Source organism: Plodia interpunctella, chromosome 18, assembly GCF_027563975.2.
Source record: "Plodia interpunctella isolate USDA-ARS_2022_Savannah chromosome 18, ilPloInte3.2, whole genome shotgun sequence".
In the NCBI taxonomy this organism is placed as follows: domain Eukaryota; kingdom Metazoa; phylum Arthropoda; class Insecta; order Lepidoptera; family Pyralidae; genus Plodia; species Plodia interpunctella.
The window spans coordinates 669,053-813,231 of record NC_071311.1 but is presented as its reverse complement, the minus strand read 5'-3'; the positions used below and the strand labels follow the sequence as shown (position 1 = coordinate 813,231).

The 144,179-nt window shown below is 34.3% G+C and overlaps 2 protein-coding genes across 2 annotated transcripts; one reads left to right on the top strand and one right to left on the bottom strand.

Annotated features, from left to right (window-relative positions):
* The first annotated feature begins 21,735 nt into the window (after window positions 1-21,735).
* LOC128677884 (uncharacterized) lies at window positions 21,736-26,598 on the top strand. Its single transcript, XM_053759051.1, has one exon. The coding sequence runs from the start codon at window positions 21,736-21,738 to the stop codon at window positions 26,596-26,598; it is 4,863 nt and encodes a 1,620-aa protein (XP_053615026.1).
* Window positions 26,599-37,824: 11,226 nt separating this feature from the next.
* LOC128677403 (transcription factor Sox-12-like) lies at window positions 37,825-121,421 on the bottom strand. The gene is made up of 2 exons (XM_053758199.1): window positions 120,834-121,421; window positions 37,825-39,498 (listed from the first exon to the last, which is right to left on the bottom strand). Exons 1-2 carry the CDS (start codon window positions 120,951-120,953, stop codon window positions 38,779-38,781), a joined length of 840 nt encoding a protein of 279 aa, XP_053614174.1. The 5' UTR covers window positions 120,954-121,421; the 3' UTR covers window positions 37,825-38,778.
* Window positions 121,422-144,179: the final 22,758 nt, after the last annotated feature.

The following is a 144,179-nucleotide window of genomic DNA, read 5'->3' as shown; positions in this document are numbered from 1 at the left end:
CGGTCTCGAGCGTAAAGTTATTTTTACCGAAATGGCAACCGACTAGTGCGGGTCGCACTATCTAAAGGTCACTTTCAGTAAGTTTAAGGACAAATTATATTGGCGACGTAAATAGCAGCAGTTGACGTTATATATATATATATAGGAGAATCATGTTTACGTCTGCTTGGACGACTCTCTGTCTCTTCTAAGCACTCTGCTTATTTGTCTATCCTATATTAAAGTACTTAAGCCATATTATTAATTCGATTTCGTATAAAATTTCCACGGAAACAGTAATTTTTCGAATATATATACATACAACATTTCAATGTGATTGGTTGTGTAAATAAAGCGTGAAGATGTAACAAACAAACAAAAATACTTTCGCATTTATAATATTAGTTAGGATTATTATGTAAAAGTGTGTTTGTTTGTACTTCTTTAAAACTTATAGAATTTTATAGACTTAATAATTGAAATGTTCGTAATAAATGTATGCACCTTCGATCGCATCTCCGATACGGTTTTCTTCTATGAAGTGACTGTAGTGTAGTGTTAAGCGGTGGTGGTGTAATGGTTAAGACGTTCGCCTGTGGATCGAAGGTTCTCAGGTTCGTATCCTACACGTGCCATATGAGTTTGTATACCAATCTGACTCATATAGTAGTTTTCATCGACCACCACTTGCTTCCGGTGAAGGAAAACATCGTGAGGAAACCTGCACACGGGTTGACAGTTTAGTTCACTGTGCGTGTGTGGGACTACCTGCCACTGAATGGCGGTAAGTGGTCGTAAAAAGTCATGTCAGATGCCTTTAGGCGACTTGAATAAAATCTGACACCAGTGTTAGCAATAACACACTCGATATGACGATGATGAGTGTAAAACGTAATTGTTATTATCTAGATAATAGTTATGTAGACATTGAGAAGGTAACATCCCTGACCGTATGATAGATCTTCTTATTAAAGCAATTTCCTATCACTATTCATAAATCATCGTAGGTTAATCTTCTAGGAGACATGCAACACCAAAGAATATTCATAGTAATATTATAAATGCGAAAGTCTGTCTGTTCCGCTTTCACGGCTAAACCGCTGGACCGATTTTGATGAAATTTGGTATTCGTGTTGTTAAAAACTCACGTTCAGATATTGGCTACTATTTTTTTAAAAATCAACCCTCAAATTATTAATAGGGGGGGTCAAATACATGCGGGTGAAGCCGCGGGGGAAAAGTTAGTTTAAAATATATTAAACGTATAACTGTTATAAAATATTTTTCATTGATTGCATAGCTAACATTTGGTATATGACATTGAAAAATGAGTCGATTCTTTGTTGAAGGGCGAAAAAGAGATTTTAATTGTACATATTTTATGTACAATCAAGTTACAACAATCAAAACATAGCTGGATTACATTAGGCACGATATAAGGTAAAGAGGAATGTCACAGAACGGTTAACATCAGATAGGGAGAAGCAGAGAAGGCTGACATGTTGTACTGTTACCCAGCAGTGGGAGTGCCTCAGTGGGAGAAGAACCTGGTAAGTTGCGAAAGTAGTTAGCTTTTTTGCCAGCGACATCTATTTAAAAAAATCTTCAAAATAGAGAAGCTATCCAGAAGCAACAGTTTTTGAACTAAAATTCTACAGACAAACACACAGAAGTCATGATAAAACCTCATTAACAGGTAAAAAAAAATAGATTATAATTCCATTGCTGTGTACAAAATCTGCGCAATAACAGAATGGCAGTTTAAGGTTTACAAAATTGACATCGTTTGTTTATTCATCCCAGTGTCCAGTCCTAAAGGAACGGTCAGCCCTTGGGTTACTACCTCATACGGGCTTTGGACCGGGCCAAATGTAACTGTACCTTTAAAGCCCTTAAATGGACAGTGGTTGAGCATATAGACGCTTGTGATCAAAAGGACCTAGTTCCTATATGTATATCCAATATGACGTATTTATCTAGCTAGTTCTATGTATACGATTATTAGATGCGGTAGGTAGTCGTAAAGGTCTTGTCAGGTGCCTTTAGGTGTCTTGAACAAAACCTGTGTTAACAATTAACACTTTAAAAGAAAAGAAGATGGAGTAGACAGAACCTAGTTTCGAAAGTTAAAGGCTATATTATATATTTTTATATTTTTGACGACCTCGGTGGCGCAGTGGTGAAGTTCTTGTCATTGAACCGAGAGGTCCCGGGTTCGATCCCCGGTCGGGTCATGATGGAAAATGATATTTTTCTGATTGCCCCGGCTCTTGGATGTTTATCTATATATATGTATCTGTTATCAAATATAGTATCGTTGAGTTAATATCCCATAACACAAGTCTTGAACTTAATTTGGAGCTATCTCAATCTGTGTGATTTGTTCTAATATATTTAATATTTAATTTAATATTAACACGAATTAAATGCGGGCGAAGTCGCGGGCAAAAGCTGGTACCCCCCACGAATAAACTCCACGTGCACTGGCTTAATTTTTTTCCGCAATAAACTATCCCCTTTATAATAACGCGTTTAATTTAGAAAAATGACTTACTCACCCTGTTTTAAGGCTCAATTTCGTCGAAGTAATTTCGAGAATTACGACTTTGTCATGAAGCCTGTATTTTAAATAGGTTAAAAAAATATATAGCCCAAAGGTACTGTGGATGACGAGCTTCGTTCTTCATTTAAAATGATCGTAAAACGTGCCGGCGAAATTGTTTTGACACCACTTGTAATATTACATGACGGCATTTTTTACTTAAAAACTTTGTATAAATAATAGAATCGTTTCTTTGAAATTATGGTGAGCAGATTACGCGTGAAACTAGATCTAGATATAATTTGTGGAGGCGTGTCTTTTATAGTATTAGCTGATAGGCAACAAAATCAACCGAAAATTGGTTTAAGGTCATAGAATACAAAATATTTATTTCATAGTAGCCCGTCGCTCCAATCGCATGAATTTTCCATGGGAACATTTATATATATACGAGTACATACCTAATGCTATATTACTATATGTAATACTTATTTCTATACATTGTTCAATTATTTATATTTTAATTTTTGTATGTTAGATAGATACAGTGTGGCGCCACCCTAATCGGCTTGCCTTATATTCTTTGTTTTTACATAATTATAATTTTGTAATGGTGTCCTCGGAAGGTCAGCGTTGTGGCTCTCACCACAACATTATGCTGAGAGGAGGCCTTTTTTGGTATACACAAATACCCCCAGGTTGTTAATTCCTGTATAATAATTTAGATTTTTGAAGTTTGTGCTATCAAATAAACAAATTTTCTTTCTGTATTTTAAAATTTTTTTGGCGTATTATTTATGCTAACCCCGCGTCGCAGCGACACGTCTCTGAATGCGCGACCGCATACACGCGACACGGGAGAGAGAAGGAAAACCTAAGAAAGAACCAAGGGAAGATAATTCAAAAAAGGCCTAGTGAAGTGTAGGCCCTAAATTCCCTGGAGGTGCGTCCATCATTCGGCTTTTTACGAGGTAAGTCGAGTTAATCAGGCGAGCCCTGAAACATTTTTAATTAAGGATCATTGCTATACTTTTGTCCATTCGAAGGTTTTATAGCGTTCCCTTGGCAGGTCTATGGATTTGAATAATTGCTGTTCAATCGGTTTCGATAGGCCTGTTCTGGGATTATTTTGACAATTTTTATATTTTATCTAGCCCTGTCTCGGGGTTTTTCTACGGTATTTTTTGAGCTTTGTTTTTATTTTTTTTACGCTTCTTCAATATCACAAAATTAATGGGCTGTTTCGCAAAGCGTTTAGCTCCGGCCGCGCAGACATTACAATTTTTAAAATTTTAACAAAGAGGCAGAGTTTATCTGACTTTAAAATAATTAATCTGTACTGTGGTAATGTTGGTAAGTATTTAATTGTAATAACAGCGCGGCCGCAGCGGTCGAAACCTTCAGAGATCCACCCGTTAAAGTCAAAAAGCATTCATAATAGACTTTGATCAGAACAAAAAAATTGTACTTAAGTCGCGTAATTAACAAAAAACTGTCACTTGGATTCATCAATCCAAGTGACATTGAAGTATCGTGTTATTTAAATACTAATTTTTTACCCATTCAAAAAGGACAAATCTCCTTTCAATTAAGTGAAAATTTACTACAGACAGACAAGCTAACAGACGAAACTAAATTCTAATCCTAACTAATATTATAAATATGAAAGTATGTTCCTTTGTTACCTCTTCAAACTTTACCTATTCAACCAATCTTCTTGAAGTTATGTATACAAGTACTTTGATGTGCGGAGAAGGACATAGGGTTCCTTTCGTCCCGGAAAAAATAGTGATGCCGTGGGAAATTAGCGCGGGCGAATCAGCGGGCGAAAGCTAGCAAGCTTACAAATTATAATAAACTCAAGCGTATGAAATACAAGTCGAAGATCTAATAGCATTAAAATATGTTAAAGTTTCCTCAGTTTATCGATAGGGCGATCGCTCACATCCACTTAGCACTGTGCCCAATGAACCGGGACGTCACAATCGCTGCGTACGTGCTATGTGACCCCTGCTTTAGGTATGTACAGGCTGATCTTTATTCTACACTCTCTAAGTGAGTGAGTGTTCACTGAGTGAAGTGAAAAAATACTAAAACTAGCACTAATAAATGAAAAAATACAGGCTTAATAGACAGACTTTATAAGTGTAGAGGAAAAAACGTTGCTCTATTCTACGTCATTTTACAAACAAATCTACAATTTGTAATAAAAAAAAGTTTTTTTTTTTAAATTAAAATTGGTCGAATCAATCGAAATTCGCATAAATATCCAAGGATTAACTAAATAAATGGTCTGACAACCAGGGATGAAAACGTAGGAAGGTGGACCCCGGGCACCGACACTCAACGGCAGTGGAAGTAACCGGGAAAATGCTCCGATGAGAAGGAGAGCAAGAGAGAGATTAACTAAATAAACATGAAAATAACATTTTTTGAAACCCACTGTGTATTCACATCACCTGTTATTTTCTCAAATATAAAATATAATATAAACAAAAAGTAAGAAAAGTGAACACTCTGTATCAGCGTATTCGAAGCAATTTTCTTGAAAGCGAACGCTGGTTATTATAGTGTTTTGTTTATTCATATGTAAAATAGATTTTGGAACAGGAAGCCGGTGCACTGACTCTGATATCTGCATCGAGACGGGGATGGCGTTGGAAGCTTATACAGACCCTGTAAAATGTTTAAACACGCGATACTTTGTGTACTTTGACGACCTCGGTGGCGCAGTGGTATGGTGCTTGTCTCTGAACCGAGAGGTCCTGGGTTCGATCCCCGGTCCGGAAATTGATCTTTTTCTGATTAGCCCGGGTCTTAGATGTTTATCTATAATATGTGTATTTGTTATAAAATATGGTATCGTTGAGGTAGTATTTCCATAACACAAGTCTCGAACTTAATATATTTATTTATTTACTTTACCTAGAAGGATATTACATACAGTATTTTTCTTTTCGAGACATTCTAGTTATATATATATATCGCGAAAATCTTTCAGGATATAACTAACTGCGCCCAGGGGCTTCGTTCCTGAAAGATTTTCGCGATAAAAACCACCCTATGTGTTATTCCAGGTATATACCAAATTTCATAATAGGTCTAGTAGATGTTGCGTGAAAGAGTAACAAACACACACAGATACTACTGATCGTTTTCGACTAACACCTGGATAATGAACACGACAATTAAGAGTGGGTTGCTCCAATCAACTTTGACGTTAACCTGCGCAGAAAAACGCAAAGTACGCAATTTTTGTACGTTGTACGCAACTAAATATCTAGATTTGAGTTAAAATATTATTGTGTTAATTTAAGCCTATTGAAAGAATATCATGCCGATATTGTAACTTTCAATAGATAGTGAAATAGGTAAGTTGCTTTAATCTAAACAATATTTATCAATTTATTTTTCGACTCACGTATGAAAACAATGCCCCGGCCTGCGCGGTTCAAAAACCTCATAAGCTGGCCGAATCGGGAATCGAACCTTGTGTGAGGTCAGCCATAAAACAACTGTTACATAGAAAACTTTATCTTTGATCTTGTAATTGGTTATGAGTTTCTACTACTGTTGTTACTATGTACGGAAAGATACTGAAGTAAAATCTTCACTTAATTTCTATCGACTCAAGCTTTATTAAAAACTGAATGGTTCAAAATAATATACTGCAATATTTTGCGATTTATGTCAAGGATAATTATTATTATATTTAATTAACTGTTACCAGCTGCTCCACACTTGAGAGTTTCCCGCGGGAACAGTTATTTTCTGGAATTAATCCTATATAACTCGAAACCAAAAACATACTATATCTCAAGACGATTGTTTAGGCAAATAAAGCTTGAATAGGTAAGAAATCTATACTATTATTTTTAAGAGATAAGCGTTTGTGAGTTTGTATGTTTGAGGCGGGTAATTTCCGAAAAAACCGAACCGATTTAAAAATTCTTTCACCGTTAGAAAGGTACATTATTCAAAATTGCTATAGGATATATTTTATCTCAAAATTCCCACGGGAGCGAAGCCCCGGGCAACATCTAATAACCAATAATTTCATTTATAACATTAGCTAAGATTAAGAAATTATACTAGGTCTTTTGAAAACCATTCATACAGGAAAATTAGGTCTACGGAAACAGAGGTAGAGTTATTGCAGCCGAACGAAATAAAAGGTCTAAAATTAATATTTTCGGCTTCATAGCCGAGGAAAGAAATATGTGGGGAATATTACACCAAAAAGATCGTAAGCATCGATATATGAAGAAGACATTTGAAAGAATCGCATCTGTTTAAAAAGATAATTCAAATTCAAATCTTAACACGTTAACACCTTCAAATACCAACGGAAGGAATGTAGGTTTGTCCTTAAATTGTTAATATACACTTGATCCGTCATTGTGTGCCGCATAACTAATAGATTTACCTCATAATATCCCATATTAGGGTTTTGTATAATGTAATAAATTCCTTTTTGTTCAATAATGAACCCAGGTGGCGTCCGTAAATGGTAAAATGGAAAACATCATATGCAACTTAATATTAATTAAATTGTATTGTCATCAGAACTAAAGGTTGTCCTGTCCTAATATAGGACCACAGACTCCATATCCTCCAGTGGAACAAGGCGACTAAGGGACACAGAGCCTTAACAGCTGACAGAAAACAATAGCATTGTTTGTATCCAATGAGGATTGACATCAAGCCGGACGTAAAATCATAGCCAAATCTTCTACATTTAATGGTTTTTTTTTTCGCTAACTCTTGGCTTTTCGGCGTTAAAGTGCATAAAGTAATTTTGGCAACATCGTGGTACAGCTAACCTAACCAAAATATATATTTTATCGATGAATTTATTTATTTATTCAGGAGAGATTGACCAGAAGAGTGACTACCTGGGTCCCGACTGATGGGAAAAGATCGCAAGGCAAGCCGAAGGGGCGATAGTCCGACGAACTGTCGGCCTTCGATAAGGATTGGCAACAACTGGCGAGAAACAGAAGTGGTTGGAAACAAAGAGGGGAGGCTTTTGCCCAGCAGTGGGACCTGAGAGCTACATAAAAAAAAGTTCAGCAAAACAGATAACAAACACATATAGATACACAAAAATATATAGCTAAAAGAACAAGTTTGCTACCCTAAACGTGTTTACACAGCATGATATACAAACAACGACAGCTATAAAATATACTTACGTTATTAGATTAAAGGATAATACAACTAAAAGGTGAAACATGAAACTAATAAATAATAAACAAAACTACAACTTATACAATAAAATATAGATATAAATTATATATACACCTATGTCACTTTTAATGAAATATGTTGTAATAAAACAATAAATAAATATATCAGGACAAATCACACAGATCGAGCTGGCCTCAAAGTAAGTTCGAGACTTGTGTCATGGGATACTAACTCAACGATAATATATTTTATAACAAATATATATAAATAAACATCCAAGACCCGGGCCAATCAGAAAAAGATCATTTTCCATCATGACCCGAACGGGGTTCGAACTCGGGACCTCTCGGTTCACTGGCAAGAACTTTACCACTGCGCCACCGAGGTCGTCATAATATAGATGAATGCAACTTAGCGGTTACTGACTATTTCTGTAATCTATCTTCGAAAATTATTTTCAAATATATATAATAAATGAAAGACACAGGTGACTTTCGTGTTTTTTTGCTCCATAAAAAAGATGTCAAGTGTATCCCTCCCCCGGGCTTAAGTTGAGAATATTTACTACCTTGAGGGATGAGCCGTCACGTCACTCCGAAGAGGGTAACTTCGTGGAATACTCAGGAATGTACAGGGATTAATTCGAACTCTCAAACGTCATACATCATCACATATGTACATGATTTAAATAGTAAGACTTTGTTAAATTGGTAAACTAGATATTATATGCGTATATTTATGTATTTCGGCCCGAAATGCATAAATATACGCATTTCTTCATCACATGTACCAGTGTAACTTGCTCAGATTTTGAGACCAAATCCCACGAGAATCGCGTACTTTCGGGATAAAAGTTTAATCTATGTGTTAATTCAACGTGTCAGCAATCTCAATATCAAATTTCATAAAAATCGACTCAGCCGATTGAGCGCGAAGAAGTAACAAATATACTCACAAAATTCGCCTTTATAATACTAGCTTTTGTCCGCGGCTTCGCCCGCGAAAATTTCACACGGGCGCAGTTGTTTTTACGTGATAACATATAAGTCCTATGTCCTTGTATGCAAGATTTCAAGAAGATTGCTTGAGTCGATAGAGCATGAAGAGGTAACAAACAAATTTATTTTTGCATTTATAATATTAGTTAGAATTATAGCTATGTACATAGCTATGTCATGATTAACACTAACAGATGCCATATTCTGAACTATCGATTCTATCGAAAAACTATTCGATAGTAGTAGAAAAGAACTTAAAACCCAAAATAATTCCAACAATCCGATATTTGAGCTAATTGCTAATCGCTATCAATTTTCACGTTGTCCTCCACGCGTGTCGTTATCACCAGCGATAGAGGTCAAACTGATAAGCGGGGTCGATGAACTCCGATTGTGTCTGTTATCACGAGTCACCTTGTGATGTTTATAACGCCTTCCTTGTGCGAGGATAAAGAGTTGTTTCGCAATTCGTAAGATTTCACAATCAGGTAGATAACATGGTGAGAAGAACCTTCAAAACTAGTTCATTACTCCGGGCTCTATGGCGAAGCTCCGAATGCAACTGTGAACATGCAGAAATGAAAGACAGAGAAAGAGTAAAACTGTCAAAACACCTGCTATTCTCGTGGGCCGCCCCTCTGCGCCTACGCGGGTAGGATTTACACTCTAGGGGTAATTGCGACAACACTCCCTGGTTCTACGGCAATGCGTAACTTTTATAATTAATAATAAAATATATTTTTTTTGTATTATCCTATCTGTCTATTTGATGATGATAAGCATAATAATATTGCCTGGTCAATTTGATTATATCAATACAATGCTCAATTTCGGCCACTATTCAAATTGCGCGGGCTTTTTTGATAACGTCCAATTAATCACTTTTCCCGTAATATAATATATACAAACATACATTTCATAAATTTCTTATTCATCCATGATAGATAATTTATACCAAAATATACAACACAATCTAATTATATGTAATTAATAACAAAAAAAAACCTATTAATAATTAATGCGAAAGTTTCTGAACATAAATGTGTTTGTTACTCTTTCACGCGAATGAAATTTGGTAGACCGTTAGAATATACCCTGGACTAAAACCTAGGGTACTATTTATCAGAAAATTCTTACGAGAGCGAAGACTCGGGGCGCAGCTAGTTTCCTATAAACAAATTAAATTACTGTTGTGGAAAACATATCAATGATTGTCTTTGGCAATCATTGTTAATAACTTAATAGTTATTTCTATTGAATAAAATAAATTAAATCCGAAAACATTTCAAATTATGCGAATTTATTTCTGAATTAGTCTTTAATCCCGTCGCGTGGACGTCATTAAAGAACACTCGACATGCAGGTCGCTGTACACAGCTGCGCGATTCTCACTATTCCCTCAATTATGTTATTATCTGAGAAATTTATTTTGTATTCTTATGACACAGTCTATCAATCACATGCATACAATCACTTGCAATTTATACTTTATTATATCGTACTTCTTCCTAATCCTACTGATATTATAAATGTCAATGTTTGTGAGAATGTATGTGTGTATTTATGTTAATCTTTCACGCGAGATGTACTGGACGGATTATTATGAATATTGGTACACGCGTAGAATATAACCTGGAAAAACACATAGGGCACTTTTTATCCCGAAACTCCCACGGGGACGAAGCCCTGGGGCGCAACTAAAAATAATATAATTTATTAAACTTTTGTCTACGGTTTTGCATGAACGCTCGTCAAATTGGGCACCATTCTATTTTTCCAATCATTATTATTATTATTTTCGAGTGTGCTTTTGGTAACACTAGTGTCAGTGTTAAACTCGCCTAAAGGCATCTTATACGACTTTTGTTTATGGTGGATGAAAACTTACTATTACTCACATGAGTCAGATAAGTATACAAACTCATATCGCCCGAGTTTTCGGGATTCGAACCTGGGACCTTGAACATGATCTTTTGACCATGTACTTTATTATATTGTTATATTACTTTTACTTTTATAAAAAAATATACATATAGAATGGTAAGCCCTTCTGGCATAATAGGGTCAACACTATTACATTATTAAATGAGTTTCTTTCGGCATTTCTTCACAGCAGTGATTGTAGTTTGTAGCTTTGGTTGATATTGTTTAATTTAGAATATGACGTGAAAAAGTGCCTGATTTCTGAACAAATTTGATTTGATTTATCAAATGCCTATACGTCATCTGAATACACAGAAAAATATTAATTTTATTTTCCACACGAAAATCACATATCATGTACGCGGTCTGTATGACGAGAGGTTCGCTGACGTAGATATCTTGTTTTTAATATATAATACAGATTATAGATCAACGAACTGTAGTCTGCTTCGGTACCCTTTAATACTATATCGCCGTCATAACATAATCGATCAAATCTAGATACAGAAGGTCAATGTTGTGGCACGCTTGTAAAATACCCGGTCACCTTATTCTCAAATGAATTTTATTATTTTGCACTTAAGTCATCATTGGAGTGTTTATCAAGTGGTTAAACTTATTTTACTATTTGTTATTCATTGTGTTTAAACTTCGTAGTGCAGGCAATTCATTTAGGGCCGTCAATGCGCGTGCGTCACTCTCGGTAGCGTCCTTATACATTTCCTATTTACCTACGGAACTCATGTCTCCTAAAAAAATATTCGGATGGACAGGATTATAAGATTTATATATATATATATATATACCTGATAGCAAGTGGTCACCGTAGGCTATGAACGCCTAACTGCTATGGGTGTAACACGCGCGTTGCCGACCATGAATAGCGACCATTTCGCGGCCTTTACGAAGAACTCTACGTTTTGGTCTCTAAGCAAAAATGTGCCTCTTCTGGGTCTATGTACAGTCAACAGCACGTCAACCTACCCAAATTCATTGCAAACTAAACCTCGACATAGAGATTCATGTAGGGTAACTTGATGTGGTTACTGTACAAGTGCCACTTTTATTAGCTAAAAGTGATAACAGTTGGAATATGGAATATTAATAATTCTTTATTTATGTAAAAATAATAGGTACGGAAAGCCTACAAAATTAATTCACAACTTATCATTTAATACACAGACGCCTTATCTCGGTACAGTGTTTATACGTGACCTCTGACCCCAGGGGAACACTAATCAATGAGGTCATTTGTCTGAGATGTGACGTCACTCGGTGGTCTGATAGTAACACTATTTTTGCACTTTGAGATAATGAGTCAATGCGTACAATCAGAGGCGGGATTCAGAAGGTTGTTCTAGAATCATTTATAGTTTTAATTTCAAAAGTACCTACTGGCAGGCATAAAGAGGATTAAAATAAATTAAAAAAAAAAACATTCAATAAACAACATAAAATGACAAGGTTCTATATTTGCTAAGGATAAATAAAATTGGAAACATTTTGACAAGTTTTTATTGAACAGCAGCGACGGCCTCACCGGGCCTTATTAAAAGTAAATAAATTTTAAACGAAGAATTCCAATGAAAAAGTAGAAAGAAAATTATTCCTACATATGTATATTTGCAATAATGTAAAATTTTCCTGGAATTCCTAAGGTGTGTTGCGCTTGACCTTCGCGCCGCTGATGACGTTTAGACTTTAAACAAAATGGCGTAATTTGTGTTGTTCTGCGCAGATTAGAGTTAACGTCAGAGTTGATGGTGCAACATAACCGCAATGATTTTTTGTAGAATGATTTGTTACGACGTCAATAAATAAGCCAATTATCTACAGAAACATTAAACTGTATACGTGATATACAAAAATAGGCATATAGACTCAACTATTCGGCAACCGTGTGATAACATGATAAAAAAGTTCATTGACTTATTCTTAGAAATTTGGAACATAATATCGGTAATACATAAACACAGTTCTAATGATTCCTGTCAAAAATTTGAATTCATTTGATGTTAATTGTTTAAAGATCTTTGCTTTTCTCTGTATTTTCTTACCCTTTCCTGTTTGCAATGGGATATTTTTGTCCATGTAATTTATATAATACCAATAACCGTTTTTTTTTTAAATAGAAGGTACACGCATATAGAGAACGAGGAAGGCCTAGGAAGAGATGGATGTATTGTGTCAGGCAGGATATGAGGAAAGATAGAGAATTGTGGAGGGAACAGACATTTTGCGCCGACCCCAGATCATCATCTGGGGTCGGCGCAAAATGTCTGTTTAAGGGCAAGTTAAGGCAAATGATGATGAATCATTTTTACCCAGATGAAATTTTCGATGTTGATCATCATGGATCAAATGGCACGACATCATAAAAAATTGTAGGTACAGGTAATTCAGGAACTGTGAACGCTCAAAAATGAATTTTGTTAATTTACACTTAGCTAGCTAAGTAGATCAGAAGCACATATATTCTCATAATAGCTTAGATTCTAGAGCTAGATCAGAAGCCCCAGATCCCCACAGATAAAATAGCCATCGCAAAAACAGCAGCAAATCTGAAAATATCGACCCATAAACGCGACTGTCAAGAGTGAACGAATATAAAGAAAACATCATCAGAAATGATTATGTAAGAGGAAGATTGAAGGTAGCGCCTGAGAATTAATGAAGCTCAAGTGGAACCATCTTTTATATATCGTGTCAGCAGTCTTTATGGCCGTGAAAGTAGACTGAGAAGCGGAGAAGAAACAGTAGGAAAAGGTTCAGACGCTCAATAAATCATAGTAAGGTAGATAATGACATTTGCCAGAGATAGACCTTAATACAAAGGTCGTCTGCATGGGTACCTCACTATCATCTATATCTGTCGCCGAACGCAGTGCTTGTGCGCGTGTTTCGGTTTGAAGAGTGAGAGAGGCAGTGCAAGTACAAAGTACTGTAACAAAAGACCCTCATTTCAGCATAAAGAAAGAAAGAAAACATTTATTTGCCAAAAACATGAGTACAAATAGTCAAAATGAATTAGACCTACACGTTTAACCGAATATAGGTATGCAAATATAAATAAATAAAGAGGAGCATGCTATCCACTACAAATCCAAAACAAAAAAAGAATTATAATGTACTTATACTAGCCCTAAATTCTATCCGAGTCTATCATTAAAGAAATCATTTAAAGTATAATAAAATTTATCAGTTAATAAAGACTTGAGGTGCTTTTTAAATAGATTTAAATTTAAGCTTCCACAGCCGTTGAGCGTCGGAGCCGTTGGAATGGGGCAAAATACCCTATAAGCCACAAAGCCGGCGACGTGCCTGTGCAGTCGTCCATAGGCTATGGTGATCGCTTACCATCAGATATGCTTAATAGTTAAGTTAGGCGGCTAAAGTAAGGCTCACTCGTTTTTGCTAAAATTTGTCATAAGTTTGTTTGCCACAATGATAATGACATTTTGGATTCTCTTTAGGCTTCGTTTGATAAAATACTAGATTTGATAGGCATGTAATGTCTGAATGATATTATGTGTAGATAAGGACTGTCACACCGAACTCGACGGGACGAGACGATGTCAATGACCGACAAAAACTTAAGCGACGTTGTTAGTATAAGTTTTATTTTATTGTAGTAGATTGGTTACTATTATTAACACTCAAAGTCCAATATCTGAACTAAACTCATTTATCTGTTTCTTCTTCTTCTTGACCTTTTCCCTACTTATGACGACTTCGGTGGCGAAGTGGTAAAGTGCTTGCCTCTGAACCGAGAGGTCCCGGGTGGTCGGGTCATGATGGAAAATGATCTTTTTCTGATTGGCCCGGGTCTTGGATGTTTATCTATATATGTATATGTTATAAAATATAGTATCGTTGAGTTTGTATCCCATAATACAAGTATAGAACTTACTTTGGGGCTAGCTCAATCTGTGTGATTTGTCCTAATATACCTATTTATTTTACTTATGTAGGATATGCACAATATATAATGCTTATGATATGCTTCCATTTAACTCTGTTACCAGCTAATTCACTTAACACTCTCACATTCATACATTCTTTTCAGACTATAAGACCTATATTTGTTAATTGACGTCCTTGGAGAATAGGCCGCGGCGAAGTTGCTTGTGGCGCTTCTTCCTCATCTGCGTTTTGGAAGCCGGCAGTAGACTTAGTGTAAGTAATTTTTTGACGTCAATAATTGATGTATATCATCCTAAATTGAATAAAGAATTTGGAATTTGAATTTGAATTCTTAGATGCAATCTCTCTCTTTTCAGTTATATGAGTTTCTTCTCATTTATTTAAATAAAAATATTTGTACAATAATAATACTTCTACTAGACGGATCGTCATAGGGTACTTTTTCACGGGTATCACGAAATTCCCACGGGAGCGAAGCAGCGGGGCGCAGCTAATATAATTATATTAACAAATTTTCATTCTCTATCGGTCAACCGTTAGATTATCAAATCGATATGGATGCGCTTTGAATTTTCGGTAAAAAAAAAACGATAATTGATGGATTGATCTTGCCCTTGAAGTGTAACATTTTACATGTAATCAGAAACCTACGTGTTTAAATGAGCACAATCCGCGCATGCGATTATTGGCCATGATTCATATTCCACTAACCCAGATCGACTCCATGAAATTACTAATGATATAGGAAGTATTGTGTGATTCAGCTTGCGTGAGTTGGTGTGTGAGTAGCCTACAGATATTTATAACCTGAATACGATTATTTAAATGTTTGTTTAGAAAACTATGCTATATTTAAGAATATTTTTGAAGTTTACCTCATTGTCGTATATGTCATTTGCCAAACCAGCAGTGCTTATATTGTTGTGTTCAATAAAATATATTTTAATGAATTAAAACAAATACTAACATTATACCTTTGTTACGTTTTCGTAGCAAAACCGATTTTGATTAAATGTGGCTTGTATTTTGTTATAAAGATACATGTTCAAATATAAGTAGACAAGATTTTATTAAAATGGAATCTCGATGGAATGAGGAATGAAGTCGCCATTTTAGTTGTTACTCGACCGTGAATGCCATCAATTTATGTGCTTTGATATTTGAAGTTTTGAGACACGATTGAAATTCGAACTTGGAACATTGAAAGGCATCTTAAGCACTCGACCACCGAATATGATTGATCTAGACCACTAACCTTGCACACGGTAATGAGGAACAGAACATGCCCTTCGCGTATCGTGCCTGAGTCAATGAATTTCAATAATTGCTTATATCTAGGTCACTGCAGTTAAAGTAAACGATCCTATTTGTAGGGCTAAATATTTGTAATATGAGAAAATTGGTTATGACGACCTTGGAACTATATAAAATGTACTGGCGGCATTTCCCGGCTTCGCTCGGGTAAAAACATAATCAATTATAAACGTAAACCTTCTGCGGGAAACACACTGCCTATTGGTGTCTTATTAATCGAATTCATGACTGAGGGTCGTATTAGTAATGGAGTGGTTTACCATTGGCTTCTCCATTTCATACACAAGTTAATAAACAACCAGTATGCAGGTTTCCTCACGATATATGTTTTCCTTCACCGGAAGCAAGTGGTGGTCGATGGAAACTACTATACATGAGTCAGATTGGTATACAAACACATGCGGTACATACAGGCGGGCGTCTTAACCATTACACCACCACCGCTTCTAATTGGTGTAAAACACATGAAAATGTGTGCAGAGTAGTTTTTGAGTTTATAAAAGCGAATAGACAGACCGATGCGGCAGAAGTCTTTTATTTAAGTAAAGACAACCAAGATTAAGAGGAAGCGAGGGGTCTATTCGACAAACCTTTCTCACGATAAATGGGTGGATACAAAGACGTACATTTGCCATTCATGAGCCATTAGCCGAGCTCAATAATCCATAATCACTATAAACAACAATTTGACCTATTTTAATATATCAATAGATGCACTCAGAGATAATTATTGTGTCCAAATGGAGTCAGTAGAGCGTGACAAACTTATTGGGTGGGGTGAACCTCTGTACTGTTGTTTTGCAATCAACACTTATACGTATTAAAGCAGTGGAGTTAGCTTCCTCTCGCACCTGCAGTCCTGGATTTATGGCGTGACGAGGGAAACTGAGCTGTTTTTGTGGGTTCGAGTCCTACTCTTGGGTGAAGACAGTTTGTGGTGGCTTGTGGTGGCTTATTTGATCAAAATCAAATTATTTTCTAACTAGCAGCGCCCCAGGGCTTCGCTCCCGTGGGAATTTCGCGACAAGTACGAGTGGACTTCAAACTATGTGTATGCAAAATTTCAAGAATATTGGTGGAGGAGGTAACTAACAAACAAACTTACTTTCGCATTTATAATATTAGTTCGGATTATGGTAATAATACATACATATTATCACACCTGGTTCCCTTGATCAAAGCAGAGAGAGAGATTTCCACACGCCACGATCCTGACTCCTGATCCGCTTCCTCTATATGCACCACTCTCAATATGCATGCTCTCCGGTTATGTGCTCCTAATATCTCCCTTACAAAGATGATCCACAATTTGGTATGCGGATTACATATTTATATTTTGATAAATTAATATTATAAATAAATATATTTAGGACAAATCACACAGATTGAGCTAGCCCCAAAGTAAGCTCGAGACTTGTGTTATGGGACACTAAATCAACGATACTATGTTTTATAACAAATACATATATAGATAAACATCCAAGACCCGGGCCAATCAGAAAAAGATCATTTTCCATCATGACCCGACCGGGGACCGAACACGGGACCTCTCGGTTCAGAAGCAAGCACTTTACCACTTCGCCACCGAGGTCGTCAATATTAAAAATAATAATTAGATGAAAGAATGGGGTATGTTGATTAGTTAAGAGAACCTACAACTATCTAATGAAAATACTGTACGTCGGCGTAGGACGTAAAGAGATGAATTAATTCAGCCGAACTGGCATGGTCTCAATAGCTCAGTGATCAAGAGGGGCGCGGGTTCAATTCCCGCTCGATTCCAGAATTTTTTCATCTCATTATTATTTTCAAAAATAAGTTGAAAAGTATGTGTGACATTGTATAACAAAGCCATATAATTAATATTAAAAAGCAAGTTAATTCCTGTCGGAGCAGACTACGCTTGTGCATAGTGGACATTAATTACGAAATTCTATGAAATTTATTTCATATCTACCTTCTGGGAATCGATAATAATATTAAGCTGAACGACAGAGCAGTTGGACTGTATGCGACTGTATTGCCTTGTTTGACTGTATTGACTTGTTTGACTGTATTGCCTTGTTTGACTGTATTGACTTGTTTGACTGTATTGACTTGTTTGACTATATTGCCTTGTTTGACTATATTGACTTGTTTGACTGTATTGACTTGTTTGACTGTATTGCCTTGTTTGACTGTATTGACTTGTTTGACTGTATTGCCTTGTTTGACTGTATTGATTTGTTTGACTGTATTGCCTTGTTTGACTGTATTGACTTGTTTGACTGTATTGCCTTGTTTGACTGTATTGCCTTGTTTGACTGTATTGATTGTTTTGTCTCATAATGATGTGACACAAGGTACAATTTTTAGTAATATTTGACATTAAAAATAGTTTCTTTAGTGTTTAGAGAAAGAGCGAAAAAAATGCCGTTCTGACTTCAGATTGACCAGACCATATTTATTTTAAATATTATATTATTAGAACTGTATAATTTTATAAACAAATGAATAATATTTAATAATATTATTAGTAACTTTTCATGTGTTAAAAATTATGCATATTATAAGTACTTACTAAAGTAATGCCAATAAAGTATTTATCGTAATAACATTTAGATTATAGTACAGTCAACTCCCATCCCAGCACAAAGCTCTATACAATGGCAATAACGGTGATTGTGCAATGATTTCGAATAGCTTGATGTGCTGTCGATGATACTCAAAACCATGATATAATTTAACATTTTCAAAACATCAAATATTTATGGTCCAACTGTTCAGACGGTCACTGCACTGTGCATGACATGGGATGCGCAATATCAGTTTTCAGAATTCAATTTATTTAATATTATGTGTTAAAATCAAAATTGCTATGTAAAATTTTGCGTTATTTCAATTCCATTTAAAGTTCTTTTTCTAAGAAATCTGATCAAAAATGTATTTGTATTATTTGACACTCTATGGATTAACGCATCCCACCAAAAACATTTTCATATAAAAACGTCGCCAAGACGTGTCTAGTTTGCTTCACAAACTCTACAGCCAAGGTTCTTGATATATCCGCCCTAACTTTACCAGACCTAACATCACATACTCTACATTCTAGTTAAAACTCTAGCACATTCGCAATTAACCGTAGAAGACATAACTATGACAATGGATTGTTATATTCCGAGAGGATGGCTTAAAAAGAGACAGATTGATTGTGTCATGGAAGACATGAGGACTATGGCGGTGGATGTAAATACATACAATACATGGATGTAAATATGGAATTATGGATAGTACAGACATATTACACACATGCAATGGGATAAGGTGAGGTAACGACTTTTTTAATTTTAATAATATTGTGCCTTATACATTTCGAAATCCCAAAATATGTAAATACTACCGCTATGACTACCGCTCCGGATGGTACTTGGTTCAAAGGCTATCAATTGCTATCCAACGAGGAAACGCAGCTAGCGTTATGGGTACTTTTGAACCGGGTACAATTCGGGTCGGCATTTTTGATTGACTTTGTAATTGTTTATGTTTTATTTTGTTTTATTATTTGTATTTTTAATAAATGAATATTTAATTTCTGAAAAAAAAAAATGTAAATACTAGATGTTGCCCGAGGCTTCGCTCCCGTGGGAATTTGAAATAAAATACAGCCTATAGCATATCTTGGATAATGTATCTTGCTAATGGTGAAATAATTTTTGAAATCGGTTCGGTAGTTTCGGAGATTACCCGCCTCGAACATACAAACTCACAAACTTCTTAAAAATAATAATAGTATAGATTGTAACAAGTTGACAGATTTGCGATAATTATTAGCATGTTTTTGTAAACACGGACAAGTAAACATTATTTTATAAGTATTTTTATCGCGCAGATTTTCATTTTTCACGTCCTTTCGGCCAATGACCTTGTTCCGCCAATGCCGTGTCCGTCTTTAGATAAGATAATTTTTATTTTATTGACGTTATCATATTTCGTAATTCGAAATCAACAAGAATGGACACTTGACTTTCGATTTATTTTCAACATAGGATGTAATAAGTCATTTAATATGTGCGTGTGGTCTGAGGGCCCACTTCTTGAAATTCTATGAAATTATGCTTGGGATTTAGTGAACATTCCAGAAGAATCGTGAAAGTTGGAATTAGATTTTGTGAAAGCCAAATAACCGAGTTACGATGTTTTACAAAAGGCCCTCTGTTCCGTTTTCAACGTTTTATTTTCATTAAATTCAATTTCGCGCGCCTTATCGATGTATTTGTCAAATCGCACCATTTATATGGTACTGCATTCAATTCTAGCCAATAGGAACGCGCGGTTCGCCGCCGCGCATGCGCAATGCTGCCGGCGCAACAAAACGCCATAGCGGCGGAAGGGGAGTTTTTGCTTCGTTACCGGCTCTTAGCGCGAGCGCATTAAAAAATATGTAATAATTGTGTTATCATATAAGTGCATCGCCAGTGCTCCTATATTTAAACTGGATTATTTCTATCGTTACCGAGTATTGAATTACCGTGTGTCAGGCCGGCCGGCAGGTGTTTAAGGACTATAATTCCAGTGAACCATATTCGTGAGGGATCTTGGGGTACAGCCGCTGTCTACGTGGTAAGTACGCGCAATATTCCTTATTGGCATTATTGCCTGCAGTATCGTTATTTACCGGCGAATACCGAAAGGTATTTGATCCAGATGAGCGATTGACAAATCCATAATTCATCGCGTCAATTTGCAACATTCTTTTTGGTGCCGAAACCCGGGACCTTAAATACCTACCTTCAGTCTGCCTGCCAAATACCAATTTTATTTAGTAATCGTTACTTCATTTACCGTATTTCTCGCTGACTATACATACTAGTATACAGCATAACCAAATAGTTTCAATTACTAGGTAAAAAACAAACCTTGTTCCATTTTGTTGAGTGTAGTACCTACATACCTACCTAACAACCGTACCGAGTTCATGTTTAAATATGGCGTCCATCGTATTCTAGAACATTTGTTCAGACGAATATCGTATATACCTAGTCGTTTTATACTGATTAACACAAAATTATTTACCGTTTTACCGTTTGCAATAAGCAATACTATTGCAAAATTACCGCACCATAATTTGTGTTGATATTTGTTATAACTCGACTACATCGTTCTAACCGCTTCCCAATACGCAGTCCTTATTGGGATTTACCAAATTTTATTTCGTTTTATATTCGAAATAATTTTATATCGTAACATTGTAGTATCGTATGTTCAATGACTTTCTGTGTTCTCAACTATTATTAATTTCAATAACGAAACGTCGCCGACGCGTCATCATTTTGTTGTGTCGTGTTATTGCCTACCGCCCCAACGCCACCGATAGTCCCTGAAGAAGTTAGCTACTAACATTTTATTCAAATCGAATATTTTACTATTAACTTTTTATTGTTGATAAATAGTTTATTATAGTTTTACATCGCAACAATGTCTTATTTAACTAGACGCAAATCGAAACAGAATGTTAAAAAATGTGTCGAAAATGTTTACACTATTAATAATTTACCAAGTTTGCGACGTAAACGAACTATATCCTATAATCGTATAACTAAGGCTTTGGAAATAGGTAACTTAGCCAATACCGACGAATCACAAATCGAATTGTTTCTTTCCTATTGTCATGAGATAAAAAATATAGCCGATAATTTTCATGAATCTCATTTTGCTATTTTAGACCTTCTTCAGGATGATACGGATGAGATTTCGGACGATATTCAGGATCGCTTCGATGAATTGTATTTTCAAGTTTTATCCATTCAACGAAAATTCGAACAATATTCATTACAACGAATCGATACTTCGAAATGTAATTCATTGACCGGCTCGCACAGTGGAAATATGCGTTTACCAAAAATTTCTTTGCCAACTTTTAACGGTGCGGTTAAGAAGTGGCCTGAGTTTATTGCTACTTATAATGCGTTGATTCATGAATCCACCTTGTTAAGCGATATCGAGAAATATCATTATCTCGTGTCAGTTTTGCGTGATGATGCCCTATCGTTAATTAAAACGTTTCCTGTCGCAAGTGAACATTATTTAAGTGCTTACAAAGCTTTAAAGTCCCGTTACGAGGATAAACGCGAACTAGCATTTACATGCTGGCGCGATATTTTGAATATTAATTTTAAAACTTCGAACGCTCAAGATTTTCGACGCGCCTTAGACACGATCGACGAGAACTTGACTATTTTAAAAACGTTAAATTTACCTACCGATAAATGGGATTTTGTTCTTTGCTATAATGTTCTTGCCAAACTCGATAATAAATTAAGACGCGAGTTTGAGGAAAAACACACAGATATCGAGCTTCCACAATACAATCTTTTAAGGGCGTTCTTACACTCGAAGGGCGAAGCCGCAATTCGCGACACTCATTTTGCGGCCGTAACCAATAAAACCGCTAATGTTTCAAAGGAGACACCGGGAACTTCACAGAAGTCACAGCGACATAACGCTACTCATTCTCTCGTCGCTCCCGCCGTCACTACAAATAATAAAGGTGCCGGTGACAAAGCAAATCAAGCTAAATCTGCTAATTACTCAGGCACGTCACGGTTGATTCGTAAATGTGCCTACTGTCGTAACGAACATCATATCTCGTCTTGCAAGGATTATCTGGCTAAAACCGTTGATGAACGCATGGCTGTTGCTAGCGAAAAGAAATGGTGTTATAATTGTCTTAACGCTTCTCATTCAGTGCGAGACTGCACATCGATATTTTCATGTCGTCATTGCAAACGCAAACATCACACATTACTTCATCGGGAGCGAGCGGCAAGTAATTCCAGCTCCACTAACAAACCGACTAGCTCAACGGCCTTAGTAGCTAAGGATTCATTGGCGCAGTCTGACTCAACTTTAAATTCAACCGTTTTACTAGCAACAGCTCTTGTTCAGATTTGTGATGCTTCTGGTGAGTTTCATTCATTTCGTGCATTATTTGACACAGGTAGTCAAAATAATTTCCTTACAGCTCGTGCTGCTCAACAGTTAGGGTTGGAAACTAAAAGTGGCAACATCAACGTTTATGGGTTAGGAGGCTCACCTGCTTCAATCAGTGGCGTGGTGGAGTGCGATATTGGTACCAACCATGACATAAAATTTCGTCTCGAAATGTTCGTTATATCGAGCATTTGCGGAGATCAACCGATAGCAAGGCTAAATACGACGGGATGGGATGGTGTCAAGACATTACCGTTAGCAGATCCTGGTTTTGACATTCCTGGTCCGATCGACGTCTTATTAGGTGCCGACGTCTTTGCCGAGTCGCTCCTTGAGCAACGACTGAAAGGCGGTGCCTCTCAACCGCGTGCTTTCAACTCAGTTTTCGGCTGGCTTCTACTTGGGAAGTCCAGACTTGCATCGTCTAGTCTACTTGGAGTAGCACCTCCTATTGTAGACAATAGTTTAAATACAATCGTTCAACGTTTCTGGGAAATCGATAACGTTCCACATTCTTCCCGATTAACCCCAGAAGATCACCTCTGTGAAAACAGTTTTCTTAACAATCACTACCGTGACGAGACAGGAAGGTATGTCGTGTGCCTCCCCTTCAGGGACAATGACGAGCCCGTCTTTGAAGGCTCTCGAGTAATAGCCTTACGACGCTTTCATGCCATTGAAAGGCGTCTCTCTCGTGATCATAACTTGAAACAACAATATGTTGAATTCATGACCGACTATATCGAAAGGGGCCATATGACTCTAGTGCCTACCAAGCAAATGGGTCTAGGTAAATACTATATACCGCATCATTGTGTGCTGCGTCCTGACAGCGCTACAACAAAGCTTCGTGTCGTATTCGACGCCTCGGCTAAGGATTCTAATTCCAAATCGTTAAACGACATGTTGCTGACCGGATCAAAACTGCAATCGAATATCGTGGAGATTCTTCTTCATTTTCGTGAACACGAAGTTGTCTTCATGGCAGATGTGCGCCAAATGTACCGTCAAATCAACATAGCGCCTCATCATCGTGATTACCAACGTATTCTCTGGCGAGCTCACGCAGATGAGCCTCTTCAAGAGTATATGTTAAATACCGTAACGTATGGAGTATCTTCCGCTCCATTTCTCGCGTGCCGTTCCATTCGGCAACTGGCCAACGATGAAGGTCACAAGTATCCAAAAGCAAAAAACATTTTAACTTCCGATATATATATTGATGACGTCATATCCGGAAGTTCAACGCTAACGGAGGCCCGTGAAACCAAAAGGCAACTTATCGCCCTTTTTGGTCTTGGTTCGTTTGAACTCCGAAAATGGATAAGTAATCGACCTGAGCTTCTTAGCGATTTGCCCGCAGAAGCGTGTCTTTCAGAAGCTTTCACTTTTACCGAAACTGAAGATACCACGGTCAAGGTTCTGGGCCTTAAGTGGGAGCCTGCTTCAGATTCATTCGTTTTTAACGTGAATTCATCATTTCTACCGTGTACCAAGCGAACGATTCTTAGTAAGGTCGCCAGAATTTTTGATCCTCTCGGGTTCTTGTCCCCTTTGACAATTAAGGTCAAATGTTTACTTCAAAGGCTCTGGGTTCTTGGCCTTTCGTGGGATGAAACGCCCTCACCGGAAATCATAGCCCAATGGGATGACTTCTCTTACCAACTTCCACAAGTTAGGGCTCTTAAGGTTCCACGTAAGTACGCTATCGACGGCGCTCAATCTTATGAAATACACGGATTTTGTGACAGTTCAGAAGTAGCATATGGCGCTGTCATATATCTGCGTGTTATCGAGTCTGACGGCTCCATTCGCGTTTTTCTCATTTGTGCAAAGGCTCGTGTAGCTCCTCTAAAACGCCAATCGATACCTCGCTTGGAGCTTTGCGGCGCGATGCTGCTCGCAGACCTTGTCAAATTTGTCAAGGACTCGCTACGAATTCCTATCCACGACATTTATTTGTGGTGTGATTCAACCGTTACCTTGGCCTGGTTGCGTGCTCCTTCTTCTCGCTGGGTAACATTTGTCGCAAATCGAGTAAGCTACATTCAAGATATTGTTCCGACCGAGAAGTGGAGGCACGTACCTTCAGCCACAAATCCCGCAGATGTTTGTTCGCGTGGACAATCGCCTCAGGAGTTGCTCCATAACGCTCTATGGTGGGCGGGGCCAGCGTGGTTGTCTCAACCACAATCTGAGTGGCCCATCGATAATTCAAAAAATCATTTAAATGACAATATGGTTCTTGCTGAGCAACGTCATCCCACGGTTCTCTTTTCAGATCAAATTAACAATCAAACATCTCTTATCGATCTATTATTTGAAAAACATTCTTCTTTAGACAAAATTTGTCGCATCATCGCCTACATTCGTAGATTTTATAATAGCATGCGTAATATTGTTCCGCGAGCAGATAGCCTTTTTATAACAGACATTGAGCGTCATCAAGCTTTATTAATTATCGTTAAACAGTTTCAGAACCGCTATTTTTCAGACGTCATATCAATTTTACAATCACGAAATCAGCTGCCTCGCATCTTTCGTAAACTAAGCCCCTTCTTGGACGAGCAGGGTATACTCAGGGTGGGCGGACGCCTCGCGCGCTCCGGTCTTGAGTTCGAACATAAGCATCCCGCATTGTTGCCCAAGAAAAGTGCGCTTACATCAGCTGTAATCGAATCGATTCATCGAAATAATTTTCATCCAGGTCTGAATACTACTTATTATCTGATATTACAACAGTTTTGGATACTTGCTGCGAAACATACTATACGACATCATCTCTCAAAATGTTTGAGATGTTACCGTCTGAATCCCAAACCTCTGCAACCATTTATGAGCGATCTTCCGGCTTTTCGGGTCAACCAAGCCAAGCCTTTCTCAGTGGTCGGTGTAGATCTGGGAGGGCCTTTTCGAATCAAGCTTGGATCTCATCGTGGTGCAAAAATCGATAAGGCATACTTATGCTTATTCGTATGCTTGAGCACAAAAGCGGTGCATCTTGAGGTAGTTTCCACCCTATCGACCGACAGCTTCATCGCGGCATTACGTCGTTTCATTTCTCGTCGCGGTCGCTGCAATGTTATTCATTCTGATTGTGGAACCAACTTTGTTGGTGCAAGTTCACAACTAGCATCATGTATCGAACAAGCTTCGCATGCGGAAAAAATTGCCTTTAAACGTAACGTTCCTTCAGCTCCTCACTTCGGAGGTGTGTGGGAGATTCAAATTAAGGTAGCAAAAACACACTTGTATCGTATTGTTGGCGATCAAGTCCTAACATTTGAAGAGCTTACCACCCTCTTCACTCAGATCGAATCCATTTTAAATTCGAGACCTTTATGTCCATTGAGCTCGGATCCAAACGACTTTAATGTTTTAACGCCTGGTCATTTTTTAACGCTGGAACCTCTTACAGCTGTACCAGATTACGACTATACCAATATCAAAATCCAGCGACTCAATCGATGGCAACTTATTCAATCTTTTCAACAACAATTTTGGAAGCGTTGGAAAAGTGAATATTTACATTCATTAACTCAACGAGCAAAATGGAACAAAGACTCAACACCGTTAACCGTTAATTCAATGGTACTTATTAAGGAGGATAACCGACCTCCTCTTCAATGGGCACTAGGACGAGTTGTTTCGTTGCATCCTGGCCCTGATGGAGTAGTTAGGGTGGCAACCGTTAAAACAGCTAAAGATTCCTCATTGAAGAGGCCTTTAGTAAAACTATGTCCTTTGCCATCCATGTAATCAACTCAACTTTCTTAGCTTAAGTTTATCGTAGTTTTAGTTTATGTATCGATAATTATCGTCATTTTGTTTTATGTTAGGAAAATCCTATTGGTATTTTGGTGGGCGGAATGTTCCGTTTTCAACGTTTTATTTTCATTAAATTCAATTTCGCGCGCCTTATCGATGTATTTGTCAAATCGCACCATTTATATGGTACTGCATTCAATTCTAGCCAATAGGAACGCGCGGTTCGCCGCCGCGCATGCGCAATGCTGCCGGCGCAACAAAACGCCATAGCGGCGGAAGGGGAGTTTTTGCTTCGTTACCGGCTCTTAGCGCGAGCGCATTAAAAAATATGTAATAATTGTGTTATCATATAAGTGCATCGCCAGTGCTCCTATATTTAAACTGGATTATTTCTATCGTTACCGAGTATTGAATTACCGTGTGTCAGGCCGGCCGGCAGGTGTTTAAGGACTATAATTCCAGTGAACCATATTCGTGAGGGATCTTGGGGTACAGCCGCTGTCTACGTGGTAAGTACGCGCAATATTCCTTATTGGCATTATTGCCTGCAGTATCGTTATTTACCGGCGAATACCGAAAGGTATTTGATCCAGATGAGCGATTGACAAATCCATAATTCATCGCGTCAATTTGCAACACCCTCAGTCCTCATAGTGTGGTCTGAGGGCCCACATGTATCTCAAAAACTATACATGCTACAGATAAAGTTTTTACCCCAAAATCTGAGGTTTTGCATTACAAAATTTGTTAAAATAACATATTGTCGTAAAACACTGTCCTATATTACACAATCTTCGTTTGAAATTGGCCCTCAGACCACACGTTCGTCAAACTTTCCTAGCCAATTACAGACTGACAACATGTTTTCGGCTTCTTTTTAAAATCATATATTATCATAATTTGTGAAATTTTGTGAAACCATAAACGAATCTCTACCTATCTCTCTCTATGTCAAAAAAATTACTAAATCTCTTGTGTTCCCGCTTTTGTTGCCTGTTACACCCCGAAGCATAAATATTAAATTTAAGATTTTGGAGATTCTGCAATATACCTACTGATTTTATGACCGGCTGATTTCTGAGCGTTTACTAATTACACAGTCGTATATCTATGTATTTACGTGTTCAATCTTACAACACTGGATTATTGTAAATTATCAGGTGACATCAATCGAGTCGAGAGCCTTCCATCCGGGCATAAAGTACCATGGCCAACTTGCAAGTCCTTAAATAGACTACGGACACAGGTTGATCGGAGCAAAGAAAATATGTCCAGATGGAGGATCTCTGATGGCACAGATTTGAGCTGTTTGTGTGGTGTGTTGCATTTTACATGCCCATTTGACTACATGCCCTGTGTGTCCAAAAAAATTCACGCAGGAGGACCTAATGGCTGCCACCGACAACGCGATTAGGGTGGCTAATTTCTGGGCCGCAACAATTTAGTGTTTACCATCGAAACGCTCTCAATCAATACTCTGAAGGAGATTATACATAAGTACATGCAAACTAGGGAGATAATAATACATTGAACAATACACAATTTAAAAACTTAAAAAAAGGATTTCATCAATTATACATATGTGTAACAGAAACTGATCTAGAGCAAGTCGAACTCGCATACCGAGATGTAATATAATAATATAATATATTGGGACAAATAACACAGATTGAGCTAGCCCCAAAGTAAGTTCGAGACTTGTGTTATGGGATACTAACTCAACGATACTATATTTTATAACAAATACATATATAGATAAACATCCAAGACCCGGGCCAATCAGAAAAAGATCATTTTCCATCACGACCCGACCGGGGATCGAACCCGGGACCTCTCGGTTCAGTGGCAAGCACTTTACTACTGCATCAAAGTCATCATCATATCGAGTGTGTTATTGCTAACACTGGTGTCAGATTTTATTCATGTCGCCTAAAGGGATTTGATATGACTTTTACTACTTACCGCCATCTAGTGGCAGGTACACTAGGAACAAAACTGCCAACCAGTGTGCAGGTTTCTTCACGATGTTTTCCTTCACCGGACGCAAGTTGTGTTCTATGAAAACTAGTTATATGAATCAGATTGGTATACATACTCATGTGGCACGAGTAGGATACGAACCTGAGACCTTTCGATCCACAGGCGGGCGTCTTAACCAATACACCACCACCCCTTTAAATTCATCTTACCATCTATTTTCCATAGGAGTCAATTTCCACTAGCCACGATTCTGACAAATCTCATTCGCTATACTCGTCACTCTTTTGATGCATGGTCTTGGGTTTTGGGTAATCTTCTAAGGTTTTCGCTTTTACTTTTTAATGCACAGAACCCTTAATGAATTAAACATAACCCACAATTTTAAATTCAGGACTAAACAAGCAAAAATACCTCAATGCCTGTTATATTTTTACATGTATTATTTGCACATGAAATCGTTGGCATATCGCATATCACACCACATATTATCGCTCACTCCAGACAAGTTGACGCTCAGTACGATATCTTATCAGCGGGTTTATCAGGCATTATCAGGCGTTATCAGCCTTTCGCTCACTTGTTTGTATAATTCGCTTTCTTTTTCGCAGTTTATAGATCGAAATTGCCCAATATTTTTCGATAGTTTGAAATACTCATAGATTTACTAGCTTTTACCCGAGGTTTCGCCCGCGTTAATTTCCCACGGGCACAGTTAATTTTCCAAAAGATAACCTATGTCCTTCTCAACATTTCAATCTATATGTATGCAAAATTTCAACAAGATTGGTTAAGTAGATAAAGCGTGAAGAGGTAAACAAATAAACAAACTTACTTTCGCATTTATATTAATAGTAAAAAGTTAAATTGTTCAATGAATGAATTTATTTCGGATGTAGTTGTATTTTTGGTTACTTTTAAGAGATGCTGACCGTTATTAAAATACTTATAGTACTTTTGTTTGATTCTTAGACACCAATGAAACGGACACAACCTTTGTAATTTTTATTTTATTCAATCCTGTTTTCTGAGCTCGATGACGTAGACCTTTGCTCGCTCAGGCTATGACAGTTAAGCAACGTCCGGAATTCGGTCATTGGATATGTGAAAAAAATCATATTGTTTCCAGCTCTTCCAGTCGTTAATACACACAAATCCAAATTTGTCCCGCGTGTCATGGCTTATACTCCTTATCCATCGATAGGGAAGTCGATCCAGTCCATCGATCAGTGCCCCAGCCGTGGGCACCGTAAAACAGCACATGTTAACGCCAAAATATATGACATATTAACCACTGTCCATAAAACTATTCCGAAATAACATTACTGCATCATTTGCATCAATACAAAGTCAGGGGAGGTCGCTAGTTTAATCTAATCTTTACAAACCAGTCCATCCATATCGGCTATGTTTGTTTATTCATGAGCCGATGTCCCTGCGACATGGAGCACAAATTAATTTAGGGACTGCTTTACATTCATTTCAAATTGGACCCGTGTACCATATTGAATAAATCTGTAGTTACACACTTTTCTGGTTAAGATTGCGGGATAATAGATAGGTTAGAGATACACTAGTCGAAAATAAATCCATACTAATATGATAAAAGCGAGTCTGTCTGTCCATCTATCTGTCTGTTCCGCTATAACGGCTACAGCGCTGGACCGATTTTGATGAAATTTTGGTATGTATATAGTTGAAGGCTCCCGCTCAAACATAGAGTAGGTATTTTTCAAAAATCAACCCTCCATTGACTATAATGGGGGTGAAAGTTTGTGTTCTGCTTTCGTAGAATAACTCACGTGGGCGGAGCCGCGGGCAAAATATATATAGGGCGGGATATATAGGGACAGCTTGAGTTAGACCCAAAGTAAGTTCGAGACTTGTGTTGTGGGAAACTAACTACTATGTTCAATAAAATATCTCTCCATACTTATTTATCAAATAAAAAATATCATTTTCCATATTGAACTAACCGGGCATCGAACCCGGAACCTCCAGCGTAACAGTCCGATATTATAACATTGCCAAAGAAAAGTCGTGGCTTATGGTTTCTATCTATTCGAATAGGACCACTCCATATCCTTCCGCGGATGACGTAAAAGTTGAATAAGGGATAAGAACAATCTAGACAGATAAAAACCAACGGCTGGGTTGACGTTAGATCAATTTCAGGTCATAAAATAAGAGCGGAATCTGCGAAGATATATTTTTATACTTAGACAATAATGAGAATGATAGTACTTAGAAAGATCCTTTGTATGGTAATTATCACATTTTTTTTCACTGGTGGTTCTAATATAAAAATATTAGGGCTTTCTAGTAGTCTATTAAATACATTTTTTTTCATCTACCCTATGAAGTTATTGTATCTCAAACCTTATTGGGGTTAAATACCCATACACACTTCGTTAAGACAAAGTTTTCCTCCACATACACTCCATCCAATCTTTTACCAATTGTTTAATCCATACTAATGTCATGATTACTCTTTACGACTAATTAAGATAAATAAATATCTATCAGCGCCCGGGGCTTCGCTCCCTTGGGAATTTCGGTATACAAAGTACCCTATCCATCCTATAGGTTATATTCTACCCGTGTACCAAATTTCATAACAATCCGTCCAGTAGATTACGCGTGAAATGGTAACGAGCAAACCTTACAAACTTTCGCATTTATAATATTAATAGGATAAACTTTTTTTATAGAATATTACGACTTTATATAAATTACGTGTTCTGATGTATAACATTTAGATATTTTGTTTTACATCTCATTTGCATGTTATAACAATCATTTTAAAAAAAAAACGTAGAATAATCCTTTCTTGTTTTTCACTTTCCTGTTCTTGGATTTCGTGTTAAGGAACTATTAGACATTAAAACGTTTAATGACACTGATTTGCATTATAAATTGAATGTAACTCTGATTTTAATTGGATAAATAATTATACCTGTTAATTGCGCAATTGGAACAGATTTTTTTATAATACCTGAGATAGCATCTTAGGTATAAATACTAGACGAGGAATTTTTTTCTAGAAAATTTCTATTTCAAATTATCGTGACCGGGACCGTGACCGGGACCGGGACTGGGGATCGAACCCGACACCTCCTGCAACCTCCTCTATATGTAAAACATCATTCTATCTGAGGTCGTTTTTCGTTGCGTGATGCTCTCTAACGATTTTTGTGACACACAGGTCGCCTCATGAAATTAGCTATGCCTATCGATAGAATAACTTGTAGTTCCCGCCCTAAAACTCCATAAAGTCCCGTGGACGTCACATTAAGAGAAATAAAAAGCTCTGACAGCTGACATGAGACAGCATTTCAGAATGAATCTTAATCAAAAAATCAAATCAAATCATAATTTCAGATTCAGAAATTTGACCTTCACATGCACTTTTTCACTGTCAATTTTTATATTAAACAGTAATTTCTCACAAGCTACAAACTACTGGCATCACACACTACCTACATTTCAAGATTTATTGTTTATATGTACCCTAGGCTTCTGTGCGTCACGGCTGAGAAAGAAACCATGAGAGCATGAGAGACACCGTCGCACCCAGCCACGGTGTACACTAAACATCCACAAAATCCCCATATACCAGAAGAAGCCATCACAAATGACTGATGAGGCGTCTAATTGGAACATCACACGAAAATTAAAGCTATAAATTCGTGCTCTCTTATTGACTGTTGACGGATTTTGTGGGTAATGATTTGTATAAATCATATCAGAGTGGATAAAAATTGGATAATTCAGTGCGTAATTTTGCACTAGAAATTTTTTGCCAATGTTTATACGGTGAAACTACTTAATCCGTGTATTTTTCTTTTTCGAATGTATTGTTGCTAACACTGGTCATTTAAGTCATCTAAAGGCATCCGACATGACGTTTACCTAAGTCTAGTGGCAAGTCGACTTTCGACTTCTACTACAAGTTTCTTGACGATGTTTTATTTCACCGTGCGTGTGTGACGTCAACCTACCAAAATTCGCTTTTATAACTGTGGCCCAGAGAGTGCAGGGTAAATAAATAAATATGGACAAATAACGCAGATTGAGTTCACAATTTGAATTGAGAGACACAAAGTTGGAAACTTGTGTTATGGGATGTTTACTCAACGATACTAAGTATATTTACTTCACATGCGATCTATTGTATAATTTGGTAGTTTTTTTTTCGTAATTAGAAGTAACTTGTATACTTTTTCAGTTAACAAGTTTCCTTGATCAATTTTGCAGAAAAATCGATCGTTTTGCTAATTCAAATTCAAATAATTTATTCAGAAATTAGACCTTCACAGGCACTTTTTCTCGTCAATATTTATAGTTATTTCTCACAAGCTACAAACTACTGGCATTTCGGAATGACCACTGCTGAGAAGAAATGCCGAAAGAAACTCATTTGAACAGTGTTGGTCCCTATCATGCCAGATCGGCTTACCATTATTGTTTATGCTATCAATAGTTGTCCTTTAAAAGTCATCTAGACTATTGATTGTAATATTATCGACAATAGTATCTGTTATGTTGATAATGATACTAATATTTCAGATGATTTTCAAGATCAACTATCGCTTATGTATTGTATTGCAGTAGTAACCTAATTTCGTTTTGTATATGAGTATGTAAACACTGAAAAAGTGCCTTAAGTTAAATACATAAAGTTTATTATTCTGCAATATTAGCAATTTGATCAAACAAATGTACTTGATTATGAGGCATCTGTAGAAATACTGGGAATCGAACTCAGGACTTTTAATATTAATTTGGCCAATTTTATAGGCTTTTTTTTTTATAGTTTTCGAACTTTTGATATGAACCTGCTGAATGAACATTTGAAATTAATTAAAATAAAAATAATAGTTATTGTTGATTTTCTTGAAAAATTTAATATGTTATGTAAATTTTCATCTCTATAATGTATACTTTATAGGTGTGTGAGGGAATGTCAATGAAAACCTGGTTATTTTTTAAAAACTGGATGATTTATTTTTATCATAATAATAATAATAATAATATATATTCATTATCACTAAAACAAATTACCATACAAAATTTACATTGCTGTTTATCTCGATAACTACAATATTATTACTTCATCTTACTATCGAAGAGACTAAATACATTATTTTCAGTTAGATTAAGGTACCTTAAGGAATATAAAGTCAATAATTTATACAACGTACGAGGGAAACCATTCTGATACTGACGAAGCATCCTCGTTTGAACTTACACAAATAAAAACCTCCTTAAATATTGTGGGACAAAAATTTTTAAAAAATAATCCCCGGTCAGGGCAACAATCTTTGATTTCAACCAAATCGGAATAATATGTACAATTTTAGAAACCGATTTCTTTAGTTTAAGTTTTTTTTTTTGGTAAACCGATTTTGATAAAACTGCGTAGTGCTAGAGTTATTAGAGATCCATCGGTAACGGTGTCTAAAACCTTCATAATTTATTTGGTATAAATTGAATTAAAAGAAACTAGTAAAAAATCAGGTATCTATGATCCAAAGGCCACTGTGAGCTTTGAAATCAATGTTGTTAACTTTTCTGAAAAAGATACACTTATCTTTAATAAAAAAGATGACACAGTACACTGTTCTGTATCGACGGACAGTTTCAAAAGACTAGATTGGTTCAAACATTATCCAACATAAAATGTGGCCTTAATCGAACAACTTTTCCGTGTGCGATTGCTCATCAAACACTTTTTACAAACGTCGCTTATTATATTTGGAAAATAATAAATTCAAAGCATTTTATAACACTACTTGATTATCTGAAACGTAAATTGAAAATATGCTTGATAAATTGGTAATTTTGTAATTTTGGTTTCGGGTTTTTGATCTAATGTTACAATCTGTAATAAAACTATGGTTGTATAAAGTGTTTCAGCTGCACATATAACCTTAAGATGTATATTAACAACATATTTACAATGTTCAATACAAATAATGATGAAAGCAGGGATCGAATCAAACATTAGCTCTATATTGGTGTTGTCTCAAATCATGCTAGGTACAGTACAAAATATTTTGGCATGTTTTATGACAAATATTATGAAAAGCGCACAAAATTACGTTTCATGCGTCTACTTATCTTAATTAATGGACCATTTCGTTCAAAAACTGTTCCTAACACATTTGGTCAACGAATTATTTACAGTAAAAAAATTGTTCAACTTCAAATTTCAAATATTAACAGTGGTGTAAAATATTGAATCAGTATTAACGCATACTGTAATAGAAACTGTATGTTCAGATGTTTTTAATTTAAGCTTAGCTTGAAAAAAAAAAGACAATTTTGAGTAATTACATGTACTACGCAAAAATTCAGAGAAAAAACAAAAAAGGGATCGAAGACATGAAAAGTAGGTAATTTAGTACTGTTAAATTTATATCCATTCATTTTTCTCTTAATTATTATCATTATATCTATTTATATCTATCTTAGACTTGATTCAGCTTGTGCGAAGTTTTAGTTTGTTTATTTATCATTAATTTACCAATTATCATTAATGACATACTAGGTCACAATCTGATTAATCATAACATATGCAGCTACTATTTCATCTTCACACGCATATACATGGGTTAATATCATACTGTTAAATTTACCATTTATAGACACCAATTAGATACCAGTTAGTACATACATCATGTGCCCTTAAGAAAGGAAAAGTTTCGTTGTGTCTCATAGAGAAGAGAAAAAAATCCTAAGAAGACGTTTATCGATTAAATCAACAATAGGCGTAGATAAATATACACAGATTATTATAATGATTTTTAAACAATATAACGAGAATATTTTCAACTTTTCAGTTCTGTGAATAAATCACTAACTATATTCAATGAATCGCATTTTACTCTAATTTTACAAACGTATAACTTTTATAATACAATGTTACAGAATATATAATATATTTGTTTTTGCCTATTGCGTTGTTATGAAATCCATTATTAGGTTTTGAAGCGACGAAGCGAAGTATCATATGGAGTTAATACAATACAACAATAAAATATATACGTATTTTAATATATAACCTACAACAACTAACTAGGTACGTCATTTATGATATTTTTGAGACGCATATACCCTCTAATTTTTCTCACAGTAACGCTTTATTTTGACTTCATTTTTATTATAAACAGTATACTTATTTACAAACCATAGATATAAACTATGGTACTACATGAAAAGAATTTAAAAGACTACTGAAGGAGAAAGCCAATTTTTATGCAAACGATCAAATAACATCAAAGATACATTTCAAGGAAGGCAAAGGTAACATCAATGGAACTTTTTACATCTAACATTTAAATGAAAACATTTAACCCTGATAATTCCAAATATTGAAGTATAACAACAAGAAGCGCTAAATTACTCGTACAACATTATAAATTCGATGTTGCCATTTATAATAATTATTTCGGGATCACATTTTCTCCCCGCTAGTAAAAATCACGCTGCAACTTTAACAGTTTCTATGTTCGCAAATTCTTGAACATAATATTTTTATTGTATAAAACACGAATTTTTGAACCACTCGAATTCTCAATTAGTACGATAACTATCTATTTTGCTTAATGCGACACCATTAATTAATTCTATCTGGCTTATTGATGAGTATAATAACGGCGATTCTAATGTTTTTATTAGTAAAAGGGATATTTAGACTAATTTGAGCGTCGGTCACTATTAAGATATTGCTTAAAATCGTTGAATCGAATATTTATCACAAGTACAAAGTAACATCAAAAGACGATGAAAGCAAATAAACAAAACACAAGCCAAAATATATATTCAAACAACACGCGATACGAAGTTTTGCTGAAAACTGTCGCCGGCTCGCACTGAAGCAAAAAATGACTTTTTATTGTCAAAGTTTAAAAGTATGGAGGGATATATTACATAGCAAGGAATATGATAAAATGTAATGAAATTGTTCACACTCCTTCTCAAGTATTCCAAACGTTTTGTAAGAGGATAAAAAAAAATGCAATCTGGTGTCAAAGAAAATCCTAATGTACAATTTACATTTTTCGACAGCATCTAATAACCACTACAGCTTAAAATATATTGAGCATTACTAAAATATATTATGAACAGTGGTAGTTTAGGCACAATTTCCATCTCATTATATCATAATATATACCGCTCTACAACACACGGGACCTTACAAGTACGGTAATATAGAACAACATGTATTTTATGCATTTTCGTAGACACTTACTAATTAATACGTAAACTTTTTTTTACATATATATTTATAAGAATATAATATAAGTAAAGCATTTTTTTCTTATGAATAGAGCACAACGGATCCCTTAATTTTTAATGGGACACAGATTATCTACAAATATTGTTTTCACAATCTGAAACATTAATTACATTAGAATGTTTGTTTATCTATCTTAAAAATGACTGAGGTAATATTTCCGTAAACATTACCCCCTAATTAAGTGACACCATTTTCAATGAATTGACAGATTCAGCGAATTCTCAAATAGAAGCTTGTGCGTTACTATGGAAAAAACTTCCAATACATACAATAGCTATCGCCTTTGCATCACTACTATTATTATACTTGTATAAAATGAGAGATCAGCGTTAATTTTTTACAAAATGCGAAGATAATATTTCCACAGTAACACAAAGTATAAAAATATTTTGTCTAAAATTCACGTTAAGATCGTATTTCACCAGTTTTAAAATAAACAAGTCACAGAAGCTAGCGTAGCTAAAACTATTCTACGGTTGCGTTATCAGTCTCTATAATCTTAAAATTTAGAAATCGATAAAGTAAATCACAGAGTCTGAAATAGCGATGTATTTGAGTGAAAACGAACTGTGCGCCTATCAAAATCCCACCGTTCCGCAAAATTACTTTCCCATTATTGATATGTATCTTTCTGTAGACCATTTGTATTGAAAATGTTAGCGTAAAGTTAAAGAAAGAGAATTATGTGTCCCTTCACATCGATCCATAGGTGCCATCGTAACTTAACAGTTATACATACCTTACCATCAAACAGAGAATACCTTACCTACACACTAACGAACATTACAACGCGAAACATCGAATCCTTACAATGGACCCCTACCACGGTATATAAAAAAAAATTTAGAGGCAGAATAAGCCCCGCGCGCCGTAGAAGAATACAATATGCGCGCGGCAATTTCAATAGCAAACTTAACCGTGGTAAAGGCCCTACAATTCTACCCAAAATTCCGCACCCCGAAATTCCTCAAATGACATACCGATTAGCTTCAAACAGTAAAATTAAATCATCGTACTATTACCTATATGTGCATTCAAAGTATAAGTGGACTTACGTACAGTAAATAGAACGCAAGACATACGACTACAATCTATTCTTATTTTTCTATTATTCCAATGATATATTGCTCTACTAACTTTTTAAAATAAAACAAATGTAAGTGATGACTCTTAAAGTATTTGTTAAAAAAGTAAACGAAATTCGACACAATATTTGCAAACTTACTATTAAACTAGAAGCCAAGTCGAGTAATGTACATATTACAGAATACGGACGCGACAACGCGGTGCGAGCAGATACGGCCCGCGGACACACGGTTATACTGTGCTCAAATACGAACTCGTCGACAAAATCTTTAAATACCATGTCGAGCAAAGACTAACCATGTCTCCGAGGCCCCTAACAAACCCGTGGCTTACTAACCAGGCGACGGAGTGTAGACGGATTTATTTACTGAGATGCGTCTGAGACGTGCCGTTTGGAAATCACCCCTCGTGTCAAGTTTAAACGAAAGCAATACAAAAAAAAAGAACCAACTCACAGCCTATGTTAACCCGATGCATTCCCGACGAGTATAATGACGTTGTGGCGTCAACTATTACAATGAACATTCGATCAACGAACTGACAATTGATAAATCAATAAATTGAAACAGAAACGCGACCTAGATCTAGGTCGGTTGTTATTAAACTAAAATTTTCGCCCTCGAACCTTACTAAATAACTTTGTACATTGAATCCAAAAATCGACACGTAATTTTGGATGTAGGCACTCTCTAGGCGGGGCGGCGAGACATCGCCGCGTCGTCGGCCTCCGTTCGGCGGCGCAATGGCCGACCGCATGAGATCAATGGAACCGGCCAGCAGCGACCGTGGCGACCCTCACACCCTTAAGGTTTGAGGAAAGAACTGATCGCCATGTCGTCCCACCCGCTGGATACACCGATATTGTTTAACATTTCAGAGACATCCGGAGTGCAGGAGAACTCGAAGTGCGATCCTGACGATGATGACGCCGTTTCAAACGCGTCCGAGGTGAGCGCGAGGTCGAGGTCGACTTCGCAGTCGGCTGGTAGGGTTAGCAGATCTGTGATGGAGTACAGATCGTGTAAGTCTGAGCCTTGGATATTGCGAGTGCCATCTTCGTAGAAGCAGGCGGATTCTGGTGAATCTGGAGAGCCAGCGGGAGATGCTGGCAGAGGCTGAGGTAGCGATGTGTCCATTGGGACGCTGGGGATTGATGGGACGGTCTGCGCCGTTCGCGATCGTCGTCTGGCAATCCCTCTGTTATTGTTGGAGTCAGCGCGTTGCTTGCGCTTTTGCTTATTGACGGCGCCGGACCTCTGCGCGGGTTTCGCTGCCTTCTTGCGAGGCCTGTATTTGTAGTCTGGGTACTCGCGCATGTGTAGCTGCCTCAACCTTTCCGCTTCATCAATGAATGGCTGTCGTTCCTCATCGTTCAACGTCTTCCAAACACGCCCGAGGTTCTTGGATATTTCCGCGTTGTGCATGTCTGGCGTTTGTTCGCATATTTTCCTGCGTTCGATCTGTGACCAGACCATGAACGCGTTCATTGGTCTCTTTATGTGATTTGGATTGTTCTTCTTTGTCTGTGAACAAAAGAAAAGATATCATTAGAATAATATTCGAGTTTTTGGCAAAATATAAAAAAATATATATGAGAAGGAAAATCAGTGTTATCAGTTTAATTGTCGAGAACGCAATTATTATTTCAGACATGTCCAATCGCCGTTGGCAAGAGCTGACTATATTGAATTAGTATGCATGGCATTGCACCATTAAGTCTGCAGCCTTACTATAAATGATTTTGTTATCATAGGAATTATTATTACTACAAACAAGTCGAATTATAATTATTCTAATAGATCCATAACGGAAAATTTTATACAAATTGCGTAGGTTGATGTAATGCATTCAATGTGATCGTGATTGGTTTGTGTTACGCGTAACCCAATTTTAAAATCTATTTCGACGTGAGTATCATTGCTATCAATAAAACATTCGAGTGGAGTGTTCTCTAGTATACTAAACAGTTCCGCGTTGACTTAACGCTTGTACAACATTGACTAAAGAGGATGTTTAAGGACATGGGAAGTGATTATCAAAACGTGTAGGAAACGGTCGTGAGGTCGAATCGTGTGTTTTTCCTTACGAAAGCCCCGCATCAGATAAGAGTTCCATATTCGATGAAATGGAAAACATATTTCCGAGGTTTAGCCACGGGAAGTTTATGTCCCACTATCGTCCCAGCCGCTTTACGAAGGAATATAAAAACAACACTGCACGGTAAGAACATAAGCGAATATTCCCCTTTATTATTCAAATGTTACTTTTGCTAAACTTCACTCGGGCGGTCCCCATGGAAGAGGGGAGAAAACCTCGCTGGATTTTATGTTTTTTGTTGGTCCTATTTATATTCAGGACAAAAAAAGGGTTTGTCAGTGAGCGACTAAATCAAGTTCGGTGTCTCAAGGTGAACTGAATAGAGGTAGGCAGTTTTTTGCGTTGATACGTATCAAGCTTACTAATATAAGAGTTTTTGTGGGCCCAATTTGTTTTGGGCCGCAATTTGGTGCAACGGCTGGGTAGATTAATCACCTGTTCTTGGCTATCTGTGACTAATACGATCGTTGCTAAGCGATGCTTCACGTTTTACCAAAGTCACCTCTGGATTGACGTGTTAAAAACATATTTTATTTCTGCACGTATCATTTAATTTTGTACATGACTGGATTCGGTTGTAACTTGATTTAAATGCAAGCTATAATTGAGTATCTCCTTTCTGTTTTTTATGTGTTTTCGTGCAAATATAAAAATAAGTACAGTTGAATTGCTAAATGTTTAAATGATTTTTCATATTGTTGTAAATAATAATCCTATGCATCTTTAAAAAGGAATATTATTAACATTTTACATAGTTATTAACGGAAACCAGTACTCCAAACTAGTTTATTAATACTTGTTACTACAATTCCTCAAAGGAAGTTATTATTCATTTTTTAAAAAAACTTTATCTACTTAAAATGACCTTCTGATTGCGAAAACTGCGGAATCGAAGTTTTGCTTCTAACACGGAAACATGCCTTGACCTTGGTTACCAATATAAACTTTTCTGCATTTATGTACAGTCGAGGGGAGATAGACCTGACCTGTGGTAGTAAGTTACTTAGCTGAGGGGTCAGTTTTAGTTTAGTTTTATCTGCCCTTGACTGCACAGTCGACATAAATCGACCACGATTCATTCGGCTGCCGTTTCCGCCTGGCAGAAGGAGTAAACCCAAGAAATTCTGGCTTGATGTCATCAAGGATGATATGTGTGCCAATATTCAGACAACTAAGAATATTGGCCTTGCAAAATGAAGAAAATTACGTCATTACACGAGAATTTTACGCTATATTGTTACTTGTTTTTTTTTTATTTGACTGTACTTGAGTTGGCAACAAGCTCGGATCTTCGGTAAACAAAGATATTAATCAATCAATATGCTTCTTAAATTAACTTAATGTTAGACGAATCGGAACTTAATAATTTATCTGAGCATTTATTTATTTTATGTAAATTTCCTTAGTTTTTTTTTACTGAAAATTATTAATAGAAAGACGGATAACTAATATATATTTATTTCTTATGTTTTGGTCATCTTAAGCTTGTAGTTTTATGAATTTTACTGCTTTTTTTTTTTGTTACCTATTTGACAATAGCAAAAGCTGTTCAACAAACAAACATTGATAAGAGACAAGAGAACCATTGATAGATTAGAATATATATTGTATTTTTTCTATTGATCTATACCCACTATGAAAAGAACACAGGGTAAATTTCTCACAATTTTTTTACACGAGCAGATCAAGACGCAACACAGGTATATAGGGTGCAATATTAGGGGTAAAATATCAAAATTTTATAGGAAATCGTCATCGGTTTTCTGTTAATACATATAGTTGTACACGTGATTATAAATTTTGCACGTGTGCGGCAGTCTTTACAAGGGTAACTAGATTTCTTCCTGTACCATTACATTTTGCTGTTGATTGTACATTGCGGATTATTGACTTATGTTGACGCATAGATCATTTAAGAAGCGCGCAATGTATTATAACTGGCCATAGTTACTTTATTTATGGGCAGGGTGTTTACTTGAATGTATGAATTATGAAATAATTAATTGTCATGATTAAATCCAGGTAATAATATTGCTATTATATCACAATAAATTTTCATTCAAACCAGGAATTAATGTGAAAATTTGTAATAATTATATTTATACCATGTGAATAAAAGCGACGTGTAGTTTCAACCTTACAATACGACCATTCACTATGATAACGTACAAGCCTAATCAAGACTATAGGATAGAAAACTATGACAGTAGCATAAGTAATTTAGCACAAAAATAGGATTTTAGGTTACAAGAAAAAATGTTTCTCCGCAATAAGCGAAATTGACTTGCACTAAACATTAATGCACAACATACAACTTTGTATATTGTTAGCTTCAAAACGTCAGTGTACAAGCAAATATACGGCCACAAACTTACGATTTCAAAACCGAATATATACACGTCTAAATTGTTTTTTACTACGATGTCAGCATTAAAAAAATATACGGAAGAAACGTTTCCTTATTTGTTACTATGTAAGTATATACTGACAATATGTTAGGTATATGGGCCATCAATTAAAACTGGTTGGCTTTATTACAGTCATGTGATTTGGATAACAAGGTTAGATCAAAGGCAATTTTTATGCTAATATATTTAATAATAAATTCAAATAAAACTGTAGGCGCCATAAATGAGATTTTCAAATCGTGCGTTTTTAATTATTTTTTTTTTATTTGACATAACGCTGCCAGGCTTAAAATAATAATAATTTTGAAAGTTTCCCTTTTGTTTAACCGCGTTTTGAAGTAAATTCTTTTTGACAACCCTAACAGTTTTAGTGGGATTTCTGATAAGGCTACATACATCAAGTATTTTAAATAAATTGTAATATAAACTTGCAATATTCGATAGGGAACACAATAAATTCCAATATCTATTACGAGTTTATTAATTTAAGTAAATTTCATAATACGATTCGATTAGCCAATGTGCATAAATCATAAAATAATATAATATTCACTTACAATGTGAAAGGCACACCTGAAGTCGTTTCATAAAATCGTATGATTCATTATTCTGATTATGCATCGGACTTACGAATCAGGCAATCGTTATACATCGCTTGATTTTGTCTACTGTCAACGCTTAGCTGACATAAAAACTACGCAACGTATTAGTTTCAAACATTGGACCAATTTGTATAGTACAGAAACGTTTAGGTATTCTGTTTGAAAATAACGTTGTGACTTTTAATTTTACACTGCTACGATATTCTTAGAATAATCAATTGAAAAGTCAAGTGGAGCTTTAATTTTGTTCCAAATTACATACTTAATTGTTGTTAAAATTATCCTACTAGTATTATAAATGCGATATTTGTATGTTTTTTACACTTTCACGCGAAATCTACTGGACGTATTGCTATGAAATTTGGTACTCTAATAGTATATAACCTGGAATAACACATAGGGTACTTTTTATCCACAAAATTCCAACGGGAGCGAAGCCATGGGGCGCAGCTAGTAAGTACATAACAATATAGTTTCTTTAATTTTTTTGTACTTAATTGGATTTTTACCAAAAGAGGTCCTTGTATTTCTTACGATAAAATATTGTGATTTAAACATTGTAGCTTAAGGAAATAGAATATAAAGGAGATCCAGGATGTCGTCTGATTTATGTTTCTGAGACAATTTCTGTTGTCGATACCCTAAATAAAGGATAGAAAACCTCAGATAGGAAGCGAATATAAATGGCATATCAGTCAAGGGTTGTAGGGATGGGCGATGAGACCAAATATTATCGATAAAAACTACAAAATAGCTTTTATTAACAAATCTACAACAGTGTAGTGTTAACGCCGTTGCATTCCAGATAAATGCTGACGCTTTTCATTGAAATAGACAATTGTTTTTATTTTTTTTAGAAATTTCTATAGAATTATGCTTTATTATCATATTATGATTATTTTATACCTTTTCACATATGTAAAAAGGGAACCTTAAGAATTTCGTATAAACTCACCATCATACATAGTCATATACGTATCTATCATACACAATTCGTTTATAAAACGGAAAATCAACATAACAAAGCAACATTCACTATGTTTCATGTGTTTATATCACTATTGTTTTACTTTAATTATAAATTAAAAAATAACGAAGAAAAATATTGAGTATAAAAAAATTATTATATTTTTTAATTTATAATTAAAGTAAAACAATAGTGATATAAACACATGAAACATAGTGAATGTTGCTTTGTTATGTTGATTTTCCGTTTTATAAACGAATTGTGTATGGATCATGTATGATGATATTTTTAAAGAAGTTTATCTTTTTTAGATGGTCTTATGGCCATCTAAAAAAGATAAACTTCTTTAAAAATCAGTTATGGAATATTGCATGAATTCAACAAGGATTATACAAAATATCGACATCCAAATATCAATAGTTTATCGACAATCGCAGCACATTCCTTACCGATAGTCACGATTTAGCGGCACACGACCTTTATAAAGGTACCTACCCACTCTAACCCCTTTTCGCCATAATCGTCTATTCATATACGCACATGCTGTGAATTTTAACTCACTTACTAACCACAGTGTTACATGTTAATATTTTCTATTTTGATTTTGAGCGCGTTTAGAATCCTGATTAGGATATGAACAAGAAATAAATTTGAAAATTAGGTTACATATACTTCGTGCTGTTTGCAGTTGTAATTTTGGCTTTTTAGTCTGACCTAGGGAGTGTTAAAATGTTGAGGTGTACCCTATTCGTCGTGCATAGATGTGTTTAAAAATTATGTTGAGGAAATGACTGTGTAAAAGTGAAAATAAAATGGTATTGTCAAGAATAGTTGTAGTCGTTTTTAAAATATGTTACAAAAATGATTGTACATATCAATATCGACTTTTATGCGGCTATATGTATATATAAATTAACAAACAATGTGCAGTCCACCGTACGAATAAATAGTTATCGCGCATTCGTACGTGGGGCCTCAACATGCAATTTTTGCAAAAAAAAATTAACTTTGCCTTCGAAATCAACGAGCGAAACGACTAGGCCAAGGTTTTTTATATGTAACATCTTTTTTTATATAATGTTATCTCTCAATACTGATATTTAAAAATATTATATACACAACATATTATTGTAAATATAAAACTTTAAAGTAGAAAGATTACTTATACTTATTTCAATATCTGTAGAAAGTTGTTTCAGTAAACCTGTGAAAAAACGAAAAAGAGATATTGGCATAATTTACCAATAGTAGTTTTCCTCCGTTACCACCGTGAAGGGATATACCGTGAGAAATCTGCATCCTGGTTGATTATTTAGTTCCCTAGTGTTTAATAAGGCTACTAGATGGCGTTCTTAACATTTACGTAACCAATTTGGACATAATTCTAATTTAATCGTTAATATTATTGATTCATTGAACGTGGCATAGTAAACAATTAGACGCCTCCATATTATCTCTATCATATACATAAAGGCAGTACAAAAAAGGAGAGTGCCATATACTGTAGTATAACATAGTAGAACAATCATAATAAATATGGCACTCCAAATTTACTTTCAAATTTAGTGATTGTGACGTTGGCATATTAATCTTTGACGCCCTCGGTGGCGCAGTGGTAAAGTGCTTGCCTCTGAACCGAGAGAGGTCGGGTCATGATGGAAAATGATTTTTTTCTGATTGGCCCGGGTCTTGGATGTTTATCTATATATGTATTTGTTATAAAATATAGTATCGTTGAGTTAGTATCCCATAACACAAGCCTCGAACTTACTTTGGGGCTAGCTCAATCTGTGTGATTTGTCCTAATACATTGTCCTAATATATTTAATCTTTATAGATTTTGTATCTTTAATAGATCAAAACACGCTGTGTTGTAACACGAAATAATGGTAACTTCGAAAATGCCAGATTCAGTGGTAGACAGCCGACAGAAAATGCCAAATTAATATTACGTCAGATTCTATTAAAGTTCGATTTTTGTTATAAGCAATTGTACTATTGAAGCTAAAAGCTACATAGAAATAAAAGAAATAGGCAGTAACAATGAATTGCCGTGACCTTAGACGAAATATAACTTCATTAAAATAATTCTAAGCCAATTACTTGTCTAGAATCTAGACATTAAAATTAGGGTTTTTCAATATTTTTTTTATCAGGCATTGTTTGGGATAATTACGTTATACTAAATTATTTTAAAGACATAAGGACGGCAATCCATAGGTGCGTATAATATGCTATGCTAGGGAAATATTTTTAAGATCACTTACAATTGATACACAATGGTATCAATTTTTTTGCTGTGTCTAAATAATTTTATCATGTAAGTTTATCTGTCATCTAAAGGTCCCGAGGGGACAGTTATTAAAATGTACTGCTCGAATATGCTCTACTTTATATGTGCTTATAGATAATATAAAAAATAACTGCCTAACCTTTTAAATGACATGTGACTAGCGATTTTGTGAAATACAAATAAGCAATTCTTAATGAATGATGCTACAGCTGTTTTATAATATGCAAACCATATCTCACAGCTGGAACAGATCTCAACGACCTTACCTCCCATAAGATTGTCTTTCAAAACTAATTTTGATAGCGTATCTTGACTGTGCGTATTATTGGATTGACGGGTTAATAATCCAGAGATCGACAATCTAAAATGTCATCTTTTTTAATGACTGTTAATGCATGACATAGTTTTTTATTGTTCAATTGTAATTGTGACAATTTTGTTAGGTAAGTAGGTATAATACATTTTTTAAAATAATTTAGTGCCCCGGCTTCGCTCGAGTGCAATATTAGCATGTTATACATATAAACGTTCCCGAAGCAATAAATTTATTAAAAAGCCCGCATCAAAATCCGTTGCGTAGTTTTAAAGATCTAAGCGTACATACAGAGAGACAGTCGTCTTGGCGCAAAATGTCCTTTTCTCACAATATCCTTTTCTCGAAACATCCTTTCTCATAATGACCTTTTCTCAAAATGTCCTTGCGTTTTTTTGATGATAATTTAGATAAGCAACAGATTAAGACAGTTTTTTTTTATTAAATGAACATTTTGAGAAAAGGACATTATGAGGAAAGGACATTGTGAGAAAAGGACATTTTGTGCCAAGATGCAGTTGTTTTATTTTTCTGTAAATGTTAAGTTACAATAAGTATTATGAAAATTAAAAAGATGAACAAAGGATTTACATAAAATTAAAAATGGCGGTATTTTTTAATAAGGAAGCTACTGTATATTTCAGAAAATGCAAAGTGCATAATAATCTTCATGTCAATGAATCTTTAACAAGTACTTAATATGTCAACAAGAAAGGCCATTATGTGTCAATAAATATAAATAGTGTATTAGTAATTTCTACACGATTATGTATTCCCAACGCGCGTTTTTCCATTGTGTAAATATTTTAATGTTTTACAAATTATTCGTCTTTGGTATTCAAAGAGTGAACCATAGAAACAGAGTTCTAAATTTACACAAAATGCATTCTAAATTTAAATTTAAAGTTATTTAGCGTGGCGTGTAGTATTTTTTACGCCAACTTCGTACTTCGCCGCTTTATAGTCCCTTATGCAAGTAAAGAGATAATAAAAAAGTCACTGTACACATATTTTCGAACAAATTCAATTTAAACATAGTATTTTTATTGACAAATAACCTGCCAGTACTTAAACGTTTTTTTTTTTAATAAAGGTTAAGTGTTGTCATTTTTTTTTTTTACTAATAACGTGAGCAGCCATGTTTTCATAACTCTCGCACTAAGGCGTGGTCGATGAATCTATCATACACTCAGTTATAAAAATTGAATGATTTATCTCGATCAAATAACCTCTAAAATGTACATATTTGTGTACAACCAACTGCATGTTAAAATATGCTATGTGTGGACTTTTATACAGTGGTAATAAAGGCGAATTTGGAATGAGTTTAGATAGGTTATCACGATGTTAAATATACAAATGAAATTGATTACAAAACAAATTTGTTTTGGCCAAAAGTGGGACCACTGTGGACCTTTGTTTTCACCTTCCACGACTCTAGTGTTACACTACAAACAAGTTATAATTATGGGACAAAAAAACACAATTTGTGAGGTGATTATATTGCGGATGTGTTTAAATAGGGTTGGTAAAATAGTTTTAGTATTTAAAAAAATGATAAATTTGATTTGTAATAATTGGCTTTTCGCCTGGGTAAAAAAATAAACTGTATGAAGGTATTTAAATAATTTATCACGATAATTAAATGTCACTTTAATTACAATTGATCAGTTGTATTAATTACGAAATTCACAATTGATCAGTTTTATTAATTACGAGATTTACTATTCTTTCGATATCATAAAAGTATATAACAAATGCTTTTTAACTCCAAAATCCGTGACGTCACAATACATAATTGTCTAGTATCTGATTTATATAGTTGCGAAGTGCGGGTTTGAATTTCACTTCTCACTATCGAATCGATTCGAAGTGAGACGCAGCGAACCAATCACATTGCGCCATTGTGACGCAACGACAACCACACTGCAATGTGATTGGTTCGCTGCGTCTCACTTCGAATCGATTCGACGGTGAAAAGTCAAATGCCAACTTGCACTAACCCTTAGTAAATCAATCGCGAATACCTATAACGATATATAAAACTCAATTTAATTCACCGATTTTATCACGATTATATCAAATATCATGTTTAATTATAATTCTGTGGGATTTACTATGCGTTCCTTGTCAAAAGACGATGACGACCTCGGTGGCGCAGTGGTAAAGTGCTTGCCTCTGAACCGAGAGGTCCCGGGTTCGATCCCCGGTCGGTTCATGATGAAAAATGATCTTTTTCTGATTGGCTCGGGTCTTGGATGTTTATCTATCTAAGTATTTGTTATAAAATATAGTATCGTTGAGTTAGTATCCCATAACACAAGTCTCGAACTTACTTTGGGGCTAACTCAATCTGTGTGATTTGTCCTAATATTTTTATTTTTAAAGAGAGATCGTAGATGTTAAGTCGCTTCATACAACTATGTCCATGTTACACACGGGAAAATCTGTTTTTTCTGTCACATTTTCATGGCTAAACTGGCCAAACTGATTTTAATGAATTTAGCAATAGATACAGATTGTCACCCGGGGTCAAACTAAGCTGCGTGCTAGTTAGTACAAAATAAAGAAATAAATTATTTTTCAACTTGAAAAAAAAAACAACAAGGTGCAATGTTGTACAGTCAACAGCACATCAACCTCATTGCAAATATTACCGGGACATAGAGGTTCATGCAGGATATCTTGATGTGCTGTTAATTGTACATAAAGTTAAATTGAGATTAATTTGTTAACTGTACTATATCACTAGTCGGTTTAAATTATAGCTATGATAGTTATAAATGTTAATCCTACTATTAGTGCTGCCTCGGAGCGTTAGCTGACCTTAGCCAGAAGCAAAGCGGACTAACATTTACACTCCAATTAAACGCTTGTTTATTTTTGCGAAACTAATATAAATTTTCTTTTTAAGCATGCAGGAGTTAATTTATTAACATCATATTTATTGAGTAAGTTTAATAAAAATGAGTTAAGAAACTAATTTAATTAAAAGAAATATAGGACTTTTAGTTTAGCTGTGAATGAACAGACAGATAGACAACCAGATTATGCCATTTATATTGTACCAGATTATTCATTTCTTTGTTATAATTATTATTGACTATGTGAATGTACGTACGTTTGAAGGTACTTTAACATGAAATAAGCTTATTCTTGTTAGCATATTTTATGACGTGGCAATTAATATTTTCATAATAAATTTTGTTATGATTTTAAACTTAAGTATACAATAATATATAATAATATAAATATAAACATTAAAATATTAAGATCTTAGAATATTGAGATATTAAGTTCACGTAAATTACGTGATGTTCAGAGTTATAATAACATAACGTTTTGCTAATGGGGCTTGTCGATTTCTGTGCGGGTTCATACTCGCCCCAGGCGCCATTTTGTAATTTATGAGTCTTCTAGCGCTAGGGACCAATGTACTTAAGGCATGAGAGATTGGCGTGATTTGAATGTTTCAGGAAACTAACGCTAGTGAATGTTAAGTTAAATATTTTGAAATACGTTTACGACAATTAAACGCCATAAGGCATTCTCTTCAAGTCAGAAAAAGGAAAAAAGTTTATTTGTTAGACAAATAATTAAAAAACATTCGACTTTCAATATTAATTTCGCTACAACTTTTGAACGGCTGAGCCGATTTTCGTCGAAACATGTCTAAGAACATTCGGGATAAAATTATCTATGACACAAAAAAAAAACTAAACGAAAATCGGAAAACGATGCCACAGACAGATACACAGACACGTTAAACGTCGGCGATTAAGAAGGCAACACACACTACTCATTACAAATTCCAGGCTATCTATCAATTTATTCTGGATTTTCCTGAAATTAAGAAAATTTCAATTTTTCTTTGGAGCCAATAAATGTTACGAAGTGTCGAAGTGTTGTCCCTCTTTGATGGGAAATGTAAACTTTTGACAGACAACAAAATATTAATATTTTTTCCCCCCCATGCCCCAATAGGGAACATAATCATAAGAAATGAGGCTAAACATATTATTTTGGCTTTTTCGCTTATGATTTGAACCACACCCCATCAATAGGAGTACAATAAATAGATTTTAAAACTTTTTCAATCGAGCCCTTTACACTATGCGTAACATTATGACAGCTTTATTACAGACAACGAGCATTTAGATTGTAATTTAGTGAGGTTGCGTAACAAAATCAAAATATTCAAATATATATATATAGTACTGTCTGCGCTCTCAGGGGCTTTGCTTTCATTGGAAATTCGGGATAAAATACACCCTATGTGTATCAAGGATATATTCTACAGATTTTGCGTAATTGACTAACAAACATCCTTACATAATCACATGAAAACTTTTGCGAAAAGCGAATTTTAACGAACGTGCACCGTGGGACGCCTACGGACTTCTCCGTATTTCAGTATTGTTTTGCAAAAAAGAGATAATGAGAATAAAAACTAGAAAAATAACTAAATCACCAAGCGTTATTTAAAAATTAATATAAAAATATTATCTTAAACATTAATTACATGATTACATTCTGTTTACTACTACCGTGCGATTTGAATCTACCAAGACATATAAATAATAAATAATAAATATATTAGGACAAATCACACAGATTGAGCCTAGCCCCAAAGTAAGTTCGAGACTTGTGTTATGGGATACTAGCTCAACGATACTATATTTTAGAACAAATACATATATAGATAAACATCCAAGACCCGGGTCAATCAGAAAAAGATCATTCATTTCCCATCATGAGCCGACCGGGGATCGAACCCGGGACCTCTCGATTCAGTGGCAAGAACTTTACCACTGCGCCACCGAGGTCGTCAACACAAGACAAAATGGCGGTCACGAAATACGTAATAAGGTACAGATATACATAATCTAATTCACTTTATGAGTTCAATCACAATTACGTAGTATAATTGTCTGTTTGAAAGGTATTTCCGAAGGTCACCACACTTTCCTACATAGACAATTTAGTTAAAATAAGCTAGGTGGAGTTTGTATTAATTTTCATGAAGTGGAATTTCGAGCACTTTCGTTTCAATGACGGGTATGACATTGATACGAGTACATAGTGATTATTTGTAATTAAATATTATGTATGATATTTCGTATTACATTAATTGACGTAGCACAATAAAAGTTTTGTAAGTTTGTAATAAATAAAAGATTGTGTCCAGTTTTGGCGTCAAAATACACCTTGTTTTTTTTAGTATGAAAGATCTGGTGCTCTTTGTGTTATCCACATTAATAATAAAGTTAAAATATTATAATTATTTTTATATTTTGATCAGGATATCTTTGGACCTGGGTTTCTATACTCAAAGGCTGAGGAAGACATCGGTATATCGCTCAGACGAGACAGAGAGAGAATGATTACCGTCGTTCCGTATTTTAAACATTTATTTTGTATCCAACTTATAAAACAAGGTTGAACCAATTTGATTCTCCATATGAAAAATAAAGAAAAAAATATTATGATCATTTATATGTAAGTATATTTTTGTTAGGATATCTACAAATTGAACCTAATTCTAATGAAAAAGAGTATTAGGAAAAAGACCATATTAGCCTATGTACTGTCCATATTTTAGCATCCTGTATACTCTATATATAGGCTATCAGATAAGCCAGTTTAATATATAATATAAGTGGAAAAGTGTTGACCGCAATCTCTGTCACAGTTTCCCCGATGGCTAAGTGGTTAATAAGCGATAATTGTCGCGTTCGAATCCCGTTTCTACTACTACACTATTATTATCAGAAACGTGATGTGGAAGTGAAACGGATTGCCCTTGGCACTTTCAAGTCTTAGACTGATTACGTCATTATGCATGTTTACTATCAAACGGGAAAGTAAATAAAAAACGTACAGGAGATACGAACGTTCAAATAAGTTACGTTGTCAGCTAAATGACTGTATCAGGAGAATCACTTAGTATAAAACAAAGTCGCTTCCCGCTGTCTGTCTATCCCTATGTATGTTTAGATCTTTAAAACTACGCAACGGATTTTGATGTTTGTTTTTTAAGAGTGTGTGAGAGTATGAAAAAAATGGTGTTTTTAAGAATGATTCAAAAGGTATATGTGTATAATTTATTATGGTCTTAGAAAAGCCGACGGAACGACCTGACGACGGAACGACCTTTGTAGCTTGTGAGAAATAACTATAAATATTGACGAGAAAAAGTGCCTGTGAAGGTCTAATTTCTGAATAAATGATTTGAATTTGAATTTGACAAAAACAATTAAGACGGCTGATAGGCAATAACAACATTTCAAAAGAGTTACGAGGCCAAAAATTGCAACAGTCATCAATATTTAAGGATTTGCTTTTTACGCGAACCCTGGGATTCGGAGCGTCATAGCCATAGAAATAATTGTTTTCTTTGAACTTCAACATTATCATAACGGATGCAAAAATAATGAGTTCGCGAAAAAAAAAAAACAATACACAAACAAACCTTTGACATACGGATGCAAAATGTCATTATGGTAAAATTTATGATTTTCGAAGATAAATTGGACATCGGACCAACTCGTGATTTCCTGTGTGTAATATATGCAAGCTGCGCCGGCGGACTTGTCATTGACTAACGGAACGTGCACGGAACAGAAGCGACGTTCACGACAGACTGGACACAGTTTGTATTTTGGTACGTAATAAATTTATTACACAGTTGTGTATTAGAAACATATATGCTTTTGCACAGAACTAGAAGGTCATTAAAAAAGTTTATGTATTAATATAATAAATATGATATTTTTAAAAATTATTACGTTACTGGACAGAAAAAGCAAAGCATGAATTATTTTATGTACGTGTATATGAAACTAAAAAAATAGGTATGTTTGTTTTGTAAATGAATTGTAATTCAGAAATCAAATGTATCTGTTCCTTTCAAATTCAAATCAGAAATTAGACGTTCACACACGTTAAATTCCTATTTTAAAAATTTAAGTGTTTTAATAAAATTGCCAACGGTATGTAAATTTAAACTAAAAAAAAAAAACAGGTACCTACGTAGGTAGTAAATAACATTATCAAAATAGTATGTACCCTATCTCAAAATCTTATGAGACACAAGCCAGATAGACAGAATATAAAAAATAATTATTTCTTCCACCTGATGAATTACTGAGCAACTCACGTACTGTTATACAAATGTATGTGTGTATGGACTGGCAATTGGGGTTTTTTATGATAGACCCACGCGTTATTGAATCTGGTTGCGAGTGGCGCATAGATGTCTTATACGATGTATGGAGGTTACACGATGTTGTTGAGAATCGATACGATAATTAAGATCCAATTGGGAAATAAAACGAATGATCTACCAAATCTTCCTGGAGTTGAAAAAAGTATGTGCAATACACGGGCGTTTGTTAAATGTGATTTAATAATAATATTGTCGTATTGTTAGTAAATTTCTCTCCTATGAATCATAACATTCTTCTTCTTCTTCACTTCCTTTTATGCCGATTACGTTTGGCCCACAAGCCCGCGTAAACGGTAAAATTCCACAAGATCGTGCTTGGGAGACTTAGAAACATGATAAATATATAATAATCTTTATTTTTCTTCTCTCACATAGAATTGCATATTTAAAAAATAAGAATTAAGGTGAACCATGCAGTTATAAAATAGTGATATATGTGAGAGACTGGTGTCTGTACTAGGAAAACCTGTACGACAGATTACCAGCCTCTCTTACTCTGAACCAGGTGTATACAATGAAGGTGAACGCTTATACTAGTTTAGGTATAGCTTATAGTAGTTTGTAGCTTGTGAGAAATAACTATAAATATAAAAAGTGCCTGTGAAGGTCTAATTTCTGAATAAATGATTTGAATTTGAATTTAGGTACATACCTACTGTGGAGAAAGACAAAAATGTATGAATTACTAATGAAGTATGAAATAAAATAAGAAATAAGGAAAAGAAACGAACGCAAGGACATATACCCATCACGAATCCATAAGATCATAAGATACAGTGAAAAAATTTATTTAAGCAGGGACGAATTTGTGTGTATACTATACACAATACACAACACAAAGATTACTATCACTAACACACAGACTAATGTCATGTGTTTTGATATTTACAAAACGAATTATTAAATAATTTATTCAATATATGCTGTAGTTACAATTGTCGACATCGTATCATTGCAAAAAAATCCTTATAATTCATACTGGTGAATTTCTGGAATTTTATTTCTGCACTTGAAATTATAAATGCGAAATTGTGTGTATCTGTCACAGCTTAACCTAATTCGATGAAATTTGATATACGTGTAGTCAACGACACGTAAGTAGGTATATACATATAATAACATTCCTGGAATTTGCCAAATTTATAATATCAATATTCCTTCAATGTTCCTCATATTTGAGACTCCATCTCAAATATAAACAATTTTTATTCAAATTTCATACACATTCCACAGATCGCAAATGCGGGGGTGAAAGTTTGTATAACAAACGCACTCGATACTACCGCGGGCAAAGCTACGGGCAACAGCTAGTGGCAAAATGGTAATAATTGTATAGTAACAATAATAATAATTCTATTGATAAGCCACCCATCAGTCAAGAAGCCTGGTCATTGCCGTAAACTGTCCCTGAAAATAAAATTATTGCACGACTATTATCTGTACGGGTCATGACAATATGACAAGAATAATAAAATATCCCTCTTGTAAATATAAATATTTATATATATTTTGTGAGAAGATAAGAGCGCGATAGTGCATCGGACCCATAAAGCTAGGGACATTCTGTGTCATATACCGAATGGGTTATTCCCATTGCACCCGTTAAGCCGACCCATTGCGAAAGAAAATATAATTTTTTAGTTTAACTAAAAATGGTATTTTATTTTTATATTACATTCATAGAATTTAGAAGTACCTATAAAAGTTTTATTTGCTTTTATATATTTTATTACAATTGTAACACCTAATTGGATTTAATTTAAATTTAAAGCAAGAACATTGGAAGCGTTATCTGTCAGCAATAAAAAGTCAGTCTTCATCGATCTAAGAATTCATTATCATTTTTATAATAAATTCATTTTGATTTTTTAATTTATTAACGATGGTATTTTACACACATAAAAATAAGAAGGCCATTTACTAATTACACTGATGTATAAAAAATGTTATTGGATATAATAATAAACAGATGTATTATTTTAATCATTTTACTATATTTTTATAACACACCGGCGCTAAAAACTTTCAAAAATGGAATAACATATTTTTAAAAATGAATTTCAGCGTGCATTAAGTCTAAATTCTATTGTTAAGGTAACAAAAGGGAACCCACTCACATAATGTAAAGTGAACCTCAAAGAGACTCAATAATGTCCAGATTTTCTAGATAAATTGAATTTGGTCCAGGATACACGGACATCGAGCGAAATGGACTTTTCGAGAAGTTTCCAGTCGTTTCTTTGGAAATTTACTTTATGAGTGTGTGGAATTCCGCTTTTATGTCAATATATTCAATATTTTGAAATAGAAATGGCTATAGTGTACATGGTTTATGAATATAATAAAATTTTATGACATATATCTGGTTTGCGAATAGTGAAATTTTATACATTCCATGTTGAATTAAGGAATTTGTTTATCATTGAATATTGCAGTTTTTATATGAGCCGTGTGGTCTTAAATTAGGTGTGTGGTTGTTAAAACAAACAAAAAATCAACAGTGGTTTCCCAGTTTAGAAGAGGGCGACTCCATATCTTTTGTTTGTATCCATGGATGTCGTCGTAGGCGGCGACTAAGGGACATAATATCCTTAACGGCTGATAGGCAATTGCGAAATCTATACGTCTCAGTCGCCGCATCGGAAGACATGGGTGGCGTGATTCTATTTTAGGGCGGAATCACACGTATTTTTTTTTTAATATCAAAAGAGAATAATAAACGTCTACGAATAAAATAACCTCATGAATGCAAAGGGAAGTTACATTAACAACGCCATAACACTTTAACATCCAGAACTTACGGAGTGCAAACAAACCGAAATGTGAATTCGGTTTAAATTATTCACAGTAATAAATCCAAAGTTATGAATATAAAGAACAAACAGTGCAGTCTTAAGGCTGATGTCCACCGCTGATGACAGCGATAAGATATGTTGCTAAGCTGCGCAGTTCTTTTTAACAAGGCAGATCAAAACTGATATGGCGTGGCTTATCGATAAAAATTTTCGTTTCATTTGAAATATGAAAGAAATTTCATATAAGTTCTGAATGTTCAATTTTTTGACATAACAACGCGATTTAATTAATCTAATAATGTTAAGGTTCATGGGATAAGTTGCCTTTGAGTTTCTCTATAATTTTTGTACGTTTTTTTTGTTGTGAAGTATGTGAAAAAGTTGTTTTAAAGAAGCAAATGTTTAGAAAATGTATTGTTGCCTCAATTGTTAACGGATTTTTTTTGGTCATACATCTGACTATTTCAGCATTTTATTTAATTAGTTGCTCATTTTTTATTAACCATAATTGAAAACATTGTTGAAGCACAACATAATTGAAGCTAGGTAGCAAACGCAGTTATTTCATTAAATCAGTTATTGAAATTTTTTCAGAACAATCGAAGACAATTTCCAAAGACATTCTTCCTATTTTATTTCGGGTTCTGTATAATTAATAATAATTGGTTCAAATCCACAAAATATCTATTGTAATTCAATGTCCCTACACTAAGATGCTATCTATATAAAATAGATATGTAATCTAAGACAACAATACGCTGTTTATTGTTACAACAGCAGGCTGCTAAAGTCAATACAAAACTCGAACATCTTTTAAATGAAGCGTCGCTTCATCACTTTAGCTTCACCGCTTCGTCGCTGTCATAGCTTTTTTGCATACATAGCTTTTGAACGCAGCAGAGGAGTAAAACCTTATTGCAATTTGCAATATCATTACCACAGACAGTGCCGTAAGATTAACGTCACTTACAAACAAACATCTTTGCAGACCGTATTTTACTGAAACTTGTACTATTGTACTATAATGAGACTTTTGTAGGCAACGTTTGTGTAAAGGAAGATATAGTGCAATTATAATAATTATTTTCCAAAAAAAAAAAAGAAGTTGCATATAAACGGTTTAAATCGGCGGGGAGTATACAGTTTTTTTTCATTATCGTTATACGTCTCGTTCTGTAACTCACGTATAATTTCCGTTAGTATCTGAATTGACACCTGAACAGTATGCTTGTGCAAACATCGCCTAGACTCAGAATGTTTTACATGCGTAATAAATACCTTTATCATCATAATGTGAGATGGGGATAGAGTTAAACTTTTCCGGTCCATAAAATCGCGAGTGGAAGATTCTCTTTGTAAATACTTGATGTGAAGTACCGTTAGCATACATGTTGTATTTTTAAACACAGATTTTTCACTCTCTCTATCACAGAGCGTGTCACCGGTTGCTTTTGAGGATGTGACGCCGCAAAGCTTGGCGTTAAGAATAAGGCTGGAAATTTATCAATGCTGCGCTATGCTATTCTAACCGATGCAAGAGGAAAAACTCCTCACAACCGATAGAAATTAATTATTAAATTTTCATTCCGCACAGCACAGCTTCGATCGAGTCAGGACCTAAGCCTATAAGGCTGTGATAACTCACCAAATCTGAGCTTTCAATTTAAATGATGCAAATTACCTGTAATAAAATAAAATTGTGAGTAAAAACACTTTATAGTTATAAAAAAACTTATTTAAAGTTACTACTAGAGTTTATACTAGCTTATGCCCGTAGCTTCGTGTAGGGTATATACAAAATATTCTGCGTAGCGAAAAAGGGATTTTTAAGTTTATCGATCTTTTAGCCAATATTATAACCGCGCAAAAGCACGGATGAGAGTGAAACTCAGTGAAGGACTTTTTTTTTAAAACGTAGTAAAAACTAAACTTAATTTTCCTTTTTTATTTTGCTATCAGTACCAGTGATATTATAACGGAGTTACCTGTGACTTTTGACACAATAAAGTAATTAGGCCTTTGAGCTCTGAATGTACAGAGGAGATTAAACGAGAGGCGCAGTTAAATAAAAAATCCATAGCTGCGAATAGTGACTGTTAATAAACTATATCTATACTATATATGACAACCTCGGTGGCGCAGTGGTAAAGTTCTTGCCACTGAAGCGAGAGGTCCCGGGTTCGATCCCCGGTCGGGTCATGATGGAAAATGATCTTTTTCTGATTGACCCGGGTCTTGGATGTTTATCTATATATGTATTTGTTATAAAATATAGTATCGTTGAGTTGGGGATACTCCCCATAACACAAGTCTCGAACTTACTTTGGGGCTATCTCAATCTGTGTGATTTGTTCTAATATATTTATTTATTTATATATTCATACAAAGATAAAAAGGTCTTGTGGTGGGTCCGATGGACAAACACAATTTCTATAAACTAAACTAAAAACCAAAAATCACAGCCAAATATTAATATCTCAATATCTTTATGATTGATGATTTAAGATTATTTTCATTACTTTTATCGATAAAATGTGTGTGTTTTTTAATAGATGTTATCTAGATTTTATATTCGGCCAAGTATAACTTTGTAACTGGAGTGTGTCTTCTATAAATATGTTGTTTCTTTCTTTTCACTTGTTACATTTTGGACGATTGTCTCCGTAATAATTTACTCTGTGACAACGCTTCGTCTCGGGGTCCGTTTCCACTCAATTGTTTCGTGATTTCATGAAAATAACGTTTCGTTACAATTAAATTTGTTAATTATAAATTAACCAACTTAAAGAATTTTCCCAAGTTCTTGTTTTGTTACATTTATGTCAAGTCGCTGTCATTTTACATTGCAATTTCGGCGTGTTAAAGGGGAAAATTTATAAAACGCAATATGAAACACTTTTGGAAGTAGGTGTATGTCGTGAATAATGTCATTGCTTATTTAGCTGTTCCTTATAAAAGCAGCTTATGTTATTCTTCACCCTAACAACTATATCCACACAAAATCTCATTAATTCAATGTTTTATTTTGACGTAAGCGAAGTGCAAACTCCTTCCGTCTCTCCAACCATCTCTGTCCTGGGCCATACCTATCCAGTTGTTGTCAGCAAATTCCTTTACATCGTCGAAGTTGCTTTATTTAATTTTGGATCAATTTTACAAACAGAACTCAAACTAGTCGATCCATTTTGAAGCCACAGAAGGACAACGCACACGTTAAACTCATAACACGCCTCGGTTTTGCTTCAGGGGTTAAAAATAAATAAAAACCCGCCCACGATCGAAATAAATTACTATTCAATTACTTTGATTGCCATACAGAATGGTCACTGGCTCGGGTAGCAACTATAATTCAGAATAGTTACAGTCGGGTTAGGCAACGCTAGTGATGGGGAAACGCTCGAGTATCGAGTCGCGCGAGACGATAAAACTCCACTCCACTTTCTGGAGTCTAAGCTCCAGTGAAATGCCGCCACGAATTTGCAACATCTATTTAATTATGAGTAATATTTACTGTGTTTTAAGTTAATTCCGATGAGAATAGATTCGAACGGCAGAGATGTGCGTAATATGTATCCAACACATAAAGGGCCTTTGGACAGTTTTTACGTAATATAGGATCGCCGAAACCTCGTATATATAGGCATAATTAGGTCTCGGCAGGAGCACGAAATATTGAAGAGTATACTTAAAATAGAAGATTGGAATACCATCGGCCGTTTGCCGTCTCGAGTTTACAGTCTCGAGCCTTTAGAACCTTTTATGTTAGCACAACACTATATAATGCTAGTCGGGAACATTCAAAACGTTCCAGTACAGTTAAAGTTTCAGATGCGTTTTGCTCCACTGTCTGAATAAGTAACGCTACGAGCCGCAACAATAGAATGCTTATAGCAAAGATAAACAATTCTACCAATTTAGTACTATCTTCCTTTTCGATTATAATAAAAAATATATTAGGACAAATCACACAGATTGTGCTAGCCCCAAAGTAAGTTCGAGACTTGTGTTATGGGATACTAACTCAACGATACTATATTTTATAACAAATATATATATAGATAAACATCCAAGAGTCGGGCCAATCAGAAAAATATCATTTTCCATTATGACCCGACCGGGGATCGGACCCGGGACCTCTCGGTTCAGAGGCAAGTACTTTACCACTGCGCCACGATTGTTCTGCACCTGGTATCAGATTTTTCATAATTCCTATTGGCAATTGATATCTGGCTTGACCACCCATATCTGCAAGGTTCTTTTGAATATCATACTTTCATTATTTACATCGAGATGAGTCAAATGCATTAACTTAATAAGTCAGTTAATCAATTTAACTCGAGTACATGTAGATATGGATAAACTTTTGGCTCAATATCTTCAATGGCTTCAAATATCTTTTAATCAAAGTGATGTATCCTTTAAATACCTTTATGTAACAATAGATACAAGTATTAAACTTGCAATGAATGCGGTTGATATTCTTGGTAATAATTATCCAGTGTTTTAGCTTACTAAAACGAATAGATAAATTTCCAACTAGCTTCTACACGCGGCACCACAGACTTGAATTTTCCACGAAAACAATTTTTTTTTTCGTGTTAAATTTTACCGTACAGATAAGAAATTTATTTGCATCAATTGAGACACGTGCAAATAATTAATAGTTGGAACATGCTCGATAGAGATACACATCTATAAATAACAATAGTAAGATTGTTTCCGCGACGTGAATGTGTGGCGACAACTCAGTGGTGGGAGTTGCTCAACGAGTGAACACTGATTTTCAGTCATCACCATAAACGGACACATTGAGCCGTCGTCCGATGGACACGAGTCCTCTAACAATAATAAAAAAATGGAGAAATTAAACATTGCTATTTATCATGCATAGACTATCTAAATGACTACGTAAAATACAGCTGCCATTTCCTTCTCCGTAATATAAATTATATGCTTTTTTTTGCAAATTTTTAAGGATGATTTGTCGAAACAGCGTTGAAGAGATGACAAACGTACTTTCGCATTTATAGTATTTTGGTTAGGATATTTAATTTTGTAACTTTTCTCAGCCAGTTCTGTCTGAAACCAAGTGTATTAATCATGACTCCAAAACTATTAAAATTCTACGATAAGGAAGAAATAAAAAATAATAAAAAACAAGAGACCATTTACATAAGAGAACACGCTATACAAAGATGGCATCTCTTAATAATTGGGTACACGAACCGACATTGAGTAAAAAAAAAACACACTAGAGTGATACGATCTGAAACATGCGAAAGAATATATTAGCAAGTAGGCAATTTTAATTATGCAAAAGTTTTTCACGTGAAGCCTTGAACTTATTATGCAAGCTCTTTAGTATGAATATGTAAAAAACGTTATCGAGTTAACGCACGATGATATTTTAATTACTTACACCTTTATACTGGATTCCTTATTTTAAAAAAATAACTGTTCTTTATCATTAGATATGAAATGTTTACAATCAGCCTTAGATGTTTTGATTATAAGATTTAAACTTTTTACAATTTAGATTTTACGATCTGGATACCACAGAATCAATTTGCTATGTCTATTCTCCGAAATTTCATATTCCACTAAAACTAAAATCTTGTCCAGCCTCAACTTAATACAGGCAATAGAAGCAAAGAGCAACTCAAGAGACATCTTAAGAAGTTATAATCATACTTAAGTCAAGACTAATTCAACTCTTAATTAAGTTAAGTGTAACTTCCCGAAATGTCCCAATTTCAACTCAGCTGACGGCCAAAGTTATCGGGGGTTTCAATGAAAATTTATTAGTCCAAAAACTATTTGTCAAAATTGTCCCCGAAGGGAGACCGACGGAATTTCAGCAAATATCAAGTTGAGAAGCCAATTTGTTTAGACTCCAGGCTTTTGCTTGCGCGGTCTCTAAAATATGTGCGGGATTTTGCACAAATGTTACGCCTGTTTGCGTTTTATTAGCCTTTATTAAATTCACAGCTCCATTATTAATTTCGACATACCAGCTGCACAACCAAATGTTTGGCGTGTCCAATAAATTCCCCGTGTTAAATACTCGAAATTTGACGATAACAGAAAATATTTCGAAAACAATTCGCCGGAAATTTGTCGGAGAACAAAAATCGAGAACATTATTAAAAGCACCAGAATAATTGTTATGTAAAAGCAAATTGTTGAATAACGCACAAACTTCACCCCAAAGTTCATTAATAAAATAGGTCTGTAGCAACCAGTAAACTTCGTACAAACAATTGAAACCGCAGGCAGACTGAAAATAAACAAGTTTCGGGAACTTGAAACAAATAACCTCGAAATCCTTCTTCAATAGAGCCTGTACGAGTAGACATTTGTTGACTTTTATTTTTCCTATAGACACAGACATCCTTGGCACTGCCCCGGCTACTGCAGTTTCGCGGTTCGACAACTAACTTTAAAACTAAACTTTGATGCAAACAACTACAACTTAAATAATGTCCTTAAAAACTATTCCCAAGCTTTTAACTTCTTTTTAAATACGCTTTGCATATCACGACACGAACAAGTCTGTTTTAAGAGCAAACCTTTTGGGACGTTCTCAAATAGAATCTTATTGCTACTACGGATTGATCTTTTAACGGCGACCCAAAAGGGAATTGTCTATTGTTAAGGCGAAAAGAGAGAGAAATATTTGCTCTGAATCGTAATAAGCATAAACACAAGTTTGGAAAGAGGTTCGCAATATTCAAAACTCCCCCGTTTATTCATGAATGTTAAGCGTAGCTTGCAGACAAAGCTAGTAAGTTACAGAACAATGACACTAACTTAAAGTCGGGATGTTCAAGCGGGGGTCCACGTTGAAGTTAGGTGCGACAGACTGTTGGACCCCTTGTGGGGTATTTTTACTCTATACGCTTTAACGACCTCGGTGGCGCGGTGGTAAAGTGCTTGCCTCTGAACAGAGAGGTCCCGGGTTCGATCCCCGGTCGGGTCATGATGGAAAATGATCTTTTTCTGATTGGCCCGAGTCTTGGATGTTTATCTATATATGTATTTGTTATAAAATATAGTTTAGTTAGTATCCCATAACAATCTAAGTCGGGCTAGATCAATCTGTGTGATTTATCCTAATAAACGCTCGCCAAGGATTAGACTAAACTTAAGTTCGCTGCTGCGTATTGGGGTACTTGATGTACTCCACTTAGAGAAGCTCGAAGAGCATCTTATATGGCGGTGGGTTACCGTAAAATTCATGTCACAGGCCTTTAAGGGAGTTGATTATAAACTGATGTCAATAATAATGATTATCATATCACTATGTTTTAATTCCTTGTAGCTCCGTGTACCTTCTGTACGAACGGTTCTAAGTATTCTGTGGTCAAAGACTTGGTATCTTCATTTGATGGTGAACATAAACAACAGATACGCTTTATTACACCGCATTAAATTTCAAAAGTTTCCAACTTTAATTAACGTTAAGGATTATAACCAAATATATCACCTTAAAGTGGAGATACAATCTCAACTCCTACTAGAGATTCACTTAAATTTCAGCTAACGAGATCTGCGGCTTATCGCTGTGTTACCGGACCTGTCTGGAAGTTAAAGTTAAAACGGCTAACTGTTAAAGAAAGACAAACAAATTTGCAGAAGGAACAGTCTCAAATCTAACTGATTAAAACTAAAATATCAGCTACCCAGGGTATAAAAGCATTACCGTGTAGCGAGCATGAAACGAAATGACGTCCAGTCCAATCGCAAAGAGAATATATTAAAGGAAGGTTTGTCCATTGTTGCTTTTGTACTTGTTTTACATTATTCTTTTTAGTCGTATTCCACATGGCTGAGGGTCGTGGTCATTACGTGGAATGAAACATACAAAACAACTCTTTTGGCACTATTAATGGAGTAGTTTGACATTACCTTCTCCATATCACACACAAGTTAATAATGAACGAGTGTGTAGGTTTCCTCGCGATGTTTTCTTTAACTGGAAGCAAGTGTATGTTTACATACAACATGCTTAAGAGGTTTTAGTATTCTATATAGAATTGTAATTTCTTGATTTATTAGAGAATATTGTAAATAATTATTTATATGGGGTGTCCCAAATTTAACGCAAGATTTAAAACAAAGAAGACACAAAAAAATGAAATTACAAAATTACATTTACGATAATAATATCTGAAATTGAATGTTAATATGAACAGTTATTAGGGATCACAATATTTTCATACAATCTATATCAAAATATCCGATCTTTTGATAGCGGAATTCAGAATTTTTCTTATTTACTTTATCTTCCGCTGTAGGTAAATGTCGCCACAGTCTCTCACAATAGTCATTCTACCCAATGTATATTGTCACAGACTAGTAATATTTTATATCCTGGATAATGTATCGCCGTAAGCCACAGACTCCGGCCAGCAAAGGTAACGCATTAATAACAAGTCTAGACGCCGAAGGTTTATATTCGATCGAATTGTCTACATACATTCAGGCACCTGTTTCAGCGCAAAATGCTTCTTTTTGTCCTATTTTATGAAGACACTAGCAAAGTGCTGGCTTTTAAATTGCATTCATTGAAAGCCGCGTCGAAATCATTTAATTGCGTAGATTGTCATAACAAAATTATCACCGGATCCTGAACTCCGATGTTGAACAGCTGAGGAAGTAGCCGGAATGCTATAGCCGTAATATACAGAAACAGGTAATAGACACAGAGAGCTAATTATTTCAAATTTCTAATATATTTTGCGAAATGAGATATTCAATAATTAAATATGTAGATAATAATAGGGTTGTGAAAGATAAATATATTTTTTTATCATAAATATTTATTTTTACACGTCTGTCCAAAAAAAAAGGAATGTCACGTTTTTAGAGTTCATGTGTGTTTGCAGGAACGTGAAGTTATTTTTTCAGCTATAAATTCTAAAACGTCCGTTATCAGTCATACATCGTTGTCGATATGTGAGGTATCTTTAGATTTCCTTCAATGAAGATGAAAAATAGGCTAATAATTAAGCAATGGTGACGACTTAGCATCAGGTGGGCGCATGGCTATTTGCCTGCTTAGTTTAGAACGTTGTGGTAAGTAATATAAACAACTTGTCTGTTTAACCATGCTTTTGTATAAACATTTGTTAAATTAAGTGTCAAGTCGTGTTTTTTTTTTAGTAAAATTGAATAAGCTCTAAGCCTCCGGTTACTTATCATATATTTTGTTGAAAAGCTGTATTTTCTGTCTTGCTTAGTGCACTAAAATATTACTGCACTTCCAATGCTGCACATGCCCCACAAGAGTCTTAACACACAGACGGAATAAGAGAAACTTATTGAAAATAAAGTCGTAACGTTAACTCGACTCTTTGAATATACTGATACAATTTTCCATTTCGAAATGCCTTCCTTGGCCCACTATAATTTAATATTACACGAACGCTCCACAGTGTTGGCAGAGCGGGCCCACTCGGGCCATAACTGGCATGTTTTGACGCGTCCAGTAACAGTATCATTTGTAGTCTATGGTCTTTTTGTAACAGTCCAATTTGGTCTGGATTTTTGCCCAATACAGTGTGTTGGGGAGGCTTACGCGGGACTGCCGAGTGAATAATTTGACTATGGAGATTTCAAAGCTATATATGCCATAGATTTTGTACGAATTTGGTGTCTTGAGTTTGTGATTAGTTTCCGTGGCAAAATTGAATTGTCAAGTCGCATTACTGAGATTACTTGTTGGTAACTCTTCATATATGCTAATGTTAACATTGTCAACTGAATATGTAACACATATTTAATACTTTTGAACAATTAGTTGAAGCAATATAACTTTTACTATTTGTGTCGCAGCGATAAAAACCGTCGTTATTTATTAGCTTTTATTTGTTAGCAGCATTAACATTAATTTTGCTGTTATTTTTTTCTTTTTTTAAGTAAAAAATAAAGAAAAAGTCTAGATTCTGTCTGCAAATAAAAATAAATGAAGTGAAGTGCTAAATATTTATTTATTATATGTATTTTATTGTTTGATTGAGTAAAACGTGAAGAGATAAATAACAAATTAGATGTTCCTACAGGAGTAATACACAGTCAAATTCTCCGGAATCAATTTCTTTCATATACAGACAGATATACAAAATTCACAATTAAATCAAATTCCGAAACTGCAGCATCCATTTGCAGCTATGCGAATGATACATTACACTAATTTATTTCCCGAACCGTGAAACACTGGGTTTGAAATTAACTTCTCTGTCAGAATAAGCCATTATTCTTGCGGTAGACTTCAGATTGACTATGCGGCCCCGCAAGCGAACCGTACTAATAATAAAACGTTGAAATGACGATTGAACGTCAACGTATTTGAACTTAATGACAAGTGAATGTGGAAAATTTTACTTTGATATGTAATGTATAAGTTTATTAATATTATAATCCTATGATCGCGGAGTCTTGTAATTAGCATAGTTTTATATATCGATGGTATGGTCACGTTATGAGAAGGGAGGAAAATAATATTGTAAGAAAGGTTATGGATTTGAAATTGAATGGGAAAAGAAGTAGGGGCAGGCCGAAGAAGAGGTGGATTGAGTGCATTGGGCAGGATATGGCTAAAAAGGAAGTAACAGATCTGTTAACATCAGACAGGGAGAAGTGGAGGAGACTGAGCCGATCTGCTGTGCCGATCCCACATAAAGTGGGATAAGGGTAGGCTGATGATGATGATGATGATATATTGAAACATATGTAAGTTTATTCTATATTTCGCTGCAAGACCCCCGATAATTTTTCGGAATCGTTGGGTTTTCATTAGATGTGATTAGCTCAATCTCACGTCAACAAAGCAGTTCACAAAGTGGAAATCTAAATTAGAAGGCGAGATGATCTGTATAGCTTAAGAATAGGAACACAAAAGACTGGACCAAATGGAAGAAGGGAGGAATTTGCCCAGCAGCGCGACACTTTACGGCTGGTGGTAATAATAATAATAGTTACTTAGTTGTTATTATGCGTAGTAAGTAAATGTTCTCGTGACGTTTTAAAGTTGGTCCGCTTTGTCCCCACCTCGGTTTACAATTTTCTCGTCAATTACTCTGGCATTATCGGCCCACTATTGTAGCGCATTTACGAAATCACTATTCATTTGTATTATAGGAATAACTTCAAAATTGGATTGCGTATTCCATTACTATATAGCTTATAGTAAGTGCTTAGTGACTTTTACGAAATTATAGAAGGGGAAATATTATTTTAATTAAATCCTTTTTTTTTTCGAGTGTTATGTTATTTTATTTACTTTATACGATCTCCTATTATTTATTCCTAATATTCATCTTTTTGTGTTTTATAATACTAAATTACAAACCGAGAACAACATACAAATCTGTGATCACGAGTACAAAATATTTGCCCGCGTGAGCAATCGAACCTAGGACCTCAGGAGACATTTCATGTCTATATCATACGACATTTTTAATACACTTGAGTATTTAAAAAAAAATATTCATTTCATTTATTAAGTTAAATTAATTACAATACTACCAATTAAACTTAGGGTGATGTTGCACTGTTAAAATTTACTTTAACCGGCGCGCCGCTGACGTTTAGACAAAAAAGCGTAGGTACTTTGCATATTCCTGCGCACGTTAAAGTTAACTGTGCAATATATCACCCTTAGTACTTTTCCCGAACCAGCCCATTGTAACAGTTACAAACAAATGCATTATCTTAAACTTCATTACGGTGATAATTCGTTAGTAACATGACACTAAATGATGTTGCTCTATTAACGTATCTACAACAGATACGGACGGACAATTGTTATGATTATTGCGCGAAGTAGTAACACATTTAGTGATAAACAGTAAATTAAAGGAGCCTAAAATAAATTATTGCAAATTGTTATCGTTTTGACTACGCAATCGCGTAAAATAATTGCCTTTTTTATCTCACACTAGGTTAATATTTGATTAGTGTGCGTAATTTAATAATAAAAAACCACAACTTATTTTGTATACTAAGTAATATTGTAAATGCGAAAATAAGTTTATTTGTTACCTCCTCACGCTCTATCTATTCAATCAATTTTCTTGAAATTTTGCATACATGTAGTTTGAAGTATGTAGAAGGACATAGGAGACTCTTTAATCCCGAAAAAATTACTGTTCCCGTGGGAAATTCACGCAGGCGAAGCCGCGGGTAAAAGCTAGTATTGATATGCTATATTGATATGATATTCATTGTAATAAAAGCAGAAGGTCTACCACGTAACATGCCAACACGTAGCACGTTACGTACGTAACGTGCTCTCTCTACGCTGACGAAGTCGCTGGTAAAGTGGTGCTATATAACACTGTACGACAAAATTTTCTAGGCCATTCAGCAAGTAGGCACATGAATACGCGAAATTCTATTTTTAACGCGATGATACTTAACGGCATAATGAACAAAAGTTCAGTGTAAGCAACATTTTGCTTAGGATAGGTCGTTCAACTTTGTCTTGTTAACATGAAGACTTTAATTTCTTTTCTATATTTAGTATTGAATGTTGACAATCTAATTAACCTGTTGCTTTTATCCAAGCATGGTAAAGTTTAATTATTTTTTTGATTCACAATAAAAATATTATAATGTATAATATACCTTTAAGAATAAAACGCTCATTTGTTACATTCATGTTCATTACAATCTCAACAGTTTTAAATCAAACAGATGCCAAAATGGCTGCAACAACTAGAATGTTAAATGAGCGAAAGAAATTTTGGAGAAGATGCATTCATTATACATTTCTGACGTTTAAACTTTTACATTAGTCCAGAATGTAATATAGATATTAAACAAAGAGTGCGCAAGTAACGCGTTATGGTACGAGACAGCGGCTTCTCATCTTTTTAGAGTTGAGGCAAGTCAAAAAGACCTCCACACCAATCACATAATGTGGCTTTTGAAATATTGTCGCTTTTAAAAATGCACTACCACATTTGGTCGTGCTGTATTCTCGAAAACATTTTTCAAATTTTTAGTGCTCAACTGAATTAACTCTGTGTGAACTGAAATAACAGCTGTATTTTGTACTTTAATAACAGTAGGAGAATAAAATTATAAAATGTATGTATATATATATTATGACGACCTCGGTGGCGCTGTGGTAAGATTCTTGCCACTGAACCGAGAGGTCCCGGGTTCGATCCCCGGTCGGGTCATGATGGAAAATGATCTTTTTCTGATTGGCCCGGGTCGTGGATGTTTATCTATATATGTATTATATTGTATAAAATATAATATCGCGTTGAGTTAGTATCCCATAACACAAGTCTCGAACTTACTTTGGGGCTAGCTCAATTTGTGTGATTTGTCCTAATATATTTATTTATTTATTTATTAGGTATTCCACTAGACATTTAAAGATTAGAAGTTCAGTAGTAACATGACCATTGATTAACATCATCACACATTTAAATGTTTAAATAAACTCTACTTGCAAGCAAAATTTGATTTACCACAACCAGCACCAGTGTTAATAAATAAAATAAGTAAAAGTATACTGCGGGGTCCACGATTCGAATCGCAGTCATAACAGGGCAATAAAAACGACTCGGCCGGCTACAGGGACCTGCACCAGATGTGCAGCTTCCAATTTCAGAGAAATAATACAAAACACAAACATAAAAACTTCGCTCGCTGTTACGATACCTGAGAACGTAAATAGGGTTTCGGAGATCGAGATTCGAACGCTTCGACGGAATATTGTGCACCCATTTTTGCGTCTAGTACCAATATATCCTGAGCAAAACTGAATTTTGAACGAACTGACGCGCGATGATATCTCATGGAAATGAAATAGCTGGTAAAAATGCTGCGCGGTTAAAATTTGAGTTTGCAATCGATGACACAAAAGCCGCTGTCCATTCGACTGATACCAACATTGTAGCTATAGCGGCAAAAAACTCATTCCGAACTACAAAGTGTGAATGACATATGAATGCTAGAGTAATCACAACACAAAAGTCATTACTGATTTCGTAATTCCATCATACGGCGAGCTCTGTCAATCTAACAAAAAGAAACATAACACTGTAACTGGATTCGGGCCATCAATCAGCGGTGACCTTCTACAAATCCAAGATTTAAACATCACTATATGTGATCAATTCATCTGGGGCCAAGAAACCAAAATTAGAAATAAAATTTGAGTCTTACGCTCACATCATAGCTGATTTAATGAGGTGTCATGACGGCTGGCTTAACGATGAATTATAATTTTGCCTCGGCGCAGCTCTATCTTTCATTTCTCGCGTCTAATGTCAATAATGTTAAGTGCTCTTTTGAAATATTGCCAGCCGAAGAATTACTCAGGAGATTTAGGTATGGCGCGAGTTAAATCGGTTGAGCTCTTGAAATTCCAGACATTAGTTGCCTCAACGCTCCGTCTCGATTATTTACGCTTCATTAGCAATTGTTTTTTATTTTGCGAAAGAGCTCTCTAAATGGATTGTCAGTTGTGCCTTCCTTAAAACAATTTAGTCGAGCATTAATACGGAAGATTAATGCTTCTCCCTTGGCAAAGTTAAGTTATAATAAATCTTTGGCGAAAATATCTATAACGTTGTAATACAGGTGAGTTGAAAGCTTTTATCGATTGTAGAAATAAATTTTCGCTTCGTGATTGTCCGGTCACGATTTTGAGACAAAAGTTGCTTTTAACATAAACATTTAGTGGACAGCGATTCCGATATTTATAGTGGAGATTTTAAGTGGTGCTTTAGCATTATCAGTTGCGTAAATAAGAAGAAATATACGTGGACATTTATATACATTTATCATGAAAAAAGGGATCAGAGCGTCGTCAATTCAATGCGTCCCCAATAATGAGGGTCTTGTCATGTTCTGCTGACGGACCAACGTATATTGAACTCTATTGTATGAGCAGTATGATAATGATTTCTGATAACAGTAAGCTTGCCTTTGGCATTGTGTAGAACATTTATCGAGCGGGCAACTGTGTCTAGCGATAACACAGGATTAAACAGTGTCTATGTAATCTAGACTAAATTGGGAGCTCTGGTAATAGTTTTGATAATTATGTATCTGTGTGATCTCTATGTAGATATAAAGGTTAATGATAAGGCCCAAATTGTTTAGCACGAAGGGTCGGGCTTCCCAACCACGTACTCAGTTTCGAGACCAATATACATAATTTATCTTCCTCGGAAAGCAAACATGGATGTGACGGGGGCACGTGAGAGGAAATCCCTAACGGTTTGGCACAAACAGGAGTTTTCGCTAACTCGACTTTAACTTAGTCTTTTCGATCTATGAAAATATTTGCTTCAAGTGAAGGAAATGCGAAATGGAAAATGTTTATTCGATAATTATCGTGTTTTATTTACATTCATAAATTTATATAAAAGTTTCAAATACCTACGTAAGCTTTTTTAAGACGATCTATTGTACACTTGGCAATTAAATGTTTATGAATTATAATTTATTTTCACTGAATTTCGTTATGATTTACTGAATTGTCTTTTGTTAATTTCCGATCCATAGCTGTTTTATTTTAAGCGAAACTAAAGTGAATTTCATGTTTAACGATAAATGTATCACTTTCCGACGTCATAAGTCGATTTTGAAATGCAAATGCAGCCAAACAGGAATGTCTTTATGCAAAATCTCGGATAGGGGCCAGGATTAATATGTCCATCGCTATTTTGGATGCTATGATAAACGTAGATTAAGCCTGGTGCCACGTGACACTGAGCCGAGCCTGATCCGGCGTTGATCCGATGTTTTAATGCCGATACAAACGACAAATTCAGTTTCAATTCAGTTTTTATTCAACTGTTAGTCGACTTACATCTTGTCAAAGTTTGCACCAAATATTTTCTTCAGTTTTTTACATTAACGATAAAATATTGCATTTATCAATAATCAAATGTAGATTTTAATGTTTTTTCACTTATTTATTCCAATACAAAATTTCCAAATAGATAATTATACAATTAATGTTTTGCAACGAGCTAGTAACAGGATAAATGTTTAAATTAATTTTAGAACTTAGATAATAAAAAAACAATATATATTTGACTGATAATAGTAATCAATTTGGTGAGAAAACAATAAATAGTTTAGTTATATTTATAGTATAAGTAAATACTACTTTTAGTGAATTAATAGCAAAAAATCCAGCTGCAAAAACATTGCTACCCACAATGACATAGATTATCAGTTCGTCGACCCCAGCCGGCTCAATTGTTACTTGTAATGATTATGTTAAATGTAGGAAAGCAAGAACGGTGAATTCTACTTCAAAACTAGGTTTACTTAATGAGGAAATTTCCGACGTATCACCATCGGGAGTAAGTATGACGTCTTATCTTTTTTCAAATTGGCAAAAGAATAAAATAAGTGACATGGCAATTATGTAGGCATAGCATCGCTGTCATACAGCATTGAAGTGTATAAAATTAAAATAAAACAATAATATGCTAAATCAATTCCAGCACAATTAATAATGCTTTGATAATATTGTGAAAATGGTAAAGAAACATCGACTCATTAATCAAAACATCAACAGAACACAAATCAATCAAACAATCCTAATTAGCGAAACGTATCGAAACTTCTGCAATAAAAAACAAAAGTCATTGAACGTTACTCTTAAGTTAAACCCCGGGGTTGTTAGCCTTTGACCTGGCGTGATATCTTGACTTGATTAAGTTTACTCAGTTCCTCACAGTGACTTAAATCACGGGCACGCTTCAAACCTTCATCCCAAAATACAAACGTGATATGAAAAAAGACCCAAATGTCACCGCACTTTACAAAGGTTATCTACCTCAACTTCGATGTTTAAATACCTTTGAAAAAAAAGTAACGTCAGAATATTTTGAAATATTCAAATTAAGAATCTTATTTTCATCGGATAAATAAAATATAAGTCTCCTGACGCAACACTAGATGTAGTCACTGACGAAATCGCACGCGAAAATTGTCCCATATATTATTCAAGAGAGGTCTATAATGAGGACATTGAACCCAGTGTTTTGGGTACAATCGGATACGATATCGTCGATGTATTGACGATACGTGAACATACGAGAAAGAATTTCGGAGGTGTCAAAAATATATAAAACGATATGAATAGACAACGAACGATATTGACTTTTATAGCTTATTATAAACTTATCATATTATGCATTGAAGGTTTGTGATTTCAGATATTTAACATGGCCTTTATCATAATTTTCTAGCTAACAATTTTGAAGATTTTAATTGCTTTCCTTTACACACATTTTATAGTGATACTCCTACAAGATAATTTAAACTGTCTGTCTGAAGTCTAGAATTTAATAAATGTATTTAGATACAATAGAGACTCAATTGGTATATTATACTTACAAATATTGTTTAGTCCAACCAAAATGATGACATACCTAAAACAGAAAAATACATTTCGTTAGTAATACTGTCTAAATAAACAAAAACAAATACATCTTGAATTTACAAGAGTTGAATGACCGACCAAATTTTTAAAACGCGCCCAGATATCAAAAAGTAAAAAAAATGATAATCACATGTACCACGGCTGAATTATTCATAGTTTGCGCCCATACGTGTGGTGTACGACTATTTTTCACATGAGCTTCATTCATGTATTCCAATATTTCCGATCTAGATATTTAAATTTCGATTACAGCCGATCCTGCTGCATAAAGAGCGGTTACATTAAATCTGTGACGTTTTTGATGTTTTTGGGATGGAAACTGCTCACTTAAGGGCAGACACAGAAAAAAGTTTCGGACGAATTATAACATCATCTACGTACATAAAAAATGGTTAAATTCTTCTACTATCAATAGATGTTTTTAAAATTTGGACACTGAATTTGATTCAAGTAACTTGTTATGTTGTAACCATTCCTAGTGTTTCTGTTAACAATAGTTTGATCGACACTAAAATTACGGCACAGTAGTATCGACGGACGATAGAAAACTAATGTACTTATAGTGTCCAAAAAAATGCTCATTTACAGACAATACAGTTTTAATATTAGTAACGGGTAATGTTGCGTCGTTATTGCTTTATAACATTCTGCTTCTGGCATTAAAAATAACATTCTCTTATTCTTGAGTTTATCGATAGCTATTACAAATATCGATGTGAAAATACAAGTGCCTGCCCAGCCCTAGGGCGAGTGATGTGCGGGTACATTCATTCCATGGTTGGTTGCACCCCCCTCGCCTCCCCCAGGAAGTTCTGTACCCATGGCCACATCTCCCCTGTAACTCTTAAATTACTGCCGTTCCCAAAACAACACATACTAATATAAAATTTTGCTACCTTGCCTTTATGAGCGTAAAGGTTTATTGAAAATTCTTTGCATATTACCAAAGTCTAAAGAACTCGGGTTACAGTATTTGTTTCATCCCATATAGGGATTCTTATAAGTCTAATATCATTACTCATAAACGTGCCTACCTCTTTTATTTTTATTTAGTATAGATAAAATTGAGGTAACATTTTATAAAAAAGGTAATTTCGATTTTAGAAAATGAAAAACCACTAACTTGTTAATACCAAGAAAATATTGATTATTTTAAACGAATATGTACAAGAAATTATGACTTTCAGGAAGAAACTGACTGATATCACGACGACGAAAATACTATACAGAATAATATTAGTGTTATTAAAGTGGTCGCAATGAGAAATGAATACGACTAAGCTCTAAATATATTACGAAATCTGATGGCACCGATGTTCTATAAAAACTCAACGTTTTAATAAAACCAGTCGAGGTAAAAGCGAAAAATTTAATAGCCACTTTGAAATTACGGATTGTGTTTATAGAAGTCCATAAAATTTAATTTTAATGGTTATAAAAACGCCCGGCGACGTGACTAGAGAACTGTTGCACTATTTTCGTCCAAGTCCCGTCTAGTGTTGTAAAAAAGTATTTTTTTTTTTTAAATTAACACAGCTGAACACAGTTTTTATGTTCACAAGTCGCTTATCTACAGCTTCTCTGAAAATCCATGTTATAAAGTTCTCCTAATGTCCTATGGCTTTATTCATAGGTGTGAAAATATTTTAGTCACATTCAAAAACTTTTCAGTTCTCTCTCGCAACATTTTTGTTTGCTGTAATATTACTATATCTTCCAAAAGCCTCGAATTTATCATGGTTTGTTGAACTGAAAAATGCTGTATTACCAACATCGCAACTAACTCCCCCAGAACATTTACTGTGTTTTGCTGTATCATCATTTTTTTGCCAATAAAGAACAACACGGCAAGCACCATGTTTAACGTCGCAATTTTGAATATAGCATCCCAGATATATTCTTGTAAAGAACATTGAATGAAAAAAAAGAAAAAGTTAACGTGCCGAAACTGGCTGCGCCTTCGCGTAAGGAAGCATTTAAGGAATTTACGACAATTCCCGTAAAATATACATATAAAGAAAAGGAAAAAACATTTTCAAGTTGCAATAGAGGCTGGCTTGGGACGGAAAGTGATAAAAGATCATAGCCACGGAATATCTGAGATGGAACTTTTCTTTTATGTACGGAGATTTTTAACAATATTTTTTGTGTGATGAAATTTATACTCAGGACTATTGGCTGCTATCCATGAATTAGCTGGAAACAAGTAAAACTGATTCCTCGACGTAATTTAGCGTGATGTTTATTGAACGTTTGTGTGTTATAGAATCATTTCGCTTCGGTTGTTAATTACAACTGTGAAATAGTAGGGACAGTCGAAATAATTTATACGCACTAAAATATGATTTTCATTTTGAATGCAATAAACTGAAAATGCGTCACTATAATAATGCTATATTACAGCGCTCATAAACCAAGTTATGATCACGTTGTTGCTGTCTATTTTTTCATTTAAATTGTTTAATGATATTTCTCCAGACTCATGTTGATAAGAAGAACATTCTAAAAAACACTGAATGATAAAACATGATATATTTTTGGACAACGAACACCAAGAAATTATGCGAAAAAAAAATATCTATCAAATATATTTCGGTTTTCAGAAACCGCGTAACTTCTTTTGCCACATAAAAAAGTTTACGAACTAACAAAAAAGTTCTATCGACGTACTAGAGGCTAAATTGACTTCAACTTCATAAATTTATTGCTTTAGAGAAATATTATCATTCATTTCTTAGTATGCCGTTATTTTGCTGTTAAGTTTTACAATCATAGATAGTTAGCTGTAACTTTTTAAAACATTTAACTCTTAATAAAAATTATTGTATTGAAAATTTTCTTAAAATTATTAAATTATATACGAAACTTAAAATCAAAATGTTAATTTGTAATCGCTGGTATAGTAACATTAAAATACTTATAAAATACTGAACTGAACTGTATATTTCCACTCTGTTGTAAGCAAAAAGTTCTAAACTAGGTAATATTAAGACCAAAATAGAACTTTTTCAAATTTGGGTTATAGATTGGACTATTACAGTATCAAACAATATTAACAAGTAATGCGCTAACCGTGACAATATATTAGACCAAAATAATTGTGCTTTGTGTTGCAATTATGATCGACTCGAATAAGAAGAAGTAGAATTAAATAGTCATATTTAATGGTGAAAAATACGTAATGCTATACGTAAAAGACAACTTCATTAGACACAAAAACTACTACCAAAAATGGCCAGCTTGAAGCATCAACCATGAAATAATCGAATATAATGTTTAATATGCATAATAAGAAGAACAAACTAGATTTAAACATATTTTGTCTGTCAAACATTACTATAAAAGGCTTCTAGTTTTGTGTGGGTGTTATTTTAATAACGATCATTATTATCTTCGTACTTTACCAATGCCAGTATGTAAATGGATTGTGCGTGTAGTAATGCCTCGAGAATTTTAAACTCTATGTTGTCGGGTTAAAGAACATCAAATTAGACATGTTTTTAAACGTGACCGTACAATCTAATGTTTGGCCTTAAAAGGAAAACCATGATTATTATCTCTTAGGCGCAGCAGACGAATTTAATGGAAATAATATAGTTTTTTGCTATCTAAGCCACCATTCCACATGCATTTCATGTTTTGTCTTTTATCCCTTTTGATATATCGTTTTGCATGATATGTACAAGATTTATTTTCCCATTTGGCTTAGCTTTGTATATGTATCAGTGTACATAAGCAGCAATGCGTAATAAGCAATATGGTTTGAAGAAAGTAACTGAGATTGTAAGATAGATAATTACTTCATAATGTGTGTTCGCCACACTATAAAAAAGATATTTATCTACCTTCTTATCCCTTTCTTTAAGAAGGTGATATTATTCATCAGGGACTTGAAAATAGTAAATGTAGATGAAGTGACATCTATCAAAAGTCATCGCGCAAAGAAGCCAAAATAAATTGGGATAAAAGCAAGACTGAATAATCTCCAGTGGTATAATCTGCCCCAAAAAAATCAATAGTAGCTTTTTCTTTAACAGCAATTTGTATGTACTCATTATTCTTTGGAAATATTTCTTTGTTTCTTTCAATGCTCCTGTTATTACTTAGCAACAAATGTTCAGCAATGGAATTGGCCTTAATGAATCAGCCTATTGGACCTGTCGAATGTCATTCATCACACGATTCGGAAGCCGCCTGAGACCGGTTCTAAGCCGATGAGGTATCTAATGAGTTAAACTAGTTTATGATATAATAACACCAGTCTAATCTTTATAATGTTATATTTGTGTACAGACATACGTTAGTCTATATATTTTAAAATATAGCAACAAAATAGTCATTGGAAGGTATAACAACAAGATCAGTTACTACAATACCTTGCACTGCTTTTACATTAACAACACATTTTTACGAAAAAAGATTTATCCCAATTCCCAAGGGAGCAAAGCCACATAGTGCTCACATAAAAACAGATCACGATTGTTCCCGTGATTTCTGTGAAGGAGCAATTCAATTGGAATTCGGCCTAACGAGGTAAGATCGAATAATTATGATCCTGGTCCCGTCACTAATCGTTTTTTCCACCCCGTTGGATACACGAGGTACAATTTAGCGAATCGTTTTAATTTTTCATCTATTCTTGAATTAGCGTACCTACTACTAAGAGTAGAAAAGCGCGCGGTCCGCTCCAGCTTCGCAAGGATGTACTCCGCTGTATATACAGAATTTTTTGTCTGATTGATGTTTACAATAATAAAGTGTCCAACTTCCCTTTTCGTTCCATTCATAACTGATCCTTCATTCTTTAAAACTTTTTTATTTGTACCTAATTTCAATTATAATATTTTAATACAATTTCTTTTTGTTGGAAGGTCCGAATCGTCATTGCCCCTTTTTCCACCTCAGTGGATCTTCACGTATCGCTTGGCAGCCGATAGATAGGGAGATACAAAGATTTTACAATCGATACCGAACTTGATTCTACCTAATGAACGCAACTTTTGTTACGTAATGTCTTTTTCGTCAGATTTATTTGGCTAGGTTTGTTCGATACGATTTCAGGTAATATAGATACTACTTTGAACATACTTAATGATAAACTTACAATTATAAATAATAATAAATATATCAGGACAAATCACACAGATTGAGCTAGCCCCAAAGTAAGTTCGAGACTTGTGTAATGAAAACAAATACATATATAGATAAACATTCAAGACCCAGGCCAATCAGAAAAAGATCATTTTCCATCATGACCCGACCGGGGATCGAACCCGGGACCTCTCGGTTCAGAGGCAAACACTTTACCACTAAGCCAGCGAGGTCGTCATTATAGTTACATAAAAAGCCTCTAAATCATTTATTCAGAAAATAGACCTTCATAGGCACTTTTTATCACGTGAATTTTTATTAGTAATTTCTCACAAGTTACAAACTACCGCTGCTGAGTAGAAATGGAGAAAGAAACTCATTTGAACAGTGTTGGTCCCTATCATGCCAGATCGGCTTACCATTATTGTTTCTTGCATTTTTTTTCTAATAATACATGCAAATACATAATGTACATAGTAAAAAAATTATAGAATAAAGGCTAATAATATTCTCAAACAAGAAACTCTTACAACAGAAACTGTATCAAAATGTATAAATAAGACAATTATAAGCCGAATAAAATTAACAAAGATCTATTAAGACAAGTATGATATTGTCTTTGCCAAATTTTATAGATCGAATTTTCGAAATTCGAATACAAATTGGTAACAAGAAAAGGTATTTTATGTCGCCCCAGGCGTCTTTATGTCTCGTGTAATTTTTATTCTTGTCTGTGATCATTACAGTTTTTGTCTATAGTGCAGTGGCGACAAGGCCAGTTGGTTCGTGCAGTCGTTTGAAATTAGTCCGTTTCTTCCTAGTAACTTCACCTTGGTAACTGAACCTATCGGTTTAACTCGAGCATTGAGTTCTTTTACAAAATAATTTTGATACATATCTGCTTAGTGAAATAATAAAAGGAATTGTTTTTTTTTTTTTCTTTTGCGACATTATTTTTTGATGTAGTTTTTTAAATAAGGTTTTTTTTTTGTACTCTGTGAAAATAATTACTTTCACATTCCTGATTATCAAATCAAATCATTCATTCAGAAATTAGACTTTCACAGGCAATTTTTCAAGTTAAATTTTATATTTTATAGTAATTTCTCAAAAAGTAACAAACTGCTGGTTCATTATTCGAAACGATTATTCCAAATTCAAAAATGTTACTTGTTTGAGTTACTATATGTATCAACTATATACCAATCTCTTTATTAGCTTTTATTTGGGAAAATATATATATATAATATATATATTTTCCCAAATAAAATAATAGCATACCGATTATATATATATATATGATATAGAAAATAGAGAAAATCTCGATTTTTCATGAAAATATTTATGGCCATTTATAAATGATTGAATAAAATAATTTCTTATGCACGAACGCCCAATCCCATGACCGAAAAATCCGAATGAAAAACTCAAAGTACGTGCGAAACGTTACAGCAAAAAATGATCACAGAAAATCGCTGTGTGATTGCGTGAACGATTTTATTAAAAAATCGCATAAAAAAAAACTATCGGTTCCAAACAAAATTAAACACAGAAATAGAATTTGAGAATTAAGAAGAATTTAATTTAATTTAATTTTTTACTAAAAAAAATATATAAAAAAAATAAAAAATACATTTATTATAATTTGCTGGTTTATATGCAAAATGTGTGGCTCAAAATGTAATATATTTCATTATTAGAAGGTTTGCAACTTCATTAGCTATGTAAGTTTTGTAAAATGTAAAACTTATAACGCAATTTGTATTTATTAAAATTTAACAGATTAGCAAATTTAATTGTAAGACGTTCGATATGTATGGATTTTTTAACTGTATTTATTACATTATGCTCAAGTTATGGTAAATTAAAACTAAAAAAGTGAAAGTTTAATATAAAAATTGATTATTCAGCCAATTTTTATGTGAAAATACTAATATTTTGGCTCGTAAGTTTACACTCACAATATTTATATAATTACCTACGATGACCACATATCCAATATTTAATATTCTCAATTAATATTCATTGAAATTTAATATTCTATTGTATGAAATATTATCACTAAAAGTGTTATCGTTTTGGAGCACTTCGCATAAGGCCAAATAGTATTTTATTTTTTAAATTCAAGTTTCAAATTACAATCTAACTGGCAACCTTCAACGGTTCGTATTTTAAACAAATTTCGAAACAAACCATCCATTGAACAGATTAGATCAAACTCGCGTGTTAACGCTACCATGTTCCAATTTTGAACTTATTAACTGGACGATTAGAATAGCTGGTAAAATTAACGTGGTGCACAGAATCTGATGGTTTTTTAATTTATCCGAGTTACATGGTTCCGTGGTGAGACAGATTTTTTTTTTGCTGTTTAAACCGTAATATTGGAAGTGTATCACTGAGTACTTTATGCCGACGACACGTATTTTCCCAGATTTCCAGATTTGATTTTAAAAAAATGTTTTAATAAATAAATAAATAAATAAATAAATAAATATCCAATGTGTTTGTAGGTAAGTGCTTTTAAGGCATATCGCCCAATTTGACTTCTATAAAGTGACATACGTGACTACTATCTTAAACTTGTAAACAATTGAAAAATTACACTGACACTACATAAACTTGTCCAAAAATAAGAAAGAGTAAAGTCATTGAAAAGGTTTCCCTCAAACGCTTGCGGAACCCTAGCAAAGTCAAGTTCAAAACGTACTAACATATTCTAACGTGGTTATAGAACAATGCGCGCGTGAACAAATTATTACATCAGTAAAGTGAGATGTTGAAATTGTGGGTTGTGCCACTTATGCCTTGTTATTGCTCCCTAATTCAATTTTTTCAATGTATTCATTATTATTATTACTTATTTCTGAGCATGTTTTCTGGATGTTCAGAAATTCGAACCTCGGAGCCCTCATTGACTTCACACGATTTTCAGAATCCTCAATCAGACCCATCGTCGTCACCCGCCCACCCTTATCCCAATTTATGTGGGGTCGGTATCACACGTGAGTCTCCTCATTTGATGTTAACTAATCTGTAACAATTTTATCTTAGCAATATCCTGCCGAACGCACTCCATCTTAACACTGTTAAAACAACAATAACACTGTTTAAATGTCAAATTTATTTAAATTGTCAACGAAATTTTAAGCTACCTTCTTTGCGAATCAATTTTTATTTGCTATGTTTACTCGAATTTAATATGTGAGCGGGTCAAAAGTGCAGGACCAGTGTGGCATAAACGTGAGGTAAAAATTTGTTACATTTTGTTTAGCTGTCGACCACAGTGTGTTATTAATTTCAACACGAAGTAGGCCGGTCCAATATTATTTTTGGAGCCATTTTGACAACTACATTTCTTTGATACTATCGTTCTAATTGTAATTGTAATTTACATATATTAAGTATTTATTTATTAATGAATAAGCCATACAAGGCTTTGAATTACCACTTAAATAAAAAAATACTTTTTTGATTCGGTTTAAATTTGAATACATTTTTAGGCTAATTTATAATCGAAAATATAGGTTCACATGTCCGAAATTTTTGACTTGTTTCTAACAAACTCGTACGATTCGAGTAGGATTTGAAGCCGAAATCTTTCGATCACAGGCATTTTTACCACTAGACCAGAATACCAATAAATTATACGGTTTTTCTCAAACCAAAACCTCCATATAAGCGTCGTAACCTCGTTTCGCAACGATATCTTTGAAATTACGTGATTATTCGTTCTAATCATTATCAAGGTCTGACCCTGAGCAAAGGGATATACACAATTATACGAGCCTTCGTTTAAATTGAGTTTTTTTGGTGATTGTACATTAAAATGTACGTGTTCTAGAAATATTGTGCATGTTTTGTGGAAAAAAATCTATAATATTTGAAATGCAACAACACAGTTTGAATGAGTTTCTAACGGCATCTCCTCTCAGCAGCGGTCGTTTCGATATGCTAGTAGTTTGTAGCTTTGGTAAATAATTAATTTAGAGACTATGACGAATATGAAAAGTGCCTGTAAAGGCCTAATTTCTGAATTAATGATTTGATTTTGATTTTGCAATTGCGTGATATCTGTGTCAGATAATAAAGATAAAAATTTAAATACTGAACGATCATGAACAAAAAGCGAATCGTACGAATTATGTTCAAGAATAGAATTATCGATTTGATTCGACACGACGCCATATTTAAACACATTTTTGGAAAGGTGAAAGGAAGAAGAGATCTACCCTACTGAAAGAGATAGCAGGCATCGTATCGAGACCTTAAAAGTTAAGCTGAAGATAGTAAGGTGGGGCGATAAGGCACTAAGGTACGAATCCTCCACCGACAAGAGTCGAAAAGAGAATAAATAGAAGAAAATCGAAACAGAAAACGACCTCGGTGTCGCAGTGGTAAAGTGCTCGCCTCTCTGAACCGAGAGGTCCCGGGTTCGATCCCCGGTCGGGTTATGACGGAAAATGATCTTTTTCTAATTGGCCCGGGTCTTGGATGTTTATCTATATATGTATTTGTTATAAAATATAGTATCGTTGATTTAGTATCCCATAACACAAGTCTCGAACTTACTTTGGGGCTAGCTCAATCTGTGTGATTTGTCCTAATATATTTACAATTTTTTTTTTAAAAAGTACAAGAGGAAGAAGCCTATCATCTAAAAATACAAACCATACTTTAGCAAATGTCTCGGTTTTTAATTTGGCAACAAGATAATGACCCACAATGACGAAAATACTTCAAAGGGCATTTATCTGATGGAGATTAAGCGAGAATGTATTTTAATTTTGCAAACGGTACAGTCGACAACACAATCTGTATAACATTATATTCGCTGTTATTACCGATGCACAGAGGTCAAACTTGTCAGGTTAACACACAGTTGACAGTACCAAATGTTCAATGACTTTTTGTTGATAAAATGTGTTTTCAGTTGGGTAAATACTGGCTGTCTCATACTCCGCTTTTGGGGGAAATTTAGAAAACATTGATCTTAATAATATGTGGCCGTCCAAATCAAAAGGGACCTTATGGCGCCCGGCACTTACGTTGTTATGTATTGGAACAACGGCAATAAAGACTTAAGTGTCAGCCGCCAATTTGGACGGCCAAATATATTAAATTCCTAATACCATACCTATTACCTTACCATAGGTACGTATGTCTTAATAATACATTACATAATTAACAGCCCGTCCCGACTTCGCTCGGATTAAACCATATTAAATAATTATATACCTAAAACCTCCTCAGGATGTATTGGCGAAAACCGTACAAAACCCCGTCTAGTAGTTTTTTCATACAGACAGATGAGAAATGGACTTTTGTTATCTATAGTATTATTATATTATAAAGAGGTACAAGCGTTTGTGAGTTTGTATATTTGAGGTGGGTAATCTCCGAAACTACCGAACCGATTTCAAAAATTCTTTCACCATTAGAAAGGTATGTACATTATCCAAGATTGCTATAAGCTACATTTCATTTCAAAATTCTCACGGGAGCGAAGCTGCGGGCAACACCTAGTAATAAATAAAGTTAAGAATTAAGTATAGCATCTTTTTCATAGTCGTATTCCTCATGGCTGAGAGTCGTGATTATTACGTGGAATGAAACACACACAACAACTTTCTTGACATTATTAATGGAGTGGTTTGCCATTGCCTTCTCCATTTCACACACAAGTTAATAGGAATCAACCAGTGTGCAGGTTTCCTCACGATGTTTTCCCTCACCGGAAGCCAGTGGTGGACGATGAAAACTACTATACACATGAGTCAGATTGGTATAGAAACTCATGTGGCATGAGTAGGATTCCAACCTGGGACCTTTCTATCCACAGGCGGGCTTAATTATTAACCATTACACCACCACCGCTACCAATAGCATCTAATCAAACAATATATTTACAAAATAAAACAAATGTAATTTGAACAAGTGACGTAACAAAAATACAGAGATGTATTTAGGTTAAGGTTCTAAAATAAAGTCGTTATAATTTCATAATAGTACCTTTTAAAATAGTACTGTATGCAAATTCTTGAAAGAAGGGCGCTGTATTGCAAATCAATAAGAATATATAAACCTTGGCTTGTATTGTATAAAATGGCAATTAATATGACGATTAATGTCAAATATACGATAATGAGAATAATGCTTACGCTCGATTTACAATTAACAACTTTATATCCTAAAGCGTAAGGATTAATTTGACTTGCGTACAACTGAAAGGATTTCCTAAGAGAAACCCACACAATATGTTTCAAGTTTGTTATAATACTAATATTATTAAGATTTTTTTTTAATGTTTTATCAAGTAAGTATACTTTTAACGTGCAAAATAAAAAGCTAAGTTCAAAAAAGTAAATTTGTATAACTAAATTGAAACTAAAAAGTTAATAAAAATGTTATTAAATTAATCATTCTATACTTTTGAACGATTTATTAAAATGGTGGGATGTCAAAAAGATTTTCTTCGTGTTTAGACTTTCGACCATGCGTGTGGTCGAATATGTGGTGAGTGTGTGCCGAATGAATTGTATCAACCGGCATTGAATTACAACTTCGATAAAACATTATTTATTTTTTAACTTTTATCACAACATAACCTTTTAATATATAACCTACAAAGACAACTGGATACAAAGATTAGTTATAAAATTAAATACGATCATATTTTTATAGAAATTTCTTCCAGTAATTTTTCATATGTTTATATTATGTAACGACTGAGAGTAAAATTTTAATCCATGTGTGTTTTAATCAGATAACTTTGTTGATTTAATTAAAATATTATCACAATTTTATGACCGGCTTTATCTTTTATTAATATTATTTTACAACCATATCATTGTTAAAGCAATCAGAGTTATCGCGGGTTCAGCTGTTTGGGAGTTCAGTGACACACTTTTGTTTTAATTTTGAACTTCAAGCATTTCTAGTAGTTCTTAAGACATTGAACTTTACAAGGTCATTAGGTCTTTTTTTTTTTCTGGCTGTCTACTGAACTCATTACAGTCCATCTATAATAACCTCCTTAATGTATAGAGATGAAAAATTGAATATTTTCTGTTTTTTTTTTCTTATATTACTTGTATTTACAATTATGTAAATTTGCAATTTATATTGTGTACCACATAAGTGTTAGTAGTATATAGAACCAGGAACTCTTAGACGATGGGGGGGAAAAAAAAGGAAAGTCCTTTTCCCAGCAGTGGGACACTACTTCCACAGGCCAAATAAAAAAAAAAACGAAGCAAGAGGCTCGAATAGCATGTTCAGCTAGACTGCAGGCATGATGCATTGATGGACTTAAAATGGTGAAATACAAATTTTATAAATACTGTTTTTTACATGACACAAAAAGCTAATTAAAATCCAATTACAATAATCACAAAACAGTGATATGCCATGTAAATCGCAACCTTGGAGTGGCGCGTGGGTGCGAGGTGCGCTATGGCACACAGCGACACATTTTGTAAGCGCTTGCGCAATACTTAGCTCAAATAATCGACGTTACCCAAGAACGACGAATTAAGAGTAGGTCATATCCTGACTCGTGGACTTTGTTTTTTCGCGGTTTTTGGCAAGAAAAATATATTTAATTCCATTTAGCGCAACGTTTGCAATCGCACAGATTCGAATAGCACTTTGACACTTAACTTCAAAAGTATTTTGAGCTAAGACTTTATTAATATTTAAATGGTTTTCTATTTTATTTTCATTTTGTAAATACTTTAGAGACAACATAGTTAGTCTATTTAAAAAAAAACGCAAGCAACTTACATTCCGTTTCGCTAAAAAAAGTCTATCGAGCGAAGATTTTGCATCAAACTCATAAACAAGTTAGCAAAATCGAATTTCATAAGAAAAACAAGAGTTAATACCCAATCAATAGTCAATTTAATAAACGATAAAATCAACCCCAGCAAACCTGCAAAGTTAAACGAAAAAGCGCAATACGCAAAACTTCGACGCTTGAAAGTTAATAAAAATCGCTCCCAAAATGTATCTGGTTGCAAACTTAACCGTAAACAAACCGATATTCCGATACCGAGTGCCTCCCTGTATAAACAAGAAAAAGTAATTTGTCAAGAAAATCTGAACGGGGCCGTGTTTAGGATAGAGTCGTTGGGATCCAGGGCTGTCTCCAAAATGATTTATGTTCAATTAATGGGGTTTGATTAAGTGACAGCGATAATGTGCTGAGTGCGTCCCTGTTTTTCAGGTTAATTTAATTTGGGGAAATAGAAGTCGCAACTTTTCCTTCACTGCTGTGTAAGGCTCCTAGATAGATTCCTCGGCTAATAGTTCGCGGGGCAAAACGAATTTACATTGCTGGTTTTTAAGTGCGGTGATAAAAAGCTCACATGCAAACGACGCAATACTTTTGGTTCGCATCCGCAACCGTCTAAATTAGCTGATAGTGTATTTCTAGCATAAAATCAACTTTAAAATCATCATTATTACATAGTTTATACTACGTAACAACGTGGCTTCTCGCTGTCGGTCTGTCCCTATGTATGCTTAGATCTTTGAAATTACGCAACTGATTTGGGTGAATTTTTTTTAATAGATAGAGTGATTCAAGAGGAAGGTTTATATGTATATAATATAAATAATATTGCACACGAATATATTGCGAAGCCAGGATTGGGGCAATTTTATAATCCACGTTTATTCACGAAATCAAACTGTCATCAACCAAAATCAAACTCAAATACAAAATAAACATTATGCCAAATGTTAATTACAATTAAGAGTCGTATTCGGTAGAAAAAAAGTTAAATTAAACGGCGTCAAAAGATTATGTCGTCATAAAAGCGTTTGTATCGTAGGAAAATCTTTGTGTGGGGCAGTTTCGACTCCCCTTGTCAATTATTATGATTAATTGGTGTGAGGAGTATATTTATTTGATCAGTAACTATTGTTTGTGGAGTACCGTAACGGTCCCGCCTTCAAACACAAAGTTTTTGAAGTCATTACACTATATTGTTTAAATATGTAGAGGATAGTTCGTGTGATTGAAAATTATTAATTATTTGTATTATTATATTTATTTGTATCACTAATTTAGATAGTAGTAGAAGATTTTAGAGTCCAACCGATGACAAATAAAACTTTAAAATTATGTGATAATAACTATGTAGCGTTGACAAACAGTTCATGCACATTCATAAATCAAACAGACAAAAGTGGCGTTAAAAAAATTGGAACAGACGAGACCAAAACTGTTTGGCTGCGCGATAAATTATTAAAACAAAAGACTGTCAAACAAAACGCATACACTACGTTATTTAGTACAGTCGAGAACAAAAGTTCGTCAAACACCGCCACTGTGTCCAGAATTTTAATAATATTTCCAGTTTATTCTAGTTTCCTGTTCCTTCACTATTTTTTCACTTTTAATGTGTTTATAAGTTACATAATGGTTTTTTGACGATTTTTTAAAAATTACACTTATAAGAAATGTTATTGTGATGACTTGTTAGGTTAACTTCAGATTTTATTGAGATGTAAATGAGAGTAGACATTGTAAAATATATTATATAGTAAAAAATAATTGTTAATATTATTACGTGGACAGGTGATGACCTACCTGTCCACGTAATAATATTAACTACCTCACATTACCTAATGCATAACTTCAATGTAAAATCAAATTTACCAGTTACAATAAGAACATGACGATATAAATTTACATGATGATAGAGTTTTAGCAATAGCACACTCGATGAGAATGAAGGACTCTAATTAAATACAAGTTTCTATATTAACCAATTTTATGTGATTTTTATAACGAATATATTGATATCTGAAGATAGGGCTTAGTTACTATAAATAACTGGAAAAGTTGACCTCAATGTATATTATTTTGAAAAGGTAATAAGCCAATTCAGTAGTCGCCATTAAATATGGATTTTGTTGGTGAAATCGCATTTTCTGACGGTGATATTGCTTCAGAATTTTATATTCCGTTGTTTACTGTTTTAGTTTACCATAAATATGAGTTGGTTTATGAGGTTGATCAACTACTTCATTCTGATCATACATCAACGCAGGCGCATCGTATAGCGAAAAGTACGCTATCAAATTTATTAACTGGCAAAATTAAACAGTTATTCATATAACCAATTTTATAAAAGATTGGAGGTAATAAAATAGATTTTGATCTTGGCTACTGTGAGTTTAAAAGAAAAAGCCACATAGACTTAAATAAATAACAAGTGGAAATTCAAAACTATGAAAATATACGCAATAGAAAACCAAAATAACTTCAATTCCTAAATTTTAAAAGCAAAAAAGAAAAAGTCACCTCGTTAAATGATAAACTTGAAATACAATATGAATATACAAACAGTTGTTCACATTTCCGAGCACTGTTTACATGAAAAACTTGGGTTCGTAAAAGCGAGGAAGGAAACATCAATTCAAGACTACTTAAAGAGCTTCTAAAGGCAATTGTCTCATGATACCGGGAGGCTGCCAGGAAAAATAGTCACTTTAGAGAGGCAACTGTTTTTTTCCTAGTTGGCAACATTCAGACATTTAAAAGCGACACTTTGCCCCAATCAAGCGCATCATTAGCTTGCAAAGACCTGCCAAATATCTTCATTTCAACTGTTCTCTCGCCCTTCTGCGTGAAAAACGCTATAACACACCTTTTTTGGACGAATCCCCAATCGCCATTGCCAAGTTTTCCAGTTTTTGTACTTCGAATTCTTCTGTTGGAATTTTTGAAATTTTCGCACGGAATCTCGACCGCATTTCAGACTTCTAAAATTATTTTCGAATGCTAAACGCTCATAGAAAAGAACAACAAAACATCAATTTTAATGAGTCGAAAACCGAGAATTTTCTGTTTCATTTGGAGAGCAATATTTTTTCTACAACATTTAATCAGAGTAAGAAGTGAAATGGTAATTTGTATGAACCGCTCGATGTAAATTTTATGCAAGAATTCGCCCGTTGCTCCCTCCCTAAAAGGGGAAGATTTTTGCAGCGGACAGAAAATTTTGCTTAGCCAAGTGAAATTTTAACTGCCTCGACAGAGACAGCTCTGGAAATGCGAATACTTAATGCTAACTTACTCCCGCCGGTTCATTATACTACATAATTTTTGAGGAAAAAAATCGAGAGCCAAAAGGGTTTTGTTTTTTTCTTGTTCTATTGAATTATCAAATGATTCAACGTATTGCTATGCTACATTAACTTTGTTTATTGTTTTAATAGTAATTTCACTTCCTTCTTTTATTTCCGTAAACAATTATGAAGTATCCACTATTATTGCTACTAATAACAATGTTAAAAAATCAATTTCCGTTATAAATAAACCCGGCAATATTATCAAAATTTGCGATTTAATTAAAAACTTATAATTGAAGGATATTGATACAAGTACGGAATCGTTTTGCTTCATTAATAACAAATTCAAAGGTAAAGTTTAAATTAAACCTTTAAGTTGTCAAGTATAACTTTATATTAAAACAAGTTACGGAGTTTGTAAACTTATAAAACAATCCATTAAAACATAGCAAGGGAGCGCTCAAAAATCCTCGACAAGGCGAAGGTCCAAGTGATTTAATTTATTCGAGTGAATTAATGGGTCCAACCCTATAGAAGGCGGTTTCTCGAAACTCCAACTTCAGTTGTTTTAATTTGTCAAGAACGATAGAAATCCAATGACTATGACAAAAGGCTTTTATGACAAACAAAAGATGCTAGTCATTTCGGAGTTCTGTTGTCCGCACTTTAATTGTTATAAACAAGTTTGTTTTGGGAAGTTATAGAATTGTTGATGACAACTTTCCAATGGAAATTCAATGGCGGTTGTCATGAATATTTTGTATGGTCTTGATGATTGAATGCTTTGAATGTATTTAATGGAGTTGTCTATTTACTGAATTTTGTAACAAATGAAATTAATACATTGTCATAAAAAGTTTTAAAATGGACAGTGTTGTAAATTCGTGTGTGGTTTTGATAATTTCTCTATATCCCATACGCGGCATAAAATAACTTGAAATCTGGAGTCAGTTTAAAAAAATAGTTTTGAAATTTTGAAAATTGTTTAAGAAATATAATCTCTTATCGATATCAGTTATCAAGAAATAAAGGAATTAGCAGAGAGACAGTGCAATGTTAGGGACTCCACCGACAAGAGCCTGGCTCGTAAATTACATGATGATAATCGACACCATTATCACATTTTTAAAAGCCGTAATGTATTAGTTTCTATTAACACAACGGAGATATTTATAGCACACCCAATAGAAGTCCACTAACCACTGTGACTTAAACTGTAGATAAGTGGTCCAGCTAGTTATAAATAATAACAAAACAGTTAATGAGGATGTGACTACTTATTTGAATTAATATGTCACTTAAAAGAACCGGAAACCTATGTTTTAGCGCGAAACCTACATCAGTGCTTGTTAGTGATGGTTGGAATTAATGAAATCTGAATTGAGGATTGGCTTGGTCTTCATAAGTATAATTGGATGTGAAGGTGATAGGAATAATAGCTATGTATTTATATATTTGGGATAGTTTCGTAAATGTTCACGATATTCACACTTCTCTACTAGGTCTGTGTTAATAATGAAGATTAAACATTTTATGCAACGAATTAAATTTTTGATGCAATTTGGAATATAGATAAACTAGACTTTAAGGAATAACATAACTTTTGTCATGAAAAAACACAGAGGAAGTCGCCAACAGCCGCTAATATGTACTTTATTCATATTTCCTTACTTTTTTAAATCTTTTAAAGAATATATTAACTAAAAGAGCATTTTATAAAAAGAAGTATTTTAAGAGTGATGTAATCTATATAGTAAAAACACTTTATCAAGATCAGTAATATAAATCGGTGGCATTTCCCGTTAAAATTAAATTTAAACTTAATGTTCCTTCGGTCTTCCCAACATCTTGCTGCAGTGCCAAGCGAAATAATAAACTTTTTAATGTCATTTCATGTATAATGGACAACCCATGGTATTACAAGCTTGACCGTGCGGCAAATAATTTTCTGACGAAGTTTTAAATTTTTATAATTTTATTTCGCGATGTTCTCTGAAGGAACAAAGCAATTAAAAACTTCTATTAGCACAAAACATACAGATTACAGAAGAACACTCCATAATATTTGGCTACCTATTTAAGTAAAACAATCGACGAACAGACTGATGATATAAGGATATTTGACCAGGCGATCAAAATTTTAAACTTTAAAGATTCGCTTTCTTGTAAAATTTATGCCATCAAAAACATGCTGTGAAAAACCCAAGTCTCGCAGCTCAGTTTTTCTACCGTAAAAAGTTGTGAATCCATGTTACCAAGTCGATTAATTTATTTAGTCCCTACTTAAGGGACCTTCCGTCTTATTGTTATTACGCAAGATAATATCTTATCAATATTTATATTAAAAATCTTTTAGGTTTTAAATAAATAGATCGACTTGGCAATCGCATGAAAACACAATGTATCTTACAAGTAATACATACGTTTCAGCTTCTTAGTGATTTCGATTGACTTGGTCAGTAATAATGTTTATACGAATATGTATATCTGTTAATACATTATTTGTGTCAAGTCTGCAAAACTTTTAACAGAAACGACTGGTACTTAGTAGATTAATACGACTTTCGCGTGTATTCTACTCCGATGGTATTTATCAAAAGCAGTGAAAATTTTTACTTATGAAATAATTTGTACGCATATGAACTCCTTATTCCGACAATTGGCTCTAGTAAAGTAGCCTTGACATTATCATTACTATAAATGCAAGAAAAATAAAGATATTAAAACAAAAATAATTTCAAAAAAAGACTTAGTTATAACCTACAAATAACTCAGATTCATCTAGTCCCAAAATCGTAGTCAAATATTTGATTATTATAATTGTTGAAACTTAAAAAAAGAGAACTAATAGGATTCGAACCTGGGACCTTTCTTTCAGCAGCGTCAGCGGTACTTACCATGTCCATTACTTTACGAGTATTTACAAATTTATTAATATAGTACTGAAAGGCGTCAGCTTCTAGGTAACATTAAAATAGTCGTAAAGACACAATATAAATTATTGCTATCTGTGTAATGTATATGCTAGCGCCCTGGCTTCGCACGGTTATATTACTCTCGTAAATCGTGATCAACATAGTGTATGAGAAGCTATGAAATAAGAATATGCTACTCATCTAGAACATGTTATAGAAGTCGATCAATCTAGTAAAATATTCGTTTTTAGAATTGAATTAAGTGTTAAGCATAGCATAAAGATTTTGTTACCATCACAGTGAGATTGTCTTCTGGACGTCTTACCTGAAAATAAAAAATAAAAACATAATTAGCTATTTAATTTTGAAAACATTTTAATTCTCTCTCATAACGTATAAAATGAAAGAGAACAAGAAATTAAATCGAAAAGAAATATTTATTCAACTGTATTAAACATTGTAAGGTCTAGTTTAATACAAGTAGCTTGTGATATTGTTCAACATAATGATATGCAAATATTGCAAAGCACAAAGCCTCATACACATATTGTTGAAGATAAACATAAAGTAGCACTCAAAAAACAAATGAAGGCGGGATTAAAGATAACACCTCATGATAAAATTGTAATTTAAAATTATGAACATGATATAAGAGATTTTCAATTTATTATTGAAGATGGCGGAGATATGAATGGTTTTGCGTCAATTTCAAAGAAGGTAGATAAATTCAATATTTTAGTCATATAAGGATTTCACGTGTTAACTTGACATACGTTTGAAAATAGATAGGTATTTATGAAAATGGAAAATAGGAAAAATTATCACTAAAACTTAGTAAGTTTTTTGAATGGATATATGGAATTTAAAAAGAAACTAAAGATTTTTTTAAATTAAAATTTTGAGCAACATACTTGTAGTTAAATCATTATTGTTACCAGTTTTTTTTTTAAACTAATGTCAACAGATTATGAATTCTCCTCTCAAAGACAGTGTTTACTAAAACCAAATGCGTTAAAACAATTAAGATTCAAATAAATTTCTGGCTCTATTTTGTTCCCGGGTTGAGTCTACAAGTGCACATTTGCACAAAGCAAATAGCACAGAAGATTTAACCATCTGCCATAAGTTATGCACCGTCACGTACAACCAAGAAGAAATGAATGAAATAAAGGGACACAATTTTGCTTTGAACGGACTGACGTGGCTCGAACCCTATAATCTTCTAATACAATTCTTCAAGCTGAGCTGAATCTTTATGAAAGTCTAGATTCATATAACTTTAGTGCCTACATTAAAATATTATCTGTAAATATTACATATAAGAAATCAAGAGAACTATTTTTCGTAGTTCAACATTTGTAGTTGAATATTTTTAACAACTAAATGAACGATTAATAATAAGAAATAAATATAATAAGCACTCAGTATTATATTTAAGGAATAAGTTTTTCTAAGCATTAAGAAATTCCGTGAACGGGTCCAAAAGTCGATTACAAAAGCCACACTGTCAAATAAATGGTTATTAAAGGCGACATTAAAAGGGATAATTATTTAAAACACATCCATCAAAGACACAGACGCTAGTCGCAGGGACTTCAGATGATATAAAAAATGTAATTGATGAAGACAGTTAGTCGAATACATCTGATACTTGCGAGTTATGATGTATTGTTCTAATAGATACATATCTTATAACCTACCGTCAAAAATGAAATCAAAGAGATAAGTAAACGTAAAAAAAAAAACAGAAACGTTTAAGGGACTGTCAGGAAACATCTGATTATGCATTTTGTGACTTTTCTTATCAAGCTTGAGTTATAGTTTTCGTGATCGGACTTTTTCCCGTTACGTATATTTCGAATATAATTGTCTTGCCTTGATATTTATGATAGATGTTCTTGCGAGGACACGATTTGTTATGTTTCTAATAAAAAATAAAATAGCGAGTAATCTCTACGCTAAGCTATTAAGGATTCTAAAAGTAATAAACTGATTTTCAGAAATATTTATCTCTCAGTTCAAAATACTTTGTCAAATTGAATAAAAATGTTTTAAGTGTTATAGACTCATACTTGCGCTCGTAAATAATATTCTAAATCTAAACCTAAATATAATTAAATAACAAATTCATCTAAATTAAAGTTGTAAAATATAGGAAATGTTAAAATAAATCCAGCAAAATTTCCTGTTACATTAAATCATTAACGTAACCACTAATTGTTTACGTATAACTGGTGTTGAATGCGTCCGTCATTCAAATCTAAAAGTTTCGATAGACTCCGAGTAACACGATACATAACAACCTGTATCAAATTATTCGCCTGTCAAGCCCTCATAGCGTTCCACAATAGAACCAATCTTATCTGCTTCACTGGATTTTTCAAAACAATTTCGTTCTTATTTTTTTACGGCACAGGATTTTATGTAGCCCCTATGTACTGTTGTTCGTTAACGTTATTGCTTAGAAATAAACCCAATAATTGCATTGTTCATTTGTATTCTACATAACATTATATCTGTTTATTGTAATAACTATTTTTTTATTGGAATGATAGTCTCGATGAATAAAATAATTGTTGTGAAAACTGCGTTACAGTAAGATAATCGTCCACAATCAGCAGACTAGACCAGAAGGAATAATTATCATGTGATGAATCGATCTAATAAAATTACTAATAATATTAAAACATGATAACATGTCGTCACAGTAGACACCGATGAACCCAAACGGAATCTAGAACTTTTTCTCGTTAATAAGTTTGTTCAAGTGTCCACATTCCTAAAACCAACTGTTCCAAAAATGAGAACAGATGGTTGGCAAAAAAAATGGCGGGGAGGCAGCGTCAGGTGGTTTACAACCAGTAATTTGAAACCTCTCTCTTCATAAGTAATAAGTACTTTAGTTTTTCGACCATTTTTTTAAATTTCAGTTATTATATAAAATGAATTAGGAGACTGACATGTGCAAAATGTCATCTACAAACAATTAACCATATTTTTCATTCATTTCTTATGGTGTTTCAGTAATCTGTATAACAGTATTGAGGAACACAGTCTAATTCATATTTTTAGTGGAATGATGATAAATAAACTAAATACCAAATTTCTAACGAATCTACATTGCAGAAAAATGGATTCAATTGTGATATATCACTATTGTATTCGCTCATGTAAGTACCTGCTATGACTTTTAGTATTTTTACAATAATTTTCAAGAAACAAATCTCTGGTATCGTTACTCATAAGCCTTTAGGAACGACCATCGTATTACTTAATTTTATCAAAGTTACGGCCTATCCTAGCACTTTTATTACAAGGACCATAAACCTTATCTGGATTATTCTGAAAGCGGTTTCTTACTTGTTTAATTTGATGTCGACATCGAGTAGGGGCAGGCTCGCTAGAAAATATTGTTTGAACAAACATTTGCGTTAAGAGTTACCTCGGGGTATTATCTATGTGCAAATAATGCTCTGTAAGATGATGGTCTACATCAGAGGATACGCGGGTGATAAGTCTATTATCAATAAAGATATTACAATTTTTGATACATTCAAATTTGCTCCTTGGCTTGCTATTGGAAAACAGCTGTCGAACAGCGAAATGTTTCTATATCGAATCTATCAATCAACTTGAAAATTAACTACTTGGATTAATTACTTTCTACTGGCAATATTTGTGAACTAAATTCAGTTTTACTGATAGCTTTATATTTATTATTAATCTAAACGCTGCCGAAGTAACCCTTACAGATGTAGCAAAGGAAAAAAGGTTTAAGAAGATTACGAAATCAAGAGAAGTAATACGTTGCAATACCGCTTTTCTCCTCTGCCTTAAACCGTGCACGGTTTGTTAACCATCGATCGATATCGAAGCACTTGATTTAATCTGCTCAAAGCTAATGTCGAGATGGCTGTAGTCTCTAGTCAATATCTTCAAGGATAAACCCTTCTAACAATATTCTATTTGATTCTCGTGTGAACGTTACTATAATGTTTGCTAGGATTATGACTTTATATTTCACATTTTATTGTTTAAATAACTTATTCAATTTCTATTAGATAGCTTTAGTATTACGGAGATCTCAAATAGAAAATCCACTAATTACGAAATGACACATACCATAATCGACATTTATGGTCAGTACTTAAATTTTTGCAGTGCGATGTTTAAAGGCAAAATAATTATTAAAATTATGATAGCAATAATGAGAGTTCGATCCTTGAGCCTCATTTTACTGACCCAATACTTGAACAGTTGAACATTCATTAATTACTTTTGCAATTATAAAAATATTTTACGTCACATGTTTGATATAATATTCCCCAAGACCAATATTTTTGCATTAACTAATAATTCAATAAATAAATGAGTAAGCTTTTACAATGATTTTTCAACTAAGTCCAAAAATGAAATCAGCTCTTATTAAGACTATATCAAAGTAGAATTTCTAAAATGTTTCATATCTTGCTTTCTACAGGACGCAGTATTTTCTACTTGGCCTTTAGCGGTTCGTGTTTATTAATGGGTTAATTTAACCAGATATTATCTGTTGATAAAAAATGAAACTGGCTGGCAATACTTAGTTTTTTTTTTAAGACTGTTGATATTCAAAAAGACATGTAACAAAGGCATATCAAAAAGAGATACAGATATTGCAATGGGCTTCACCAGTCATTACATTTGTTTTTTGTAGCCACAGTTTTGTATACACAGTCTTCCCCTGAATAACGATATTACTCTTATAAACTCATTTGGAATTTCATATCCAATCTGCGCTTTAATTTTGTTAAATGTTAATGTAGGAATTAGATTGGTTCTATATTGGATAAATTTGACCAGTATAACGTCGGTGTCTTTTAACATCTAAATCAGTCTTTTATTTATTTTCTATTAAACTGATTTGATCTTGAGGCACCAAAAATTATTGTTAATCATCGCTATTAATGCGCAGAAGTTCATGCAGTAACCTGACGTGCAGTTTGATATAGTGATAACAAAATTTACCAAACTAAAATGTTCAGTTACTAATATTATTCCAGTTTTTTTTAATAGAATAAATTCTACTTAAAACGGATTTCAAAGCCCGCTATTAATTTCAAAATCTGCTAGTTAAAAGCAGGCTGCATCCAACGTCTTCCTGCGACCTTAGTCATATCCTTGTCTGTACGTGGTCTCCATATGAATATCACACGTCTTATTAAGACATATATGTATTTTGTTAAATGTCAATGTAGGAATTAGATTGGTTCTATATTTGATACATTTGACCAGTATAATATAATAAGTATAGTATATAAATCCTTGTCTTATAAAATCTAAATCAATCTTTTATTTATTTTCAATTAGAGCCTTCTGGATTAGCCAACATCAGTTACAGTTTTTGTTTTATCCGGGGAATAACATGCTTCTGCTACAATGTGAGTGGCATTAACTTCATGAATCACACCACAATTTTGTTCTATTATAGCATTTATAACAATTTCAAAGTTAATAACATTAAAAACTGTTCGTGCAGCCCTGAGTAGTGGCATAGTGTAGGTTATAATAACAAATTATGCTACCAAGTAGAAACGCAACTGAGTCACAACACTTTCTAGTATTTTAACATATGGCGCGCCAATTAAAACAAATTATAGTTCACGGAGGTCGGGTTACTTTGTAGGATTGCGATAAGATAGTGCCGTGTAAATATTCCTTAGAAAGTTATTACGTAATATGCAAGAACCCTTCAACGTGAATCTAATGAGAGAATTCATTTATAAATCTATGGCTAAAATAATACTAGGACCATATATACAAACGGAGGGTTCTAACCGCAGGAGTTGGAATTGTTGTGCATATAGTGAGTTATCCTTGTATTTGAGTTCATTTGATTCATTCGCTCATATAAAAATATTAGTTTTTATTTAGATTTCTTAAACAGCGAAATTAATAGACGAATCCTGATAGCAGAAGCTTAATCGCAGCAGAGTAAGTTCAGAGATGCACACCGAATGTCTCTGAAGACATATTTATACAAACAGAACGATAGAACCAGAAATCATGTCAACGGGTTTAAAAAATAATAGAATTATGATAATAAAAATGCAATTTCTACACCTTTATATATAGCTTATAGTTAACCCCGCCCGTAACTAGCCCACCTACGGCCGTGCACATAAACCACCTTTTTTAATTTATTCTTTTTTAATTTATTCTTTTTTAATTTTTTCGCAACAAACACGAATACTTTTATTGCAGTGACATATGACATAATGCCGTGCTGGCATGGTGCATTTGCTTAATAGACTGTGGTAATTTGTAGAAAAATATCGTTTCGTGTATTCGAATTGGATTGTCGAGTCGAGACAGGTTATTAGCACCATTAAAAGCAATATTAATGTCCTGGAAAAGCTCATCGGGGATTACAAAATTACTATTTTCACATTTGTGTACGTATTTGCTTTGAACAAACTATAAAACCTGCCTTGAAATTCTATTTGATTGTAGCTTAAAAAAAACTTTAAAATAGTCTTTCAATTATTAATATAATTCTTCACTTACCACTTAAAATCCATCAGTATTTTCTTGTTTATCTTCTTGTCTACTATCTTACCTATCTGTTTATTCCCTTTTAAATTAATAATTTCGTAAGCAGCGTTGAATGAACCATTGAAGTCATAATTATAAGTTTCTATTTTCTTTAACCTCAATCAGTACATAGATATAGACACATGTTCAATTAGTGGATAACGTTAACGGTTTGTTTGATGATTGTTAACCCTACTAGTTTTAAGAGATCTGTTTAGCCGTTTATTGTATATTCAAAAGAGACCAGAAGCCCTGATATAATTTACATTAATATATTATGACTATATAGCTATAAATTTTGTTATTTTTATTTGCTAAACACTAGCACCGATAGCAGCCGATAGCAAAAAAGGAACACGTGCTGCAGCGGATCAACAAAGTTGTGTTTTGACGTCACGTACGTTTATCGAGACACGAGCTGTGAAATGTGGAAAAGCAATTTGTGTTCCGACATTTTCTATGATCTATCTAATGTTACGAATTATTGCCTTTTCCCTGAAATTCAATTTTTATCTCATTATTAAGATTTTTAACTTTCGACACCAAAAATTTGATACAGTGTTAAACAACACTAAATAATAATTTGGTAAAGTCAAAAATTATATTTGAATGAATGTTGTTTCTTCTGTATTTGGTGAAATAATTTGATAAACATCATTGATATTTTAATGACTATAAATACATATATTTCTATTTACAAGATTTTTGATCACGTACCCTGAATTTATGTAAAACAAACGTATTGCTTAAAGCATAATTTATGACATAGTTACATGTAATTTTTTACATATATTTTATATCTAAATTGAATTATTTTTTTTAAATCAACATATTTTCGGAAATTTTTGACCGAAAACTAAATCCCAAAGTGTTTATTATACATATACACCATATCTAAATTATATCGAAAATATTTACAAAATGATTCCAGGAACTGAGCCAAACAGTTGGTAGTTGAAATACTCTGTCTATAGGAATATGTTGCATGTTTACTATATTATGTTACAGTAAGTCCATATGCTATCTAACATATGCGAACGAGATATCGCCAGTGCAACTTTGGGTTAGGTTTTATTACATAAGCGTAGCGGAAAAGACATTAAACGAAAAGCGTGTTCTAAAATTTTTGTATTTTAATTACGTCATAATATAGGTATAAATATAGTTTTATTACTATGTGGAATATATTTTTTCCAAAACTATTTCCAAAAAAATGGATATTTAAACTCAAAGAGAGACTAATGCTCAGCAGTGATCAGAAAAGGGCTGAGATAAACATACAAAATCTAAAATGACATAAAATAGAGATAAATATTTATTTCAATTACTTAAAAACAACAATATCTAGGTAGACCAAAGTTTATATATGATATGAAAACTATTGAAAGAAACAAGGACAAATTTCAAGTCTAGATGCATAAAGATAGTCTTTTACGTCTATCTTTTGCAGATTTCCTATTATGGAGTCGTGTGACATACAACTATGAGTATTATCAGTAACTGTTATCAGTTCACTGTCGTATGATTTGTCTAAATAACTGTACTTTCAAAAAATGTTTGTTAAAATTATTTTAGAAATGTTATATTGTAAAGCAAACCACAGTGTTCCGAAATGTATTTTATGTGTCATTAAAAACCTCTGTCTACACTGAAAAGTTAAATGAAATAAAAAATTAAATACTAAACACTTTGAACTTTACTATTATGAAATTTAGGAGCAAGATTAGGACATTTTTTAATAAATTAATCGTACACACGTACGGTCAAATCCGCTACCGCTCACAATGAAGCCCCGACTCGCCTTACATGCGCAAGCGCAAGTACATCGCACACGTGGTTGTTTATTAATACCGCGCGCGTGCATGATGAAACTACGTATCGTGCTGTTTGCACTTGGAGCACGTCTTTCCTTTACGGCGGGTACAGAGCTTATGAATATTGATTACAACATTTTAAACTAGCATTGAGGTTATAAACGCGTTTTATATTCTGTTAAAAGATATACAGACAGACAGATTTTATATATTTAAAAAGAAATACATTTACGATTGACTTGTCCAACCAAAAATAATGTTCGGATTCGGAGATTCAAATAGCCACATATACTCCGAAATGGTTCCAGAAAATTACGCTTATGAATTTGCTTTGCGCTTTACTTGGCGTGGACACTGCAGTACCTATATATATCCATATAGGTTATTATACTCCTCTGACAAGACATACACCTCTAACAGCATATAAGAAGAAGGGATAATAACTTTTTTTAAAAATTTAAATTCCTAATTTAATTTTTGTCGTTTGTGAATATGATTTAACTGTACATGAACTAAAGATAAAAATAAATTACACCTTGGCAATCATTTGATTAGAAATCGAACCCAAATCATGCAGTAAGTGCCGATTCACCGTACGTGCGACACACTACCTCCCGAATCATTCTAAATATATTTATATCTACACAGAAGTTGGAATAGTATGGCAAATAGAAGTGACGCGCATTATAGAGAAAATATTCCTCGTTCACTAAAATTAAGTGTACATATCCAACAGTGGTACACCATTGGCTAAAAAACCAGGAATATGAATTTGAAAATAGAAAGTTATATTTAGTTGACTAATTACTTGTAATAAAATTAGAATATTGTGAAGCAATCGATCGGCAAGTTAAGGGACAGGAAGACAACAACGTTGTATGAATTTGAAATGGAATGGGAAAAGAAAGGCCAAAGAAAAGATAGACAGAGTTCGTTCTCCAGAGTTCGTTCTCAGGATATAGCTAAAAATAAAGAAATATGTATATAGCTGGATTAATATCAGACAAGGAAATGAAAAAACTGTCTTAGTGGAATGGATATAATATGCCACTTCTACTTTACTTGTATAAAACTAATTTCAGTGCATTTATACGACTTCAGTTTGTATAGGCCTTACTTATTCAGCAAAATCTTGAACCCTACCTACGTCCTTATTAACTTCTAAATTCACCCTCGCAAGAAGGGATGATGGAAGATTTAGCGACGACCCTTAAGGCTCGTATATATTGTATTTACTTACTTCGACGCCCTCGGTGGCGCAGTGGTAAAGTTCTTGCCACTGAACCGAGAGGTCCCGGGTTCGATCCCCGGTCGGGCCATGATGGAAAATGATCTTTTTCTGATTGGTCCCCGGGTCTTGGATGTTTATCTATATATGTATTTGTTAAAAAAATATAATATCGTTGAGTTAGTTAGTCCCATAACACAAGTCTCGAACTTACTTTGGGGCTATCTCAATCTGTATGATTTGTCCTAATATATTTAAAAAAATATATATATATATATTTCATGTTAAATATTTTACAACATGTAGAATTTAAATATTAGTTAATCTTGTATAACTACGAATTAAACTTTATGATTTTACATAAGTTTCGCATAGAAATAGTAATTTTAGTTAATCTAAATTGGTCATAAAGTCACTTCATTTATTTAACTATTCCCCTAGAGGTTATGTAAAACTATGGGTTCAATTAAGTTACGCAAACTATTAAACTTTAGTTTTTTTTTAAGTCTTAAGTTAATACTAAACGCCAAAGTTGACACACAAATACAAAAGAATTAGATGAAAAAAATATATCGGAATATAAAACAAAACGCAAATTGTTTACACAGAATTTAGAGTTAAATTAAATTTACACATCGGTAATATTATTTTTTTCAAGTTATTGTTAAATATAACAAGAAAATGACGTCTGAAAAAAAAATCATTCGCCATGTCAAACATCCTGCGTTTAGTTCGCTCCCTAGAATAACACCGTGCGTTGAATCTAGCATGATTTACTTTATTTAATTAACTGCGTAGTCTATTAAGCCCTTTGATCAATTGAAGACGACAATTGGTGTTCCCCATGAGTTCTATTTTCGTTCACTATTTTTACGCGAGACTTTGTGTGTATTCCATTCACTTTTGGCATGCGCCCGTGTTTTTATTGTTGCGTTTTGTTTAAACTACGTTCAAATTTCACTTTACACATGTTATATTTTTGTATATATCTCTATAGGTTGTTCTGATTTGGTTTTGAAACTTTTTTATTTAAATGAAAAATATTAAAAAAATATGTCTCGCAAAAAGAATCAATCATACGCAGTTTGAAATATCTAATTTAACAAAGGCCCTGTCTGTGAACTACATATAAATAAATATACATGTATATCTAAAGCAAACGTAAGATAGATAACATACAAGTTATCACAGTTGGTCTGCGTGTGTTCCTCTGGCCAGCATTATGGCGATCTAGTCCGCAGATAAGCGATTCATAGCTGTTCTTTTTATATTCAACGTTCGTAGAGGCACAACGATGTATTATAGACACAGATACGCTAACCATTCTTCATTTGACACGACACAAAGCCACATCAAAAATATTTCATTTCTAAATCATTGAAAAACTTAATAATAATAAAGTTAGGTAACATGAATACTGCTTAGTTGTATTGCAGCTACATACTTTATTAGTGATAGCTTAAATCAGAATCTAGATTGGGTACAAATATTATCAGACAGCGAAATTCGGCCTAAGTCTTGGTACAGAAAAGGCATTCACAAATGTCCTATTCCTCACGATTGTTTTCTTCATATTGTAGTTTTGAATTTTATTATAAATACATGATTTAAACGTATTCATTGCAAACTATAACGCAACTATATTTAATGTTATTTTTATTAATGTCGTCTCAAAACTCAGAGGACCTTAAAAATGAGTATTTGTAAATCATCCTAAAAGTGAAAAATAAACATGTAGGTATTGTATGTATCGAATTTTCAATACTAATAACGTATCTATCATAAAAATATCAATGTAACCAAAACGCACGTACAAATACAATAAATCTGAAGGAGATCCACAAAAATAGTGCGTTCTTTGGAATTGGAGACGTGATGTCAATAGTAATTAAACCAATTGGAGTGATCCAATTGATTGTCAAGTATCAATGCTGATCTATTGCCAGATTTTATCTTCTAATTGAATGATCCTCATTAGTAGCATTTGTACATTAAAAAAAAATCCGTACATCTTTATTATCATTTGCTTTTTTTGTAAAAACTAAACTATTATAAATCAGAGCACATTCCACGTAACACTACGCTTTTATTATTCTACAATGATCACACAAGATAGTATTTCAAACTGGAATACCAAAAATTACCTGGCATTATTTTAAGTACTAATAAATTCTCCTTACCTCTAGTACCTACACTCGAAACATTGGTTCTAAATGCGATAGTTTATCTGCTTTATGGTTTCGCTGGTATGTCTCAATAAATTTCACTTTTGGCACGGCAAGCCCCGTATCGACGAGCGATCGTGCTTCTTCGACGAACATCGACCAATCCTTTACCAAGATAACTGGAAATTGGAGGGAAGAAAAATGTTAGATGTGCGGATCTGCTGCACCCCAACGGCTTAAGACTGGATTTCTATAACCTAGAAATATTGGACGGAGTAATAAAGTAAATCTGTTTTCGATTCGCTTTTGCTTTAAGCTCCAAGGTGAGTTATCCGATTGAGATTGCCAAGGAAATCGTTTGAGAACTTAATAAATGTTGCGTTTTAGTAATATATTTTTGAGTTCAGTTAATATTTAATGAAGGAACAAACTTAGAAGATTGTAGTTGGTGGAAAATTGGTGAAACAAAATAATAAACTTCAACTTATAAGAAACAATCTCAATCAGGCGGTAGCATAAAAATATGGCGAAGATTTTGTAGCAGTTCCATCACAAAAAAATATATTTCCCAATAAAAAAAACGATCAAAATTCTGTCATAATTTCACGAATTTGTGATCACTTCAGACTAAACTAAACTCACGTGACTAGGCAGCAAAGTTGTTAAAACAGAACAAATAATCGGTCTTGCTACGTAACTAGTTGTCCAGAAAGAATCCTTGTATTAATTAATGATGAGGATAATAATGACGATATGGGAATTATAATGATAGATGTAATTTTGCACGTAGTTGATATATCTATATCACTTCATACGCCACAAATAGGTATAGATTTCATCATATCTGTTTGATTATTGGTAACTGTAAATATCCATGACTAAATTTTAACAATTAATTACAGTATTAGTCATTACTGGAAGTACCCTCATTTTAAGCCGATGTATCGCGCATTGAATGCAAATTTATAAAAAGTTAAAGGGCTACTTGGTCACTATCTTCATAGTTTACCCGGTCATTAGTATCTATTTAGCATTCATTAAAAACATGTTTACTTTTATAGGAGTACTTAAAATACATTTTGATGTCTGTTTCAAGAGTGATATCTCTATGTTTTTAGTCACACTTGATTTAGTGTTATCTATGATACAAAAAATATCTCCAACCTCATACTTATCATATCTTTTATCAAACACATTTGCAAAATATCCTACAAGATATCAGCTTTCTATAATTTCCTAAAAGAAAGTGTATAATGTGCAAATGTTGAGTTGTTCCATATAATTGTAGCAAACCAGTGCTTTCTGCGTAGTTGGTACTTGCATAGGCACTTTACACGTGGCTGCTTTCGTACCGAGTTCTATTTCGGAGCAATTCACATGCTAAGAGCGAGAGGGAAGATCCAATCTCTCCTTTTACCATTCCTTAAGACATTGGGCTAAATAAGTAATTTCTTGAAGCAACCATAGCGATGGTTGATAAGGACTCACTGTCTGATGACTTGTGTATAAAAAATAGATAAGAAGATTTAATTCGCTTGAAAAATTCAGCACTTGAATGTAATGATATGGGCTTTTTATTTTTAATAGTTAATGTCTTAATGAGAAACTACAAAAGAGTGTTTTGTAGTTTCTTCATTAACAAGATTTTTTTTACGATTTAATAGAGTTACTGCGACGAAAGTGAACAGAAAAATATAAATAAACAAAATCACTACAGAGATTAACATCCGCAAGACATATCGCATGACAATGACATCATTCAGCAACTTATAATTTTAGATAACAACTTTACGCATGGGAATAAAAAAGTAGACGGTACATATAACAGTAATTTTCTCAGTATCGTTGATAATTCCAGAGTTACGCACTATATTTGTCCTAACGGGGCTAAATTGAGAACTGCAATGAGCATCTCCCATGTGTATGGGAACGCGGTAACAAGCATGCTAGACTGTTTATTACTACATGGCCAGGCTGTGGATGGCCGTTAAATACTCGTAAGGGATTTAATTACTAAGATAATGGTCTGACATAATACGGAATAGGAGAGCGTTTCATTACGCCCTGGCCCGTAGTATTGCCACAACGTGGAACGCCATTCGATTCTCGTTTGAGCCGTTCACGGTTAGGCATACTATTATTGTAATCACGACAAATGGATATACATAGAACTCTCAAACAAGAGACTTAGCTGTACTCGTCGTCACGACCGAAACCTACATAGAAACGTAATTATAAATACATTAACGTAAGTGCTTTACTGTACGCGAGAGAACTGGTACACAATTCTTTTCGTACCGACTTAATGGGGCTTATGTCTCGAATGCGTTTTAAGTCAGATCCCTAACAAGTTCACATTTTAATCTAGAATAAATCTTCTGAAGTTTTACAAAAAAAAAATAATTACATCATTTTGCATTACTACTCTTGTAAATTATTTTACATTATTACAGTGTACTATAAATAAAGTGAAATCCCGGGAAGGGATAGAAAGGGATTCCTTATGTTTCTGAATTCAATATCTCCTTATCTTGCGAGATACTGGAGGCAACAAAAGAAATTTTCTAAAAGGGAAGCGAGTGTCAGCTGAGAAAAGGGTAAGGAGCCGTAATAAAGAAATCATACGACGTCTTGTAAGTAAATTGTTTGATATGCTGACTGGACGAACGCGGCGAGGCGGCGATGGGGAGCCAAATCGATTCTGCGCAAAGAAATTGTTGCCATCAGCGGAGTGGAGCGCTAGTGCAAGCAATTACATTTAATGATAGTATTACAGAAAAGGGCATAAGATACCATTATTGCTGATGATTCTTCATTTGGGCCGAAGGTATTGAGATAGCTTCAGCTGGTACTGCTGGTTCGAACACTAAACTAACAGTATATACCCACAGCGAGAAACAAAAGGAATTTAATTTGGTTCGAGATCAAAAAGGTAAGGGATGCAAACGTTCAAATTAACGACAAGGTTGTATTCACAATCGAATTATTCCTCTTAGGAGAGTTTCTCATTAAACTTGGAATTAGTTACTTGATTCTTGGGGGCCTCCAAACAGATGGCCATGACTGTCTTTGTATTCGAGTTAATTCGAACTTTTGGATGTTAAGATCAAAGGTATTAAGTTTATTGCGCTTGGCTCGAAAGGCCTCTTTCTTTCATTTCCTCAGGACGTCAGAACTTTTCTTATTCGAAGAGCTGGTTCGGGAAATGAGAGACATTACAGAGTCAATAGACTCGGGCATAAACCGAACGGAACAGTCAATAAGGCCTCGCTTTTGAGCCTTCCCGTATAAGCTAACTTGAGGGTTACGGCACGACGGGAATTCGGGAGCACACATTTTATGAACTATTTGCAGCGTAGACGTCAGCGAGATCGATGCGTGTCGCTGAGCTGTCGTCGCTACGCATCACGAAAGTGGCGTGCCGAATTTAGACAAACTAATATGGCAAAACAGTATCGGTATATATTCAAACCGATTCTATCAAAACTTCCCCGAGCGAGTTAGACGATTCTTTGCTAAAGTTCCGACATCCCTTGGGGTGTCACCGGTCTTGTTCTAGAATTTCCACTTGAACGTTTTGAAATGCATTGCTGACGACATATGCTAGTGAACCGACGTCGCCAGATGCTACCCAAATCAATAAGTCCATCCAAAACGGACGCAGATGCGAATTGCGACATAAACCAACCAATACTTTGTTCAAATTGAACTTTTTATTTTCACCCGACAAAGTGGCGGTGCTTTCAAAGCAGTAAATGTAAAATTTATCGCTCGCATGCGTTTAAAACTAGGTACGTGCGGTAATAATGCTTGCTTTTAAACTAATGTGAATCCCATGTGCGTTTTTAGTTCATTTACTATTAATAGTGGATCTTTTATGGCGATCGAAGCAGCTGATATCAAACTAATTTCCAACCGGTTCACGTCAGTAGCTCGAACAGTTTAATGACACTGTCGTATCTAGATTACCTACAATATTAATACAAAGTTAAATTAGTATACATAAAGATATAATCAAGTAATTTGAATCAAGAGTAAATACTAATGATCACTCTTAAAATATCCAGCCATTATAATGTAATGAACACAGATTTCGAATGAAACTATATTCAATGGCAAGATTATAAATTCTGAAAGAATAGTTAAACAACGAGAAGTCTAGTCTATTAAAACTTAATTACCTAATACTCAAAGAGATGTCTGTTCAACAACTAATTTCACATGCAACGCATAATCCTCTTACATGAAAGGTACATCGTTTTAGTATATTCTGCACGTAGGAGATAGAATGCATCCGAAGACTGGACTGGTAATATTTGTACGGTGAACGTCCCGGCCAATCCCTAGGGAGTCAGTAACTGCAAATATTGGCACTGTATTAGGCAGTAACGAGTCACTTTTGAAACGGCTTTCGTTTACCTACATTTTTTCTCCCTTTTTAACATCCAACGTATCGTGTACACCTCCGCTCCTAATTGTTGACACAACAGTAACTCCCGTAGCACGTCTGGAAAAACATCTTTACGACACTATATTTACATTTGAATACCGTGTATAAATTCTCGAAGCCGGGTGGTCTATTTGCAAATTTATCTTTCATCTAAAAGGGAGGCACTAAAAAAAGTTTCAATGAACGCTCGTCGAGGCAATATTTCGCTCGACTTTCTTCATAAATCGCCAGCATCTCGTTTACATATCTTGGATTTACTTTGGTTACTCCTTATTTATACAGAATGAACCAATGAATTTTCAACAATTAACTATGCTGAACGTAAATATTTAATTGCAGTTCTCGTTATTGCTATCACAAAATTGGAAGCCAAAGATGTCAATTAGAGAGAAAATTTGAGTTCTTCGCTCTCTGAGTGTATAATTAAGTCAGTCGCTTCGCTCGATGTTATTGAAAATCAGTTAAATAATATCAGAGAGATTTATTTTCGATAAAATTTATCCTGTATATTTTCAAGCACTCTAAACGCTTGACCTACAATACTACATTTTGAAAAATGATATTATTTTATGAAAGTTTACACTCTTTTATAAGTACGTGAGTAAATATATAATTACTTTTGACAATTTTCATCTAAAATAACTTTTTAATCCAGTCTTACTTACAACAATTTAATGTAAAAAAATCATGGTCATTATTCAATTGTAAATCAGAAACATCCAACAACTTTTGAAAGTTATCTGGAACGGGTTATCAAAAAAAAGCGGTCCCATGCCTTATTTGAGTTGCCTCGAGGCAAAAACACCGTCTTCGAGGCAATCCACTCGATGTTCTGTAAGTTCAAGGTCATACAATTATATTTATGTACTGCTTCCTGATACTTCTACTTTGATTTAAGTGTAATTTAACCCTTATTATCCGACTTTAAGATTCAAAATGATATACCGGTTCTGGTTAATTTTTTGCAGAGTCTACGCGCGGTTGGAGAAAAATAAGTTGAATTAAAGTGATACTTTTATATATTTTAAGGTGTCGTAAATTTGTATATTTTTAGTTTTAAGAAAAAGTATTTATCGTGTTGTTAAAGATAAAACAACTAGTAAAATGAAAGCGAAACATGAACGAAGCTTTACTGACATGAACCTTGTTCGTAAATGTAAAGATAATGATCAGCTGAGCATATAGTTACTATTAGGAATCTTCAATATTTAAGTACAAATTCTAGTTTCAAGATCATAAAAAGAAGGTACCAGTTATACTGCGAATAATGCAAAAAGAGAAACTGTTACAGTCAAAAAAATATTAAAAATACTCTCAGTCTGACATCACACGGAAATGGAAAAAAATAATGCCAAAATGAATTCAACAAAGGTCAACAGAAGAAAACCAACCAGCTACCATGACATCACGACTGCTCTTGCTAAATGCAAGATCATTTAAGAGCAAAGTTCACTATACCAATATATGTATTTTTATTTGAGCTTATATTCCTTATCGATTGGAGAAACTTTCTGGAAATTCTAGCTACAATTTAGGCTAAAATTACACCTCAGGTCTGAACTTAAGGTTATTAGGAGAATAATCTGCTTTCATCAAGATGCATGCCAATAGTCAGATACCGTGCAATATGGAGAAGAAATAATAGGAAAAGTGACCTTGGGCTTCTCGGAAGAAGCAACTGAATAAACGCTGAGACGAAAAAAAGACTGCAATTGAACTATTTCATTACAATTTAAAAATGCCTGGACTTTATATCATATAGAAATAGTCGTCTCTATTGCCTTAATTAGCCTAGCTGATTGATATATAATCAATTAGCTAGGCTAACAGACCCGGAATCTCTGAACGTATGTAGAAACCTAAAATTTTGCTAGTTCTTCAAACGATGTATGAAAGGAATTTTTAAAATTCACTCCCAAGCATAACAAAACCGAGATTCACGTGAACGAATCCGCTAGCAAAACCTAGTTCATAATAAGGCGTGACAAATCAACAAACACACAATCACTTTTACTTGTCCCCAAGCCAGAGAATGACTTTAATGTTTATTTAATATCAGTTGATTAACTTCCCATTATACACACTGCAATAGTAATAAACGTATCAGCAAAAACTTATACGCTACGACAAGTTAATTTTGATCTAGATGATATTGCTTTGGACTAGATTAAGGAAGACTACAAAATAATATCTATAGGCAGTGTTTTGCAAGTACTGTTATTTACAAAACCTGTTTACTTCAACTTCCTTTTAATTTTATTCATAACTTTTGATGTCAACTCTGTTTCTCTGTTATCTCAGCGATTTTGTGCTTCCTTCTTCAGCCGTTGAGCATCTCAACCCAGGGTTCGTTTTCCTGCTTTTTCGTCTCCACTTTGCCCGGCCGTTGGCATCCCTAGTAGGACTATTGGCACGAATATCCTCCACGACGACATCTAGATTGATGTGGTCAACAAATATTTAGTCAGCAACTCAGTCTATCAGAATGTATATTTTCACTAGATGTGTCATTTTTCAAATGTGTTTTGTAGTGATTTATGCTATATCAAAAATATTGAGATCAAAACTTACGACAACGTTTAGAAAAAAACTACCTTGATACTTGATACCAAGCAGTAAATTTGCGTCCATTTTTATGTATAGATGATACAGATCCACGAGAAGTAACAAATTTGAAATAAATGATCGTTAAATTAAATTTCTATAATTTTCTGGTCATGGATAAAGAACAAAGTGGTAATTATAAGATGGCAACAAAATACTCAAAAGGAAGCAATGCCATTTCCGCCCATTGTGATCCGAACAATAAGAATAATTTTGAATTTGATCTCTATTTATCTAATATTAAGCGTAATATTCCCTCCATCAATATACTTTAATGGGTAAAATACAGTAGTTCATTTGTAACTGGTTAAGTATTTACATGGGCCATTTGATTTACCTTAGACATAATGATTTTTGTCGCTAGATAAAATAACAGTTCGTCTACAAGCAATAAATGTAAGTATTAGAAAAAAAAACTCAATAAATTGTAAGTTTAGTCATAATTGAACAAAATTTGGAAAAAGAAGAACACGTAATGGACACCTACATATAAATTTTTGCTGAATTTTCTTTATACATATAAAAAAACAATTCAACGAAAAATTACTTTATATTATGTCCAAATCATCGAACAGAGATAACCTCCGTGGTATCCGCGGTTCGGTAATTTTTGTTTTGATATTGAACAAATAATTTAAAAAAAAAACAATTCACTAGGCTAACAGTTATAAAAGTTTACGTTCCAATGCAATCGTAATCCGGAGACGTCATATCGTATTTATTACCACAGATTTGAGTATTGTTACCGAGAAATGTCAAGGTTCACAGTGGTTGGGCAAGACATATTTACAATCAGAATACAATCACGAGAAGGTGAGGGGCAGCGTAGATCAAGTTCAGTAAAAAAATAACTATTGGCTACAAATCGTCTTAGCTTTTGCAAAATACTTTAAAATTTTTGAAAATAATAACGAGTTCAAAAAATTCTGGAACCCATGCCACTGTCTACCAGGGACAGTGCTGTTAATTCATGAGCTACCGACGATCATGGCAGTTCGGCCGAATTTACTTTAAAAATCTTTAAAAAATATTTCATGCTTCTCTCCATATTACCGCTTATTTCCGCCCAGAGATGGGTTTGTGCCCGGCAAAAAACCGACCGAACGTAAACCCATTTTTAATCCTATCTACCATTAAAACAACGAATGGGATCAAAAATGAAATCGTAACATTTACACAGTGGAATTTATTTAAAATAATTTCTGTAACCTATCCCATGTTTAGAGGAAATTGTTAATAGTAAATGGCGATAAATTTTAGAAGCCTAAAATCTATGGTGATTTAATTTGACTAGCATACAAACATCATTAAAACGAAATTTGAGTAACGAAGATTAAATTACTAGTCCTAATTACGTTGTAGATAATTAGAACTGTTAAACTAACGACTTTGATAATTCTAGATATTAGAGCTGGAACCGTCTCACGTGTGAATCTACATTATATAATATCAACAGAACTGGTGTGCCTAAAATAAGTAAATATATAAATGGACAACACTCGACGACCACACTCAGCACTAAGCTTGTATCGCGGGTCTGATGGATATCCAGATAATGGACGACCAAGATTACTACGCCAGGGAGGTTATCAAAATCATCAGAGTTATAAAATCAATAAACGGTCAGGTATTCTAAAACGGAAAAAACTTATTCCCAAGTATTCGAAAGCTCATATTATACAAACTTTAAGTCTGATGTTAAGAGTGAGTGAACTACAATACGGCAAGCTTCATTTTCGACGGAAAACTTCTGGAAAGTTGGGCTTTTGAGAGCTTTTCATGCCAGCGGTTGATTCCGCTGAAGTTGCCCAATTGATTCCTCGCCGATTTCAAATATATCAAAAATGTCAATAGCAGATATAAATTAAAATTGGATTATATGATATGAATATGATATAAATTAAAATTGGATTTTTCTTGTTCTGTTTAAAAGGAATTAAACAAATAAATGGACACACTCAACACTCAGCACTCAGCTTCACGGGTGCAATGGACACACGGACACAGATCGGGCACAACACACCCAGAACCGCAGAGAAATATTTATTGTCAGAGAAACAACTTTTTGCTCGCAGTGGGAATCGAACCTCCAGACAACGGGCGGTTACGGAGTAATTATGATCACTAAGCCATAGAGTTCATCAATGAATTATTACAAAATTGCGACTGGAGACGTGTAGATATTTTATTTTACGTACGTTTTCAGTTTCTACTAACAGACTTTAATCGAAAAAGTCTATAATCGTTATTTACATCATTCTTTATAAAAACTGTAATAATATTGATGACTTTCTTAAAGATGAAAAACACAAGTCATATTTCTGAGCGTTTGCTTATATATCTTTGACAGCAACACTTGACTCAAATAAAAAGCTCTCAAGAAAATGAATAAAGATTTACAATCTTGGATGCGGCATAGAATTGTAAAGAGAAATTTTCATAACACTTAACGAAGAAAGTAATTTTTTTAACATTTCGAAAAATTGTAAAGAAAATATGTTGGGTTTTGTACATTATTATACTTTCGTGATTAGTGAAGTAACTAATAAAAACAAACATTGACCTGTTCTAAAATTAGATATTGAGCATAAACCAATGCAATATTGAGAAACAAAACATTTCGTACAAAAATATTACCTTCAGAATAATATTACCCTATCTATTTGCATACAAGTCTATAGAAAAGGGGAAAATCGGGGCGGGTGATTAATTTTGTTGGCATTTAAAGGATTTACGTCCGCTCCTAAACTCACGCTAGTGGCATTGTAAATCATCCAAATACCTTAGTGGTGCCATTTCGCCTTTTTCCCCGCATGTAAATTGAGAAACGCCGCACGCAAAATACCAAAGAATTTCTATACAAATACAATTAACTCTGTAATGACGAAGGCAACTTAATTAACCCTAAAGGCACAGCGGATGCAGAAAAAGCAAAGTTGAAAGAAAGGATTTTTTCCAAGCCAATAAGTGACTAATTGTATAAAAGAAACCTGTCCACAAGTTAATCGAATAACACGATTAAGTCGCAAGTGAATATCGAGGGAGGAACTTCCTGCAAGAAAAGTTAGAAGCCAAAGTGGTTTTGGTGTCACGACACGATCTTGGAACGACACGACTTGAAGACGTGACGTTGTAAATGTTCATCCAATTACAGAGGTTGAAGCCAAGCAAATTAAAATTAGATGTCTTGTTCTGCTGGTTACTAACTTTGTTATGATAAGAGTGATGTCAGCTGAGATACTTGTTACACATCTTTTTATGTTGCTACTTTGGGTTATTAAAATTTTCATAATACAAAACTTTTTAACGATCTTTTTAAAGAATTTATATTACGTCGGACTTTGTACTTTCAATTTAAATCTAGATAATAAATAATTTAATAAACATGCGTTTATTTTCATATTATGAGTCACAAGCATAAATTTTAATGTATATTATAAATAGATTACTGTTAATTAAGTATTGAAATGTATCGAATTACCATTTATAATTGTATTAATCAGGCAATACACCACAATAAGTAAATTATTTCATTTTAGGACCGTATTCTATGTTCGGTCGCCGTACTTGGAGTCTTGTCTTAAGGAACGTTGTTTGGAATATTAAATGACTCATTTGGAATATCTAATGAAACGGATCCGTGAGAAAATACATTTTTAAGATTACACAAATAAGAAAACACACAATAAGATTTAAAATGTCAAGTGTCGATTCTAGAAGTACATCTACCCCAATACCAACCTAAAACGTTAACAAATCATCATCGATCATACCCTTTATACAAAAGATGTATAGCATTTTTTTAGATCAGGTACAGAGAGATCTAATGAAAGCGTGTGTACCACGAACTTCTTGTATAGAACCGGTTGGATTGAACGAAATAAAAGCAATCGTAAAGGTCATTGTCGATAATGCACGCTTGGGCAAGTTCTTTTAGATTTAAAATCTGAAATACAAGTTGAAATTGTACGGTATTAGTATTATTGGCTCTATTGGAAGCAGTTGCCAAGCAAATAACGCTTTTGATGTCATAACCGATATTGCGAAATTTTATTTTGATCCTGGTATAATTTTTCACGGATAATAATTTAGGATTCTTTGTAACAGTGTCGAAACAACTCTGTCGAATGAATGTTGTAAAAATTATAATTACATTACAACACTTATAATAATGCATTGATTGTTTTCGATTAATAAAATAAATAAGGCAAAGAACAACTATTATAAATTAATCAAAATAATTTCGCTATCAAATTGTTTCCTGTGAAATTTCATCACGGTTTTATATTGTGTTTTGGATTATAACCCACAGACTGAAGTACAGGACACGTAGCTAACACTCGTGCCATAAAATCCAAGGCTTGGTACGAGATGAAAAAGCTGAAGCGAGGCGACAACTTGAACAAAAGAGAAATTTATTTTTCGAAAGCTACCAGGATCGAATGTCGTCCTTTTTAAAAGCCAGTCGTAAAATTTATCGTTTTTAGTGTACAATACAGAAACGAGAAAATGAAATGATGCAATACAGGCCACCGTAAACCCGTAACGCAGTAAACTTACGGTGTTTGAATGAAATACCTAATGAACTGTTAAAGTAATCATTCTCTTGAGTGCTGTTTTCAATCCTGCGTTTAAGTGTTAAAACATTTTAAAGTTACTTATAAAGAGAAGCAATATGAAATACGCCGTAATCCGTCCTCACAATTTAGCAAACGCAAGTATTGTGAGCGAGCCAACTGTGATCAGCGTTGCTTTTATGCCTTTAGGCTTCTATTACATTCCAATCAAAGTTGTACAATAATGTTGCCACGACTAAAAACACCTAATCAAGCCTGCTGAGCAGGGTGGGAGTTGGTAAACTTCCCTGAGATCCAATCAGCATACACAAATCGCTAAGTGTTAGACTGGGGAGGAATTATTTAAGATACATGAGTGAGTAAATAGCATTGGCATATCTTCGTGTTAAATGGATTATTTTATTACGTTTTTGAGGTTAATGCGATATAATAACATAAGGCTGTAGATTTGTAATATGTATTGATCGTGAATTAAGTCAAACTAACAGCTAATCTAGCTAATGGATTCTACCAATTCAATAGCTCTTACAATAGCGATATAATATATGATATTTATTCGAGTATTATAAAATATACGTTATATTACTATCATTTTCTATCCATTAAATCAACCAGGTTTCAATCTTTTTCTGATTGGCCTGGGTCTTGAATATTTTTATATATATGTATTTATTATAAATATATAGTTTAGTTAGTATCCCATAACACAAGTCTCGAACTTACTTTGGGGCTAGCTCAATCTGTGTGATTTGTCTTAATATTTTTTTATTCATTTATTTATTTAAGATCTATATAAAAATTACACTTGTAACTGCGTAAAGAGAAGAAAACTAAAAACAAAGACTTTCAAAATAGATGTTTTAATAACATTAACGCTGCAGCTGTTGTTGTTTGCAACATTCATCTAAAATCAGTGAGCAAACAAAACCTTATGCGGAAAATTCAAGTGAAAGATATATGGTTTATTTTTGTTGTTCTGCGATGGAAGTTGGTCGTTGCGATTTTCGTACTGCGTCAACGTGGCTGGGCCAAATTTATTGCTATTTGCAGTCCGGACTTTCTGTTTTCACATGTCACGGTTTACGTTTCGCGACTTTTCAACTGAGTCAAGCCCTGCACTAATAACACTTATGAGACTTAACAATGTTTACAATAATATTATCATCACATTGTTATCACAAAACAAAATTAGGGGAGTCAAACGTACAGCAAACATCACGGTTTTTCAACAAACCATTTCTCGAAATTCTCATCCGAAACTCGGACATGTTGAATTACTTCATAATCGAGGGTCCACTAATTTTTATCGTAAATAAACTTTTGGAGCGCTGTCTTTACACATACGTAATTTTCTTGAGCAACTCACGGTGTAATATAATGGTACCATTAAAACGCCACCCACAAGTGTGTGGCAAATTGCATTTACCGACATAGGTACGTATTTTACAATCAAATGTTGATTTGCGCTGCCAACACTGCATTAGGGTACATAAATTTGCTTACCTAAACGATAAACTTCAAGAGGAAAGCCTCGAAATTATTTCTGAAAGGTAACCAGCAGCGCTAATGTTAATTTATCACCCCAAACATAAAATTGTTTGTTATTTTAGGTCCGAGCTTAAAAGTTATTATCGTATCAACTGAAACTTATAATCCTTGCGGGACTCAATCAAAGCTCGGAGAATGTAATGAGAATTCTAGAAATTCCAAAACACAGCCTTTCGTGAGTAACAGTTGTAACAAACTCAACATTATAGTAGACAAACACGAAGGAAAAGTTAACGGTGGCTCGTTCGAAAGAACCTTTTCTTTCTAGGAAGTGCTTAAACTAAATTAAAAGCAAGCCGAGCGAGTTTTTCAGTTGTAAACGTATAATCTGACAATTGGTTTGGAGAACGGACAATTATTTGTGTAATAAAGGCTCACGGAGGCGTTGTGAGACCTTGGTCGAAAAGAACAGTTGGTATATTCAGTCAGCAACAGTATACATGTTGAGCAAAAAAGTGTAACAAAAAGTAAGTCAGGCAAGCCCGCACTCCGCGCCGTTCCGATTATAATGATCCAAAACTCCGCCCTAACTTAAGTTTGTTTTTTCTGCTCCCATTCCAAGTTTCTGCTGGTACCTTTAGCTTTGAAAATGTTGATTTCTCAATCGTAATCATTAATAGATATAATGAAACCGATTATGTTTTTACGCACATCATTGTCATGAGGATCGATAAATAGTGATAATTGCATCTATTGTGATACTCTAAGTGTAACCGATGATAGAACTAATTATTTCCTTCTATTACTATTATTATGATCCAATATCACGAATTAAACTGATAATTTCCTCAGAAAGTTGAGAAGTCACTATATCGATCAACTTTAATTCAGCCTCATTTATGTCGACGACATTTTGATTGTAACAAATACGGCCCAGATCCGATCTTGATCTATTTTGAATTGTTAAATTGTGGATTAATTACGACCAAAATGCAAATAAAAATAAATACCCTTTACAATAAACTTGTACGTTTTATATTGAATCATACTGTAATGACTGCATAGTTTTAAGTACGCATACACGTAAGTAGTATTAATTAGTCTATGTTGCCCATTTGGAAGATTTTCTGCGAAGACAAATTTTAGTCATCAAAACGGCGCGAATGACCTAAGATTATCGTTTCCTAGTAGTGAGTGCGTGTCAGTACGCTGTTCATATACGAGAAAGGCCACTCACACATGCGAGATGACTAAAAATATTACGGTTGACATTGAAATGTTAATGCACTCTGCCACCACATTTTACGGATATTGATTCGAGGGCATAAAATTATTTTTCCTTTTCATATTTTCCTATGGATTCATTTGACGTTATCGCGTGTTTATGATCTAATACTAGAAGTCATAGCTAGTTTAGTTAGCAGTTTGCACGTTCCTTGCATGTGTCATTACCAAGCTGTCTGTGTCGTCTATAGATTGTATATTTTATACCTACTCGTGCACTGGGCTTGTAGGAGCGAGATTTACAGTTTCTTGCGACACATGATTCTAATTATCTATTCGTTTCATCGTATTAAGCATAAATATTGTCATTTATTATCGACAATTTAAATTAATATTGTTATTGCACAATATGTATTTGCTGTTGAATATTTTTCAAATGTCACTCGCGTCTAGGACTTTCGAGGGCAAACGTAGTTATAGCTACTAAACGAAAAATCAATATACTTTTTGTCAATATTGCACTTAGGTTAGGCTAAAATATTTTGAAATACTTTTGACTTTGAGAGCTTTACGATAGGGATTTTTTTTATTTGTTGAACTGAATTTTCATCATTTATTTACTTTAAGCTACTGTAATTTAATAATATTTTCTAATAAAAAAGACGTTTACGTATTCTAATAATTATTGAAGAAAAGATTATAGATAAACGTATAAACTAGTCATTTTATGTTTCAATTAAGTGGAAATATTTCCATAACTTATTTAATGTTATTCTTAAGCCGTATGTCTCAAGATAATGAAGTTGTAAAACTAATATCTACGCAATTTCAGATAATATCAGTATACAGTTGGCAAAAGGGTACAAATAATACTTTATTTCAGCTATTATCTCAACTAATTTACAATTGTTTGTATTTTTTAATGTTTTATAATAAATGTATAATGTTTTATGATAAATGTATAATGTTTTATGATAAATTTCAAAGAGTATCATGGGTGAAATTTTTATTACTACGCACAAGATATTATTGAAAACATGTTTACGAAAATAGTCCTATAGATGTTTTGATAAAACTGTAAAACGCGTTGTTTTTGTTTTTTTATAATTTTCGTCATCGTTAACACGTAGTATATGTACCTATCTAGGTATAATGTTTACGTTTTATTTTACGTTTTCTAGTTTCATCACTTTTAATTGTGTACAAAAATAATTTGTATTTTTGATTGGTATCTGAGTTTAGGTTTAAATGTGATTTAATTGTGTTCTATTTGAACTAGGTACACCTGTTTAGTAGGTAATAAAAATATTATTTTTATGATAAAATTACTTTATAATAATTTAGATTTATGGTAAAATATAATTTATAAATATATGATTTTAAACGAGTATTTATTTCGATTTTAGTATTTTAACACTTTTCAATTTTATTTTTGCGTTTCGGGTTTTATTTATTTTATTATTTTTTTCTGTCGACATTTTTAGCACACTGTTCACAATTTTGGACTTACCTGTGTGGCATCCGTGTATGGGGTAGATGAGTTTTTATCGACGAGCTGGGAACCAAACACCGGCACTCCGCTCGATGTCGGCGAGAGTGATCGCACATCCGTCACTTGTTGGGGCACCATTTTCGTTTATCCAATTGAAAATAAAAAATTAAAAAAATACCCCAAGTAACTTTAACACAAAATAAACACAGTTCACCTATATATTGCACTTAATTAACACTAAATACTAATTTGTTCAAGTTCAAAAAGTTTTGAAATTTATAACAGTCCGTAGGGTTCAATTAGCCGCTTGTTCCTGTACCGCAGCCTCTCGGCGGACGATACACCGGAGACCTCCCAATATCTGGACACTATCCTCAGGGTTTTCTCTTCTAGAACGAGATATCTGCCGCTTTCTTCTTCGCGCGCGATCGCTCCAAAAGTCATAATTTTAACGGGTCCCAACCGCAGCTCACTTAGTACTGCGGGGCGATCGTGGCATACTCGTGAGATCGCGCGTTGTTGCGGCTACGTGCGCACTCCGCGGTGACAGAAAACCTACTGACTGAACGGCAATGTGCGAAGCACTGTCAATATACCGCGCTCAGCTGTTCGCCCCTGCCCCGCTCCCCGCACCGCGCAGGCGCCCGAACCCCCCCTCGCCTCACTTGCGCTCCGGCGCTCGCCCTAAACGCACGTCTCCACACCGGTCACGACCAAACCGGTCTAACTACTTCAGCGAGTGTTAGCCTGGCCATGGTAACCTAGTCGTTGAACGGTGGCGACTTTAAATGCAAATTTCTCAAACATGTCATTTGCTTACGTTTTCGCCCGACTTAGAAGCCATGCAAAGCACTTAGCCACAACACGGAAATGTGTTTATGGATAACAACGTAGTATACATACAAATATGGCTCTAATACGCCTGGTAACATTGTGATCGCCGATAAAGATGCGGTCTAGAATAAAGATGGTCATTTTCTTCAGTTTTGGAGTTGACATGTCTCGTTCCAAATTTAGAGAGACCAATTCATTATATTTAGATTCGTGTAACTATCTTCTTCTCGGAAACGTTTAAAGTTGGTATGTACTTTATAGTAATTTGAAATTTCTGTTTTATAATTTCTCGCTCCAAGTGTTTATCATTGATCTTTTGCATAAATATAACCATGAATAAAGCTATTTGCATAAAAATAAATGCGACACAGGCCGTTCTGAATTTACATACATTTTTTATACACAATAGCTAGCAAATCTAATGAACGCATTGCTTTTGTTGATTTTTCACTTTTATCAATTGAATATAATTTTAAAAGTCTCGAACTTGTCGACCTCGATGGCTCAGTGGTAAAGTGCTAGTAGTAGTTGCCTCTGACTGAACCGTGAGGTCGCGGGTTCGATCCCCGGTCGGGTCACAATGGTAAATAATTTCTTTTTCTGATTGACCCGGGTCTTGGATATTTATCTATATATGTATTTGTTATAAAATATAGAATCGTTGAGTTAGTATCCCATAACACAAGTCTCGAACTTACTTTCGGGCTAGCTTAATCTGTGTGATTTGTCCTAAGGATACAAGTAGGTATATATCAATAAAAATATTGTTACTTCAAAAATTTCTGAAATTAACATTCGTTGACTTACGGGGCTAAGTCTATCTGTGTGATTTGTCCCTATATATTTTAATATAAAAAATCGTTTTGTTACTTTACTGACAAAATAGTTTAAAATAAGGTTAATACAATATTTAACCTGATTAATGAAAATGGTCGATAATAAAAACAATAAGGTAAAACTTCTTCATGGTCTTATTCCTCATGGCTGAGGGTCGTGGTCATTACGTGGAATTAAACACACACACCAACTTTCTTGGCATTAGTAATGGAGTTGTTTGCCATTGCCTTCTCCATTTCACACACAAGTTAATAATTAACCGGTGTGCGTGAGGAAACCTCACGATGTTTTCCTTCACCGGAAGCAAGTGGTGGTCGATGATAACTACTATAAATAAGTCAGATTGTTAAACAAACTCATGTGGCACGAGTAGGATTCGAACCTTGGAAACTTTCAATCCACAGGTGGGCGGGCGTCTCAACCATTACACCACCACCTCTTCAGGTAAAACTTACGTTCCAGCAATACCGGAATCAGAACAAAGTAAATTAAAACATTGGCAAACAATAGAAAAGATTATTGATAGGTACGTAAGATCAATACGACATGACCTAGATCATAATGAAAAAGAAACAAAACCTGAACGTAATCCGTTGACACATCGACATAGCAGGCTTTGTCCGTATGGTTCAGCCGAATAACCCAAATTTTAAATTACTTTCTTTCGTTCAAAACGTAGGTACCTAATTTGAAACAAAAAGCTTATCTTATCATTCAGAATATTGAACTCTTTTGCATAAAGAAAGTGTATATCATCTCATTTATTGTTTTTGTTGATATCGATTTTTTTTTGTTTGGGGATTTTTTGTTTTTTGATAATATTGTAACGTGTTTATTTATCAGCGGATGATTAATCGAACATTTTTTGTGTATGCCCCTTTTTTGTTTTCTCAATAAAGTCCCGTTGGATGTGATACCTATAGGCGGCGTTCTAAGTTTGTAAAAGTCTTAATTTTATTACTTTCATAAGGTTTTTTTTCGTTATCAGTTTGACATTTTTGCTCTTTTTAACTGCCGATAACAAAAAGAGAGGTGATAATAATGTTTAACGTTTCTGTCCGTGTATCTGTCTGTGGCATCGTAGCTCCCAAATCGGGGGTGTTTTATATTTGTTTAACACCACCTCTTCGGTGGCGCAGTGGTAAAGTGCTTGCCTCTGAACCGAGAGGTCCCGGGTTCTAACCCCGGTCGGGTTATGATGGAAAACTATAAGTAAGTATAAATATGTGTATAAATATGTGTGTATAAATATATTATAAAGTATAAAACATCTGTGTAATTTGTCCTAATATGTTTATATTTAAAATATTTATTTATTTATGTTTTTAACCGAGCGAAGCCGCTGCAGTTGCTGCACTCACGCAGCTTGCACTCAGGGTGTTAAAAGGTGGTTTTGCGGTTAACACATATGCATACTATAATTTTTTTATTCAAAATAGTAATATTGCCACTTTTATTATATCGCGTCAATTTCGAAGCATTATCTTCAAATACTTTGTCCAATGTAAAACAATATTACAATAAAACGTTTTACAAAAAAAAAAATATAATTTTTGACACAAACTTTTATTTCTGTCCGACAGATCTTATATCATTCAATGTGTGAAAAAAACAATCATGCCCGTGCAGTCCCACGTCTGGAGCCGTTGCTGGGTGCACCATCACATCATGTTTATCATTATAAGGCATTGTCAACACTTACAAAACTTCAGCTTAACCGGTTGAAGATTAACTGCTTCAAAAAAGCATTGTAAGATTCCACCCGAGACATAGGGACACAGTGACACAATTACCTACATTGCAAGTTAATTAGAGGCTTGTAAAAAATAAATTAGTGTGAATCATGTTTCACTATGCATTACTAGGCGTAAAAGAATTATTTTCGAATATGCTTATTTTGGTATTATCTTATAATAAGTGAACATAGGGGCTCGTATATTGATTTTATGGGCAAAACTATTGATAGATTTATCTATTGACCAAAAAAGTGTATAGTGGTTTCCGCTATAATGGTGACTAGAATATTATTATAATATTGACATATTTATATTCATTCATTTAATAAAAAATCGGTAATTGTTCACACTAGTGTACGACACATTCACGAGCACCTAACGCCATCTAGTGGCAAGTAGTCGCAGGTTTCCTCACGATGTAACAATGGAAAAATATTATATATATATATATATATATATATATATATATATATATATATATATATATATATATATATATATATATATATATATATTTCTCTGTCTACGTCGTAAAACATCTGAATAACGTGTTTAAGTAGAAACTACGTCATTCTCTCATTACGTGCATTAGCGCTCGTCATATTATACCATAACCATATTACAAGACGAGATTGATCTTAATGCAAAAGACAAACAGGTTTTGAAGCTGGCTTTTATCGATATTAACCACACAACTCTACCGATTATTACCGTAAATTAATAAAGACAATCTGGCTAGGTGGAGTATGCTTGACCAGTCTCAGAACATGTGCGATTGTCGCTTCTCACCACAATCGATGGCTCATCTCCTCGCCTGTCCCGAGTGTCCAAACACCTGTACTCGGGCTGACTTGATGGCAGCTTCCGATGAAGCCATCGAAGTGGCTCGGTTCTGGCAAGAATATATTTAGGTAGCACCCAATAGAGCGTTGAGTTTCCATCGACACGCAAAGAAGAAGAAGAACCACGCAACCATCTCTTCTGTTTCGCCAGCTCTCTCTTTTACCCGCGAGTGTTCCCAGCAAATCTGTAGTTCCCAGTGACAGCTAAAACTTACGATTATGGCAATGATGACGAGTGTTGCGCAAACGTCTCTCTCCCACACCACAAAAGATGTGCTTGCGGGACGACTAGAAGATAATTTCGATAATGGGTGGCGCAATAAGATACAAAACCGACCGCTTAAGAAATGTAGTATTAAATTTTGACATTCGCAGTGAGTTTGCCACGTCAATCCTTTGTGAATGCTGCAATGAGGTTTGTTGCTCCCGCTTCCTCTTCATTTGCGATTTGGAAGCAGGTAGACTTAGTGTTGAGTAATTTTTTAACGTTAATAAGTAATGTATCTATTTAATAAAGAATGTTGACCACACCGGATGCCAACAGTTCACAGAAACACTCTTTACCGGTTGTTTTTTTTTTTTTTGGTTTCTCAAAATCTAGTTAAGTTTGAATTATAATCGATAAATTAAGTTCTGCTTGACACAATTAAGTTAGGTAAGAACATTGTTTATAACACTTATGTATCCTGTAGATTTAATGCAAAAAGTTTTCGGCTTTCTGTGAATAGTGTTTCTGTCTGAGGTTCCACCTTCTAATACCATCTTATAATGTTTTTACGCACAAAATAGTTCCGGTTCCGGTATTGTATTTGTAAGATAAAAGCTGAATCAACACACACTTTAATAACACCCATATCGACTTATCCAGTACGTACATTATCACTGTTATCATTATATGCGCATCCGCTATAGTAATCTCGAGTGGATCTTCTAAGAAGGCCGTGACATCCTAATTTGTTCCGATTTCACCTGATAATAGTAACTAGATAATGATAATTTTACGATGCGTTTATTTTTTATTCATCTAACGGAAAATCTAACGGCGGTGTTAGTCAGCACACGAAAAAATAACACACAATTTTCAGGCGACACAAAAATATCTACATAACATCTATTATATATGAAGTACATCGTTCATTAGATACCTATTTTCATTCTTTTTCAAACCAATACCGTTGTTTTATAGTTAATTATATAATAATATTATAATAATAAGTTTTTATAGTTAAGCGCATTTAAATAAAACTCTTCAACTTTGTGATTTTATAAAAATTATTTTATATAAATTATATTTTATTTCAAAATTCCCACAGGAGCGAAACCCCGGGCGACAGCACTAGATGTCGCCCGGGGTTTCGCTCCCGTGGGAATTTTGAAATAAAATATAGCCTATAGCAATCTGGGATAATATACCTTTCTAATGGTAAAAGAACTTTTGAAATCGGTTCGGTAGTTTCGGAGATTACCCGCCTCAAACATAAAACTCACAAACGCCATAGTGTAGATAATTTGATTGTACATTTTAGCTTATCATTTCAGTTTAGCTGTCTAGGGCTCCCTTAGTCGCTTCGTACGACATCCACGAAAGAATATGAAGTGGTTCTATTCTCAGGCGGAACCACACGCCACTCAGAATTTTAAAAAAATATGTCATAAAAATTCTTATTTATAATTTTTACCAAGTAAACAGTTCTTTTTTCTTACTTTCCGTATACCTAATAGATATACCTCGTGTGGTATGGTATTACATCAGAATTTTAATGCAAAATGTAACTGACCCGTGATTCATACAAACACGGCAAATAAAATATTATACCTAAACGGTATAGTCGATGGTCAAACACACACGTGTCCACGACTTGAACGAACATGTTCGAACCAGAAATTATAAAATTCTAGTACTAGCAATGTTGGCTTGAAGTTTCACCATAATAAAAGGAAAGGCTGCGGTGAAGTTTGTTGCGCCGCTTCTTCTTCACCTGCGCTTTGGAAGTCGGCAGTAGACTTAATTTTAAGTAATTTTTTGACGTCAATAAGTGATGTATCATGCCGAGTTGAATAAATCATTTTTGAATTTGAATCATGGCATAACATCATCAATATTTGTGGTTTTGCTTGATTTTCTAATTAGGCACGTAGGTATTTAATTGAAAATGAAACCGCAAGCTTTATTATTATATATAATTAAGTAGATAAATTCATATCGTTAGTTAGATAAACATAGGCAGTAATAAAGAATTGTATGTTTTTGTATAAGAAAGATTGAATTCGTAGTATAAATATATATACGGTTTATATTATTACCAATGCGCAGTGGTTCGCGTTCTGTGATAATGGCGGTTAAGAGTCTTTCGCAGTGGCCGGTCATTGAATGGGTGACCGAAAATGTGTTATCTTGAGCGCCTCTGTGCTTCGGACGGCACGTAAAGACGTCGGTCCCGGTTGTATTTGCAGTCGTTAAATCCTGCCAATATGTAATGGCTCCGCGCGTGAACATATCTATCTCCTTATGCATCCATAACGAAGGTCTGTGCCTCAGCCGCGTGGAAATTTAAATGGCTGTTGATTAATTTAAAATTGTGATAAAATTCAAGGTGATATCAATAATCGTGCCTAGTAATAAAAGCTCGCGTTGCATAAACAAATTACTCATGCTCACAATCCATAGCTACATAATCGGACACTTCGGAAGTTGATTCACTTATTGTTACAAATACAAACACGATTTATGCTTAGCTAGCTCGGATATCAACCTTGGCCCGTGGACGTGGTGACTCATGTCGAAAGTGATTTTAATTGTGGTAGTGATGTCACAGCCTCTTTTTTAACCCCCGACGCATAAACAGGGGGTGTTACAAGTTTGACCGCTGTCTGTCTGTCTGTCTGTTTACGTGGCACCGTAGGTCATCAACGGAAAACCCGTTTTGGATGTGTTTTTTTTTATTTAATAGCTAATTTTTATGCGGTGGTTCTTAGATATGTAAAATCGGGTCAGCCGTTCAAAAGTTGTAGTGAAATGAATATTGAAAGTCAGAGGCTATTTAATTAATTTGTCTAACATATAAACTTACTATTTGTGATTCTAAGTGTACAGACAACAGCACATCATGTTATTCTGTATGAACCTCTATGTCGCGGTAATAGCGATGAGTTTGAAATGAATTTGTGTAAGTTGAACTGTTTACTGCACAAGAGAAAAATAAATATAAATACAGGGATTATTTTTGAGAAATACCATGCATTTAATGACATCGATAGTAAGTATATAGTAGTAGATGACATTGGCGTGTGGTTCCGTCCTAGAATAGGACCACGCTATTTCTTCCCGTGGATGTCGTACGAGGCGACTAAGGGATACACAGCCTAGGCAGCTGATAGGCAACACTAGTGTACCCAGGAACGGCTATCAACGAGGGAGCTCCTCAACTCAGTTCGTTTCGAATAGACATGTGTTTGACAAAATGTGGGTAGCTTTTTTTTTTAAAATTCGGGACACGTGTGTTCCAGTTAACGATTACCTTTATCATTTATCTGGTGGAAGCTAGAGGCATGTCCACGGCTATCAGATCAGACGCGTGCGATGCATTTTGTTTATTATATCTGTCTCTGTCGCTCCTACAAGTCTCATTGTTATCTGAGCGTTATCTTCGGCTCCTTCCTCAGCCGTTAAAGAAAGAATAAGAAATTAAAAACGTGACACTGATATAGGTTATCGTAGCCTCGTCGTCTAAAGCCATAGTGTGTTTTCGACCTATAATAGGACTACCTAATCCAAATCCATGAATCTCGTACGAGGCGACTAAGGGACACGTGTCTTAATAGTTGATAGGTTATTAGGGTGGAAGTCTGGCAGGCCGCCGGTTTTGAAATCATTCATGTGGCCGAAACAGAGGGAAAAAAGCAGAAAACAACATAAAAAATTACTAAATATCTATCTATCGCCGAGGTGTATTCTAAGGCGGAACCACATGCTACAGGCGGAGTATTTTATACAAATAAATAGCTATAAATGTTTGCACAAATCACAGGGATTGAGCTAGCCCCAAAGTAAGTTCGAGACTTATGTTACGGGATACTAACTCAACGATACTATATTTTATAACAAATACATACATAGATAAATATCCAAGACCCGGGCCATACAGAAAAAAATCATTTTCCATCATGACCCGACCGGGGATCGAACCCGGGACCCCTCTTTGTTCAGAGGCAAGCACTTTACCACTGCGCCACCGAGGTCGTCAAACAAAATTAACTTTATGTATTAAATTAATCAAACAAAAATATAGGTCATAGTTGGTAGGTACATTTATTTCAATGCCTCTGATTACTTCCCGTTAATCACAAGCGAACGTGCTTTTATATAATAACATACAGACACACAACAAAACATACATTCTTATCATATTAGACGTTATCATATAAACCACTTGTGCTGTGAACGTGTTCAAGTCCGCGTGAGAGAGACAGCAGTATTTTCCCGTTGATAAGAAAGAGACAGAACAAATAATATTTCAATTATCTCTGTTATTATATAGTACGAGTATAGCAACTATATCAATTGCGTAAAAGGCAAATAAGGGAAGCTACTGCCTCTCTCAAAGATCGATCGAAAGCAGCTTGTGTCCAGCGTCTACCTGTGACTTTGGTGCATATCGTCAGACCACCTGATTGGTGGATGTCCAGCGCTGCTTGCTGTTAGGTGGCCTGCCCCAACGGCCACTAAATTAGGTGGTTCTTAGAGCGTTTCGACAGCTGCAGCCGCGTTGTCATCACAACTTTTCAAATTATAGCAAAGACAAGAATTAGTTTCACCATCTGTCTTTAAAATTATTGATCTGTACTGTGGTAATGTCAATTTTATGAATGACTAGCTTTTTATCGCGGCTTCGCCCGCATGATTTCCCACGGAAGCAGTTATTTTTCCGGGATGAAATACCTTTCATAATATGTCCTTCTCGGTACTTCAAACTATATGTATTAATTTATTTATTTATAAAACTTTATTGTTCCAAGTATAAACATACTTATAAACAAATGGCGAACTTAATGCTATAAGCATTCTCTCCCGGCTAACCATTAGGACAAACAGAGAAAAGTTGTGCGGCGCAAAAATATCTTAAACACAAATAAGTACTACCACATACTAAAATACCATAATAACTACATATATAAAATATAAATAGCAAAGCATATATACATAAGACTACATATATATCAATATATGAATACATACAAACCAAAATAATAAAAATTATGTCCAAGAAATACAGATAAAAGCTAAACAGAAAAGAGAAAATCAGAAGGAAAAGATCCGGAGATAACACAGATCAGCATAATCAAGTATCGGAAATACTAAAGTTTGAATTAACATTATTTTGGTTTTTAAAGGGAGGAAGTTTCTTAGGCGGTTGAGTTGTATATGTATGCAAAATTTCATGAAGATTGGTTGAATAGATAGAGCGTGAAGAGGTATCTAACAAACAAATAAACAAACATGCTTCACAGCCTTTAAATATTAGTTAGGTAAATGATTGATATTGGAAATGATTCCTTGCTCAAAAAAATTTACGGATCGTAATGACAGCGCGGCCGCAGCGGTCGAAACGCTCTAAGAGGCATTAAGGCATGTATGTTTAACATGTTTCAACATTTTAATTAGACAGGCACCTCACCTGTGGGAAGAAAACAACAAAATAAACGTAGAAAAGTTGCAAGTTATTACTAAAGTTTAATTAAAAGAAACACCCATTTTTCCTTATTATAGTCAAGGTTTCTAAGATGAGAGACCTTCAGCAAAGTGCTGCTGCAAAATTCATTGCGACACCAAGGTCGGGAATGCAAGCTTTTGCCGGGGGTGTACATTTATACAAGGATAAGACCTTCATACTTGGATGAGAATTGAGATTGCTATGTACAGTCAACGACAAAGTTACGCTTTCATATGTGGCTATTGCGACTTTGGTTATGTCTGATTGTTAGATTGTTACTTCAAAGGTCCCAGGTTCGATTCCTGGTCAGATCAAGGTGGAAAATGATCTTTTTCAGATTTACCTGGGTATTAGATATTAATAACATATGTATTTTATCCTTAATTGTTATAAAAAGTCCCCGTATCGCGTTTATCCGTCTATATGAACGGGATAAACCTAAAAATTGCCAGACAGATTTTCGTTTAGTTTTGTTCAATAGATATTATGATTCCCGACGAAGGTTAAGGTGTAAATTTACTAGCTATTACCCGCGGCTTCGCCGCACACTAGTGAACTTAAAATGTCAACCAGTGTGCAGGTTTCCTCACGATGTTTTCCTTCACCGGATGCAAGTGGTGGTCTATGAAAACTGTTCATGAATAACATTGTTATAAAAACTCATGTGGCACGGGTAAGATTCGAACCTGGGACCTTTCGATCACAGGCGAAAGGTCTTATGTACAAAGTTATGTGTGGTTTTACGATCCCGGATGTTGACAGGATCTCATAATCCAGGCGGGATTATTAGATAACCGCACGTGGTGTGATGTGGAAATAGTTATAGATAATAGATTATTCCGTGTTGGTCCAGTGATCCGCCTGTGATCAAAAAGTCCCACGTTCGAATCCTACTCGTGTCACATGAGTTTGTAGATGTCGATAGGAATTGTTAATCATGTCAGATGGCTTGAGGCGATTTGAATAAAATCTGGAACCAGTGTTAGCAATAACACAAACGGAAAGAAAGAAGTAAGACTTCGTGTGCGGTAAATATAATCGTTTTCTGTGCCTAATTTCATCTAAATGGTGCCTACCGTAGTTATTGAGCCATCTATACTATTATAACAAACAGGTAAGCGTTTGTCACTTTGTATGTTTGAGGCGGGTAATCTCCGAAACTACCAAGCGCTTGCAAAAATTCTTTCATCATTAGAAAATTACATTATCCAAGATTGCTATAGCCTATGTTATCTCAAAATTCCCGCGGGATCGAAGCCCTAAACATCTAATCATAAAAAAAAGCGCAGACGTTTCCTCATTCAGCGTTAAAAATTTGGCCGCCAACTTGACGTCAACCCTCATTGGGACTGCTACTTTTGCTTGTCAATACTATTTCTCCCTTTGTCACCTCGTACGACATCCGCGGGACGATATAAAATGGTCCTCGGTGTGTTAGACCCGTTTCTGTATTTGTATCCATTAGGTCTGACAATTACAAGTTTAATGCTTGGGCCGTTGAGTATTGTCCTATTCTAGGGCGGGACCACACACCTCCGATGGAACTACATTTATTTATTTAGGTACACCAACAGGTACATCCACACTAACATCATAAATGTGTTGGTGTGTTTGTTTGCGAACGGTGGTGGTGTAATGGTTAAAACGCCCGCCTGTGGATCGAAAGGTCCAGGTTCGAATCCTACTCGTGCCACATGAGTTTGTATACAAATCTGACTCATGTATAGTAGTTTTCATCGTCCACCACTTGCTTCCGGTGAAGGAAAACATCGTGAGGAAACCTGCACACCGGTTGATTTTTATTAACTTGTAACTTGTGTAACTTGTGTGTGAAATGGAGAAGGCAATGGCAAACCACTCCATTAATAATGCCAAGAAAGTTGTTGTGTGTGTTTCATTACACGTAATAACCACGACCCTCAGCCATGAGGAATACGACTATGAAGAAGTGTTTGTTTGTCGGTCTTTCACGTCAAAACGGAGCAATGGTTTGAGGTGATTTTTGGTGTGGAGCTAGTTGGAGATCTGGAGAATGTCATAGGCAATAGCTAGTAATCTTATAACTGGCGTGGCCTACAGTCCATATTCAGGTTCCCATAATCTACATATCGGCTCCTATCTCCACATTCAACACATTAAGGCACAATCATCAATACACGTCATAATTTAAAGCAATCACTCACCTTAAATACAACAGCTACACGAATGAATTCATTAACATTTCAAGATTTAACGATCGATTTGCTGATAACTCGGAGCGATCATTTCGGACAGCGGTTCTCAAAGTTTTTTTTTACATGCTGATTTCAATTGAAAATGAAATCGAATGTCAAAATTGTCGTTATGACAATGCAGCTAATAGCTGCTGAAGTGACAGAGATTTCATTTTCCAATCTTGGATGCAATATCTGGTCACGTTCATCAAATTATTATAACGTAATATCATGGGCAGTTTCCACAAAATAATTTGAAAATTTGTCAACTTTGCAGGACGTAGGTGAAACTCAACTTGCAAGATTTGAATATAAACGGGACAGGATAGCTAGATAAATGCTTATAAAAGACTCACTAATTTATAGGAAATATCGATTTGATAAAATTAATTAAGAAATTCCGCCAGCTTTCTTGGCACTTTACCGGATGTTGTTAGTGGATGTATACTGTACATTTTGTAATTCTTATAATTTAGTTTATTTTTCAAATTTTGCTTAAGTTTTAATCTCATGTGTTATGTTGTGTCCATAAATTAATGAACCACATAAATTTTGCAACAAAATGGGTTTTTTCTTGTATTTTGCACACCTCAAAACATTTTGAGGAACACTGGCCCGCTGCGACTTAATTTGGTAGCGTCACGACGTCGATTGCAGATAATGCTCAAATTATGGAGTATCACTTTAAGAGATACATTACCGCTTCTTATATCACTTATTATAGATGCCCGCGGCTTCACCTGCGTGTATTTCATGTTTCATTCTGAACTGCACTTTATATCATACTCGCATAGTTAAACTTCGCTAGCAAAAATCATAATAAAATTCATCTATTCTACTTTCCTCAGGAATCACTATCTATCGGTGAAAACCGTATAAAAATCGCTCCGGTTGTTTTTCAGTTTATCGCGTTTATACAGACAGACAGACGCGATTTGAAGACTTATTTTTATAATATGTATAAGGTTACTATTATCCTACGAAAAGCAAATATATGTATAACAAATCCATTTAAATAGATGCTTGAGTATTTTCAAAAAACAAAATTTCTTACTTAAGTGGCGTATGTGGAAAGACGACGTGAAGAAGATAGCCACCTCAAATTGGATCCAGAGAGCTTAATGTCAGAAGGAATGGAAAGGGTTGAAGGAGACCTACACCAAATGGTTGAAAAAGGCTGGCTAAAGAAGAACAAGAACATTTTGCTATTTACAACAGCCCTTCTGGTTCGGAAACGCCAGTAATTTGTTTGTTTGGCAAATGTGATTTAATTTAGAATATGACTGGAAAAAGTGTCTGTGAAAGTCTAATTTCTGAATAAATAATTTGATTTGATATTGCATGAAAAGCATTCCCAAAGAGGGGCGGAGAAGAATCTTCAAAATAGAAAGGTTTTTAACCTCCGACGCAAAAAGAGGGGTGTTACAAGTTTGACCACCAAGTGTGTCTGTTTGTGTTCGTAAACACCGTACCGTACCGGCACTGTAGCTTAACCGATTTGGATGATGTTTTCTTTATTTGATAGCTAATTTTTATGCAGTGGTTCTTAGATATGTTTCATCAAAATCGGTCCAGCCGTTCAAAAGTTACAGCGAAATTAATATTGAAAGTTGGGGGTTTTTTAATTTGTCTAATAAATAATTTTTTTGACGTGACGGTTGCCGCAATTTTAAACGGGAATGTATACTATTATTATAAAGAGGTAACCGTTTGTGAGTTTGTATGTTTGAGGCTGGTAATCTCCGAAACTACCGAACCGATTTAAAAAATTATTTCACTATTAGAAAGGTACATTATCCAAGATTGCTATAGGCTATAATTTATCTCAAAATTCACTCGGGAGCGAAGCCCCGGGCACCATCTAGTATACGACAATGCGAAAGACGGATGGCGTATTAATAAAATATCTACACGTATGCGTCTAGTAAATGTTTATCATCTGACTTCTGCCCTATTTTTACAAATCAATTAACACCAACCCATATTTAAGTTATCAGCCGTAATGTCAATACAACCCATTTGGATACGAACAACAAATAATGTGTTTAGGTGGGAATGGGAGCATCTCGGGTCCGGTGCTGTGAGTGAGATGAGTTTTATGATGAGTAACTTCATAGCTAGTTGTACAATTACCGCAGGTCTAGGTCTAGAGGTACTTATATTGGTTATTCGTATAAAAGTCTAGATATAAATAAATATATTAGGACAAATCACACAGATTGAGTTAGCCCCAAAGTATGTTCTCGAACTTAACGCACAAGTCTCGACTTGTGTTATGGGATACTAACTTAACGATACTACATTTTATAACAAATACATATATAGATAAACATCCAAGACCCGGGCCAATCAGAAAAAGATCATTTTCCATCATGACCCGACCCGGGGATCGAACCCGGGACCTCTCGATTCAGAGGCAAGCACTTTACCACTGCGCCACTGAGGTCTTATTTCTAAGTATATAAAAACTAAGCGGACGAATTCACATTAATTAAAATATCATCATTTAAATGTCAATAAAGAAAGTTTGCATATTCAATAAATTATTGAAAATTGGACAAGAGTTTTACCAGTAGGTCACGTGGTTGATTGTTTCCTCTATAAGTATACTTACTCCAGAATTTTACATTATCACCAATTTACGCCACAACTGCCATACTTAGTGCTCTGATAATAGTTATAATTATAACTCTGAGGGATCTGGCATATCATTTTGATACATTTAGACAATTTTCAACCCTATTTTTATAGCATAGATACAAATATCGAATGTTTACGAAATGTCCGTGTTAAACGTGTGAAGCTCTGTGTTTGTTTTATTGATTACGTTTTATTAGTGAAGGTTTAATAAATGTTACGTTTTCTTTAAAAGACCTAGCTACTGTATCAGACAGTAAGCAACTTTGCTCAGTACAGTCAACCGCATGTCAAGTTACTCTACATGGAACTCTAGGTAAGGGCAATAACGACGAATTGGCAGTGATATTCAATAGGACTGTGAGTTAAAATTTTTGTTATAATGACTGTTTCCTTGAACTTGAAAAGTATATATTACATGTGAGTTAAAAGTAATTATAAAATAAATAAATAAATATATTGGGACAAATCACACAGATTGAGCTAGTTCCAAAGTAAGTTCGAGACTTGTGTTATGGGATACTAACTCAACGATACTATATTTTATAATGAATACATATATAAATAAACATCCAAGACCCGGGCCAATCAGAAAAAGATAATTTTCCATCATGACCCGACCGGGGATCGAACCCGGGACCTCTCGGTTCAGTGGCAAGAACCTTACCACTGCGCCACCGAGGTTGTCAGGTGAGGACAAATCCCCCGTAGATGGCGTGAGGTGTGATAATAAAAACTTCTTGTAGGCAAAGAGTTCATTCATTTACATCGAGTGTGTTAGGTATTGCTAACACTGGTGTCAGATTTGATTCAAGTCGCCTAAAGTCATCTGACGTGACTTTTACGACTACCTACCGCCATCTAGTAACAAGTCGCATACACATTAGTGAACTAAACTGTCCATCAGTGTGCTTATCCGTATAAACATAATATGGCCACAAATTCTTATATGATGTCGATAAAAAATAATAATATTATATTGAATGATCATCAACTATCTTTACAAAAGCATTTCCGAAATTTTGAAGATTCGGGCGATAGAAATATCAAAAACGTCTTTGAAAAAGCTCATGGACTCTCAGAGCTCACCACAAATTCATACAATATACATAATGTACATGCAATGTATGATATGTGTATAGATATAATGCACAGACCTATGTATATCATATATGTCATTATAGTAGGCAGAAACTAGGGATTTTACCACACATATTCAAACAAATTTTAAATTACAAAATCTAATTCTCTGTAAATAAAATTCTGTCTCAACAATCACTACTCTCTATTAATAAAAGTACATATTACAAATGATTAAAAATAAACGTATGTGTTTTTGTTATTATAACATCCTTCGATACTGCTTCACGACTATTAGTCATTGTGACCTTTAGTACAAGCCAAATAGGACTCAATGAGGTCAGAGTAACACGAAACTTAACTATACCTGTAATATTGCCTAGTAACTTAGATTGTGTTGTACCAGTCAATGTTGACGTTAACACTAACCTGTACGCTGTCGTCCGGCGTATTTTGCGTTGTTCTGCGCAGGTTAAAGTTAACGTCAAAGTTGACTGATGCAATGTTGTTTTATAGGCGGCGGCGTCGCGCAAGTTACGTCACGTGGGAAGTAAGTTGACGTGGGCGAAGCCGCGGTTATAAGTAATATCACATAATTATAGAAAGCATTAAAATAAAGGAACAATTGATCTTTCTCACGACATTGTAACTTAATCTGTCGTGTATATTTGACGCGTGAACACTAACAAAAGCTTCATTATTGCCTAACTATGAAATAAAAGAGGTCTTTGATTATGCCACGTGCAGTATTAAAAATAACAATTATATAGTTTTGAAAACAAGTTAACTATTAACTACATTTAAAAAAACGGGTTGCACTCCGAGAGTGCCGGCACGAGTGTAAACTTTAATATCAACGTTGTGAATTTTTGACGTCTTACGAATTATCGATCAGGTCACTAGATTATCAATAAAAAGTGTACATCATCAGTCTACCTTTACCCCACTTTATGTGGGTTCGGTACAGTATGTCAGTCTCCTCCACTTCTCCCTGTCTGATGTTAACAGATCTGTTACTTTGCCTAACACACTCAATCCACCTCTTCTTCGGCCTGCCCCTAGAAAGAAAGAAAGAAAAAACATTTATTTGCCAATAACATGAGTACAAATAGACAAATTGATGTCAAAATGAATTAGACCTACACGTTTTAACGAATATAGGTATGCAAATATAAATAAATAAAGAGGAGCATGCTATCCACTACAAATGACAAAACAAAAAAAGAATTATAATGTATACTTGCCTACTTGCTAAATTCTATCAAAGTCTATCATTAAAGAAATCATTTAAAGTATAATAACATTTATCAGTTAATAAAGACTTGAGGTGCTTTTTAAATAAATAAATAAATATATTGGGACAAATCACACAGATTGAGCTAGTCCCAAAGTAAGTTCGAGACTTGTGTTATGGGATACTAACTCAACGATACTATATTTTATAATAAATACATATATAAATAAACATCCAAGACCCGGGCCAATCAGAAAAAGATCGTTTTCCATCATGACCCGACCGGGGATCGAACCCGGGACCTCTCGGTTCAGTGGCAAGAACCTTACCACTGCGCCACCGAGGTTGTCAAATAGATTTAAATTTAAGCTTTTATATTGATTTGGAATTTTGTTGTAAATTTTCGGTGCCATACATACGAGTAAAGCAGTTTTTGATAGGTGCATGCATAATCGATACTACTTATTCTCCCATTCAATTTCAAATCCATAACCTTTCTTACAATATTATTTTTCTCCCTTCTCATAACGTGACCATACCATCGAAGCGTACCTTTTCAATTTTCCTATGATTGGTTTCAACAAAAAGTGCACAAAGCCGCTAAAGAAGTTTTCACTTCGAGAATAAGATTTTTGCTATGGCGTGTGGTTCCGCTGAGGTTGACTTCACGTTGAGGACTATACATACAACAGCATTAGTCAAGGATGATATGCGTGCCAATGGTCTAACAAATAAGCATGTTGAAGGCTATGCGAAGTGTAGAAGAGAACGTAGGAAAGCGGACCCTGGTCTCCGACACTCAACGGCTGAGTAAGACCTGTAAAACGCTCAGATGACAGAGAAAGGTCTGACGACTAAGGATGCTTCAGACCATGAAAAGTATGGAAGAAAGAGTAGAAAATCTGATCCTAGGTTTAAAGCCGGAATAATGTTTAAATGGAAGAGAAAAATAACATTTATATTCATATCGAGTGTGTTATTGCTAACACTGGTGTCAGATTGTATTAAAGTCGCTTAAAGGCATTTGGACATATATTTTACAGGCAGGCAGACGCATACACACTAGGGAACTAAACTGTCAGTGTGCAGGTTACCTCACGATGTTTTCCTTCACCGGAAGCAAGTGGTTGTGAAGCAAACAAGAGAAAAATAAGATTGAGAATGATGGAAATGTGCCTATAGCTCTAACATGGTAAATAATAAACACTGAATTATATGAATTCTAGTTATTTCCTCGAGATAAAATAATAATTAAAGCTGAAACTGTAGCCGAAACGATAACAGGGTGAAGGGTTTCGATAAAGTTTGATCCTATTAGTTGTGACCCTCGGTTGGTCTGGTTATCGACGGTTAAATAGTTAATTGATTGCTATTCACAGAAATAAAATGAAAGAGGTTCAAACATAGCCTACTTTTTTTAAAAATCAACCCCCTAACGACTTTCATTGGGGATGAAAGATTGTACGAAAACGTCTGATCCGCTTTCGCAGAGAAATTCACGCGGGCGAAGCGACGCAGGCAAGAGTTATTTCATATACTTGAAATATTTAAACTAAGACTTGTAAATATTATGAAGAACTTTAAACATTTGATATGCAGATACTTCTTACAGTGTTTCAAGGAAAACACATTGCAATGGAAAATTAAATAAAACAAATAAAATGAACAAGAATGCAACTGAACAAGCAACGTTTTGATAATGTGGTAAATATTGTAATTCGTATTACTTAACACAGACACCGATACAATTACTGTAGTATTGAATATTTCTGACATTAGAGGAAATGTCCACTAAAGTTTGATAGCTACTAATTTTTTTATTAAACACTTCAACATAACAAAAATACGAGTTTGAAAGGGTTCTTCGACAATTGCTTCGTCTACGAACTTTTCGTCGACAGAATGTTTCGACATCGAGCGTTTGAACGACAGAACCCTCGTAGACGAAGCAATTGTTGGAGAACCGTTTCAGACTCCAAAAATACTTGTCTGCAACACGCTTCGTCTATGTAAATATGTCCCATATCTACGGGATGGTCACAGCATGAATGCCGTGCTGTGATTGGCCGAGGGCACACGGATTCCAATCAATGTTTTGGCTATTGCTCTTGTTAATTAGATTTATTATTTGATTCTGAATTATATCAAAATTTATATGTGAGATATATTGTAATTGAGATAAAGTGCCAGTTTAATTTAAAGCTCCCTAATAATAGCTAACTATAACGTTCTATTCCAGTTCCTATTTGTTGTTTTTTTTTTCTTTTTCAATTGTGTTTCAAGTTATTGTGATTAAATTATTAATAATATAGTTTAATTGACATAAACACTTTTTATAATCATCTGTGCTTTTTACACTGTTATTCTAAATTTGTATTATTTATACGGTCAAATTATTCATTGTGATTTTTTTTTTAATTTGCAACAAGCTTCGTCGACATTGTTAGCCACAGTTGTTTTTCAATAGTAGAACTTGTTAACACACAATAAAAAATATTGAGTTACAGTAATGACTTATCATTAGTCGACATCCTGGGTTGTAAGCGGGGGGCAGGGAGTAGCCGTATAACTCTAGTAGTCAATAATACCTATATGTGGTGGATAAATACGACAACTGCAATATCAAAGGCCGACATAGTAGCATAACCCAATCCCAACTATATTATATTATACTCTTCACGCATTATCTACTGGACCGATTGTTATGAAATTTGGTACACGGGTAGAAAATAACCTGGAATAACTAATAGGGTACATTTTATACCGAAATTCCCACGGGAGCGAATCCCCGCGGCGCAGTTAGTTTTACATAAAAACTTGTCTATAATTATTTGTGTCACTATACTGTAATCTTGTGCTCGATGTGTAAATTTGGACTATCCTTTAAATTTCAGAATATAAAAGTTAAAAGTACCGTATTATTTTTAATTATTATTAAAATAAAAATTCTTCAAACTGAGTACAATATTTTCTAGATAAAATTATTATTAGCCATTACATCAAATTACCGATTCCTCGAATCACGGCGGCGTTATCATGACATCACCTAACTATGTTATTATTTGTATGCAAAATACTTGATAAGAGATTAGTGCGAAATTTATCTGGAGAAATTCCACGGATGCCTCCTCATTGGACCTGATCATGCTGTTAGGCTAGTTGTAATTGTGCGACTATTTTTATAACGCACGTGCTTGCGACTTGCGACTAAATTTTAGAATGAGATTGATCGCAAATAGAATTTGCGATATCTATTACGACTAATGTTCTAATTGAAATTTTAGCAAAATGATAATTTTGCAAAGTCAAATGATTGTGGGAGATGTGTGTGTGTGTGTGTATGTGTTGTGTTTAAACAACAATATTGTTTTATTGCCAACTTCTTCTCGATAAATCGACTACACAAACATTTATTTTTCCAAAAGTTTAATATGCCTATCTGTCATATTTTATAAAACGCTTCAAAATGTGACAATTACATATGTTTTATTTTAGTAATTTCCCATAATCATCACAGTTATTTTAAGTTGACTTTAATCATGTATTTCACAAATAGGTCAATTTAATTATACCAAATTGACTGAGCTGATACCGATAAGATTTGATAGTAAAAGAAATGTTTAATTAGCAAACAAGCAGCTTTTATCTTTTTTACGGAAACAAAAAATAAGTAAGTTCTTACGTAATTTAATAATTTTGGTTTGACACAAAATCTCGTTTTCTGTAGCTATTTTTTAGGATAAGGCCAACCATAAGCTTGCGACATGCTCTTATCTTTTCGCGGCAATTTCTGAAAACGTACGGTTGGGATCTCAGCGAGACATTTTTTGTGAATTTATTAGTTTGGAGATTGTCGACTATTTATGGAAAACCTTTTTTTTATCTACGAGTATTACGAAAGTGAAAATTATTGGCTATTGATAAGCAAAATGGTGAATTTTGACACTTAGTTTATTGAAGTTGATAGCTCGTGATTTGGTAGATGTTATTCCTCTAACAGCTTATTATGATTTTATTTGAAGTTTGAATGTGATTGAATAATAAATAAACAATAAATACATATATGTTTATATTAAATAAGATATAATTTGTATTATAAAAAAATCGTCTTTGATAATTTTAGAGTAGAACTCAAGCAATAAGCAGTATCACAAGGAAGGCCGTGATACATCTGATTAATATTTTATTTGTGTACCGGAATGTAATTTATTTTTGTATTTAACACACTTTTTGTAAACTAAATTTGAAAAAAAACATACTAAGAATGTCCTTCAATTTCAAGCTCGCATTTCAAAATCGCAAGTGTGCCGTCTGACCGCACGCACTAACACCGTGGTACATACCGAATGATTCAAATTATAATTCTGCTGAGCTCCACCACGTAGCATATTTTCCGAGAAATTAGATCCGAAGCAAAAATGTTAGGGTGTTTCACTTTGCGAACTTGCGTGTGCGTGGTCACAAACTTATTTTCACCACTGTACTTCGAGTTTTTACGCGATTTTAAATTCTATTGCATTGTTTTAAGATATATGACTTTTTTCATATTTTTTCTTCGTTTAAGAATACGCATTCATTTTTCATGTAGCGTTTTAGTGTGTGGTAATGGTAGTAGAAATAGTTACGTAAACCGTATTCCGCGTTTACCCGTCGAAGGGTCTTTTTCCGACCCTAGTTAGTGTTTGTGTGATTAAAGTTAGATTAAAAAACTGCGTGATTTTTAATTTTTATTTTGCTACAGTTAGCATTCTACCTATTTTTGTTTACTTTAAGCTCCAAGAATAATTAATAATCCATACCATTAGATTAGGTTCTTTTCTTTTGTACATAAATTTATTAATATATATTTTTTTATTAATATTCATAATTACGTACAGTGTAATCTAGAGTCGGGAATAACATTGTGCAATAGGTAATTATTTATTATGGAATATTATTATTTTTATATATATATTTTCTAATGATACTTCAGCACGTTACTAAATAGTTCGTAATTATAAGTATAATATTATATTAAAGCTACAAAAATATTTAAATGAAGCGTGAAGACGTCGCTCTGGCCATGTGGTCCTACAAACAAACACATTGACTGGCAGAAACAGCTCTAGGCTATTTGTTTTTGTTATATAGTTAAATAAGTAGGACAGGCTAAGGGTAAGATTAAAATTTAACTAATCACTAAAAATCAATCAAAATCAAATAATTTGTTCAGAAATTGGGCCTTCACAGGCACTTTTTCACGTCATATTCTAAATTAAATGATATTTACCGAAGCTACAAACTACTATCATTTCGGAACGACCGCTGCTGAGAAGAAATGCCGAAAGAAACTCATTTGAACAGTGTTGGTCCCTATTATGAGGGCTTACCATTTTTTAAATATAAATTTATGTATAATTTTTTATCAGTAATATAACAATGTAAGTACACAATAATATAACAATGTAAGTACATGGTCAAAAGGTATACTGAAACACATTATGATCGTGATCGAGTGCCGATGAAAGGTCGATAAGTAAGTCGATTTTGAGTATTAACTCAAAATCGACTTAAATCTAACAGAGCGGAGCCGAGACGGGCCGTTAGTATAGTCTGTCGACCCAGGTCAATCTGAAAAAGATCATTTTCTATGTTGAGGTCAACATAGAAAATGATCTTTTGTTTTTTCTTTTCATTCACCTGAATGTCCGTTTTAGGTCCTGGTTGGTGGTCAAAGTTGAATAGGAAGTGGTTTTGAAGGTAAATCAAATCTCTTTTTGGACATGCCAATAGAGGAATAGATCTAATTAGTTGTGTAAATAACAAAAACAACTATACCTAATATTATCACAAGAATAGTCTATCGTTAAGTATTAAGGATACATAAGCTTGGCTTATATAATCAGGAAACTGCTAGTTTTGGAAACTGATTTGACTAAACTTCGAAAAAACAGTAGCACAGGTCCCATTTATGCCCAAATCTACTTCTTCATCAAATGTTAATGTCTCTTTTTGGCTCAGGTTGACCACCTGGTCAACCTGAGACCTTTATTGTAGCAGTCCGGCATGATGGCCATTAGGCCACGGAGGTCGTCAAAGTATATACAATAGAATAATCTAAAAATAAGACTGTAGCGTGTAGGGACCACTCAGAAGCACCCTCGATGTGCAGAATTTTTCGGAATCCACCGCAATTACGGCAGCCGAGGATTTCATTGCCAAATATTTTCCTTTGCCCGTGATGGCTGGCGCAAATTGATA

Excerpts from the sequence above, each read along its gene's own strand:
- LOC128677884 (XM_053759051.1), top strand. The coding sequence starts at position 21,736 with ATGCGTTTACCAAAAATTTCTTTGCCAACTTTTAACGGTGCGGTTAAG.
- LOC128677403 (XM_053758199.1), bottom strand. The coding sequence starts at position 120,953 with ATGGTGCCCCAACAAGTGACGGATGTGCGATCACTCTCGCCGACATCG. Across the intron at positions 39,499-120,833 it reads CATACACGGATGCCACACAG|ACAAAGAAGAACAATCCAAA; the intron begins GTAAGTCCAAAA and ends TTTTGTTCACAG.